Source organism: Pygocentrus nattereri, chromosome 26 (genome assembly GCF_015220715.1).
Source record: "Pygocentrus nattereri isolate fPygNat1 chromosome 26, fPygNat1.pri, whole genome shotgun sequence".
In the NCBI taxonomy this organism is placed as follows: Eukaryota; Metazoa; Chordata; class Actinopteri; order Characiformes; family Serrasalmidae; genus Pygocentrus; species Pygocentrus nattereri.
Genome location: NC_051236.1, coordinates 25,230,784 through 25,351,190, shown reverse-complemented (window position 1 = coordinate 25,351,190; position 120,407 = coordinate 25,230,784). Strand labels below are relative to the sequence as shown.

The window sequence follows — 120,407 nt, the reverse complement described above, 5'->3', positions numbered from 1 at the left end:
CTTTTTGTATGCCCACAGAAGCACAAAGTTATTTTCAGATTGGCAGAAATGTCCAGGATGTGTCCTCGAAATCTTTTAATCTGTGACTGGAATGCAGAGATGCCAGATAAGAACACCTCTCAAAAGTTATTTTAGAGCCATTTTTAAAGCAAAGTAACCACTTCCATATGAGACACATTTAAAATAATACTGAGCTTTAAAAGGTGCAGTTTAAAGATGCACTATATAAGATTTTTGTCACATCATACATCTTTAAGTATTAACATACACAGGCTCAAATAGAAGGCTTGATGTTTCAGTCTCAAATATAAAATCAACGTTATACTGATGAAAATATGACAGTAGCTACCTCACATCCTCAGGAGATGTCCTTTGCCAAGTGTTGACGGAGTTCCCTTTAAATGCTCTCAATGCGCTTGCAGTCATCAGATTCATCCCACTGGGGAAGGGATCCAAGTACAACTGTTGAATTACACAGTTCCACCAGAGAGGTCTCTTGCAAACTTGTAAAGTGTACCTTTAAGCTAACACACATATTAAATTAATCATTTTCCTTCCGTACCATGATCCTTTGGTGAGTGAAATCGAGTATCAGGGAGGATCTCCAAGGTGGTGGTGGGGTTAGTGGAAGGGGGGGTGAAGTATGATATGGTTAATGTTGTTTTCCCCTGCCTGATGGTGCACAGATGGAATCAAAATTCAGATGTTTTAAAGATGAATGTTTTAAAGACTTGTCTTTTGAAATGATGGTGGTTTGAGCTTAAGAGGACAGTTTTAACTTCAGATTGACTTTAACGTTTATCACATAACAGGCAAATCAGTGAGAGGAAATGGCTCATTATATGGAAAAGTAAGGTTGCTATTATATATAATAGAAATGGCAGCATAAGGGCTGGAAAGTTTGGTTTACTAGGCCTCTTCAAAAACTTCAAGAGTAGGCTGAACTAAAACGGTTTCTCTGACTGAGTCATAAATATGAACCGGTCTGATCTGAGATCAGCTGTTTTACGCCAGTGTTATTGTGTTTGGATACATGTAACTGAATAATGTCTTGCCTGTCAATCCTGCCTGGCTTTAGTGGGAAGGATGCATCAATCATTAACTGCAGGTCTACTTGTCCTTTTCCTATCAGATGTGATAGCTGTGTTGTTAAGCTTCAGTATATCTTCACTTCAGTTCCACCCTGGATTTTATGCATCTACAATTTTTGTGGATCCTTCTGGCCTCAACACTTTCTGAGGTAATGGACCCCTTTACTTCCTGGCTTTGAGAGTGGCTTATGGCAGTGTTGGGTTTTTTATTCAAGTTTAGTCCAAGAACAGTAGAAAACAATTTATAAGCATTTCAGGTACACAGAGTAGTATTGTCCAACGTAGATCTCTGGGCATAGATGTGCTAAAAATGACCCAAATCTCTTTCTGTTGTTTTGGGCTGTGACACCACACTGAACATGCAATGTTTTCACGGCTTACTGTAAATTATATTTAGAATTTTGACCTGCTGTTTAACTCCAGGTGGGAATCTAGGAAGTTTCTTTCACTTCAATAAATACATTCTGTACTGTGCAAAAGTAGGAGACCACCGTTCATTTCTGGTCTAAATGGCCTTTGAGTGCGAGATATTTTTAATATCAGTGGAAAAAACATAACCTGTTTAACAGAACATGACAAAAAAAAGCCACAACTAAATACAAGAACTTTTTTAGTGTTAAGTGTGTCCAGTGTGTGCTTTTATTACACGTCAGCAGACTTTCAGTTGTTAAAGAAATGTGCAGGGATATTTTTCTACACCTCCAGAGTTCAGTCTTAGACGTTGGTAATTTTCTGCTTCTCATGATCCACCTAGTCCCAACTAGACTTTGGTTTTCTTTTTTTTTTTTGTCTATTTTCTCAGTAACGGCTTCGTGACCGCTACACATTCTTTCAGACTCATAGTGTTGAGTTCTCTTCTCACAGTGGAAGGACGGACAAAAACACCTGTGGATTTTTTCAGATCCGAAGCAAGAGTGGAGCTTGATCCTCTCTCAGATATAAGCTGGCAGTACTGCTGATGTGGTGCTGACAGGTTTGATGATCTACCAGGGCTTGCACAGTTGTTAAAAGTCCCATTTTATCTTTTAAATATTTTTCTAACTCTAGCTTTGTAACTTCTTTTTCACTTTCTTTCGTCTTTCCCCTTCCTTATGCAATGGGATTACATCATATCTAATCAGACGCTATCTCCTGAAATATGAGTATTTTATACTTAATGGCCTTTTGATTCAAACTTAAATAAATAAAGGGTGGTTTCTGACTCTTACACAGTGCTGGATATATCGCATACGTTTATATCCTTTATCCAAAGGAGCATGCCTTGCCTTTGAAAATCAAGTTTTTGAGTTTGTATGTTTTTTGCGCAAATATTTTGAAGTACGGCCTTACAGCGCCTTTTCATTGCATGTGTTTAAAACACTAAGCTGTAATATATTATCACTGTCAGAGCAAAACCTTGCATCTCCAAAAAGTAATACTGGACGTGATGTGGGAAATAAAACATTCTTCATTTTTAATGAAAGTTAATAGAACAAGATTTCATTTCAAGTCACTTTAGATGAATATTTCTCCATTCATGATGAAATTTTGCCACAATGTAAAGGACAACTGGCGTTTTCAAATCACAAGAAAAAGTAAAAAAAACAAAAACAAAAAAACAAAGCAAAAATAGAGATGTAAGACTTGATGTTTAATGTGTTAAGATGCCGTATATTGAAAACAACTACTTAGACCTACTCTTCTCTCAGTGAACTGCAACAGTCAATCTGAAGTGGCATTTTCATATTTCTTTCACCAGTGATGGAAGCTGTATGACTGCACGGCAGCCATGTACCAGAGAGCAGTGTGAGGAGGACCTCAGTGACGGTCATGGCCTTCACAGCCAAAAAAGCCCACTGGCAGTTCCTGGGTCTGGTGCTGGCGGTATTGGGACTTATGCTAACGGCTGGCACTAGTGGAGTGAACAATTGGAGGTTATGGTACGTGGACGACCTGTCCGTCATCAGCTCTGGCGTGGCCTGGGTGGGCATCTGGAGGGCTTGTTTCTACAGCCATGTTCTCGACACGTTTGAGTTCTGCCAGAGCATCAGCATCACAGACTCCTTCATTCCTCCGGAAATCGTTGCAGCGCAGGTGCTGTGCACGACTGCCATTCCTATAGGAATTGCTGGAAATCTGATTGCGGGATACGCTGTGAGACATGTGTACTTTAATGTTAACAGAGGCCACATCAGATGGGCCTTCGTGTTAGCTGGAGCCTTGCACCTCCTCACTGCGACATGCTCTCTGGTTCCTGTGTTTTGGAATATGAATTCAGTGCTGAAGAATCGTACTATAGATTTCCCCCCAGAGTTCCACTTTCCCCCTGCTCCTTATAAACAGGAGCTGGGCATGGGATTCATAATAGGGATTTGTTCCTCCGTCTTGCTCATTGTAAGTGGACTGCTCTTCTTGTCCTACAGGCAACCAGTTAAACTCCAGAAACCCAACGTTGAGGCCTGCGACGCAGAGGAGAAAACTCAAAGCATCACAAACCAGGGTGCTATTACAGAGGAAGGAATAACAAGAGAGGAAGGGACTGAAAACCAAGCCTTCCAGGCTGAGGAGAAAGTTTAATGAAGAGTTCTGGATGCTCTTTGAAAATAAATCTGGTTGACAGATGATCATCTGACAGATGGTCACTGAAGTGCTGTTCTGTTTGGAAGACTCTCTGGTGTTTGTGTTGACCACAGCCAGATTTCATTCCTAATTATTGGTTCAGGTGTCATTGCAGAAGTCTTGTTCTCTGGCACTGATAGCAGGATTCTTTACCTTTTCGTTACTCTGATTCTGCTCCACCATCTATTTCAAATCTACATGACTGTCGTACTGGACTTTACCTTCATGCTAAGTAAAAATCCATGCTTCCTTTTTTTTCAGGTAATCCCCAAGATCATTATCTGGTCCTCTGATAGACCTTTAACACTGGCTTATCTCATGGCTCCTACCTGTGTGCAATCTGAGGGCCTCTGTTTAATCTTCTTTGTGAAGTTCTATTATTCCATTATCTGGTGCAGCCCGGAGGAGTAAAAGTTCCCCATTTGTCTTGGTTCCTCTCAGTGGCTCTTCTTTATGCTCTCAATGCCCAAATTAGTCCTCTCTCATTCCTGGGTCTGCAACCAGATATATGGAAAGCTGCTTTGGGGCAATGTCTTGTGTTAAAAGTGCCATACAAATAAAACTGAATTAGATTTGAAACCCTTTAATTGTTTAAAAGAATTCCCTTTATGTACCTTATGTTTCCAGGCGTTTAGAGAGTGTTTAAGATATGAAATGAAAAGGGAATTTCACAAAATCAGCATAATTCAATCAGGGTTTGATGTGAAATGGCTCACTGTAGAGAAACATATTGACTCAGATTTACAGTGGGAGTGAATGAAACCTGGACTCTCAGTGTTCACAACACAAATCTAGCCATTTTATTTACAATCCAAAACCAACGGTGAACTTACACGTCTTTTTATATACATTTGTCTTTGTTAACTACTTTGCCCTCAGAACATCCTGCATATACCACTCCAAAATGATCATAACACAGTGTCTCGGGCATCAGGCAGCATATTCATAATCATTTCATGTGGTAGGTTTCTGTAAGGGAGCTTTTAGAGGCATTAAGGGTTTAGATGTCTGGTTCCCCTCCCTAGCACTGTGTACAGTTCCGACTGGGTTTCTCTGTAATGATGTATTTCACGTAAAAGCACTCATAATCATTTAATTCTGCATAAACATTGAACATCGGTGGAATTTTCCTTGTAAGATATTTGACCAGATTAGGTTTAAGCTTAAGCTAATAAGAATTTTAAGTTGTGAATCACCATTGGTGTTGCAGTTTAGCCCAAGAGTGGACTTGCAACTGTGGGAAACTGACCTTTAGAGTTTCTAAACTCAAATGAAGTCATTCAGAGGTGGGAAGTAGTTCTGTAAGTTATTGTTTTCGCGTCCAGCTCTGTCTATGATTTAGACAGGAGAAGCATCCACAGGCTTCCATCAGCGCTTCAGTAAATCCCATGCTGGGGGCCTCTGTGTTGTAAAATGACAGGATGTGCATTACACTGGGTGTAGCTGTTATTTAGTCTAGTAGGCCTAAGCCATCTGTTATTATTATTTTTTTGTGAATGGCAGAGAGGCATAGCCAACGCAACAATGGCTCAAACAATCTGGAGGAGAATTAAATATGGCTGAATATGAATGAATACTGAATGAATGAATATGAATGTCACTGTTGGAACAAACCCTTGTACCTCCGAAATGGTAGAAACATGGTACGAGAGGACAGAACTTTAAATGCCAGCCTTTATTCCAGGACCATATATATGCATTATAGCACTAATAAGCATCTTGATTAAGGCCTTAAATCTCTACACTGTAAAAAAAAAAAATAATAACATGCTGTAATTTTAATGCAGCAGTTCCTGTTGTAGCTCATACCATAATACAAAGGCGATACCAACATTATACATTATCTCATGTTGTACAGTATAATGCAGTAAAGCTGTTTAGCTGTGAATTATTTCTTTCATGTGATAAGCATTCAGCACTGTGGACACACGTGTGATGATGATTGTGATAAAACCTATTTAGCCATTTGGCCTTCAGTCTGCTTATCTTACCATGCATTATTTTCATGTGCGCGTTATTTTCATGATGACTGCGAGGCGTATTGGGCTGTTTACCTTTATGTTGGCCACAATTGCCATTGATAAGGATCATGGGATTAAACCTCTGGTTTGCGGTCAGTGCTGACTTGTATTGGGTTGGGATTTGGCTGTCCAGAAGCTGATCTTTGAACAGAGGGATAAAGTGCTTCCTACCTTAAGTATGTGGCTTTTGTGAACCCTGCTAGGAGTGGAATGAACTTTGTCATTAGCCCACAGCACGACACCTCCCCTTATTACTGTGTTTTAGCAGCCTTGCATGCGGCTCTAGTTTGTTGCTTGCTGAAATTTAATCTTGTTAATACTGAATATTAATTCTGACAAATCCCACTGTGAATGACATGATTTTCTGTTGTTATAAAACCACATAATCCCCCTGATTATATGATAAAGGGAAATTATTTCTTGCCAATTTAAGCTGATTTTGTTTTCCATGTTAACGTTGTGGTGTGCCCGGGTGTGTTTTGTTCTTTTGAGAAGCGGAAGTGTTCGGGATGCTAAAAAAAGCATAATTATTTACTAATTTACCGCATGTGGTTGCTTTCTTTTCTTAAACAATGTTGTTTTTATGCTTAACTTATGTGGAAAAATATCAGATAACGGGTTGCTTTTTACCAGGATGTTTGGAATGGCTTGGGACATCAGCTGGAGTGCAGTTGGATGTCAGTGTTTACCATGCGTAGTTACTCAGATGTCTCCATGTGATACAGCTGTACGCAAAAGTTTAAACACCCCCGGTCAAATGACTTGTGTTGTTTATCTTTAAGTGACAATAAGATAACACGTCTACAGGGAATACACCCAAATATGGCACTTTGCTACAAATTGTAGTTTCTATTTATCTGCTTAGTTTAATACATTGGACAAAAAATGCCTAAAATATAAAATGTTTTGTACAGACTAAAATATGCTATATTCATCAAATATAAAGCAATTGTGCATTAACATGAGCAGAAGTGTTCTATCTGTAGAGGATGTGTTAAATTATATTCACTTAGAAAATCAACAAAACATAATTTGAATAGGGGTGCCCAAACTGTTGCATACTACGTGTAGAGAGTGTAGAGAGTGAGTGTAGAGAATGAGAGTCCAGTCACATAAATAGATGAAATAATTGGTGGACGTACTTTAGCCTCTGGCTTTATTTCACTCTGTGTTTAATATAAAAATATAAGGCAAATTACACTGGTTGGTTAAAGCCAGAGGATGAGCTGTGCACTAGTGGAGATAAATGATTATACAATAATTTCTACAGCCATGTAGCACATGAGGTGGTCATCCTAGTTCACAGAGATGCACTCCACTCCACTTACAAGACATGCTGAAGACATGTTGATGATGGCTGATGAAGATAAGTGTGGCTTCACTGTAACAGTTAACACAGCAGACTGATTGGCCCACACAGCTGAGTCCACTCACTAAAGCTTCAGTGCATCAGAGTTTCCCACCCAGCTGCCTGTTGATCTGAGGGGCCACAGCACACTTTAGGCTAGATGGGATATAAATTCGATGTTTTGAATGATGTACACTCTTAAAAACAAATGCCAAAAAGGGTTCTTTGGAGCACCACCAGATGAACCCCCCCACCAGCAGAACACAATTGATTTATATATTTTAAATAAATATTAATCCTGTACCCGATTAACTGGGACACTCTTGGCTATCTTTCTGTGAAATGTACTGACTGTGTTGAGCTGTTGGTGAGCAATGAGGGTCAATAGGAGAGGGGTGAGAACCTCCTGCTGCGAAAAGAACTCAAACCTCTCCATAAGGACAGCTGAGTGGAATGGTAAATATATGGTTTTTCATTGAAGGGGAAGATTTGCATGCTCACATATAAAGATCCAGTCTGCTTCCTGTTTTGTAAATCCATAAAATTTATTGAAGGAAAATATATTTCAACTGATGGATCTCCTGCATAAACTGCATTTTATGGCTACTGTGAAAAGGGGGCTAAAGAACCTTTTTGTAATTGTGATGAATGAGTATGAAAACCTTTAGACCCTGTTCACAGTAGCACAAAGTGCAATTTCTGTCTTTTTGGAAATAATTGAGATTTTTGTTCTATGATTTTTTTTTTCTTTGATAACATTGCTGGAATATATTTTGATGGAAGTCTGTATAATTCACACAGTCTAAGAGGATCTGTCTTTAGCATACATAAACGTGTTTTATCTGTTTAAATGCTTTTTGTTTTGGCTTCTTTTTTGTTATGAAAAAAGTTTCAGTTGTGCTCTTGGTTTTATCTCTGTTGTGAGGTGGGATTTGTTTTGACAGCGGGGGGTTCTCTACCATCCCCTTTTTAGCCATTATTACTCACTAGCAGCTCAACAACTTATACACATAGAGAGCCAACACTGTCCTTGTCACCATTGGCCCCTCCCAGTCCTGTCTATGTGTTTGTGTTGTGTTGTGGTTCAGCCCACGTGTTTTCTTTTTTTGGTTTTTGGTCCAGCCCCCTTATTTAGTGACTCTGCCCTGATTGTTTTCACCTGTCCCTCGTCATCCCTGTGTTGTATTTAAGCCTTGTGCTTTGCCCTTTGTTTTGTTGGTCTTTGTTTGATGTTTGTTGGCTGTATGTATCCCCCCCGATCAATCCATGTTGGCTCAATGACCCTGGACTGTTTGGACTACAACCCTGGATTAGCCCCGAATAAATCTTGCTTTTCTCAGCACATGCATCCGCCTTATCACTCCCCACGTTACAGAAAGACCAACCTTACAAGGACGCAGCGAGAAAGAAAGACTCCGGCTTGTGGCTGTTCTGTTGGGACGAGACTCTGGCTGTTTCTACACAGCCCGAATTACCTGCGTCCCAGCGCCGCCAAGCCGGAGACAGCAAAACCCCTGGCACTGAGGGGACACGAGTGTAAGGTAAGCGCCTTGGGTCCATCTGGCTTGAGCAATGCTGCGAGTCACACTATAGCTCGAGTGAGCCTTGGGAGTGACCGAGTGGCTTATGTTTCTACCTGTTCCTCCAGGTTGGTGCAGCAGTCCGCCGCCCGAGTTCCTGATCCTGTGGCCTCACCCCATGGCAAGCCTGATCCTGTGGCCTCACCCCGTGGCAAGCCTGATATCTGGGCTGCACCCCACAACAAGCCTGATCCCTTGGCCACACCCCGCGGCAAACTTTTTTTTTTTTTACATTACCAGCATTTGGCTGACGCTCTTATCCAGAGCGACTTACAATTTGATCATTTTACACAATTGGCCTGACTGCATGTCTTTTTGGACTGTGGGAGGAAACCGGAGAACCCGGAGGAAACCCACGCAGACACGGGGAGAACATGCAAACTCCACACAGAGAGGACCCCGGTCGCCCGGCCGGGGAATTGAACCCAGGCCCTCCTTGCTGTGAATCGACAGTGCTACCCACCACGCCACCGTGCCGCCAACTTGACCCCTTGGCCACACCCCGCGGCACACCTGTGCCTCCAGACCTGCCGCCAGTCGCCGCGGACGCCTGGGCGTTGCTGCAGGCTCACCTGCCTCCACAGACATCACTGCAGGCTCGCCTGCCTCCGTAGACATCGCAGTTCCTTTGTTCCTGTCCGTCACGCCCTTGCCTGTGTCTGCTGTTTCCCATGGGCCTCCCGTTTCTCCTGTGTCTGTGGCTCCCTGTGGCCCTTCTGTTTCTCTTGTGTCTGTTCCCCGTGGGCCTTCTGTTCCTCCTGTGTCTGCTTCTGTGTCCCCCGTTTCTGTCCCTTTGTTTTTGCCCTCCTCTGTTCCTGGTTTTGTCTTGTACCCTTCTGTTGTGTCTGTGCCCGTTCCTGTTCCAGTTGTGGTTCCCATTCTGTCTCTCCTTTCGTTTCTGTCCCAATTTCTGTCTGTGTCAGTTTCTGTGCCTGTGTCCGTCTTGGTTCCTGTTCCCCTGTTGTTTGCGTGGTCTGTCTTGCTTTCCTGTTTCCCTCGTCCTGTTGTGCATTCTGTTGTCTCTCATTCAGCATCATTTTGTGTTGTGCCTCCTCGTCCTCCCTCCATGTTTTGTCCTCAGTCTGCTTGTGTGTCCTCTGTTCCTGTGCTTGGTGTTATGTCTTCTGTTTCCTCTGCTGTGTCTTCTGTTCCCGCTTGTGCCTGTGCCCGTGGTTCCTGTTGTTCCCTCTCCTGTCTGTGCCGTTGGCTTCCGCTCCCATTCTTGCTCATGTTCCTGCTCCTGTTACTGCTTCGGTTTCTTTTTCTGCTCCCGTTCCTACTCCTGGTTCTGATCCTGTTGTTCCTGCTTCTGTTCCATCCTCTGTTCCTTGTGTCCCAGCTCCTGTCCCTGATTTTGGTCCCTTGTGTCTCTGTTTAGTTTTGTTCTGTTGTGTTTTGTTTGGCGCACCTCGGAGTGCATGCCTTTGGGGGTGGGTATTGTATTTTAAATGGAATAATATATCATGCTTAATATGATATTATCATGACATAAATAATATAGTATGATAATACTATCAGGCGCTTATACTAACAAGGTAAAAAGGGACATTTCTAAGTTTCTAACCAGTGAATGCACCTACACATCTACACATGTTGATATGATATGTATCAGCAGTACAGAAGCCTGTGCATGTAGAACTGATTGTGTAATAAGTTACAGACACTTCGGTTTACCACCATCGTGTCTGGAACATCCACACTTTCATATATTATATAAGTTATGATAAGACAGAAGAGTGGCTAAAGGTGAGGACTGATGTACTTAGTGTATTCCAGCATGGCCAAGGATTACTGATAAATGACTGCATGCACTAGGGTTTGTGTAAGTAATGACAGTTTCTATGGTATCTGTAATACTTCATTTGTTGCATTCCTGACTGGAAAATCAGCACATTTTCTCTGTAGGATCACGGTGTGTGAGTATTTTCACTATATCAACACTCTGAGCCCACAGATACAGTATCAGCATTTGTTAACTGCAGGCATCTGTTACATATCAGAGGCGCCAGAAGAGCCATGCATAAATGCACCCAGCTTGTGCTCAACATTAGAGTACACTGACTAAAGTCCATGAAATGTTATGTTTGAGCATTTATCTGCATGATGTTGGATTATAATCCAAAATATGCACATTCCAAACAGCATTTGGAGCTTTTTTGTAAAATAGTGCACCCACTGAGCCTGCAAAATTGCTCAGGGCTTCTCCCACCCTAGTAACAGACCTTTCTCGTCCTCACAAACTGTACTCTGAGGAGCAGCTTCTCCCACCAAGCTGTCATGCTGCACATAGAATGGCTGAAAAGTACAACTCTGTTTCCAAAAATGTTGAGATGCTGTGCAAAATTGAAATAAAACAGAATGCATAATGTGCAAATTATTTAAACCCTATATTTATTTGAAAATAGTCCAAAGGCAATATATCAAATGATTGAACTGAGAAATTTGAAGCCAGCAACATGTCTCAAAAAATGCTGGGAGGAGGCAACAAAGACCAGTAAAGTTGTGTAATGCTAAAAAAAGCCTGCTGGTGGAACATCCCGCAACTAATTAGGGTAATTGGCAACAGGTCAATAATTTGTCTGGGTATAAAACCTGACAAGTTGGAAAACCAATATTGGCTAGCCGTGATCTTCAGGCAATCTGACAGAACTGTATTAAAAACAAACCTAATTCTGTAGTGGAAGTCACTGCATGGGCTCAGGAACACTTTGAAAACCACTGTCTGTTAAAATAGTAATCACTGTATATATAAATGCAAGTTAAAAATCTACCACGCAAAAAAGGAATCTAATATAAGCAGGATCCAGAAACGCTGCCACCTTCTCTGGGCCCCAGCTTATTTAAGATGGACTTAGGTGAAGTGCAAAAGTGTCCTGTGGTCAGACAAATGAATATTTTAGGATTGACCAGAGAGGTGTATCGTGCTGTGGAGCAGTGGAACTTTGTTCTCTGGAGTGATCCAATAACTTTGGGATGAGTTGGAGTGGAGTTTCTGATGAAACTGATAATCCAACATCAGTACCTGACCTCACTAGTGCTTTTGTATCCAAAGGGGGAACAAACTCTCTATTAATACTCCTGATTTCAGAAAAATAAATATGGACAGATTTACTAACGTTTTGCTACACCAAACCCTATTTTGGTATTAAAAAGTGACTCACACTTGTAAAATACTAAGAGATCCTAGTAAGATTTATTTATTTGTTTTGGATGGGAAAAGAATAATTTGTAAACATGTGCAGTCACATTATTAAAATTTGATGTAGGAAATTTACAACACTCACAAATATAAACTCTTCTTTTCATCTATTAGGTATAATGACATCCAACACATTTTCAAAACAGAAAGTCAAAATTATAACTGATTTTCTCAAATTTCTCACTTGAGTCAATAAGTAACAGCGTCAATGCAGAACGAGAGCAAAGAGCAATCTTTGCTTCTCCAAAGACCTAATCGTCACGTCTCATCAAGTCACTTAATAAGACAGAATACTATTTTATGGGTGAGTAAGTAAACAAAAAATGAAGAAAAAAAATTTAAAATCTGAATTTCAGTGGCTGTATTTCAGTAGATGTATATACTATATGGATTATTTTGTTGTTATACTGTAGTAATGTAAAGGAATACTGTCCAAACCAAAACAAACAAACAAACAAAAACTCCAAATTTTTTTTGTTGACTTACTAAAGCAAAATCTCAACAAAGGAAGTTTTCTATTCTTTCTATACTTTTCTATTCTACAGGAATTGGACTTTCAAACAACAAAGGATATAAGCCAAAGTGGGGGTACATTTGCTAGTCATATATTAATGGTGAAATTATGCCAGTGTTCATTTGTATAGAGATTCTTAGTAGATAATCCGTTGAATTGACCCATAGTGTACAAAATACTCGCTGCACTACCTGCACTGCATTCTTTTCCCACTCACTGACCAAACTGCCTCACACAATTCATATACTGTAGGCAAAGGGAGTCATACTTACTGGAATCACCCTATATGTTCTGTCTGAACTGTGCTGCACTTCATTTTCAACTACATGGGAAGCTGTAGGGAAACCACCCCCCTCTCACCACCACCTTGAGGTGGCCTGAGAGTGCTAGTCTACATAGGATGTTGCTCTACACTTTCCTTATTTGTCCTGAGTTGTTATTCTGTGAGTAAAGTATATCTAGAGGCCATTAAAGAGATTCATGTTAATATAATTCACAATAAGTAGATTACATTATTATTTTGGTAAAAACTCACCTCAGTGCTGCACCCCAGATTTCTGCCTTTAGTTTAGTTATTTTGTTGTTGTTGTTGTTGTTATAAGCCAGATTTCGTTGTCCGAAACTTATAGTGGACTTACATAGCTTTGTCCAGCAGATGGTATTAGTGAGTAACTCACATTTTTAGCCAATGAGGGTGTTTTCTCAACTCATAATGATACTGCACTCACAAATGCTCTTGGCACCTTTTTCTCCCCAGTAGACACGCTCAGCTGAGTGAGCTTACATTTTCCTCACTTTTATAAACAAAAGTCTTAAACACATATGCAATAAATTATACATTTTGTTTAAGGAATCTAAGCTGCAAAAAACAGACCAATTTGAATTCATTGTTTTTGTGATGTCACAAAAACCAACACATATACTCACCCATTCAGCCTACAGCACAAATCAGAACAGAGCTCATGTGCATACATCAATCTTAAAGGCACAGTAACAAAAACAGCCCATTTAATTCTAAAGAATAAAGAGAGGATGAAAAACGATCATGTAAAAATGAATTATGGTAAATTATTACACATTAATTATGGTACAGAATAATGCACATGTTGAAAGTGAGCCCCAAGGGAAATAATTAAATGCAAGAAAAATGTAACATACAGGCTCTTGCAGTCAAAGGACTTCACAGTATTTCAAACTTTTCAAACAGTTCTGTACATCATTGCTTTAAATTCCAGTTATCTGTTATATTAATTGATAGTATAATGAAGAGAACAGCTACTCGTTTATAAAAGGCTCAGGGCTTGTAGTTTAGCATTTGGCTGGGACAAAGGAAAGCAAATCATTTATGTGAAAAACAAGTCAACATGTTTTGGATTTTCCTTCCTTAACACTAAAGTATTCCCAAATGAATTGCGGTATCAGAGAGTATCAGAACATTATCAGCTAGCAGAACATTTTTGCTCAATATGAAGAGAAAAGGGCCAGAGGTTAATTTTAGTTAAAGTTATATGAAACTTTTACATAACTCTTGTGGTGCACACCTAATCTTCTCCACTTTTAAAGTCATCCATGTACAAATGATGAGGGTTTTTCGGATTTCCAGTGGAACATAAAGAGATGCCAAGCTGTATGGCAAAATGTTGAGCAGAAAGATAGTCTTTAAAGCAAAGTGCCCAGTGGCATCCACAAATTGCTAGTTTCAAGGTGGATCACACCTGATTCTTCTTGTGTAATCAGATGGTCTTCAAACAGCTGATCAAGTGTACTCCTGCTTTGGTGGCATGAAAAACTCACACCTCGCTGGCCATCTGCAGATAAGATTGGACCCTCCTACATTTACATTTACATTTACAGCATTTAGAAGACACTCTTATCCAGAGCGACTTACAAGAAGTGCTTTCTCTAGCTAGAGAAAGTATCTTTGCTAGTTACCAATAGGTTAGAAAGACAGTCCTGAGCTCAGATACTGCTAGAAACAAAAAGTCACTGTTGATACTGAGAGAAAAGGAGCAGAGCTGAACATAGAACTCTGTGCAACACAATAAAATACAATACAATACAATAAAATACAGTAAACTACAAAACACAGTGCAATACAATAAAATAGAATATATAAGTGCAGCACAATATATTGCAATCTATATTTAATTCAATGCTCATTTAAGTGCTGTGTAAAGAGATGTGTCTTCAGTCTGTGTTTGAAGACAGCAAGAGACTGGACAGCCAGTGGGAGTTCATTCCACCACATGGGTGCACAGAGAACATTCTCGACGCTTGTCTTCCACGCGCCTTGAAGGATGCGGGTCAAGCCGAGCTGTACTCAAAGCTCAAAGGACTCGTGGTACAGTTTGAGATTTCACCATTGCCATCAAGTAGGTAGGGGCTGGTCCATTTTTGGCTCTGTAGGCAAGCATTAGGGTTTTGAATCTGATGCGTGCAGCTACAGGAAGCCAGTGAAGGGAGCGCAGCAGTGGGGTGACGTGGCTGAACTTGGGTAGATTGAAGACGAGCCGTGCTGCCGCATTCTGGATGAGTTGCAGAGGCTTGATGGCCACATGGGAAGACCAGCCAAGAGCAAGTTGCAGTAGTCAAACCTTGAGATGACAAGAGACTGCACTAGCAGCTGGGCGGCCTCTCGGGTGAGGAAGGGTCGGATCCTATGGATGTAGTACAGGAGAAACCTGCATGACCGAGTCAGGTTCACGATGTGAGTCGAGAACGATAACTGGCCATCCAGAATCACACCAAGACTTCATGCCTCTACAGATGGAACAATCAGAGAGTTCTCAAATGAGATGGCAAGATCATCATGAAGACCTGTAGATGCAGGGATGAATATCAGCTCAGTCTTACTAGGATTGAGCTTCAGGTGGTGACCTGCCATCCATGAAGAGATGTCAGACAGGCATGCCGAGATGCGACTGGAAACCTATGTGTCAGAGGGTGAGAAAGAAAGTATTAGTTGAGTGTCATCAGCATAACAGTGATAAGAGAAGCCATGAGAAGATATTACATCACCCAGAGAGCTAGTGCAAAGAGAAAAGAGAAGAGGACCCAGCACCGAGCCTTGTTGGACACCAGTGGATGTGAACTCTCTCCATGTGAACCTTCTCCATGTTATCTGATAAGAGCGATCTTCCAGATAGGACTTGAACCACTTCCATGCATAGCCAGGGTTGGTGAGGATGTCCAGAAGGATCGTATGGTTGACTGTGTCAAAAGCTGCTGAGAGATCAAGAAGGATCAGGACAGATGACAGTTTGGCTGATCTTGCTGATTGGAGCTTCTTGGTCACTGCTATGAGAGCAGTTTCTGTTGAGTGCGCTGGTTTGAAGCCAGACTGGTTGGGGTCCTGGAGCTGGTTCTGTGTGAGAAAGCAAGAAAATTGATTATAGACTGCAGGTTCAAGAATTTTTTAAAGGAAAGAAAGTAGTGATATCGGTGTGTAGTTGTTGACATCAGAGCTGTCAAGCATGGGTTTCTTCAAGATGGGGAGTACTCTTGCAGTCTTGAAAGTTGATGGAACTTTGCCTGATGCCAAGGACTTGTTGATGAGAAAAGTGATGAAGGGCAATAGGTCCTTGGAGATTGACTGAAACAATGCAGATGGGACGGGATCCAGTGGGCAGGTGGATGGGTTACTGGATTTGATCAGTTGAAGGACAGCATCTGTGGAAAGAGAAGAAAAACAGTTTAAGGGATTGAGAACGAGAGGAGGCGATCTAGTGCAAGGAGTAGGGACAGAGGGAAAAGACTGGCGGATTCTATCAACCTTCTCCTCAAAGAAGTTGACAAAATCCTCAGAGGTGAGATAAGAGGGTGGAGGGGGAGGGGGAGGAGGAGGGTTGAGAAGAGAGGAGAAAATGCTGAAGACCTTGCGTGGATCAGATGCTGATGCTTTCAGTTTCCCTCTGTAGAAAAATGACTTCGCAGCAGTAACTTTGAGTGAGAACTTGGAAAGGAGAGATTGGTAGGAGTGAAGATCCGAGTCAAGCTGGGATTTCCTGCACCTTCTCTCAGCCTTCCTTAGTTCTTGTCGGTTGCTGCGCAGGACACCCATCAGCCAGGGGGCAGGTGAGGAAGATCTTGCTGGCCTGGAGGAGAGATGACACAGAAAGTTAATTGCAGATGAGAGTGAAGAAAGGAAAGCATCTGTAGCCATGTTCAGTGAGAGAGAGGAAAATGAAAGGGTGGTCAGGATAGTTGAGGTGAAAGATGAGGAAGAAGTGGAGTGCAAGTTGTGCTGAGAAGAGGAGCAAAAAGGGGTGAAATGGACAGGAGTAACGTGGGGGGGGCGGGTTTGGGGAGTGAGAAAGATAGGAAGTGGTGATCAGAGCGATGCATAGGAGTTACTGTCACATCCAGCGTGGAGGTAGGTCTGGTGACTATCAGGTCCAAAGCATCGCCTGCTCTGTGCATCGGAGGAGTCTGGTTGAGGGTGAGGTCGAAGGATGATAGCAGTGGTAACAGGCAGGATGACTGCAGCTTGTCTGATGGCAGATTGAGGTCACCCAAGAGTATGAGCGGGGTTTCATCGATGGAGAAGAGACTCATTAGAGTGTCTAACTCATCAATGAAGTAGCCTAGAGGAGAAGGAGGATGATAAAGAACAATGATATGAAGTTTAGTGGGGAAAGATAGAGTGACTGCGTGGTACTCAAAAGAGGAAATTGAAAGATGAGAAAAAGCAAGCGGAGTGGACAAGAGCAAACCTGTGCCACCACAACTGCCAGACTGCTGTGGAAAATGGGAGAAGTGAATGGCAGAGGACAGGGCTGTTGGAGTCGCTGAGTTCATGGGGGTAATCCAGGTCTCTGTCAGCACCAGGAAATGCAGTGAATAGAAGGATGCAAGGGCTGAAATGAAGTCTGTCTTTGGCACAGCGGATTGCCAATTCCAGAGTCTACCTTCAACCCTGGTCTGAGACTCTCACGACCGCAGGAGATAGATAAGGTTACTGGAATTACAGGTCCTGTGACGATGAGTAGTTCTACGTGATCTGTGGGATGAGTAAACAGGTATTGTAAAGCACATGATAGACACAGTAATTAGTATGTAATACTCAGCCAAAGTTAAGCAGCCACATTTCAGTTGATTAACTGCTACAGGAACACCTCCTCAATTTATCAGCTTTGTGCCTGATAGTCAGGCCCCTGCAGCTCATACCTTTGGCTAGCCTGAAACCACACCTGAAACTAATAATTACAATTAAGCACTAAGTACTACAAGACAGCCTTGTAACTCACAGAGTCTAAGCTAGAGAAAGTCTCAACTCAAAGCCTACCTTTACCAGCAGAAAGACAGTATAGGATGGAGGGTTTAACTATGGGGTATATACAGTATTAGATAACTGGATAAATGGGAATTTGTTATTGATACAATATTTTAAATTTTATTAACCTATGCTTTTTACATTAAGATGAAAAAATCCTTGCTATGTTGGCCTTCCTTAAAATACAGGAATACAGGAAAAATTTAATTTCACAGGTACACAGAGGCGGCCAAAATATCCTGGTATTTGAAGATGTTCTTTATATTGTGTATCATATGAAATCACTGATCCATCACTGTTCTTCAAATTGGAGACATGGAGACTTTCTTTCATGGAGGTTTTCTGCTTGACATTTTCTATAAAAATTACGATAGAATGTATTCACACAGCACCTTTTTGACCTTTTAGAACTGAAGCCTATAAGTAACGTGTGCAATACAGATACAGGGAAATGCCTCAAGGTAACAGTGTAGCAGACTGCTGAACCCAGTTGGTCCTTCATAGCCTAGCAAGTGTAACTACGCCTGGGATACCTCTTTACAATATGCTGCAGGATATTTGTAAATCTGATAACTTGCTCAATTTCCATTACATTTGGTGAAAAGAGTGAATTATTTCTCAAACTGAACACAAAAGAGAAGGTGTGTAAGATCTCAGGTAATGCGCTGAAGACTGCTGCCATTGAAGCTAGGTTCAGTGGCACTATGGCAAGTGAGTTATCAGCCAGCCGATGCTGAAGTAATCAGCCAACATGGGATGCCCTGAATACCAGGGGTATTTCACACACTGCCTGGCTATGATTATTTTTATATCTGACTGTAACTTGCAACAAGTTACACTGTTATCTAGTGAGTTCTATATTTTACTTCAGCATAAATAACAACAGCAAAAGAATAATAATGCAAATAATAATACATGTATAAAATCAAAAACAGAAAATGCCCTTGGCCAATCAAGTGGCTGTTTTCTCACATTTTCAGTAAAGCAAATAATGAAAAAAAATAGAACTTAACAATTGTAATTATGTCAGTAATTATGTCAACAATCAACCACTTTATCAACTCACTAGAAGACTGCTGTCTACATGTACACGTCTATAATGGGATGCTTTGTCGGTTATGGGTACTGGGACTCTGCCCAGTTACCACAAGCAAAAATATACATTCTGAACTATAGTTTTACTGTGTACTTACATTTTTGCTGTGGTATATGTCTGTAAAACTGCCTGGAGGGTCTAAAAAATTAATTCCAGTTTATAAATCATATTTATAACATATCTATAACAGCTAGAAGCTGTCTTGGTGGTCTCTATCTGTGCTGCAGGGTGCTAATCACAGCACAAAAAAATATTGGCTCAGTGAGCTGGAGAAAATGCTTTTGCCATTCAATGCCAATCAAGTGGCTGTTGCTATGCAAAATTAACACAATGCTTTAAAACCAGTGACCACATTTTTTCCAATCACAAGTACCTATTATCAGGGTTTAGTAAAGCTAGAGTAACCACAAAGGTTACCCTGTTAGTAAGTTGAGGTACAATTTTGAGAGAACTCATGTTACAAAAATAATTGCCAACTAAACAGAATTCTTATTTAAACAAGACAAGTATGGAGTGAGTACGGAGGCCCTAATGGGCTGTGGTTAAAACAAAAAAAAAGTTATGACATTGCGTTCCCTTGCGGTGTTTTTGCATTCCCTAGCAATGATTTTGTGTTTTCTCACAATGATTTTGTTTTCTCGCAATAATTTTGTGTTTTCTCACAATGACTTTGTGTTTTCTCACAATGATTTTGTTTTCTCACAATAATTTTGTGTTTTCTTGCAATGATTTTGTTTTCTCGCAATAATTTTGTTTTCTCGCAATAATTTTGTTTTCTCGCAATGATTTTGTGTTTTTCTCACAATGATTTTGTTTTTCTCACATATAATATATATAACAGCTAGAAGCTGTCTTGGTGGTCTCTATCTGTGCTGCAGAGTACTAATCACAGCACAAAAAATATTGGCTCAGTGAGCTGGAGAAAATGATTTTGTTTTCTCACAATGATTTTGTGTTTTTCTCACAAGGATTTTGTGTTCTCCAACAATGATTTTGTTTGCTCGCAATGATTTTGTTTTCTCGCAATAATTTTGTTTGCTCGCAATGATTTTGTGCTTTCTCACAATGATTTTGTGCTTTCTCACAATAATTTTGTGTTTTCTTGCAATGATTTTGTTTTCTCGCAATAATTTTGTTTTCTCGCAATAATTTTGTTTGCTCGCAATGATTTTGTGCTTTCTCACAATGATTTTGTGCTTTCTCACAATGATTTTGTGTTTTCTTGCAATGATTGTGTTTTCTCACAATGATTTTGTTTTCTCACAATGATTTTGTGTTTGCTTGCAATGATTTTGTTTTCTCACAATGATTTTGTGTTTTTCTCACAAGGATTTTGTGTTCTCCAACAATGATTTTGTTTGCGCACAATGATTTTGTGCTTTCTCACAATGATTGTGTTTTCTCGCAATGATTTTGTGTTCTCCAACAATGATTTTGTTTGCTCACAATGATTTTGTGTTCTCCAACAATGATTTTGTTTGCTCACAATGATTTTGTTTTCTTGCAATGATTTTGTGATTTCTCACAACGATTTTGTTTTCTCACAATGATTTTGTGATTTCTCACAATGATTTTGTTTTCTTGCATTGATTTTGTTTTCTCACAATGATTTTGTGATTTCTCACAATGATTTTGTTTTCTCACAATGATTTTGTTTTCTCGCAATAATTTTGTGTTTTCTCACAATGACTTTGTGTTTTCTCACAATGACTTTGTGTTTTCTCACAATGATTTTGTTTTCTCACAATAATTTTGTGTTTTCTTGCAATGATTTTGTTTTCTCGCAAAAATTTTGTTTTCTCGCAATAATTTTGTTTTCTCGCAATGATTTTGTGTTTTTCTCACAATGATTTTGTTTTTCTCACATATAATATATATAACAGCTAGAAGCTGTCTTGGTGGTCTCTATCTGTGCTGCAGAGTACTAATCACAGCACAAAAAATATTGGCTCAGTGAGCTGGAGAAAATGATTTTGTTTTCTCACAATGATTTTGTGTTTTTCTCACAAGGATTTTGTGTTCTCCAACAATGATTTTGTTTGCTCGCAATGATTTTGTTTTCTCGCAATAATTTTGTTTGCTCGCAATGATTTTGTGCTTTCTCACAATGATTTTGTGCTTTCTCACAATAATTTTGTGTTTTCTTGCAATGATTTTGTTTTCTCGCAATAATTTTGTTTTCTCGCAATAATTTTGTTTGCTCGCAATGATTTTGTGCTTTCTCACAATGATTTTGTGCTTTCTCACAATGATTTTGTGTTTTCTTGCAATGATTGTGTTTTCTCACAATGATTTTGTTTTCTCACAATAATTTTGTGTTTGCTTGCAATGATTTTGTTTTCTCACAATGATTTTGTGTTTTTCTCACAAGGATTTTGTGTTCTCCAACAATGATTTTGTTTGCGCACAATGATTTTGTGCTTTCTCACAATGATTGTGTTTTCTCGCAATGATTTTGTGTTCTCCAACAATGATTTTGTTTGCTCACAATGATTTTGTGTTCTCCAACAATGATTTTGTTTGCTCACAATGATTTTGTTTTCTTGCAATGATTTTGTGATTTCTCACAACGATTTTGTTTTCTCACAATGATTTTGTGATTTCTCACAATGATTTTGTTTTCTTGCATTGATTTTGTTTTCTCACAATGATTTTGTGATTTCTCACAATGATTTTGTTTTCTTGCAATAATTTTGTGATTTCTCACAATGATTTTGTTTTCTTACAATGATTTTGTGATTTCTCACAATGATTTTGTGATTTCTCACAATTATTTTTTTTCTTGCAATAATTTTGTGATTTCTCACAATGATTTTGTGTTTTCTCACAATGATTTTGTTTTCTCACAATAATTTTGTGTTTTCTTGCAATGATTTAGTTTTCTCGCAATAATTTTGTTTTCTCGCAATGATTTTGTGATTTCTCACAATGATTTTGTTTTCTTGCAATGATTTTGTTTTCTCACAATGATTTTGTGATTTCTCACAATGATTTTGTTTTCTCGCAATGATTGTGTGATTTCTCACAATGATTGTGTTTTCTCGCAATGATTTTGTGTTCTCCAACGATTTTGTTTGCTCACAATGATTTTGTGCTTTCTCACAATGATTGTGTTTTCTCGCAATGATTTTGTGTTCTCCAACAATGATTTTGTTTGCTCACAATGATTTTGTGTTCTCCAACAATGATTTTGTTTGCTCACAATGATTTTGTTTTCTTGCAATGATTTTGTGATTTCTCACAACGATTTTGTTTTCTCACAATGATTTTGTGATTTCTCACAATGATTTTGTTTTCTTGCAATGATTTTGTTTTCTCATAATGATTTTGTGATTTCTCACAATGATTTTGTTTTCTTGCATTGATTTTGTTTTCTTGCAATAATTTTGTGATTTCTCACAATGATTTTGTTTTCTTACAATGATTTTGTGATTTCTCACAATGATTTTGTGATTTCTCACAATTATTTTTTTTCTTGCAATAATTTTGTGATTTCTCACAATGATTTTGTGTTTTCTCACAATGATTTTGTTTTCTCACAATAATTTTGTGTTTTCTTGCAATGATTGTTTTCTCGCAATAATTTTGTTTTCTCGCAATGATTTTGTGATTTCTCACAATGATTTTGTGATTTCTCACAACGACTTTGTGATTTCTCACAATTATTTTGTGATTTCTCACAATGATTTTGTTTTCTTGCAATGATTTTGTTTTCTCACAATGATTTTGTGATTTCGCAATGATTTTGTTTTCTCGCAATGATTTTGTTTTCTTGCAATGATTTTGTTTTCTTGCAATGATTTTGTTTTCTTGCATTGATTTTGTTTTCTCACAATGATTTTGTGATTTCTCACAATGATTGTGTTTTCTTGCAATGATTTTGTTTTCTCACAATGATTTTGTGATTTCTCACAATGATTTTGTTTTCTTGCAATGATTTTGTTTTCTTGCAATGATTTTGTTTTCTTGCATTGATTTTGTTTTCTCACAATGATTTTGTGATTTCTCACAATGATTCTGTTTTCTTGCAATGATTTTGTTTTCTCACAATGATTTTGTGATTTCTCACAATGATTTTGTTTTCTCGCAATGATTTTGTTTTCTCACAATGATTTTGTTTTCTTGCAATGATTTTGTTTTCTCACAATGATTTTGTGATTTCTCACAACGATTTTGTTTTCTCGCAATAATTTTGTGTTTTCTCACAATGACTTTGTGTTTTCTCACAATGATTTTGTTTTCTCACAATAATTTTGTGTTTTCTTGCAATGATTTTGTTTTCTCGCAATAATTTTGTTTTCTCGCAATAATTTTGTTTTCTCGCAATGATTTTGTGTTTTTCTCACAATGATTTTGTTTTTCTCACATATAATATATATAACAGCTAGAAGCTGTCTTGGTGGTCTCTATCTGTGCTGCAGAGTACTAATCACAGCACAAAAAATATTGGCTCAGTGAGCTGGAGAAAATGATTTTGTTTTCTCACAATGATTTTGTGTTTTTCTCACAAGGATTTTGTGTTCTCCAACAATGATTTTGTTTGCTCGCAATGATTTTGTTTTCTCGCAATAATTTTGTTTGCTCGCAATGATTTTGTGCTTTCTCACAATGATTTTGTGCTTTCTCACAATAATTTTGTGTTTTCTTGCAATGATTTTGTTTTCTCGCAATAATTTTGTTTTCTCGCAATAATTTTGTTTGCTCGCAATGATTTTGTGCTTTCTCACAATGATTTTGTGCTTTCTCACAATGATTTTGTGTTTTCTTGCAATGATTTTGTTTTCTCGCAATAATTTTGTGTTTTCTCACAATGACTTTGTGTTTTCTCACAATGATTTTGTTTTCTCACAATAATTTTGTGTTTTCTTGCAATGATTTTGTTTTCTCGCAATAATTTTGTTTTCTCGCAATAATTTTGTTTTCTCGCAATGATTTTGTGTTTTTCTCACAATGATTTTGTTTTTCTCACATATAATATATATAACAGCTAGAAGCTGTCTTGGTGGTCTCTATCTGTGCTGCAGAGTACTAATCACAGCACAAAAAATATTGGCTCAGTGAGCTGGAGAAAATGATTTTGTTTTCTCACAATGATTTTGTGTTTTTCTCACAAGGATTTTGTGTTCTCCAACAATGATTTTGTTTGCTCGCAATGATTTTGTTTTCTCGCAATAATTTTGTTTGCTCGCAATGATTTTGTGCTTTCTCACAATGATTTTGTGCTTTCTCACAATAATTTTGTGTTTTCTTGCAATGATTTTGTTTTCTCGCAATAATTTTGTTTTCTCGCAATAATTTTGTTTGCTCGCAATGATTTTGTGCTTTCTCACAATGATTTTGTGCTTTCTCACAATGATTTTGTGTTTTCTTGCAATGATTGTGTTTTCTCACAATGATTTTGTTTTCTCACAATAATTTTGTGTTTGCTTGCAATGATTTTGTTTTCTCACAATGATTTTGTGTTTTTCTCACAAGGATTTTGTGTTCTCCAACAATGATTTTGTTTGCGCACAATGATTTTGTGCTTTCTCACAATGATTGTGTTTTCTCGCAATGATTTTGTGTTCTCCAACAATGATTTTGTTTGCTCACAATGATTTTGTGTTCTCCAACAATGATTTTGTTTGCTCACAATGATTTTGTTTTCTTGCAATGATTTTGTGATTTCTCACAACGATTTTGTTTTCTCACAATGATTTTGTGATTTCTCACAATGATTTTGTTTTCTTGCATTGATTTTGTTTTCTCACAATGATTTTGTGATTTCTCACAATGATTTTGTTTTCTCACAATGATTTTGTTTTCTCGCAATAATTTTGTGTTTTCTCACAATGACTTTGTGTTTTCTCACAATGATTTTGTTTTCTCACAATAATTTTGTGTTTTCTTGCAATGATTTTGTTTTCTCGCAATAATTTTGTTTTCTCGCAATAATTTTGTTTTCTCGCAATGATTTTGTGTTTTTCTCACAATGATTTTGTTTTTCTCACATATAATATATATAACAGCTAGAAGCTGTCTTGGTGGTCTCTATCTGTGCTGCAGAGTACTAATCACAGCACAAAAAATATTGGCTCAGTGAGCTGGAGAAAATGATTTTGTTTTCTCACAATGATTTTGTGTTTTTCTCACAAGGATTTTGTGTTCTCCAACAATGATTTTGTTTGCTCGCAATGATTTTGTTTTCTCGCAATAATTTTGTTTGCTCGCAATGATTTTGTGCTTTCTCACAATGATTTTGTGCTTTCTCACAATAATTTTGTGTTTTCTTGCAATGATTTTGTTTTCTCGCAATAATTTTGTTTTCTCGCAATAATTTTGTTTGCTCGCAATGATTTTGTGCTTTCTCACAATGATTTTGTGCTTTCTCACAATGATTTTGTGTTTTCTTGCAATGATTGTGTTTTCTCACAATGATTTTGTTTTCTCACAATAATTTTGTGTTTTCTTGCAATGATTTTGTTTTCTCACAATGATTTTGTGTTTTTCTCACAAGGATTTTGTGTTCTCCAACAATGATTTTGTTTGCGCACAATGATTTTGTGCTTTCTCACAATGATTGTGTTTTCTCGCAATGATTTTGTGTTCTCCAACAATGATTTTGTTTGCTCACAATGATTTTGTGTTCTCCAACAATGATTTTGTTTGCTCACAATGATTTTGTTTTCTTGCAATGATTTTGTGATTTCTCACAACGATTTTGTTTTCTCACAATGATTTTGTGATTTCTCACAATGATTTTGTTTTCTTGCATTGATTTTGTTTTCTCACAATGATTTTGTGATTTCTCACAATGATTTTGTTTTCTCACAATGATTTTGTTTTCTCGCAATAATTTTGTGTTTTCTCACAATGACTTTGTGTTTTCTCACAATGATTTTGTTTTCTTGCAATGATTTTGTGATTTCTCACAACGATTTTGTTTTCTCACAATGATTTTGTGATTTCTCACAATGATTTTGTTTTCTTGCATTGATTTTGTTTTCTCACAATGATTTTGTGATTTCTCACAATGATTTTGTTTTCTCACAATGATTGTGTTTTCTCGCAATAATTTTGTGATTTCTCACAATGATTTTGTTTTCTTACAATGATTTTGTGATTTCTCACAATGATTTTGTGATTTCTCACAATTATTTTTTTTCTTGCAATAATTTTGTGATTTCTCACAATGATTTTGTGTTTTCTCACAATGATTTTGTTTTCTCACAATAATTTTGTGTTTTCTTGCAATGATTTAGTTTTCTCGCAATAATTTTGTTTTCTCGCAATGATTTTGTGTTCTCCAACGATTTTGTTTGCTCACAATGATTTTGTGCTTTCTCACAATGATTGTGTTTTCTCGCAATGATTTTGTGTTCTCCAACAATGATTTTGTTTGCTCACAATGATTTTGTGTTCTCCAACAATGATTTTGTTTGCTCACAATGATTTTGTTTTCTTGCAATGATTTTGTGATTTCTCACAATGATTTTGTTTTCTCACAATGATTTTGTGATTTCTCACAATGATTTTGTTTTCTTGCAATGATTTTGTTTTCTCACAATGATTTTGTGATTTCTCACAATGATTTTGTTTTCTCACAATGATTTTGTTTTCTTGCAATAATTTTGTGATTTCTCACAATGATTTTGTTTTCTTACAATGATTTTGTGATTTCTCACAATGATTTTGTGATTTCTCACAATTATTTTTTTTCTTGCAATAATTTTGTGATTTCTCACAATGATTTTGTGTTTTCTCACAATGATTTTGTTTTCTCACAATAATTTTGTGTTTTCTTGCAATGATTTTGTTTTCTCGCAATAATTTTGTTTTCTCGCAATGATTTTGTGATTTCTCACAATGATTTTGTGATTTCTCACAACGACTTTGTGATTTCTCACAATTATTTTGTGATTTCTCACAATGATTTTGTTTTCTTGCAATGATTTTGTTTTCTCACAATGATTTTGTGATTTCTCACAATGATTTTGTTTTCTCGCAATGATTTTGTTTTCTTGCAATGATTTTGTTTTCTTGCAATGATTTTGTTTTCTTGCATTGATTTTGTTTTCTCACAATGATTTTGTGATTTCTCACAATGATTGTGTTTTCTTGCAATGATTTTGTTTTCTCACAATGATTTTGTGATTTCTCACAATGATTTTGGTTTCTCGCAATGGTTTTGTTTTCTTGCAATGATTTTGTTTTCTTGCAATGATTTTGTTTTCTTGCATTGATTTTGTTTTCTCACAATGATTTTGTGATTTCTCACAATGATTGTGTTTTCTTGCAATGATTTTGTTTTCTCACAATGATTTTGTGATTTCTCACAATGATTTTGTTTTCTCGCAATGATTTTGTTTTCTCACAATGATTTTGTTTTCTTGCAATGATTTTGTTTTCTCACAATGATTTTGTGATTTCTCACAACGATTTTGTTTTCTTGCAATGATTTTGTTTTCTCACAATGATTTTGTGATTTCTCACAATGATTGTGTTTTCTCGCAATGATTGTGTTTTTCTCACAATGATTTTGTGTTCTCCAACAATGATTTTGTTTGCTCACAATGATTTTGTGTTCTCCAACAATGATTTTGTTTGCTCACAATGATTTTGTTTTCTTGCAATGATTTTGTGATTTCTCACAACGATTTTGTTTTCTCACAATGATTTTGTGATTTCTCACAATGATTTTTTTTTCTTGCAATGATTTTGTTTTCTCACAATGATTTTGTGATTTCTCACAATGATGTTTTCTTGCAATGATTTTGTGATTTCTCACAATGATTTTGTTTTCTTGCAGTGATTTTGTTTTCTCACAATGATTTTGTGATTTCTCACAATGATTTTGTTTTCTTGCAATGCTTTTGTTTTCTCACAATGATTTTGTTTTCTTACAATGATTTTGTGATTTCTCACAATGATTTTGTGATTTCTCACAATGATTTTGTTTTCTTGCAATGATTTTGTGATGTCTCACAATGATTTTGCATTCCCTTGCAAATGCAGTGTATTTTGCATATGGAATGCAAAACTATTGTGAGGGAATTCAAAATTATTCTGAAAGTGTACTCCCTTTGCTAGTCTGATAAGAGTCATCAGAAGAAAACCTTTCCTGCATCCTCACCACAAAATCCATCATCAGACATTTGCAAAGGAACATCTAATCGAGCCTGATGCACTTTGGAAACAGGGTCTTGTGATGAAGTTAAAATAGAACCTTTTGGCCATAATGAGGTGAGACATGTTTGGATTGAATTTCACTTAAAGACTGTGTAGCATCTTGCATTGTTTTGCTGGAATATCCGTCATTTGTTGTGGTTTTCCTTCTTTAAGTGAACAGACAGGATGAACACATTAAACATCATCTGCTAAATGTCACCCTATGGCATACATGCACGTGAACAGTTCATTTTAACAGCATATTTTTTTCCAAGATAAAGAGTGACAACTCCATGGAGACCTTTAAAAAAGTGATAAAGGAATCATAAATTCCTAAATATGTGGAGAGCATTGCAGTTATTCATTCTAGATGAGGCAAAGGCATATGTAAGCTTTTCACCATCAGCCCTGGAGAGAATGTCAGACCACTTATTGCAGAAGTGATAAAATGCTGTTTTTCACACAATGCTAACATGGAAACTGAGCTCATTCTCAAAAACTGTGCCAGGATTTTTGACGTACTTTTTCACCTTCACAGATAACAAGTCTAAATATACAAATAAGTGTTTCCTCTGTGCCTCATTTACTGTGCCCTTAGTTGCAGGAAGTTCTGGAGCAGGCACAATTTATGCAGTCAAACAAGGAACATAGATGATGGAGGAAAAGGAAGGCCACTTAACACTGTGTGACAGTACCCAGTGAAAGATAAAAGACTCAAACAATATATATAAATATATCAATTTTTGATTCATCTGAATACAGAACACTTTTCCATTTTTGGCCCAGAGAAAATGGCAGCGTTTCTGGACCGTGTTGACATATCGTTCCTTCTTTGCATGATATAGCTTTAACTTGCATTTGTGGACTGCACAGCGAACTGTGTTCACAGACAATGATTTCTGGAAGTTTACCTGAGCACATGCAGTGATTTTCAGTGCAGAATCATGCTTGTTTTTAATGCAGTGCCTCCTGAAGATCACAAAAAGCTAATATTGGCTGTCGGCCTTGCTCTTTGCATGCAGAGATTTCTCTAGATTCTCAGAATCTTTTGATGATATTGTGTATTGTAAATGGTGGGATATCCAAAGTCTTTGCAATTTTATGTTAAAGAACATTGTTCCATAATTTTAGATGCACTTTTAGCAGATTGATGACCTTCTATCAATCTTTGCTTCTGAGAGACTCAGCCTCTCTTTTTATACCCAGTCTTGTTTGCATCAAATTGCTTTTCTAGCTTTTTTTATTAGTATGACTTACTTTTCCAGCCTTTTTTGCCCCTGTCCCAACTTTTTGGAGATGTGTTACTGCCATCAATGTCTAAATGAGTTAATGCTTTTCATTAAATGGTAAAATGTCTCACTTTCAACATCTGATATATGTTCTATTTTCTACTGTGAATAAAGTATCAGTCTATTAGATTTTCAAATCATTGCATTTTTACACAGCATCCTACAAAACCAAAAACCTCTGAGAAGTGAAACCTATGAGACCTGAAAAACACATACAGCTCTGAAACACTTCTCACAGCCCTTGATTATTTTAACACCAAACCCACCCCTACCTCTGATGTTTGTTACCGAAAAGATCAGTTTTTTTTCTCCTGGGACTATAGAACCCAGCTCAAATCAAAGCGTTGTTTACCAACTTGCGTATGTGGTTTGACGACAGCAGAGGCTTTCTTCTGGCGAACTTCCCAAGTATTCTGTTGGCACGGAGGGAGTGTCTAATTGTAGTTTTAAAGACTTGATGACCCCAGGATGCGACCAATTCCTGCAATTGTCCAATTGTGATCCTTGGAGAACTTTTTGCCTTGCAAAGCATCCTCTTCATTGTGCATGAAGGAAAATACACCTGCATCCTCTTACAGGCACAGATCCAAGTGTTTATCACATCTTAATTATTGCTTTAATTGTCAAGTTGAGTATTTTCAGGTGAAGAGCCATTAGCAGATGTATGATGGACAGCTTTTGTTTCATTTTGCAATCATATATCTTGTTGATGGGCCTGTCCATCAAAAGTGGCACCCTAAGCCATGTGATTGTCCTCCAAGCTAGCACCTTGATAATGTCAACAATAAATTATGAAGAAACCCTTGAGCCTGTCATATGATCAACCCCACATAAGCTTCTCCACAGATCAAGTGGATCTCAGGAAGTTCTTTTGAGAAGTGGTTATAAAAAAAGTCCTTAAGGAATCTCAGGAACTCCCAAGTGTGATGACGTGGTAGCAGCTATATAAGAGCCCTGAGGACTGGGATGCTGTCTTGAAAGCTTGACCACTCTCTATGGAGATGGTAGGCCTTCTGAGGATCTCTTCTATCATTTCAGGGGCACTTCGATAATTTGGAAGTAAAGGAGTGATTGATTTCTTGCTTTTGTCAATTGTGTACATCCAACTCATTAACTATAAATTGTTTACCACAACTTCTTCGGTCCAGTTCAGATGATTTTGATCAATTTATTTGATGTGTGTGTTAAATTCTGATTCAGCAGCACCTGGTGGACATTTGTAGGTGTGCTTTCATAGTCTGGGACACAGTTTTCATGTAAAATGAGGGGTTCCTGTCTTGATGAAGAAGACATTGACTAGCAAAAGGGTCTTGTGCATTCTCTGAAGTGGGATTATCCCTCATGTGTCCAGCAAATCATTGTTTTATAGTTTAAATAATATAGTTTATAGTTAAATAAGTTTCATCATTCATCCTGCAAACTGGAAACCTTTGCTCACGAATGATGACAACAAGAAATTACTCATTTATTTACTTCTGGATCACTGGAGCTCTCCAGATGTGAAAGATGTTAAAAGAACTTATTGAGAGATATACAGGTATATGAGAAACTGTCTGGTCAAATGACATTTTGTTGATGTTCTAAATGAAAATGAGCTAACTCATTCTCTACAAGACCCACACTTATGGAAAAATATGCCCTGTGCTAAAGTTATGGCAGATTTTATATATATTAATGTATGTCCTCTGTGAAGTACGTGTTAACATATTTTCACTTAGAAAATCAAAAAAATATGTCATTTGATAACACAAATATATATATGTATATATATATATGGGCTATTTTGGCCACCTACAAATCTCCTGGCACTGGGCATTCTGGGCCTGCATGACTTTGATATTTAGATGTTCCTGGAAGGTTAATGTCAAGAAAATTTGTATCTCAATATTGTATTGATTTCCACTCTGGTCTGAATAAATGTATTAGTGAGCTTCGGATGCATCTGGAGAAAGGCTCAACAGAAATCCAATCTCATCTTAACCACGGGTTTCATGTAAATTCAGAAACAGGCAGACTGGACCCACTATGATTTAATGGAGACATCATTCCTAAAGCCATCACTGATTTCAGAACAACGGACAGAAGGAACTTATCAATCTATACAAACATGGACAATGATAATAATGCTGAAAATTAAATGATACATATCAATTCTGTATCACTGTACATAACAGAGTCAAGACATTTGAAATGATGGTTTACATTTAGATTTGTGCACATTATAATCTATATTATGTTATTATACCATTATACTGTCTGTCTGGCTGGTAATATAATCATGTTTGGGTTCTTTTCCTGCCTATTTGGTCTTATCCACTTACTATATCACCTGTTTGCATGTGATTAATAAGTATTTACATTGGTTAAATGTGCTTCATAAATTCTGTGCTTGTACCCCCTATAATGCTGAATTTCTTTTAGACTTATTTTAACATCTGTATGTTTGATCTTATGTATGTCTGTCTACATACTGGAAGTACATTTTTTCTATTGTGTTAGGTTATATTTGCTATGTTTCATGAGTGTTAATTAACCCCACATTCTTTATGAATGTGTTTCAACTGATTATTTGTGGAAACTGGATGTAGATACACTGCAGTACTTTATAACATCTGTAGGTAGAAAACACTTTGGTCAAGTACAAATTCATTTTGTATCAGCACTGCTATAGGATCAAAGTAGCACTGACCTCAACTCCATACAGCTAAAATGAGGATAATCACAAAACATAACACTGAAGCTGGATACATGAGCCCAAGTCATGAGAATTACAGCGCAGATGTTAGTGCAGAAGAGAGGCTCAAGTCTATTCATTGCACTTTCTCTGATTTGTGGTATAGTGAAGAATCTTGGTCACAGTAAGCATTCATTTTTAAAATGCAGTGTTCATAGTGGGCTTAAACTGAAGCTAAATTCAAATAATGAGCAATAAAGTGTTAATACATTTTCAATGGGAATTCATTGAGGAGAAAATATTTTAGTTTATTGTTTGAAGGGTTTTGCTGACAATAATATAAAAATGAATGTCTGTAAGCTCTTGTCTCTTTATTGTCTACTTATTGTGGTTACTGTAATTATAATACTTTACACAGTAATTATGTCTTCATTGTGTGTACTTTAACATTTATTAAACATCTGTGCTGGACAAAATGAATGAAGTATCATTTCTTTTTCATTCCTCCAACATCCAAGCTAATGTGATTTGCCTAAGGAGTGGGCATGTTACGAAACTATAATGCCTAATTAATGTGAAAACTGGAGAGACAAGAGCTTAATGTAAAATTTATTGCAGCTTTGTTTATTACAGTTTTGTAACCACTAAGATGTGAGAGAACTTTGGTTTCACCAGATCATTGTTTTAGTAAGTTGAAGCCCCAGAGAGCTTTTTTTTCTGAATAAGTTCATGTACATATATATCTTGTTCCTCTAGGCCCAAAATATATACACTATATTATATACACCAAAAGTATTTATTCACCCATTCAAATCATTGAATCCAATCACTTCCATGTCCACAGGTGTATAACACCAAGCACCTAGGCCTGCAGACTGCTTCTACAGACATTAGTGAAAGAATGGGTCACTCTCAGGAGCTCAGTGAATTCCAGCGTGGTACCGTGAAGTCCAGTCATGAAATTTCCTCACTGCTAAATATTCCACAGTCAACTGTCAGCGATATTGTAACAAAGTGGAAGCGATTGGGAACGACAGCAACTCAGCCACGAAGTGGTAGACCACATAAAATGACAGGGCGGGGTCAGCGGATGCTGAGGCGCATAGTGTGAAGAGGTCGGCAACTTTCTGCAGAGTCAATCACTACAGACCTCCAAACTTCATGTTGCCTTCAGATCAGCTCAAGAACAGCGTAGAGAACTTCATGGAATGAGTTTCCATGGCTGAGCAGCTGCATCCAAGCCTTACATCACCAAGCACAATGCAAAGCGTCAAATGCAGTGGTGTAAAGCCCCGCCACTAGAGCAGTGAAGACGAGTTCTTTGGAGTGACGAATCACATCTGGCAATCCGATGGACCAGTCTGGGTTTGGCAGTTGCCAGGAGAACGGTACTTGTCTGACTGCATTGCGCCAAGTTTGGTGGAGGGGGAATTATGGTGTGGGGTTGTTTGTCAGGAATTTGGCTCAGCCACTTAGTTCCAGTAAAAGGAACTCTTAATGCTTGACTGCGCAGTAGTGCTCAAAGCAAGGTCCATAAAGACATGTATGAGTGAGTTTGGTGCGGAAGAACTTCACTGGCCTGCACAGAGTCCTGATCTCAACCCAATAGAACACCTTAGTGATGAATTAGAGTGGAGACTGTGAGCCAGGCCTTCTCGTCCAGCATCAGTGTCTGACTTCATAAATGCGCTTCTGGAAGAACGGTCAAAAATTCCCATAAACACACTCCTAAACATTGTGGAAAGCCTTTCCAGAAGAGTTGAAGCTGTTATAGCTGCAAAGGGTGGGCCAACATCATATCACTGTATGGATTAAGAATGGGATGCCACTGAGATGTGCAAATACTTTTGACAATATAGTGCATGTGCAAAGTATATAATTACCTTATAATTAGTCTTATAATTACCTTCCCAAAGTCTAAGGCTCAGACTGACAGCCCAAATTAGATTTTTGGCAAATTCAGATTATTTTAAACTGATTTTTAATTGTCTGCTGAGCAAAAAATAGATGAAATTCTGATTTTGCAAACAGGATCCAAATTACATTTGGAGCTGGTTTAAAATGGGATTCCAGTCTGATTTTTACATATGCATCTCAGTCTGTATGCTCAACACAGATTTCAAAGTGTGTTTTTTTTTTTGCAAAAACTTTTTATTAGGAGAAAGTGAAAGTAAGCCCAATACAACATCACTTTTATATACAGAATACCTTCACAACTTTCCCCATTTTTCCACCACACATCAACCAGGTTTTATAATAGAACACACACATAAACAAAAATGTACCCCAACACCCCCACCCCCAAATGTCCCATCCCAGCTCACCACACCCAACACGCACATTGCGAATAGCGATAGCTGCAGAAAGGCCACGTCACTTGTATGGAAGCACACATTTAACCAGGTAATACTTTTAGGTTTGAGAAATATGATATAAAGGGCTGCCATTTCTGGAAAAATGTATCTGTACACCCTCTTTGTGTGTACCTTATTTTCTCTAATTTTAAAAAAAGCATGACATCCCTCAGCCAGCAAGAAATAGAAGGGGGCTTGGTAGATTTCCATAGTAACAATAAGCAGCGTCTTGCCAATAAGGATGTAAAAGCTATAATGCCGCTTTGCATAGTGCCAAGTGCGAGAGAGCGGTCTGAAACCCCAAATATAGCAATTAGTGCACAAGGTTGTACCTGAACTCCAAGAACAGTGGTCATTATAGTAAAATAACCCGTCCAAAAACCTTTTAGTGCAGGACAAAGAAAAAACATGTGGCTAAGGTCACAGGGGGAACCATAGCATCTATCACACACATCTTTCACTTCTGGATACAATTTAGAAAGCCTAGATTTAGAGAAGTGTGCCCTGTATAACACCTTAAACTGAATTAATCCAAGTCGTGCACAAGAGGTAGTAGAGCGTATACCATCCACGGCCTGTTCCCAAATGCCTTCTTCCATTTGAATTCCTAGTTCCTCCTCCCATTTACCCTTCAATTTTAGATCAGAGTAATCACTAATAGACATAATGAGATTATACAATTTCGAGATAACTCCTCTATGATGAGGAACCATTGAAAGCATGGTTTCCCAACACTGTACTAGAGGTAATGAAGGAAAACTAGGAAGACATTTAGCCACAAAATTGCGAACTTGAAAATAGCGGAATAGATGAGTGCCAGGAAGGCCATGTCGGGAGGACAAATTAGCAAAACTGTCAAAGACACCGTCTACATACAAGTGTTTACATTGTGTAATACCTTTATCAGCCCATAGTGAAAAAGCAGAATCCAAAATTGATGGAGGAAACAAATGATTATTATGTAAAGGACTCAGAGAGGAAGCCGAATTAAATTTAAAATGTCGCCTAAATTGATACCAAATTTTTAGTGTGTTAAGAACCACCTGATTATCTGTGTACAGAGAAGGCTTTGTGGGCAAAGAGGAATAAAGTAGAGCAGATAGAGAAGAATCTTTACACGATGAACTTTCTATTTTACACCAAGAGGATCCAGGAGACACTAGCCAGTAACAAATCTTATGAATATGAGCAGACCAATAATAAACTTGAAAATTAGGTAATGCAAGTCCTCCACTAAGTCTACTTCTCTGCAGCATAATTTTACGGAGCCTAGGTGGTTTCCCTCCCCAAATAAAGGAACAAATAATCTGATCTAATGAATCAAAGAAATGTTTTGGTAAAAAGAGAGGAATTGACTGGAATAAGAACAGAAATTTTGGCAAAATGTTCATTTTAATAACATTAATCCTACCAATTAGTGACAGGGGAAGGTTACCCCATCTTTGAATATCAGACGTAACCCTCGAAATAAGAGGAGTAAAATTAGCAGCTGCAAGACCAGATAATGAACGAGTCACATTGATACCTAGATATTTAAACCCAGAATGACTTAATTTAAAAGGCAAATCCAATTGTTGAAGATGACAGGCTGCAACATTAATAGGAAAACACTCACTTTTCGCCAAATTTAATTTATAACCTGAGAAAGTGCCAAAATTCTCCAGAATACTTAAAACAGCAGGGACAGACAATGTAGGATTAGTTAGATACAGTAACAAATCATCCGCATATAACGATAATTTATGTTCAGTATCATTACGGACAATTCCTTTGAATAAGGAGGAAGATTTCAGTGCGATAGATAGAGGCTCAATTGTGATGGCAAAAAGAAGAGGTGACAGTGGGCAACCTTGGCGAGTTCCACGACCAAGATTAAAATAATCAGAATAAACATCATTAGTGTGGACACTGGCTTTAGGGGAAGAATAAAGAAGGCGGATCCATGAAATAAACTTATCACCAAAGCCAAATTTCCTCAAAACAGCAAACAAGTACTCCCACTCGACCCTGTCAAATGCCTTTTCCGCATCCAAAGAAATTACAATTTCAGGAAGTACATCTGATTGCCTTGAGTAAATTATATTAAAAAGTGTACGAATATTAAAAAACAATTGGCGCCCCTTTATGAAACCATTTTGCTCCTCAGATATAATACGAGGGAGCACATTTTCCAAACGGGATGCAAGTATTTTAGCCAACACCTTTACATCAGCATTAAGCAGAGATAGTGGTCTATATGAACCACAGGAGGCTGGATCCTTGTCCTGTTTGAGGAGAAGTGCAATGGTGGCCTGTGTCAGAGTTGGTGGTAGTGAACCGCCTTCCAAGGATTCGTTGAACACAGATAGAAGTAATGGAGCCAAAGCACCAGCGAATGTCTTAAAAAACTCAATTGGAAAGCCGCCGGGGCCAGGGGCTTTGTTAGATTGCATCGCTTTAATTGCATTCAGTACTTCCTCAAGAGAAAGTGGAGAATCCAATTGCTTAGCGATATCAACATCAACCACTGGGATTGAAAGACCATCAAGAAAGTTGTCCATTCTAGTGCTATCTATAGGAAATTCTGATTTATATAATGAGGAGTAATAAGATTTAAAGGTAGCATTAATCTCCGAGGGGTCTGTAGTAATGACGTTATGAGCGTTTCTGATACTGGGTATCAAACGTGAAGCGGCCTGGCGCTTCAGCTGATGCGCCAGTAAACGACTTGCCTTGTCACCATGTTCATAATATGTGCTACGACTGCACAATAATAAACGTTCTGCCTCTTTAGTGGTAATACGGTCAAACTCCGCCTGAGAGTCAATACGCTGTTTAAGTAATTCTGGAGAAGGATTCAACGCATACAAGTGATCAAGATTCCTGATAACAGATGTAAGTTTGTTAATTCTAGCATTATTGTTTTTGTTAGTAAAAGCAGAGTAAGAAATGATTTGACCTCTTAGGTAGCATTTAAGTGTCTCCCAAAGCAGTGAGTATGAAACAGATTCAGTTTGATTAAAAGCCAAGAAGTCATTAACAGTATTTGAAATAAAATTGCAAAATTCCCTTTCTGCTAACAGAAGAGAGTTAAATCTCCAAAGTGATGTGTTACGTTTGGCAGTAGAAATTTGAATATCCAATAATAATGGTGAATGATCTGAAATTACAATACCTAAATAGTCAATAGAGTTCACACAAGAATTAAGTGCACTGTCAATTAAAAAATAGTCAATTCTAGAAAATGAATGGTGCACTGGAGAAAAAAAAGAGAACTTTTTAGTAGAGGGGTTACGAGATCTCCATGGATCCACAAGTCCATTTTGTTCCATAAAATCTATGAATGATCTAGACATAGCAGATTGAGTTAGATTAAGAGGATTAGAACGATCTAAGGTAGGATTGAAAACACAATTTAGATCCCCTCCGAGAATTAACAGATGTGTACTTAAACAGGGGATATTACTTAATAACTTATTAACAAATTCAACATCATCAAAATTTGGAGCATAGACATTTACCAACAAAACCTTCGTCTGCATGACAGTACCAGCAACTATGAGGTATCGGCCATCTCTATCTGCAATAATATTGGTGGCAGAAAACTGACATCTTTTACTAATTAATATGGCAACGCCCCTAGACTTCGAATTAAAATTTGAATGGAAGACCTGACTTACCCAAGGACAATATAACCTGTGTTGATCTTTAGTGCGAAGGTGAGTCTCGTCTCCTGTAAAAAAACTACATCAGAAGTTTGTCTTTTTAAATGTGCAAAGACCCTGGATCGTTTAACAGGATTACCCATACCTCTAACATTCCAACTAATAAATCTGAGATGTGTGCCTGACCCAGCTACGCTGGGACCACTATTGCCATCAACCATTTAAATAAATAAGACAACAAAAACTCAAATGGTCGCGGTGAGCAGAGACGGGACACCCTCCCCCCAAAATACCCCCAAGCACAAACACACCCAAAGTCTCCATAAACCCAAAAAAGAGAAAAAAATATATAGAACAAAAACAAAAAAAAAACAAAGGAGACAGCAGTGTTTCCCACAGTAACGAAACGCTGTTCACACTAGTGTGAAGCAACACGGGGACTATGCAGAAAAAGAAGTGAAAAAGAGAGATAAAAGAAGAGAGAGAGAGAAAGGGACATTCCCACCGATTTTACCACAATACAACATTATGCACTAAAAACGAGTCAATAATGTATTACATTAAAATAAAACCCCTATGTTCAAACCAAGAGATGAACACTTTAACAAGAGAAAATATGTTATACAAAAAGAAACAACAGTGCAAAAATCTAATTAATAAAAGAAACTAATACCTGTATAACCACAGTAACACAGTTAACATCAGTGTATCAAAAGGACAGTATAACTTTAACCTCAGAAAAGGTTGGAGTTCACCTAGTGGTCAAAGTTTCAATATACTTGTTGGCTTCTTCCGCTGAAACAAAATCCTTTTCAGTACCGTTATGTGAGATTCGGAGCCGCGCTGGATAAATTAGACCAAACCGAACACCGTCAATGTCCAGAAGTTTCCGTCTGACATCATTAAAAGCAGCCCGAGCCCGAGCCACCTTAGCAGTGTAGTCAGGAAAGACCGAGATAGTTAAATCTCCAACTTTAATTTGTCGGAGCTCTCTGGCGCGGCGCAAAATGTCCACACAATCACTGTGATAGTGAAACCTACACACGATGGCTCGTGGACGATCACCTGGCTTGGGTTTGGGTTGGAGGGTTCGATGAGATCGGTCCAATAGCGGCTCCTTTTCCAAACCGAACGCATCTTTTAGCATGACGGCTACAGCAGAAGTGGTACAGGTGTCAGGGCCCTCTGGCACCCCCACTATCCGGACGTTATTGCGGCGTGATCTGGACTCCAAATCCTCACATTTATCCTCTAGTTTATTTACCTGTGCGGTGAGAGACTTTATAGACGCCTTCATCTCCGAGATGTCATCGGAGCACACGGTGAGCGCGCGCTCCATCTCTCCGACTGTGTTTTTAATGTCAGACACAGTGGCGTCGATAGCAGCTTTCTCAGTAGCTAACTGTGTCTTTACCGCGTTCAGGTCCGACTTTATAGAGGACAGGACATCTCCGAGTGTTTCCTGGAGCTCCTTTTTAAAAATCTCCGCGATGTCTTTCCTCAGTGAAGCCAGCAGCTCTAATTTAAGAGTAGCGATGTCAGGGCTGGTGTGTGCTGAGGAAACTACAGCAGATACCGCTGGCTGGCTTGAGGTCGCGGTCGGAGATTGTGCAGTAGGCCGCAATCGAGTCTGCACAGTACTGCGAGTTTTAATATCTTTTGCAGCCATGTCAGACACTGAAAGTTAGGCTTTCCAACAAAAGAAACACAATAAACTTACGGGGGTAAAATAAAGCAGAAAAAACGAACTCGAATGTGCAGTTAAATGATAATTATCTACGAAATCGGCAGGAGCGACCAAAACTGCGTCTTACTCCATAGATGATCGATAGCGCCCCCCTTCAAAGTGTGTTTTGCATCATTCACAACATCGCAACCAACAATGATGTCAAATCCAGAGTGACAGAAGTACTAAGATTCAAAAAGAGCAACAAAGATTAATTGTGAAGAGATTGGAGGTCATCTGTGTTTGAAATCCATGCCACTAGCATATCTACATCATTACTTATGCCTAGTTGTTACCACAGCAACCCATGCAGATAGGCTGGTGATGTATGGACACACTTTGATCCGATCACTTGCAAACAACAGTGTGTCACAAATGATCTGGTTTAAGAAACAAACCCAATTTGCCTGCAGGCTGAACATAGTCTAATAAATGTCTGCTTTATTTCATCATATTTCTCTCCTCTTGATGTAAACTGAGTAGTCCTAATAGTGGGCAATGCTTCCATAAGCATTTCCTAACCAATCACAAGGCTGACATCTCTTGCTCCGCCCACACAAAACAGTTTTAGTCAGAGAAACTTAGTGAGCTAAAGCTACCCCAGCATAACCAAAAGCTAGTAAGCTACACCACCTGTCTGTAGCTGCCTGTCACTTGTTCTTTGTTTATCCATATATGAATATTGTTCGTTCATCCATTCCTTCATTCACACGTTGCTTCAACAATCCGTTTGTTTGTCTGTCTGTCCATCTGCACATCTGTTCATCTTTGACTTTTTTCGTCCAGTTACCATCACAAAGTACCACGAGTGGCGTAGCAGTTTAGGAGTGTTGGACAGAGAGCCGTCAATCAAGTTGCTCATTAGTCACACCCACACAGTCCTCAGATAGGTCTGATCAGTGGTTTCTAAGGCGGATGTTTAATATAACACTCATGTTTATTACATGCAAACATTTTTAACATTTTGCCCTGTGTTCCTTGGGACTTCAGGTCAGCAGTTCTCAAACTAGAGGCTGCAGCCCCTGAGGGTATCCCTAGTGGGCACTAAAGAGCCCACAGAAAAATCTCAGAAGCTGTGCCTGTACTTTGTAAGTTGTAATTTTGCCTGTTCATAAATCTTCCTTGACCACTACACAAGGTACCTGTAAAATCATAAAACAGGGCCATATCTGTTTTTAGGTCAGCGATAACTAGCAAACTAGACAGGGTTCTGAACTGCTGCGTTAATCACATTAAGCTTTTTTCATGTTAAGTGTTTTATGTTCACATTTTAACAATGGACAAATAGTTTGGCTGCTAGCATTGATCAGCACACAGCCAGCAAAGCAGCAATGTGTAAAGAAGACACAATACTGGCCACTTTGAGGCCCAATTGGTCTGAATCACCTGCTGTAGTTGGCGCTATTTGGCTGATTAGAACAGGCCATAATGCAGTCATTCAGGGCCTTACAGGTATCAGGTGTTAAATGATGAGGAACGACCAAATAGACATTTAATGACATGTTATACATGTCTCCTCTTTTGTCTTTGATTTGGGAAATTAGTAAAAAAAATTCCACCAAACCTTCGGGACATTGGGCAAGTTTTCAGATTTTTGAATATGCCGCTGCATGTTTCAACATTTTTTACGGCTTTTTAGAGGTAAATTGGGTATAGTTACAATTGTTAGGCTATGAAGGACCAACTTATGAAATAGCAGTGCAGCATCTCTAATTAGTTAAGAATGTCAAAGACAGAGGCTTGTGTGAGTGAAGCGGGATAAACAATGACCTTTCCCTGAATTTACACTTGAGCATCAGTTTTTCAGCACTGAGCAGCATTACGTCATAACAAAATTATTTTCAGGGATCCCCCAGAATGTTCAGGGGGTCCAAGAAACTAATTAGGGTTTCTCAGGACCCCACAGGCCCCCTGTATTTTGCACTTTAATAAAGTGCCTGGTGAATAAGTATTTAATCCATATGTGCTTATATTTCACTACATTCACTTACATGTCATAGATTGTGGAAATGAAGAAATACATGCACCTGTATTTTTATTCTCTATATGTGTTGCACTCTCCAAGCAGGCTGAGGTGCTTTGCAATGCAGCACAGCCAGAAATTCAACAACATGCAGTGGCAAGCTTCATGTGCATGGGCGGAGGCGTGTTGGCCTTTATCCCCCAGACAAGAAAAGGTGGATTAACGTATGATTAATTGGGATTTTGAAAAGCTTACGTGGTATTACCTGTCTGTCTTCTATAGTTAGGCATATTTTATTCATTGTTTCTTCATTCTCAAAGCAATTTAAACAATAGCACTGTAATTCTGAGCTCATACAGTAGCTTGTGATTTGTTTATGTCAGGAATTCACATTTTCATTTATCTGCTGCTTTCACTTGTTTGTTTACAGGCCATTGCATTAGGATGTTGGTCTTAATGATGTGCTGAAATTGCATTTCCCCTTTCTCTGCAAATGCAAGGTGTTCTCCTCCCACCGCCAGGACAAAATGGACACAATCTTCTGCAAAGTCTAAACATTGCTCATTTTCACGATAACGCTGCGGCTCCGTTTTTCTGATCACTATCCATCACAGGAAGTCATAAGGGCACACTCCCATTTATCTGGCGTCCTCTAGTCTGAGAACCTCTACTCACAGCTGGGGCTTTTCCCCCTGGTATCTAAAGCTCTGTAGTATGTGGTGTTGCTCAATGATGCATGGTAGCTGGAGCAGGAATAATGCTGTCCTTAAAGACGTGAAAGACAAATAATGCCCCTTTTCCATCGGGAGCAAAAGACTTTTTGGGCAAAAGAGGAGGCCAAAACTGTAATATTACATAAATGACTACCAACAAGAACCCCTCCATTCACTAAGAGGCCTTCTGCATTGTGTCATCTCATTGGGCCAGGAGCTGTCCTGTAGCTCCTCCTCACTAAGGAGTTTTAAAGAGTATGACATGTATGTTACCAGTTGGTGTAGCTCACTACCGCCACCTTTCCCTTACATGAGTAAACTCCTCAGTTCATCTTTAAAAATGATTCAAGTTTCACATGTGAAACAATGAACCTCTTTACTGAAACTAAAACTCATTGCTCATTTATTCAAAACCAGTTGAAGCTTTGTAGCAGGACATCATGGTACAATAGAAAAATCAGCAAAAATCTTTAATCTTTGACATTTAAAGGCACCTCTAATGGTAAAAGTCCATTTCAGTTGGGCTATTGCAGTTGGGACACTGGCAAAGTACCCTGTACCTCTTGCTGTATCTGTTCCAGAGTCCAAGGACCCCGGTACCTTTGACCAGGTCAAATCAGAGTAATATTGGTGAAGAGGAGGCAGCGGGGCAGTCACTGTTTGGCATTCCTTGCAGAACATGCTACTCGTTAGGGCCTTCATTAAGAACAGCTTAACCCACACGCTGATGGAGAGGCCATCAGACACAATTAGACTCAAGCTGGTCCTTTAACTTCTTCAAAATCCTGTCCACAGCTATTCAGTCCGTTTCTTACACTAACAGATTAACAAGTGACTTGAGAGCGACCTCAACTGAAATGTGAATTTGTTGTGTTGTGCTCATGAGTTAGTGTCAGGTACTTGACATGCTTTTTCCTCCCAGTCGCTTAATAACATGTGCTCTTTATTTATGTACGTGACGTGAAGTGGTTTCTCCAAGTGCAAGGAATGAACGTGTAGTGTGGCTGACATTTAAGATCATTTAGTTCAGTTTTTATATATATATATATATATATATATATATATATATATATATATATATATATATATATATTACTGCTGTCAGAACAAAACCTGAAATCAGTTTTTCAGTTTTTGATGTCATTTCAAAATGCCTGTTGCCCTTTTACATTTTGTGTACATTTCACCATGAACTGACCAAATCAAATGGCCCAAAATTACTTGGCAAAAATTCTGGTTCCATTGATTTCCATAAAAGAAAAGTATGTTTGGTCCTTCTCCTGTAAAGTTGTCATTCTGAAAATATGAAGATACAAGCAGCAATATTTATATAAGTATATACCAACCTACACTATATATGGTGTATAATGGAGAAATATACCAACTGCTGCACTGCCACCATCAGATAAACAATACTTAAAGCTTTGAGAGAGAGGAGAACCTCAAGCTCCACTCTTGCTTCAGATCTGAAAAAATCCACAGGTGTTTCTGTCCGTCCTTCCACTGTGAGAAGACAACTCAACACTATGAGTCAGGATGTCAGAAAGCCATTACTGAGAAAATAGAATGGACAAAAAAAGGAAAAAGCACAATAACTAGGCGTTTCAGAGTCCAGATCTCAATATCATTGAATGTGTTTAGAATTACTGGGGCATAAAACCCCCAAATGTACAGATATATGTACACAAATCTCTCTCTCTCTCTCTCTCTCTCTCTCTCTCTCTCACACACACACACACACACACACACACATTTTATTAGGTACATTAGGTAGCTGTTGCCAGTATAGGATCTATCGTATGGTGATCCTTTTCCATTGAGGAATGGAATGGGCAATGAGCAATAATTGTAGGTACAAAGGAGATTTACATTTTATCATTTTATCATTCTTTTTATCATTCAAAGAAATAATGCGCACATTTATATCAAAAATTCTTTTAATGTAAAATATTATTTACATCCCTAAATACACATTTAAATAGTACATTGATGTGAAGCATAGACATATAGATAGCAAAGAAAACTGCCTTTGGCTAGGAAAAAGTATGCACATGAATATCAGCACTGCAGAAGAGAACAAATTAGTGGTGCTGACATACCACATACTGGTAGGTTTAATCAAACAATTTACCTGTTGCACTGTAGTGGCCAATGAAAAGAGCAGTGTGAGTGCAGCTGATTTCCAGGGAACAGGGAATTATGGAGGAAAGTTCATCTTTCAGCTATAAACTCTTAAGAATAATATTTTCAGAAAACAGTTTAAAAAAATTTTTAGCACATTTTTGTCCCATTGTTCAATGTCCCAGTGGTACAGCTGTGGGAGTGCTCGTTGAAAGTCCATTAAACATACTCTGTGCGCTTTCCTGAAGGTCCTGGGGCATTCGGGTACTCATTCTGGCGCCGGTGGTACACCAGACGTGGCTCTGCATAGCCCAACCCTGAGCAGGAGGCGAAGAACAGGATCGCTGCAACCACATGGAGGAACCCTGCAGCCCAGCCCACAAACATTGCATCTCCGAACTCAAAGCGAGGCACCACCTCCGGCAATGAGTGGTCGAAGAACTTCTTCACTATATCATGGGCCATGAAGGAGACGGGGATGAGTCCCACAATGCCAGCTATTAAGAACAGGATCCCTGCTGTGATCTTCATCCCACGCTTCACCCGCCAGCCCTCCTCCCACTGACAGCTCTTCACTTGCTTCAGTCCAGGGATGGCAATGATGATGCCCAACAGGGCCAAAGCGTCCGACAGACACATGAGGATGCGGGCAAGCATGATGTCATGAGAGAGGCCCAGCAGGCTGTCGTACTCACGGCACTCCGTGGCCCCCCCCTCCTGCACCACACAGGTCTCCCACAGGCCCACCTCGTAGCTCTCTGCAGACAGCAGCTCGGTGGACAGGCTTTTCCACGATGGCATTATTGTGGCGGCCAGAGAGCAGAACCAGGCCCCAACGCCAACTATTAATCCAAGCACCTCCAGAAGACTGGAGCAGGGGTTAGACATGTTCAACTGCCCAAATGTCACCTCAAGAAACCAGAGAGAGAAGGAGAAGGAGAGGTAGAGTGAACAAGAGAGAGAGGCAGGAAGAGATAGAGAGGGAGAGATAGAGAGAAAGAGACAGAGAGAGAAGGAGAGAGGCAACAAGGCCCCGGAACAGCAACGGCGTCTTTGGAACCTAACAGTAGCCGTCCACTGCAGCTAACTTTACAGTCCGTTAGTCTCCACTCAATGAAGCCCACATCATCTCACCTCGAGAGCTAGAACAGAAGGAGGAGGAGGAGGAGGAGGAGGAGGAGAGAGGGAGTGAGCAAGACAGGGCACTCTGACAATAGCCCTGCCCTCTAGGCTTCATCCCAGTGAGAGAGACGAGAGGAAAAAACATACGCAGGCCCTGCCCCGCTCGTCCCAGACAGGCCACCACACGGGATGCCATAAAAGCGTAGACAGGATGCAATTAAAAGTGTTGATTGTTGTGGTTTTTAGGAGAAAGTGGCTGCTTTCAGCATTTCATTTCAGTTTGTTTGCAGCTCTCTTTCTGGTAAGTTTTGTCACCATGCTGGAGGAGATGGTGAGAAAGCTTATCATGCGAAAAACATGCTGGGCTGCCAGGAGCGGAGTGTAGGAGATAAGCTCCTGTGAATGTCTGGCAGGGCGTCCCGTGCACAAGAGGATGGCTAAGTGTACAAAGACCATCATGCCGGGGTTCATATTTTACCTTGACACCTTCACAGCCACCACAGAGACTTATATATATATGTGTGTGTGTGTGTGTGTGTGTGTGTGTGTGTGTGTGTGTGTGTGTGCATATATATATATATATATATATATATATATATATATATATATATATATATATATGTAAAGATTACATACAAATTATTCGTGTATTATTGCTGCCAAAATTTTTGTTTTAATTATAAATATAGTTGTAATACACACATTCACTTTGCACAGCATTCAGGTTGAATTATTTCAAGTGGAAGGTTCAGGGATGAACTGTGACTTACTGTTCCTGGACAGGCGAACCAGACAAGACTTTATAACCCTCTCTCAGAAAGAGTTGCAGAATGACCTGAAAGCAGCAGGAACAACAGTTACATGCTAAACAATAGGTAATGAACTGCATTGCAATTGTCTCCATTTCTACACCCCCTGCAAAACCCCTCAACAACAAAGAAAGCACAAAGATCCAAAATTAGCACATGGGCATTTAACCTTTAGCTCAACATATTATGATCCCAAGAAGACCACGCTGTGCAGTGCAGAGGTGGGAGCATCATGATATAGAGCGATGTACCGAGAGGTATTAAAGGAGAATTAAATCCCATCCGAAAGCAGCGAAGACAGACATTTAAACAAGACAACGTCCCGAAACATGCAGTTAAAATAGGGGAGGTGAAGGTTCTTGGATAGCTCAGCCAATCTCCTGAACATATCAGTGTCTGAATATTTGTTTCCCCTCACTATATGTCCTGTAGCTCAGATGGTGTAGAAATGTGAACATCACACACGCAGCTCTGTTTGTAGTCATCATTAGTTATTACTGGGTAACTACTCAGTAATGCAGTTAGAATTTGCTACAGATATTGTGTTGCCTTATTTATTTATTTATTTATTTATTTTGTCGATGAAGTAATCTAGCCTGCTGTAGTGGAGTTGACCTCTTCTTTCACAGGCAATTGTCTCGCGCATGGGGTCCACACTGTTATCTTTACCAGCCATACTTAGTTGTGCCTAGCAGAAGCATCTCTCTGAGTACCATGTGGGGCCTGAAGGGTCTGACTAGCCAGCAGGGGCAGACCAGGGGCAGAGTACTCCAGAGGCGGAGGTAGCACTGTGGGATCCTATAGGGGAAATCTGATATATGGCAATATACAGATTTGAAATATGTGTGTAAGCATATGTGGATTTCCCTTACATCCAAGGTATATTTGTCACATATGGACATATTTCCACCGTCAATAAAACAACTTTTTTTTTAATAACAAAAAATAACATTTTTGTTATTTTACAACCCCATTTCCAAAAAAGTTGGGTCACTGTGTAAAGCCTGATATTTCATTGAAAATAGTACAACTTATTAGAGGTTGAAACTGAGAAAGTTTATTGTTTTTTGAAAAAATATTTGAATTTTACATTATTTTGAATTTGATTCCAACAACACGTTGCAAAAAAAGTTGGGATGGGCGCAACAAAAGGCTGGTACAGTTGTGTAATGCTAACAAAACACCTGGCAGGTTGATTGGCAACTGGTCAGTAACATCACTGGGTATAAAAAGGGCTCCCAGAGAGGCTGAGTCTTTCAGAAGTAAAGATGAGGAGGGGATCACCACTGTTCCACAAGACTGCTCGGGCAAACAGTGCAGCAATTCAAGAGCAACTTATCTCAGAAAGTGTACATTAAGTGGTTAGATATATACTGCAGGATTGTGTTATGATAGTTCTGTGATAAAGCTGAAAATGTATTTAATCCATTTATTTTAATGCATCCATGGTGAAGTGGACATTTAGGGCTTTGTAAGACAAAATAGTCCCCAAAGAAAATGTTTTTTTTTCCAGATTTATGACTGGATTCCTATCACCGCCACTGTGAATAAATCATTCTGTAAGTTTCTCTACCATTAAACATTTCACACCAATACATCTCAGGGACTGAATTATTCAGAAATCTGGAAAAACTGGTGAAATTCCCATTTAAAGGTGACATTTCCTTTTCCAACCATGCCTCTCGAGCCTTGTGACACAGTTTCCAGTAAGAGCTCACATCAGTATTTCCCGAATCCTGGTTTGTAGTCTACTTGTGTGACACAATTTGAACAATTGGTTGAGGTCCAGATGTTTTTGCTCTTCAGTTAATCATGTGACTCAGATAAGGCAAAGACATGTAGGGCAGGTGGACCACAGAAAAAGACATCATTACAGGATCAGTGGGACCATACTGTCCAAACATACCAAACATCACTTCACTGAACGGTATTTTAACTCATGAAAAAACACTTTTTCGTTTTTCATTTGACGATTTATACAGGTAAAGAGCTCTTACTGGTATCTCAAATCAAGCTTCCTTGCCTGTTTAGTGCTATATTTACACTCTGATGATAATTCGATCATTTTTCTGCTGAAATCTCACGTCCTCGGTTGATGTTTTGTGCAGCCACAAGAGGGCGCTCTGTCTCTACAGAATTATCGCACACCTCTGTGCTAAACTGTTGGGCTATAAACAAAGATCGTTCAGGTCGAGATGTTTTAGTGTAAAGCTCTACAGGCTGTATGTTAAAGTAATGTGATATTTTACTCAGACATGCGGTTCACCCATGGCAGGCATATGGAATTATTCTCTTGTTGACTTGAAAATAAGTACTTTTCAAACAACGTGATGGTTATTGTTTAAGCTACCCTACCCGGAAAATGGTGTTAAAACCTCAGCAGTGTTTTTGGTTTTGTGCATCTCTAATCATTTGGCTGTGTATGAAAGTTACTGAGTTACTGTTGAGTGGCGCTGAAACGCCAATTTAAAGCTCCATCTGTGAAGTGGCAAAATCCTACTAACCCATTGGTCAGACGGGACTCATTTAAATACAGCGTCATGTATATATGGGCGGGGATTATGCAAATTACCCCTGCTCGAAGATGGCCAGTGTGGAAGAGCGATGGAAAATTCGATTCAGTCTACAGAACCGATTCCTGAGAACTGTCCGTTAAATTAACGACCGATCGACCGATTCAACGATTCGTGGCACAGTGATTAGTCAAATCAACGTTACTGTCATTTCCTCCAAATACAGCGGCTTTCGATGCAGCTGTGCAACGATACGTATCTGCAACTTTATTCTCACTTCATGCGCACAACGACATTAGAAGGTGTGTGATTTGGCGAGTTAGTGTTAGCTGGTGCTCGCTACTTCTACACACAAATCACAGCCATAACGGAAAGAGAGCCATCGGCAGTGGACAGAGAGCAAAAGAAAGAGAGCGGATCGTTTTCCGTGGTGTGATGCTGCGAGGCTAAACTGTGAAAGGTGGTTATTCGAATTAAAACACCTGTAATTTGCGTCAAAGCTTATGATCTGTGCGAGACACGTCGACGCTGCAGAAGGTTCGGCTCAGTTGGACCTGTGAATCGGTTCATCCGATTTGTTGAAAAGATCCAGCCCAAAGGAGCCGATTCGTTGAAGAGTCGGTGCATCCCCAGTGTGGAATGAAACATGGCGGGAGAGGCGAACATGGAGGAGCAAACTTTTAGGAAAGTGGATGCGGGAGTTTAACGCCGTTCGGTCCCCGAGTTGTGGCGGCTCACTTGTTTTTCTAACTGCGTTTCCGAGAGCTGATGGGAGTTAAGCGTTTGGTAATGCAGTAAAGGGAAAAGTCGAGGTTTTTCGTGCGGAGAACAGGCCGGGAGGGGTGGGGAGAGGGCGCAGGCGAGCCGTGCGCTATGCCGTGGGAGAGCGGCGCTAAGCGGAGAGAAAGCTCGGAGCTACCGCTGCCCGCGGGCTGGGAGGAGGCGAGGGACTACGACGGCAGGGTGTTTTACATCGACCACAACACTCGGCAGACCTCGTGGATCGACCCGAGAGACAGGTAAGCCCGGTAGACCCATCACACCGCGGACGGTCTCCGTCCTTACGGGCCGAGTTTGGACCATCCTCCGGGGTTGGCAGCCTGGTGCATCCGCCAGGAGTTTGTCTGGAGGGCGGGGGCTGAGTTTTAAACGATGAACAGAAAGTAGAGAAGACGTGGAAAACTCGTTGAGTGTCTGTTTGCCGGAGTTTGCGGAATATACGGAGCGTTAATGGTGATAAACAGATCCGCTCTGCTCCGCCCGGCTCGTGTCCGCGCGCTGCTGCGTGGACTGACTTGCGATGGGCACCAGTGGCTTTGTGGTTCCGCGGAGCCCGAGTGAGAAGTCGGATTTGCCCTGATTGGGAAATGAAAATTAAAGCAGAGCACGGCGTTTAAACGTAACTCATGTTTAAATGACTCATTTCTGACTCATATTCTCTGTGAGCTGTAGAGGAGGTGGAGAAACCTCTAACCTCCACCGAAGATGGATGGTGCATCTCCTCTGCCTCCACTGTCACTGTAAACCCCAGGGTGACTTCATGCCCTGCGCCTGCAGAATCAGCACTAGAGAAAAGTGAAGTGACCGTCTCACGAGAGGCTTGTTGTTACAGGATCCCTCAGTATGAACTCTTGGTCACCCACCCAGCCAGTGTGACCATTTAATCTGCTGTCCATGTGGCATCGTTAACGGTCAAAGGACTTCATGATGATAGCAGGGAAGACCGTCAGTGACATCTTTGAATGAAGGTTTAACCCCTGAGGAGAGGCTTGACAGTAGAGCCGACGGTACTGATCAATATTATGATAAATGATCCCATAATATGTCAGGATAGTTCTCAGCATCGGTGCTTTAAAGGCCACTGACCAAATGAGTGTTCGTGCACAAGGAGAGCCTAATCAGTCCTGTTTGGTTGGATTTGGAGTAGCACAGAGAGTAAAATGTTGAGTTCAGTGTTTGAGTTCGGTGTTTTTAAACTGTGGGCTTATTAATCTGTTCTAATTTATCAGATGTTAAGTAAATATCGTGACATCATGATTTGACACTTTGCCGTATCGCCCACCTCTATGTGACAGTCTGCTAAACTTGCATGTGTTCCTTAGTTGTGAGCGATGTGGACTAAAAGCCTGATGTAAGGAATCCGTATTCGTTGTCAAACACGTACGTTTTGACAGGTTCTCTAAGAATCACAAACGGATCACATGTAGCACCTCCCTACTGTCACTTCTTAAACATTAAGCGGAAGTGTTGGTAGTGAATAACATGCGTGGGTAATGTAGACACACAGGTCGCCGTGTCTCTTTTAGTTGGTACTAAAACTGAGGCCATACTGATTTCCTCTCCTGCTACTGCCAGAAAGCTCAGTAGCCTTGCTTTCTCTATACCAGGGTTTGTTGTCTCCTCCTCTGCTCAGGTTCGAAATCTGGGTGTAATTTTTGACACAACACTGTCGTTCGAACCCCACATAAAAAATGTCTGCAAAACAGCCTTTTTTCATTTAAAGAACATTTCCAGAATTCGCCCATTTCTGTCCTCTGCTGCTGCTGAGATCATTACTCATGCATTCGTGACCTCTAGATTAGACTATTGTAATGCAGTGTTGCATGGTCTCCCTACCCGGCTTTTAAACAGACTGCAGTATGTGCAAAACTCTGCTGCTAGGGTGTTGACCCATAAAAGATCTTGGGAACATATTACACCAGTATTGAGGGATCTCCACTGGCTTCCAGTCCAGTTTAGAGTACAGTATAAAATACTGGTAACTGTTTTTAAATCTCTCCATGATCTTGCCCCCACTTATTTGGGTAATCTACTTCAGATGTATGTTCCAACTCGCACTTTACGCTCCTCTTACTCTCATCTCCTAATTGTGCCTTCTACAAAATTCCGTACTCTAGGTGATAGAGCGTTTGGTGTTGCTGGCCCAAAACTCTGGAATGGGCTTCCACTACAGCTCCGTACATCATCATCTCTATCATGTTTTAAAGCCGGTCTTAAAACCTATCTCTTCCAGCTAGCATTTGAGTGAGAATTTCTCTCGAACTTCTATTTATTTTAGTTAAGTCTTTTATTATTGTTTTATTTTTATTGTTGTTATTTTATATATTTTTTTTTTCTTAGTTTATTTTATATATTGTTATAAATCTTAATGTATTATCTGTTTTACTTTTTTTGTATTGTACAGTGTCCTTGGGTCTCTTGAAAGGCGCTTTATAAAATAAAAGTATTATTATTATTATTATTATTATTGGTGCTGCTGTACTAATCTGTGTTTGGAAAGGGAGTCTGTGATGGTACTGTCTTTACATTTCAGTGGGCTGGAGTGGCAAGACGGCTCCTTACGCATCACCTGAGCTTCTTTACGAGTCTGTCAAAAGTGCATTTTATCCCTCAGTGTTCATCTAGGAAATTCACTGACGTGGAGGCTTTACTTTGCTTGACTGGTCCACAATGTGTGTAGCACTCTCCTGACTTGCTTGTTACAGAGGAGCGCTGATGACATCTCCAAATTACTTATAAATGGTATAATTTTTACCATCATGATTGCAGTATCCCCCAAGGAACTGGGTGAACATGCCCATCTTATTTCCTAAAACAGATTAACAAAATTATCCAAACTGAATTTTCCCGTCTTTGGACACCATTGTCATAAAATTAACCCCCCCTTTTTTTTTCTCTCTCTCTCTTTTTGAAAAAAAAAATATGGCCACATAATGTAAACAGAGTGCAAATGAAAGAGAGAATTGAAGTGGAGCTCCCAGAGTTCCATGTGCAAATATGCGAGGAATGCTAGCTGGGCCACTGGGAAAGCACTGTGGATGGGCTTTGTGAGGTCTGTATTTTCACCAGCAGAGAAACGGGCTAAAACCAGGCGTTCAGCCGGTCCTCAGTGAGACACGAGTTCACTAGAAGCCCTAGCATGAATTGAATAGAGGGGATTTGCAGCCACTGGGAAAGTTGTAACACTTTTCATCGTGATTGTTGTATAGCTTATCATTTTCCCAAACAATTTATGTGTGGCTGAGTACCTCAAAGAGAGCCGCGTCTTTGTAGTGCTGGCCAGTTTCTGGGATCTACTCTGAGCATTTGAGTCTGTGCTGCCAGTGTGCCTTTATATATTCCTTCAGTTCTCGTCTTTGTTTCTGTATTATACAATGCAGATGGCTATCTGTGCATAGTTTCCTTATATCCCACTAGCTGTTTTCTTTTCAGAGGTTCAGTGGCTCTATTTAAATAAACACAATGGTCTGGTTTCTCAGACCCAGATTAAATCTAAACCTGGTCTAAATGGGATTTAACACCCTTGGTGCAATATAACTCAAAACTAGCCTTAACCCACGTCTGAAAAACTAGCTGAAGGGGAAGACTGCTTGCTGTTGGGCCGTTCATGTCTACAGATGTTAAATATTGTAAATAGTCCATATGCTTGCTAATAATTTGTCAAGATGTTAATACAAAACGAGGAAAATTCTGACCCCTCTGGTCCCTCAGTGCCTCTTAGCTACCAGTTGTTTGACTTTGGCTTGTGAATTGAAGACCATCTAAACTATCCCAGTTTCCAGCTGAGGGTGGTTGAGTGAATTAGGGAGGCTGGTGTTCATTTGCCATGCTGGTTAATTACACGTGGTAAATACAACGGAGAAGCACACACAGAGCTTGTGAAAAGGGATTAACCTAATGGTTTTCCAGTACTGATGTGTTTTTATTATATTTTATTTATTTTTGACTGCTCTTTAACCGTCATAGGCGAGGCTTTACACGTTTCTGGGTTTTTTTTAATGCATTTTTTTGACATAAAAATTGCAGTCATTGGTGGTCAATAGTGACCACCATCAGTTATTAGAGATCTAGAGATGAACTTGTGCCTTCAGGCTTACAGAGGACCTGGTTTCCCTCCCCACATTCTCCTCTTATCTGCTTACAGAACTCATAGCAGACCCGATTCATCTCAGGATGACTGACTGGCAGAAAAATGCAGAGGACTAATCAACAGCCCAAGTAAACTTCAGTAGTTGGGCTGTATGATATTGACCTAAAATGCGATGTTCAAAAAGTCTGTCGGATGCCACGACGTGCTACGTCAAATATGTATGTGTAATCTAACAAACCTCCAGTGCCTGTATGATAAACTGCTAATTAAGCTAAAATCCAATACATGTTCATGCATTTTCTTTCCTTCTGCAGTGAGTTCAATGTAGTGTACGTTGTTAACATGCCAACACATACAATTCACTCCCTAATCCAAAACAACCCATTTTGAATTTTTTGAGTTTTGTCCCGAAAGCCAATTATTTTACGTATATCTGCCTGTACAGCAGTTTAACTCATCAGGCTACAGATATCAATCTTAAAGACACCGTAACAAAAACAGCCTGTTTAATTCTAAAGGATAAAGTTTGGAAGTGATCATGTAAAACTAGTCATGTTTTTGATGCGTAAAAGCACACAAATGTAAGGCCTGGTGGGAAAAAAAGTAGTAAAAATGTGGGACATGGGCCGTTAAAAGCTTGTTTGATGGATTACAGAACCATAAACGAGTCAAAGTGAAACATCAGAAAGCTGATAGCAACCCTGAAACACCATAAAGAAGAGCAAGTTATAACTTGGGGCTGAGCCCTATGACAACATTTATTATCATCATCATGATAAATTACATCGCCATGTGTAAAATAAGCTTTTCTTAGCCTATGGTGGATATCACCAGAACTTTAAAACACTTTCCAATGTTTGTTTACAAATATATAAGCAGACATAAATAGTCCTGGTTAATTAAATTTACTGCAGCACAGTGTGTGAAATGAGTGATACAAATCATGTTGACAGTGTATTTAAATGTGGCTCTGTGACATCGGTTACAGCTTACCAGATGTCAGAAAAATCGTTTATCCTGAAAACTTGTTGTATTGTGATATTGCTTTTTTTGCCATATTTGCTCTGTAAAGACTCCAAAGGAACCCTGTTTGTCTGAGAATCTCATATTTCCATCAGTGTCATGAAAGCAGTCATAGAGTGTAGGGTTTGTGTTTAGGAGGGGCTTTAAACTCTAGGCCGCTGTGTAACTCACCTACCCGAAACATATGTTTTGGTGTTTACTGTGGCCCTGCATTACGAAGGAGTGCAGTCAGAAAGTCATGGATGTGTCATGTCTGGTAGGCGCAGTAAGTGGGACGCAGGATGTGTCACAGTTTGGCTGAGATGTCTAACTGTCTTAACTAGGGACAAACTGGAAAATGTCTGCAGTTTTAGGAATGCTAAAGGTCATTTTGAACATTAATGTGGTAGGCAGCCTAAAGTGCGTTGAAATAAAGTGGAAGAGTGAATGAATAAAAACTGAGGTTTGTCATTACACAATGAGAGTAAATTGAATGCCATACAGGTGTAGGTCTCATATGAGTCCTTGGCCATCTGCAAGTTGAAGCTGACTTTTAAAGAAGTCTAGTGTATTTTGAGGCTTGCTTGTAAGCTACTTACAACCACATTATCGTTAATGTAATTGTATATTGATATAATTTGTATTGTACATTTTTAGGTAATTACCAGGTGATTTGTGCTTTGAACTACACTGTGCCATTGTTTTTCTGGAAATGCTGATGCTCTGCTTGGAAGGTGCTGTCAGTAGCCTTGTAGACCAGGACCTGTTTTATGAAACAAGTAGTAAATGTTTTATACTTTTATACTCTTTATATATGTAGCATCATTTGTGTTTTTCATTTATATTTTCATTTGTTTTTGTTATGTGACAAAGTGCATGCAAATGAGGGGGCGGAGTAGAAAATCCAGGATTGACTGACTATAGCTGGGCGAAATGGCAAAAATGTAATCCCAATACTTCAAGAGGTTTTCACCGTACACCGTTACAGCGTTTACTTTTTGTAACAGCTGATAAGTTCTACAATCAAAACTATGATTCTAATCACTTGTATTCAACGTGTCCCATTGTGTTGCAGTATATCTCATTAAACACGACTGATGATGCTCTCTTTGTGGTCAGATAAGCAGTTGTGTGTTTAAGTACCAACAATATCAACAATAAGCTTAGAAATGCATATTGTGGTGATCACAGTAGCGACTGTCATATTGTCCTATTGCCTGCTCTTAAGCCTGATGTTAGCTGGCTAGGACAGAAATCTCAGACATCTGGTTTACAACAGCGTTGGCACATTGTCTCAGACTTTCTCTTTGTTTATGGCTCTGCCAAAGCATATGTTAGCGGTAGTTGTGTGCCAGAAGACACGAGCTTTTGGGTTTTGCTGGGAAGGTGACAACTTGTAGTGAAAACTGTGATTTGACTGTGAATTCACTGCGCAGTCTTTTGGGGAAGATGTGGAGTTGTTGTGTGAAGTGGGGCTGTCCTCCAGCAGGCTGGCTCTCATCTCGCTCTCTCTCTTTCTCTGCGCTCTCGCACTCGCACACACACATATGGTTGCATGCTTAGGTGAAGCTGCAGTTTATGGTTGCTGGAGGTCCTTGCCCACAGTTCTGTCTGATTCTTCTGGGTTTGTGCATAGGTAGAGCGTTTTTGACCTAACCAGCATGGTCAAAACCAACATTAGAGACTGGTCAGGGGCTTCACACTGGTTTATTGGCATGTGATTTTCTGCAGACATTGGATTTCCAAACAGTACATTTTATAGGAGAAGGAAAATCCTCAACATCTTAACCTGTTTTTTTTTTTTTTTTTTTTTTAACCCAGTTCCCACCCACCCCTCCTGATTTAGTCTTTGGAAATTCCTGCTAGTTAGGTCTTCCCATCACCCAGTATCACCAAGCTGGGGAGGGTAAAGATTAGCGTGTGGTTCTAAGTCATGTGAAGCACCACTGCAACGTTTTAAACTGCTGCTGATGCACACTTGGAGGAGAACACTAGCAGCTCTGTCAGCTAACAGATGTCTGTGTTGTCTAGCATTGTGCTGCGTGGGGGAGGTAAGATGGCTGTTGGTTAGATGGGATTGAACTCGCAGTGATGGGGTCAGTGCTTAGATTGTTGCGCCACTTAATAATCTAAAGACTGTCTCATTAAAAAAAACTTTTTATAATCATTACTATTCAGAGTCGCTGTAGGCTCATTCAGCATGAATTATCAAACAAGGGAAAGATAGTGGAGTCACGCTGCTTAAAGCTGTGCAAGATTTGTTGAAATGTAAAGAAATAAAGTGCTGTGCGTGCACTGCTGCGGGTTATCCTTTAAAGCCTGAAATAGTGTCAGGCTAGAGTTTTAAGTTTAAGTTTCCAAATCGCAAAATCGTACAAAGTATAGCTCTCAAAAGTGGAGTTTTTAATGGCAGGAGTGATGGCTTTTTTATAATTGGCAAGGTGGAATTTTACTACAGTTTATTGCAGATTGTAGTTTATTACAGTGTTTAATAATTCATATAAGCCAGAAATGCAGACTGAAACACCATGAGCTGTGTAGGTGGCATATGCTAATTTTAAGACAATATATTCAACTGATTGATGCCTTTTGAAGTCGCTCTTGTTACAGGAAGTGTACTGCAGCTGTGTGAGGCAGTGGACGCCCTGTGCCTCTGTGTGGTGCGTGTCCGAGGGCCTCCTCAGGTAGCTCCTCTGTCCTGCTCTAGCTGAGTTTCTGTGGGGAGTCTTTTGTGCCTGTGGAATGAGCACAATGTCAGGCATGCCTACACTACCGCCTGAGGGACTGTGCCTGCCTGCGGCCCCAGACAAAGCTGCCCAACGGAGGCAGCGTTTCCCACGTGTCTCCCCCTCCCTCCCCTTCCCTTTTCCCCCAGGCCCCTGCAGCCCTCCTTTATTCTTTATTAGCTCTGTTATGCAACGGCTGTGGCCAGGCCTGCCGCTTGGCAAAGGGAAGCCTTTATACGTGGTCACAAAGCACACCAAATTCAATTATTCTGGAAAGTAGGAGCTGTGTTGCCAGCACCAAAAGGTTATTCACATGAGCTCAACCCCCTCTCTGCTATTTTGCTTCTCTTGGTGTTTTCATTATGCTTTTTTTTTGGGTGGGGGGGAGTGGGGGTCTTTTTGTTTTCTTTCTATCAGGGTTGGCGAACATGTCATTGTTTCATGTATTGTCAATTGTTTGTTTGTTTGTTTGAGGTTCTGCGTCCTGGTGAGGCATCAGGTTGTTGTAAGAGAACAACAGGCCTTAGTGATGTTGTCACGTAAGAAATAATAATAATAATACTAATAATAATAATACAATTTTATTTGATAAGCACCTTTCAAGACACCCAACAACACTACAAAAATAACAGATAGAAATGAATTTAAAAAGAAATAAAAAAAATAGCATAGAAATATGTAAAGGCAATACACATCATTTACTGGCTCACCCAAAGGTGGGGTTTAAGACTAGCTTTGAACATAGTCAGGGTCGAACATGCATGCAACTCAGAGGGGAGACTGTTTCACAGCTTGGGGCCAGCAACACTGAATGCCCTGCCCTGTTACCAACAGTGCGCAGCTTTGAGGGAGGAACTTTGAGCAAATGTGAATCGGAGATGCGAAGGGTGCGAGCCGGAGAGTATAACTGAAGCGGGCTACCAAGGTAGGAGGGGGCAAGGCCAGGCAAAGATTTAAACCAGCACAAGCAATTTGTATCGAACGCGATGCTGAACTGGGAGCCAATGAAGCTGTTTCAGAGTTGGACTGGTGTGCTCCCAGGATCTTGTGTAGGGTAAAACCTTAGCAGCAGAATTTTGCACATGCTGCAGCCTATTAACCCGAGCAGGGAGTCCATGTAGCACAGCATTGAAGTAGTCACTTCTAGATGTTGCAAAAGCATGGATAACAGTCTCAGCAGCAGGAAAAGAGAGAAAAGGGCAGATCCTAGCCATGATCTTCAGATGGAAAAAGGCTGCCTTACAAATGTTCTTGATATGGGGCTCAAAAGACAGAGTGGAGGCAAAAATCACTCCCAAATTTCTGATCTGGGTCAAAGAAGACAATGTAACCAGGAATGGAGACAGCAGTGTTGCTTATCCTTTTAACTGGAGCTGGAGAGGCAATTAATATGGTCTCTGACTTATTACTATTCAAGTTCTCAGTCATCCATGTCCTAACGTCTGCTATATAGAGAGAGAGATCTGCACACCGTCCACGAAACAATGAAACTGCAATCCATATCGCCTGATGTCACCAAGGGGCAGCATGTACATGCACCACATGACGGAGCACGAGTCAGATCTGTTACCTCCAATAGAGACAAACTGCTGCCTGTCTTCTAGATATGACTGAAACCAGGCAAATGCAGTACCAGATATGCCAATCAAGATTTGAAGCCAATGTAGTAGTAGGCTATGGCATGCCATATCAAAAGTGGCAATAAGGTCTAATAGAGCAAGCAAATTCAACAAACCCTTATCAGGTGATATTAAGAGATCATTCACCACCCTAACAAGTGCAGTTTCAGTGCTGTGATTCTTTCTAAAAGCAGACTGGAAAACTTCAAACAGGTCATTGGATTCAATATGATCTATTAACTGGACTGGTACCATTCGTTGATTAGATATTGTCTATAGATAATGCCTGTAATTTGCTAAATTCTCAGGGTCTAAACCAGTCTTCTTGAGAAGCAGCGTAATGGCAGCCAATTTCAAACGGGCTGGGACAAAACCTGAACTGAGTGATGCATTGATGACCTGAGTAATGAGGGGACAAATTCAAGCATGAAATCCCACCATTTATATATCCTCTTCAAAATCAAGTCAAAGTTGACCTTTTTTACTCGGTTAGTTCGTATGGCCAGTCACATTAAGCATGATTCATCACACACCAGTTAATGGAGAAAATTCTTGTTTTCCTGTAAACTTAAATCAGAGTAAAATGACTTTGGTCACCATCTTCTGAGTTTTGACTGTCACTGAGCATGTGGTGAAAAATATCAGCCCATGTCATGTTTCACCTCCCACTTCCCCACATATCACTCCGATGCGCTGGTTTTATTGAAATATCAGTGCTTTCTGTGGGTCAGAAAGGTTGGCACAGGGACAGTGTGACCGGGGTGGGGGGAGGGATGGGTACAACTGAAAAAATTGCAGACAGTTGTTGTACATAGGTTTTTTTAGTTACTGTTTAGTGATGGTGTAGCTGGCAGGATTGGTTGGGGCATTTTACTCTTGGGGGGCTCCTGCTCCTCTTGCCCGAACGCTTTCCTCTCTTTGCCTCCTCTCTTCTCTCTCCGCATCTGCCCCTCCCTGAGCTCTATCATCCATCCTCAATCCATCTTTTCACTCTGTCTGTAGAGGTACAAAAGCGTTTAATTGTATAAATTAATATAGGCTAGTGAATTTTCAGTGATGGTTACAGAAACCACGATTTGAATTTTGATGATTAGTTGGAATTTTTATTTTTATTTATTTTTTTGCCATGGCTGCAAAGATTTTGGTGTGGCATGCCTCGGGGTGCTTTATGCACCTGCAGTAACCTACTTTATTTTTTTTGGAGCTGAACGTAAAAATGTAGAAATTGGGACTAAAAAACAGATCTAGCAGTCCAGTGTCACAGACATTTAGCCTTTTCATAATGCAATAAAAATATCATCTATCATCAGTTTGGATTATTGGTCACAGTTGAGCTTTGGTTTTATATTTTATCTGCTGATACCCGAATTGATTACAAGACTTATTTATTTGTGACCACAGTCACTTATAATGTGACTTTGTGGGGATAAAGCAAACACATACCAGGCTCAGTGCAGAAATGTAACTCCAGTAACCTGGCCTTTTAATGTGACGTCTGACCGGCTGCTTGTGACATGCAGAGCGCACAAACATATCACACCTGAAAAGGCCTGACTTTGTTTTTTAACGTTGGTTTATAACAGTGCTTTTGCCTGGTAATGAGAAGTCAAGCTGGCAGTGATCGATCCTAATTAGACATGATAATGTTTAATATTTATCTTCTTTAAGAAAACTTTAGTTCTTGGCTGCATGAGATTGGATGCACTCATTCACTGTCCTCAGAAAGGCTCGTAGTTGTCACCATCCTGGGCTGCTCAGAAGCGTAGCAGTAAATGCTGACAGTGCTGATCGACCAGAGGCTGAGCTTTGATGCATGATTAAAAAATACTTACATTTTTATATTGTCACTGGTGAAAATTTGTATAAATTATACTATAAGTGCAACCTGTTGAATGCTTTGCTGTGGGTTGAATGATTTGCCTTTTGTGGTTGATTTTCAGGAAACACATTGATTAATTTTAAAGTTTTGCAGTGATTTTCTAGATTGCAACAACTGTCACCCAAAGAGAAATGGCTTTTAGAGATGCTCCAGTGAAACTCTTCTGTAAAGAAGGTGTAAACAAAAAAGTGTGTTTAGTATTGATGATGACAAATTTCAGATGATGCAGCCCAGTCGGTGTTGGATTGAGTAGAAATCCCTCAGTCACAATCATTAACAAAGTATGCGCCACTTGATTCACAAAATTGTTAGGGTTAGGCATGGGATTAATGCCAGTTTTAGCCTTAGGACCAGGGTTAGGTTGAGGTTAAGCTTAAATTAAATTAAATTAAATTTAATAACTAATTAGTAGAATTTAAGTTAAGTGCATCTACAGAGCTTTTGCAGTGGGTGTTCCAAATAAAGTGTTCCCTGGAATTTTAGCTGATGATTCATTTTGATTTATTTATATTAATGCTATATAAATCATTTTAAATTACGTTTTAATTTCTTGTACACCACTGTTGAAGCACACGTGTTGTCAGAATGGCTGATTTGCTATGTTTCTTTCTCGCTTTCCATACTTGGTAGCTCCCAACTGCTGGTGGACGCAGCTCAGGCTCAAATAAGTGAACATTACTCATCACTGTCCTCGATAGATGCTGCAGCACCAGTGTCAAGTTAGAACTTTTCTTGTTTTTCTGTTTTCTTTCATGCACTTGTACGGCTGAAAGCGGTAGATGAAGTCATCCAGTTGTCATTCTGTTTGTTGTAATGTGAACGTTTGATTCTGAACACTAACCACTGTGGAAAATAGTTGTGGTGGGCTTAAATAGCTGCGATCGGCTCAGTCGATTATGAGATAATTGTGACAGTTACTTGGATGTTGTGCCTTTACGACTGAATTTAAGTCCTAAGACCCGTCTCAGTTCGGCCTCCTTGCCGTTCTTTGTGACTTTTTGACTCTCAGGGAAGAATGTGGCACTTTTTCAGCAGTGAGTATATAAATTCAGAAAAGACTATTGGATTTTTTTATTTATTTATTATGAGACAAGGCATTGTGTGTGTGTGTGTGTGTGTGTGTGTGTGTGTGTGTGTGTGTGTGTGTGTGTGTGTGTGTGTGTGTGTTTTTTACTTTATTTTATTTTAATTATCATCAACGTTCACTTCACATAATTCAGAAAGAGGAATGGTGAACCGAGCACTGGAATGGTTGCCATTGCACAGCCTGTCGCTTAGTGAATAGCATGTTGCTCATTTTTACTCACAGGCATTTGCCCCCTGCTCAGGCCTTATTTATGCAGGGTGCGCTCAGCCGCTTACAGGTTATGCAGATCATGCCAGGAATGTTAGCTGAGCAGGATCTGCCAAACTTGTCATGGCTACTTGCTCTGGAATCTTCACACCTGAGTGTCTGAGGAAAAAGAGCGTGTTGGGAATCTAACATGAAACCAGTTAAGCATTCAATGTGTCTCAGACATCATGAGAGCATGTTTACAGTTTGATCTGAAGGCATTTACCGTGCAAATCTACTCTTATTAACCTGCGCAAGTATTTCCCTTCAAGGATCACGTCATCACGGACTTTTCTACGAGGCCTGGGCAGAAATACTTTGCCCACATTTGCGGTTTTCTGCACCGAAGAACAGAAATGTGCAAAATCTTTTCGATTACTATTTTTAAAATTACTTTTCACTGTGCTTTATCACTGCTGTATGTCGTTCTTTTTGTTTTTCTGCTGTCTAGACAATAGTTGTTGGCAATGCTGAGCAATTAAATACCCCTCAGGGAAAAATAGGGTTTATTTAATTGAATTTTCCATTCTTAGTCATCTGTGGCTTACGAAGATGAAAGTTAGCATGAGGGACGGTTTCTCATGCAATGGCAGACGGCATCTAAATGTGTCTGGAGACAGAGATTCTGTAGTCACAGAGTAGTGGGCTACTTATAGTAGACCTATTTCTATAAGATGCAGGGCATAATGGAAGGAGGGGATGTCCACACCGTGCTGTCTGAAATGCTCAGCTGCCTGCTCGCTTATTCTGAAACACGGCAGCAGGCTCTTCAGTGGCCGAATACATAAATGACATTCCTCCTAAACTTGTAATCTCATGTCTTCTTTTAACCCAGGACTGGAATTTTAAGATTGACACTTGTGGACGCTCCTTCCGTCCGTGTCGGTGTTATCCGGCCCTCTGAGGCATCAGAGTTAGCAAGGAGGGTGTTTGGTTATTTGCGGTTCATATTAGGGTTAAAAATGGGCCATATAGCATTTTCTGCTGCAGTTCCATGGCCATGTATGACTTGGTCTAAACTCGGGGACACTGAGCATTTGTTGTTTTTAGTGTCGTGTTATTCAGTGCATGGCGTTCCCGAGGTCAGTCTTAGACTTTTTCAAGCCTAGTGCGGGAGTTGTTAATATTTGAGTATGACAAAGATGTTAATGCCTGGCTTGATGGCAAACTGAATCCTTTTTTTAAATCAGTAATGAACAAGCCTGGGACAGGTGGATGATGTGAAATATGAAACAGGATAGAACGCTGTGAATTGGCTTGAACAAATGGACATAGGAGGATAAAGTACAGTGCATTGTTTTATGAGAACACGAAGCACGTATGAAGTGTCCCTCTGTGGTAACGATTGAAGTATTTCAGATGCACAGTATTATGCAGACGCCTGAGACCACCCTTCATTTTTCAGCTTTTAGTTTGTTGACCCTTTGCAACTATTACAATCTCCATTGTTTTCCACAGAATTGCTTTGCTTTCGAAAAAAATTGGCAGGGTTATTCTTCCACACCTCCAAGTTCAGTCTGAGAAGTTGTTCGCATTTTCAGCATCTCATGATGCAAATAATCCCAAACACATTCAAAGATGTTGAGGTCTAGACTCTGGTCAGTTCATTGCTCTGGGAACACCAGCAGTTTCTTTATTTGATTTGCATTTTTTTTTCTTCTACCGTTTCCTTTTCTCAGTAACAGCTTCTTGATATCTACACATCCTTTCAGACTCCTAGCACTGAGTTGTCTTCTCACAGTGGAAGGATAGACAGAAACACAGAGTGCAGCTTGATCTCTCTCTCTCTCTCTCTCTCTCTCTCTCTCTTTCTTTCTTTCTTTCTTTCTTTCTTTCTTTCTTTCTTTCTTTCTTTCTTTCTTTCTTTCTTTCTTTCTTTCTTTCTTTCTTTCTTTCTCTCTCTCTCTCTTTCTCTCTCTTTCTCTCTTTTTCTCTCTTTCTCTTTCTCTTTCTCTTTCTCTTTCTCTTTCTCTCTCTCTCTCTCTCTCTCTCTCTTTCTTTCTTTCTTTCTTTCTTTCTTTCTTTCTTTCTTTCTTTCTCTTTCTCTCTTTTTCTCTCTTTCTCTTTTTCTCTCTTTTTCTCTCTTTCTCTCTCTTTCTCTCTTTTTCTCTCTCTCTTTCTCTTTCTCTCTCTCTTTCTCTTTCTCTCTCTCTCTCTCTCTCTCTCTCTCTCTCTCTCTCTCTCTCTCTCTCTCTCTCTCTCTCTCTCTCTCTTTCTCTCTCTCTGATGAAAGCTGAATTGTGAGGAATTGCATTTTTCAATAAGTTAGTTCAGTTAGAAATTGCATATACTGCAATTTATGGCATTCATTTCAATTTATAGCACAGAGACGTCCACGATTTTTTTTTGTGTAGCTCTTCTATCTGCGTTCTGTGCTCTGAATCAGCTGAGATAAAGCCAGTCCCTGCTGTTCTCCGCCACCCATTCCGTGCAGTGGCCCGTAAGAGCCTCTTTGCAGCTGTGTGTCCTGTGTCAGGTTTGGCTCTGTTGCTAATGAGCGTGGGTGACAAGTTACTTTAACAATACAATTACATCAGTGGCAAAAAAGCACCACTTAAAGTTCCACACAAGCGAGGCCACCCTTAACCATGGCGGCATGTTGTCTAAATGTAGGCAGTGGATAAATTAAACCAATAAAAGTTTCCTCATAAAGTTATACAGAGCTGATCAACCCGCATAAAAGGCAGCGCCTACAGCAACGGCGTTTGAGTTTATTAGTCTCTTATAAACATGTGGCTGCCAAATCCAAAGCTCTGCTACTGGACTTTGCACAATCGGGCAAGAAAAACAGAGCAAGGAGTACCAGAAGCATTAAAGAGAGTCCCTCTTGGCTACTGTAATTAAGTTTATTTGGGAATATTTTTAGGGAAACACATTCATGACGAGGAATGCAGAGGCTGTTGTTTGGGAGCATCTTAATTTGCGGGCGGAATGTTAGTCCAGGCCTTTGTTGTTGAAGATGGCCGAAGCTGGAGGAGCGACGGGGTGGATGTCCAGATGAGGCCTGGACTCTCGGACCAGGCTCCGGTTACACATGCCTTTCCCACCAGGGAAAAGTGAAGCAGTCCGGATGGAAATATCCACTGGGAACCATTGGCGAGAGAGTGCTGATTATAATCGGATTAGCAAATGTCTCATGCTAAATATGTTGTTAATGCTATTTTTGTTTTTAATTTTGGCTTTCACACTCCAAATATTTCCCACTCCCTGGAGAAGAAAGATTCCTCAGAATTTGTGCATCTCTCTTTCTCTCTCTCTCTCTCTCTCTCTCTCTCTCTCTCTCTCTCTCTCTCTCTCTCTCTCTCTCTCTCTCTCTCTCTCTCTCTCTGTGTCTCTGTTTCTTTCTTTCTTTCTTTTTCTTTCTCTAGCCCTCCCTCTCTGAAGAGAAAACAATCCCAAGATGTGGACCATGTGAAAACCCACTCGCTGAATTTTTCAGCCATCCAGAATAAGAGGGGAGAGCTTGGTCATAGCATTGGCCTGTAAAATAGTTGAACTTTTACCGAGCATCTTTCTGAAGGAATTCCTTTATTTGTGCTGCCCTACTTCTGTTGCCTTTAACCCATCACTTCTTTGACAAAGTTTAGCCGCTTGTTTAGCAGTTACTTATCCCCTCTCCCTTGCTTTCCTTCTGGAATAGTCTTTCAGAAATTCCCAAGTCTTAAAATAACCCTCGAGCCCATAACCCTTTTTCTTTCTGATGTTGGTGGGTTTGGGGAGTCAGCACGCTGAACGCTCTGAGAGCTCTCCTTCTGGCAGCGCTGGTTTCCTCTCTGGAAGAAAGGCGTGGTATGGGAAGATTAGCTCTCTCTCAGAGCTCACAGGGTCTCTCAGGAACTGAAAGAAAACATTGGAGCAACTCACAAGTGACTGCTACTACTTATTCCAGAATGAACTTTGTTCACAGTGAAGAGTTTTTCAGCTCCCATGTAGGCCAAGTGCTATGGTTATATAATTGGTATGTGCTCCAGTAGTGACCAGTAACGGATCCAGGTCGTGATGAAAATGTCGGCCTGCATATTTTCTTGCTTAGTCTTACGATACGCTGGCTTTTGTGCTGCCTCTGCAACTAGAAGGCGTTAGTATGTTTCATGGCTTGTATTGACCCTCACAGACGGTCGCTGCTATTTATCACATCGTAAATAGGACTAAATGGAGCTTACACATGGCTGTGTGGATGCAGAGCCTGTTTGGATTCCAGCGCGCTGTTCACTGTTGTTTTTGAAAACTCTGTAGAAAGAGGAAACTGACCCGAGGTTCCTGGTGAGAATGTGGGGTGGTCCTGTTTCCTGTCAGAGCTTCACGTCTCCCATTATGTCCAAGCTCATAGTTTGTGTGAGAAGCTGAACTGGGCGGGCCGGGCCGGCCCTGTGTGTCGTGTCTCTTTGGGAATTTTCTCTAAATTCCCCAAAAGAGGGGAAAGAATACTTGAACATGTGCATTTGTGTAACGTGATGTACTTTTATTGTATTTTGTTATACTGTGAACGAATAGAGCGGTCACTGTCAATTATCTACTGTGATTTTTCTTGATTAATAGAGTAATGTAATTTAATGACTTAAAAATAGTGCACTTGGTTTAAAAAATGATAATCATGCTGTTCATCATGCTGCTTAACAGTAACAGAGGCCAGTAAAATATTTAAAATATGCAGTATAGTGAAAATTGCCGACTAATCACTGCTGATCATTGACTACAATTTAACTTCGTATTTAAATTTAATATTGTGTAGCTTTTAATTGGTCATATTTAAGGCAGGTAGGTCGGAGTCATTTTTTGAGATTGAATCCACTGAAAAATTTCAAATGGCTTTTTTATGTAAGACTGAGAACACAGGAAGACAGATATAAAAAAGGCTTAATTGAGTAATAGCTCCTATAAAGTAATCATTTTGAGCTCATTATTGGCTTTGCCACCCCTTCTGGCACAAATGGAAGCTGTCCTAGGTATACAGAATATATGCTAATATGCTATGCTATGCTTTTAAGTAAGTCCTTAAATAAAAGAAATATATTTAGCAAAAATTGCCACATTTTAAAAAAATTGCTTATAATCCTTGCGCTTTTTAAAAAAATAATCAATTTTAATCAAGTAATCTTGACAGCCTTAGCGTAAGTGGGTATCCTACCAGGTGTGATGGTGTGTTGTGTGTTTTTTTTTTTTTTTTTTTTTTTTTTTTTTTTTTTTTTTTTTTTTTTGTTTCTGAACAGTTTTTTTTCTTATTTAGCTCCACACAGATTATAATATGAATTGTTTCAGAAGTTATATCCCTGTTTCCCCAGGTTTTAACTGTTTGACTATACGCTGCCTGAAGCCTGCTTGGTCTTTCTTGGGCAGTTGTAAACAGAAGGTTAGAAATTTATTCCGCTCTTTTGTGGTAGTCTAGAAGTTTAACCAGCCTGAAGCCCCTTTTTCTCTCTTTTAGGGGCAGTTGTGTCCAGCTGGGTTACTGGGTCGTGCATGAGGCCCAGTTCTATGAGAGCAGTTAACTTTGGAGCTAATTGTCTGTACAGATATTTGATTGTAGTGTTCCACACTCAGCTTGTGTTAGTGATTAAAGAGAGCTGTGGGTAAGCGGTAGTTAAAGCCTGCCCTGTGATGCGACTTGGCCAGGGCTGCTGTCACAAGGCTACACAACAAAACAAATATTCAGAGCAAACCATTTCTTCACCGTTGGGATCTGAACGACCTGCAGGGAGCTCAGAAATACTTTGTTCTATAGCTCTTCGTTGGACTGCTCTTGCCAGTGTTGCCCCTGTTTTGTCGTCTTTCCTCATCTAGTTTGTGATGCAATCCAAAGTTTCTCTGGAAGCAGAAGTTCAATCCCCATGCCCCTCTGATACAAGCTCCCAGCAGGCCTTATGTAATTGTGGGTAAAGCTCTTCCTCGGAGGGAGCTCTGTGCTATAACTGATGCCTCACACGTTGTGCCCATCTGCCTCTCATAGATCATATAAATCCCACATATAAATCCACCCCTTGATTCGTGTTGTTAGTGATTTATTACACTGGTGTGTAAATCTTAGAATGGACTAGCGGCTAGTAATGCCTTGTATTTCACCCTCTCAGATGAGTTACTGTAGGCTTTCATTAATGTAGATGTGGGTTCAGAAGCCTAGGTGTATTTGGTGTTGGCTGCGGATAGATAGTGTCTAACGGTGCACCAGTAGTGGCATTTAAGCACAGTATTGCAGTAGAACGTACTGATACCACACAGTATTTGATATGCATATGTACTACTCAGTGACACATACATGTGTTCCAGTAGATGGATCTTAAGTCAAGCGAGCAACACGTTGCGTTGTGGGATTATTTCGCGTTTGTTTCAAGCACTAGTGAAAAAAAATGCACATTGAAAAATCTGTAAAGCCAGTATTTCGAGGGAAAACACTAGTAGTGGGCAATATATCGTAAATCATTCATACAGTATTGCAAATCGGTGCAGATGATCTCCTTTAGCTGAATGGCTAGATCAGGCTTGGCTGCATTACTTGTATGCACCATATGTTTATCTTTGTTGTATTCAGTTTTGTGTTTTACTGTTTTGTGCAATAAAATCATTTAAACTTCACTTACTAAAAGTGATCAGGCATTCCAGAATAATGAGCTTCTCTTTACTTACCTTAATCATGTTAATATCAGGATTTGTAGCCGCTTGTCAAGTAGTTGGGTTGCATAGTTGTTATCAGCTTCAGCAGACATTTCAGGATTGGAAGGGAAAAAGTGGTATTGGGGCACTACTGAGAATTGACAGATGAACTGTGCTGGATTGAATAGCCCTGCCAGTGCCAAATGAAATGGTTTAATCTTGAAGCACTGATCATAATGAGGGGGCTTGCTGGAGTTGAATAAGTGGAATACATCTCATCAAATGGGCTTTGTAGTAAAAGGGTGGTATTTGCATATGCTTTAATGCTGATTTATCATTATCAAACTACTCAAACACTCAAGAACTGCACAACTCTCCCATCACATCACCCAATGGAAGTGTCTATCATTTTATTCTAGATTTGTCACAGGATTGGAGATTAATTCATTTTCCTCTCCAATATTTGATGAATATTTTGCTGTCTAGTAAATTTCTACATAGATGGGGAAAAAAAACTGTTTAAACTGAATGAAGATTAAAGTAAAGTAAGTCATGATGCCATGTAATCTGTTTGAGACCAATAGAGTTCCCTAGTGCAAGATTGAGTTGTTAACCTGCATATCCAGCTTTTAAAGCATTATATTGCATGTGTTTCATGCTATCACCACTCGTACATATTTATTTATAGTTAATAGATGTACGTCAGAAGGGTTTGTACCAATTCTCATTGCTGAATATCTCCTATGTGTGTGGCATAACTCGCCATGTGCAAGGATTTTGCTCCTCTTAGTATGTTTGCCAGAAATGTTGGGGCTCAGATCAGTGTTCAGATCATAATTCAGCCTGCCTGTGTCAGACTGGGTAGCTTGAGCAGTTTCAGCAGTCCTATAAGCCATTTCTCATTAAACAAAATGCATTTATCTTAGAAAATCCTGTGATTTTTTTTTTTTTTTTTTTTTTTTTTTTTTTTTTTTTAAAAGCATATGATGTTTTAGAATACCTAAACAAAGCTTGTTCTAGTAGTTCTTAAGAAAATGTTCTGAAATTCTTACTTCATTTTTTAAAAGACTGGGATCTGCTTACAGGCACAACTACCAAACACTCCATAGGTGCTGTAGTTTCTCAATGACTGAACTGTGTGTTTAGACTGGAATGGCCAAAATGTGGTGCTGAGGAATGACAGGCATGCAGTGGGGCTGAGTATTAAAATCGGTGTGCTGCGTATTTACTTCATTTTAAGCAGTTTCACTGTGGGTACATGAATCAGTCCCTCTGACTCACCGTTGTGCAAAAAGCAGAGATGCTAAACTCCACCTTAAACATTCTTCTCTATCTAGCAGAGCTGTTAGCAGAAGCACATAACTCTGCTAGACACAATGGGTTGTGATATCGTGTCATTTCTGACGAACTGCATGTTGCTGTGGACTTCTCATTGAAATAAACTATATTTCCAAAAGTATTCGCTCATCTACCTTCACACGCATATGAACTTGAGTGACATCCCATTCTTAATCCCCAGGGTTTAATATGATGTCAGCCCACCATTTGCAGCTATAACAGGGAAGGCTTTCCATAAGGGTTAGGAGTGTGTTTATGGGAATTTTTGACCGTTCTTCCAGAAGCACATTTGTGAGGTCAGACACTGATGTTGGACGAGAAGGCCTGGCTCACAGTCTCCGCTCTAATTCATCCCAAAGGTGTTCTGTTGGGTTGAGGTCAGGACTCTGTGCAGGCCAGTCGAGTTCTTCCACACCAAACTCGCTCATCCATGTCTTTATGGATCTGCTTTGTGCACTGGTGCACAGTCATGTTGGAACAGGAAGGGGCCGTCCCCAAACTGTTCCCACAAAGTTGGGAGTATGAAATTGTCCAAATTCTCTTGGTGCTGAAGCTTTAAGAGTTCCTTTCACTGGAACTAAGGGTGTGAGCTCAGCACCTGAAAAACAACCCCACACCATAATCCCCCCTCCACCAAACATTACTCTTGGCATAATGCAGTCAGACAAGTTCCGTTCTCCTGGAAGCCGCCAAACCCAGACTTGTCTGTTGGATTGGCAGATGGACAGACATGATTCGTTGCTGGAGAGAGCATGTCTCTGCTGCTTTAGAGTCCAGTGACTGCGCTTTATACCCTGCATTCGACTTTTTGCGCTTGGTGATGTAAGGCTTGAATGCAGCTGCTCGGCCATGGAAACCCATTCCATGAAGCTCTCTACGCTGTTCTTGAGCTAATCTGAAGGTCATATGAAGTTTGCAGTGATTTGACTCTGCAGAAAGTCGTTGACCTCTGCGCACTATACCCCTCAGCATCCGCTGACCCCAAACTGTCATTTTATGTGGTCTACCACTTCGTGGCTGAGTGGCTGTCGTTCCCAATCGCTTCCACTTTGTTATAATACCACTGACAGTTGACTGTGGAATATTTAGTAGTGAGGAAATTTCACGACTGGACTTGTTGCACAGGTGGTGTCCGATCACGGTACCACGCTGGAATTCACTGAGCTCCTGAGAGCGACCCATTCTTTCACTAATGTCTGTAGAAGCAGTCTGCAGGCCTAGCGGCTTGGCTTTATACACAGGTGGCCATGGAAGTGATTGGAATACCTGAATTCAATGATTTGGATGGGTGACTGAATACTTTTGGCAGAGAAGTGTATATGGGGAATGTGTTCCAGTAGGACTGGACAGTATGACGATATTTATTACGTTATCGAGATCAGTTACATCGCAGTATTTCATGAAGTACTTTTCTGAGCATATAGTGGACTTGTCAGTACTTTAAAACACACAACTGAATGTTTGCTGGCACAGGGAGCATAATTAGTCCTGAATTATTGACTTGGAACAGTGCAGTATGTGAAGTTGAATATGAATCATTAGATTAATTGTTTTTGAAGTTTTTTTTTTTTTTTAAGTGTCATTACTTTGTCCTTTCCACTATAAGATGTCAGAAGAAATGTATTTTGTGACTGTTCCTGATGTATTGTAATTTTTTTTCTTTTTTTTGCAATGTTGCCCACATTTAGTTTCAGTGGTTTTTAAGTTTATGATAAAGTTTATGAGCTCATGCTTCCTTAGTTCTGATTAGGGATATATAAAAAATTTCAGCCGCTGGTCAAAACAGAAAAAGAAAAATTTGACAAAGATTGGAAAAAAACAAAGATTAAATACGTCTACAATGAAGTGTTGAAGTTTTTAATGAAACTTAACTTAACGAATAATTTTTACGGTAATGGGGGGAAAAAATTATTAAAAATAACCCCATTTAATATGCAGAACACAGTAAAACAGCAAAAGCTGAAAGGAAAGTCCCTCACATGCCAACAGCATCTGCAGTCTCAGATTTTGGAATCACAAAAAATGTATATAATGTAACTGAAAAATATTGGAATTAATTGCCACAAACAACTATTTTCTTTTTATTCAAGAATAGCATTTCTCAACATAAAATAGAAAAGAATTTTTGCTTTTCTTTATCTACAGTACATAACATCATTAAAAGATTCAGAGAATTAAAATCTCTGTATAAAAGGGACAAGGCCAAAAACCAGTATTTGCAGGCCATGATCTTTGGATCCTCTGTTAGCACTGTATTAAAAACTGTAATGATTCTGTAGTGTAAAAGCACTGTCTGAACACAGTTCATCACTGCATCCACAAATGCAACTTAAAACTCTAAAACAAAGAAACCATATAGAAACACGATTCAGAAATGCTGCCACCTTCTCTGTGCCCAAGCACATTTAAAATGGAAGAAGATGTGATAACACAGTGGTAAACATGCCCCTGTCACAACCTTTTTGGAACATGTTGCTGCCTTCAAATCCAAAATTGACATATATAAAAAAAAAAACAATGAAATTTTCAGTTTCAGTATTTGATGTGTTGTCTGTGTAGTACTTTCCTTTAAAAATGTTTTACATGATTTGCATATCGTTGCATTCTGTTATTTACATTCTGAACTTAGCCAAGAATTTCCATTTTGATGCATCAGTAGTACTTGATACTCTATGCTAAAAGGAGGGTTGAATGACTTGGAAAAAATATATGACTGGAGTTTTTCTGACCTACATTGTGGCTAAGATCAAAATGGAAATTATATCTGGCCAAGAAGACCAGCATATCAATGTATTTCCTGCATTCAGGATTAAATTATAAATACAGTTTTCCAGACTGCCAGTTAGTTGTGGTTCTTTTGTCATGTAGGCAAATGTGTTTGTTTCCTTTTGATTGGTCAAACACCTCTAAAGGCAGTTCACCAGCTCTGAGTTTTCATAGCTTTTTAGGACAGACTGTTTCATTCTGTTTTCTTCAGTTCAGGTTACTTTTTATATTGTTTCCATTTGCTTCCAAATTGTTTCCATTTGTTTCTAAATTGTTTCCTTTTTTCCATTATAGTGATGTAGTTGCTCAAACTGTTACTGAAAAGTTACTGCATCACAAAGGTGTTGTCTCCCAACGTATTACTTGGTGTGGTTAAAAAATGTGCTTAATTCAACATCTGATGGCGGTGTTTTTATGCTTGTATAACAAAAAACTGAACAACAGTCAAAACAAAACTTCAGTAGTGAGGTGCCTTGATTATTTCTGCTTTAAGTACGAATGCAAAAACAGTAAGGGCGAGGCTTCAGTGTCTGCTCTGAAACTCTTTTCCTGTGCTGCCCGTGTTCCAGACGTCTCGCTCCTGGACCATTTCACTCTCCTGCACATTGAGGATGATCAGTGATTGCATAGATGTAACACATGAGCCTGTCCGTGAAGTTTTAGACCAAGAGAAAAGATGAAATGCGATATCATTAGATTAGAGTGCCTAAACTGGCCTAGACATGTAGGCTTTGCCTATTATGTCTGACCACTGACCTCTCTGTTAGTATTTGAATTAAGAGGGTATCTTGCATCTGTTTTTAATGGCGGCGTTAACCTGACCACAGCATACCATGATCTGTTGACCTTTCTCAACCAGGATTAGAAGAAGTCATGGGTCATGCAGGGCACTGATGCATTTGTGCTGTTGGATAATGTTGGCTGGCTGATGAGTCGGCCCTTTCCCTTTCTTTAAATTAGCATGTTGACTCTAGGTGTTATCATGAAACCAGCCATTAGGCCAGAGTGGCTGGCAAGAGGACAATCCTTTATCTCCAAGCAGAAAGTATCAGAAAGCATTTTTACTGTAAGGATTATTTAAAACTTCTGACATGTCAGTGTTTTTGTTTGATCTACTCGTATAGCTCTAAGCTGGTGTGTGTGTACACACTACTACTGTGGCTGTAATGCTGGGGGTCCTAATGCTACATTACCTTCACTGTAATTACATCACTGTTGCAGTCCTCTATGTGGAAACATAACTTGATGACAATAAAAATGCTATTAGTCATGCAGCCTTTCAGCACATTGGATTAAAAACTAATACATCTCTATTGAATGAACCACATGAACTTTGTCCAAAAGTGTTGACACTAATTCTAATGAATGATTACAGTTTCTTGAAGATTCACCCATAGCTGACACAGAGGTTCAGCTGCAAGCACACCTTGCGTTATCTCCATGGAAAAGCATTACCAATAGCGAGGGGTTCTTTGGGGCTCCTGCACATGAGCCTGAGGTCACCATCCCCAAGTGTCCTCTGAGAACATATTGTGATTTTGTAGTCAGCGTCATGCCAAAATAAAAAATTTAAGGTCTAAGTGTTCAACGTCTATGCCAAGTGTCAGCACTGAGCTGTGGAGCAGTGGAACTGGGTTCTCTGGAGTGATGCTCCATCCAGTCCTGTTGAGATGACCCTTTGAGTGCCGTATGTGATACAAAGCTGATCATCCAACATCAGTACCTGACCTCACTATTGCTGTTATGGCTGAACGCTGTTAAATCCTTACAGCAGTATTCCAACATCTAGTGTAAAGTATTCCCGGACGAGTAGCGGCCGTGTTAATGCGCTTGAGTTCAGTAGAAATGCTGGATAAGCAGGTGTAAACGGAACTGCCATTCCTGTCTCTGAGTAATAGGACAGTTGGCTGCTTGATTGTTTCTTGGCCAATTATGTTTTACTGTGTAGTTAATTCATGCACAAAATAGCTAACAGAAGGTCTAGACAGTCTAGTTGTGCTGTCTGCATCTGATGTGCCTTGTCTCTCAACATGAGGATCAAATGTCCATGTCAGTAAGAGAATGTAATGCTTTTTTTTTAATCAGGGATGAGGAAGGTGTGACGTGAAGGTGTGAACTGCTCATGATTCAAAGCAAACCACATCATCTTTAACACTTGGCAGCATGGGCACGTATCACCCCAAGTGAAACTGGTTCACTCTCTTTACTGACTATGTACTTCCAATGAAGGAATTCACAGAATGAGATCATATGGCTGAAGCAACTGTGGAGTTTTTCAGAGCCAGAATGTGGACTGTTCTTCGTTGCCCAAGACAGTCACTCTATCTGAACCTCACTCTACATGTACTTAATGAAGACAAGACTGATAAAAATCTCTCAGAACAAGCAGAAGTGACTGTATGAAATGGCTGTATTAAGGCCCTAGCAGAGCATGACCAGGGAAGACGGGCAGCGTCTGTTAAGATTTGCGCCCCACTAACCTGGAGTCGTCATCAGTTGCAACAAATGTGCAACCACGCTGTGGTTTGACTGAGCAACCTAAAAAATCACTTCGTGGTAACAAGTAAAACAACTAGTTCTATTCAACCTAAATAAATGCTTTCAATAAATAGATTTTGAGAAACTCTTTCAGTTGCTTTGTTCTGATGAGCTATTTTTACAGTGCAAGTACTAAGTAGGGCTGGGATCACTTACGGACTCCTTCTGCATTCACTTGTTTCTCTTTTAAACTTCGAGTAGGAGACTGAAAAAATGGACGACAAAAGTTCTTTATAAACGTTGTATACATGTTCTTTCTTTTTGTAATAAACATTTTGTTAATGCTTTGTTCAGTTTCATTCCGTGTTTATCCATAATTCCCATTGTATTCCCCTCTTTCTTGCTCTGGCTCTGTCTCATTCACATTGCATTAAAATTCAAGGATTGCACCACCATAGTGACATCACTATCTGAGGTCTGATGTCTTATCTAAGGTTGTTGCTGAGATGAGTCTTTGGTAATAATATTTCTTTTCAGGATCATAGAATTGTTCCTAATTGTTGGTGTATGGTTGCGTCCGGTTCCCTGAGTGTGTTTCTAAAAGTGCATTCATCTTTGCAGTTTGTTATCCTTGGTCATATGACATTGATGCAGTAGTGCTCTGGCTGCCTTAGTGTTCACACGCACATTAAACCAAAAGGTAACCAACAAGATAACTGTAATCAAAAGTCATATTGTATGTTTTCTGGTCTGACTGCACGTGGTTTTGTGTGTGTCTTGTCCATTTAAATAAAAAGTGGTCGCAAACAAAAGATGAAGTTCACTTTGCTCTGTCCGCTTGCCTTTTCAAATTTTCCTCAGGCACCAGAGTGCAGTCACTGCACCATTTAAGGTGGAGCACAAAATTCAGATAAGAAGCTGGCAAATAAGAAGCTGGCTTCAATTTTGTCCAACGTGGGCTAAGCAAACCATTTTTTTCCAGTTCTGAAAGCTGTTTTTTTTTAACTTTATAGCATGATATCCAGCTGTATTCGATACACAGTGCATATCATGTGACCACATATTTGAACAAATAATAATAGCATGCATGTTTTGCATTCATGTTTTAAATGCACTTTTTAAGCCATTGGTATGAAAAGTGCTCTATAAATAAAAGTATTATTAAAAGAATCCTTAAGGGCTATCAGTCTAATTATTTGATGCATACCAGTGTTTGCACTGAACTGTACTAACAGAGCAACTGCACCAAAAGTTTTTTTGAACTGGACCAAAAAAAAGTCTAAGTGCACCCTAAGAGCTCTTAATTCATTTGCATAGTATTTGTTTGGTCTGATCTGATTTTGAATATACGCAGTTTCACACAAATACAAGCCTGATGTTTTAATTATTGTTTTCTAGTGGTGACAAAGGTAGCACCTTAAGAGTTTTTTTTTCTTTTTTACGCCATACATTTTCACATTTTCCTGGTTTGACCCTTTGATCTCTCTGTATTTCCACCCTGAAGCCCAGCTGCTTGAGCACTGTTGCTATGACGTTACCACTGTAGTCTCACTCGAGTAAAGCTTTTAATGGCTGAAAAGTTCCACCGATGGGTCTCTTGATAAAATGAAGTTTTCAGCTACTTCCATGCCGTGAATTTGTTTATCACTGCAGTACATCTAGTCCGAAGTATCACCTGACGAGCAAAACGCAGCGCTGATGCAGGTAATATCAGTGATATTGGTAACATCAATAAAATGGATTGCTTCTTAAATGGAAGGATCTTTAATTCTGTGAGGAAATGTAATTTATAATTGAATTAAAAATTTATTTATAAAATTAGTTGTTTTTTTTTTTTTTCTTTTGTCAAAGGAACATCTGCAGTAAAGGCACCATGAATTGCTGGAATTGTTTGCATACATACATGCATGGTTGATAACCAAGAATGCTTGATCATAATGCGGTGAATGTAGTCCATTACCTGTAGCCTTTCATAGTTAGCCAGCTATGGAGACCAAAATCTTTATCAGCAAATGTTAAAGCAAAAAAAAAAAAAATATATATATATATGATATTGTCTGTTTTCCCAAACAGTCTATATTGAATAATTCAGAGAGGAGTAGTTACTGTTTTATGCAAAAGTTTGAATAGCCCTGCCAAAAAATGCAGGCTTTGTTGATTTTCTGATGGTAAATTTGTTAACACATGCTGCGTGCGCTTGTTCTATTTCAGCCCAATATGTTGAATTCTTCAGCAAATTAACGGTAGTTGTGCATTTAAAAAGTGCAGATGTTTGTTCTCTATAGAGGATGTGTTATAGTACTTTGACTCGGCGAATCAGCAAAATGACCAGAGGTGCCCAAAAATTTGCCTACAACTGTAGATGGGAGGGTTATTCTTTGATGGTGTGTAAAAGAGCTGAGAATTTGGTGGGGAATTCGCTTCCTGTGTGAAACAATAAATCTGCTCCAGCTGGTGGAGCATGAGAGAGGTTATGCGAAGATTCTCAGGGAAGGGACTAAGGATCTGGGAGGTGATGTTAAGCCCCTTCACAGCCAAAGCAAACTGGAATATAGGTTACGTCACCAGTAACCTATCTGGAGGTCTGGTGGTTTGGCTTTTCCATGCTGTCCTTTCTCTTTTTCAAATGCTGTGCTGAACTTTTCTTCCTCTGACACACTTAATGGCTGTTTAAACTGATCAAATAAGAAAAGCTCCACCTCATTCATGGCAGCGGATGAAATGTCTATGTATAAAAGACTTCTCCATCACGGTCTCGTTCGAAAGGAGCTGATTTGTATACGGAAACGCACCTCTGTTTTCCTGCATCGTTAAAGAGGATCCATTGTGGTGCTTTTCCATTTTTTTCCTTTAGAGTGCTTTGTAGCTTTTTCTGCATGTGAACAAACTGCAAAGTTACGAAGCTAAAAGTGTATCCCAGGGAGTAAAGATTCCCACAGAAACCACTTTGCTCAGCTGCCTGAATCGCCTTGTTGGAATCCCAGACGTTTTTCTTCGTTACAAGGTGACGCACCGTCATAGCAAAATCCTTATTGCTCACCTAGTGGAAAGCTTGACGCACTCTCACGCAGAGCATAGCGACTGTAGGAGGGCAGGAATAGCTTGTTCTGACTTTCAGAATTGGTACAACAGATCCGAAGCCATTGTAGGAATAGCCACAGCTGTGTTTACTGTTGCTTGGGAGAGAAGAGTCTGTCTGCAGACTGCAAGACAGGGGCGGAACTTGTAGGAGTGGAGCTTGGATCTACTCAAACAATTTAGTTCTCTTTCATTTTAACTTTCAGTGCTCTGATCTTCAGTTTCAGTGGGTGAACACTATACTATCTCCATCTTTATCTTTTTCCTTTTAATTTTGCTGTATCGTTTGAACGGACCAGTTTTTCTTTACCTGATGTCAGGATTTTATCATGAATGGACCAATAGAAATGTTCCAGAATTGCTAGAAAAAACTCATTACAGTGACTTACATTAAAAGCCGATAACATTTTCACCTCATTTTAGTTTTTGTGCAATATGTAGAAGTTTCATTTCTGCTATTTCAACGGCCTTGGCGCTGGGTGAGTTGCGTTAAAAAGAGGACCTGAGGCTTCACTATTGGCTAAAAGCAAAGGGGCTCTGATGGAGACCTGCTTTGTTCTGAGAGGAATGTGTTTATAGGCAGTTTCTTCCTGCAGAGCATGTATTACACCCATTTCTGACCTCTGGGTGAAGAGATCAGCAGCCGCTGACTGACTGAACATACATTCATGTCAGATCTCAAGGAATTTTCCAGATTTTTCAGATGCCTGTGCAACTTTGCTCAACCAATGCTGTCCTTTCAGTCGATTTCAGCTGTTCTTCACTGTTCATTAGTTGTTCATATTATGTTGCTGTTGTTTTGGATAGTTTTGGCAAACTGGGTTAACTCAACTATCTAGCACCTAGTATTTAGAAACAAGTCACCTAAACCACTTAGTTTAGAACTGTGTCGCATATAAAATGAGCTTATTGTGTGCATTCACTAGGCCTGTCACGATCATGACATTTTAGCTGATGATTAAGTGCCATATAAATAATTGTGATTAAGCATTGTATAAAACTATTAAAGTGGACAGATTGGCTTATTAGCTATCTGTCTTCCTAGCTGTCAATACTTAGTAGCTCCCAAATGAAGACAGACCCAGCTAAAGTATAAATAAACATTTCTCACTGCTGCTCTTCAAAGAAAGAGGATTTTTGTTTTTTCAAGCTATTTTTGTCTTAATAAATGTTTTCTTCTCTTTTTTTTTTATTTTTTATTCTCTCTCTCTCTCTCTCTCTCTCTCTCTCTCTCTCTCTCTCTCTCTCTCTCTCTCTCTGTAGGATTACTAAACCCCTGACCTTTGCGGACTGTGTGGGTGACGAGCTTCCTCTGGGATGGGAAGTTGTGTATGACCAGCAGGTGGGGGTCTACTACATCGACCACATCAACAGTAAGTTAAGCTTCTGTGCTCGTCCTTTCACCTCCACTTAATTATACTCATAATGTGTCCTCAGCTCTCTTAATTACTTACTTTAGTTTTTTTGACTTGTGATTCTTATGAGTAGGGCTGTAATGAAGCCTGCACAATGAATCAGATTTTAACCATGATTTGTAACTCCCTCAGTTAATTAACCTGAATCGACTGTGATATTGGTCTAGCTAAAGTTTGTGTTTGCTTTAGTTGAGATATATATATATATTTTTTTTTTTGTTTTGTTTTTTGTTTTGTTTTTTTGCTAAAACTTGTGAGCATAATTTAATTGCCCCAGTAAGTTTGGTTTGACTTGTATTAAATTGAAAGTGAAAACTTTTATTTTTTGCTATATTAACCTGGTTAATGGTTTAAGGTCATGGCTGTTTGATTGTGGTTTTCTGCCTGTGTCTTTTTTAATTGTATCTTGCTAAAAAACATTTTTAAACTGTTGGATTTTTTTACTTATTTATTTCTGATGATGGTGAACCTCGACCGATCCTTGTTCATAAAGGGCTTGGCTTTCCCTGGATGCTCCACAATTCATGATTTTGCTAGTCTTAAATTGCCCCATCCCAGCTTTTCTCGAACATGTTGCTGGCATCAGTTTTAGAATTAGTGAAGTAGATAAGATAAAAACTAAGATAAAATAAATTCTGTATCTTCTCCTGTTTTAATTCAAATACAGGTCAGAGTAGGTTTTATGAATCACTGCTTTCTGTGTTTATTTGCATTGTACCTGCTCTCCCAAACCTTTTGGAATTGTGTCTGTATGAAACTGCTGCATCAAGGTGCAACAGGAAATGAAAATAAGAAGGCACCTTTGGCTTTAAAGTCATTAGTTTTTTTAGAGTCCCATACACGCCACTGACTGTCAGACTCTGCTTGAATTTGGTAAATGTTCCGTTCACACTTCAGTACCAGCTGGTCCATGGCTTGTTGCCCCTTCAGGTGCCGTCTGATGCAGCTGACCGAGTCCTGAGAATGAATTTCAACCGGTGTATTGAGCCCAGTGTACAGGCCACTACTACTAACTTGTGTTTGTCTTGAGTTTAATGTTTGTTATGAAAATTTATTTGTATTTGAATTGATTGGATTAAAGACCGTACTTTGATGCAGAGATTTATACGTTAACGTTATACGTTCTGAAAGAAAAGGCTGTTTTCACTTTAGTTTGGAACCATTTAGTTCCAAATTGGCTGAATAATGTTAGTCATTAGCTTGCTCTCAGGTGGCTAATTTGCCAGGGCTCAGGCAATGTGGAAAAGAGAAAGCATGCTTCAGATACAAAGTTTTTCTCTTCTAGCAAAAGAAAGAGTTGCAGAGATGTGAGGGGGCAGGGTTTATTGTGTTTTACCTTCCACTGAAGTCCACAGAAGAGAACTGATACAAGGTCCATGTATTCAGATAGGACTGCTGAACTTGTGAATACTTTGCGTTTCAAGCATGCTGATGCTGATGCTGTTCTTCCCTCAGAAACTACGCAGATAGAGAACCCACGGACACAATGGCGGCAGGAGCAGGAGCGCATGCTGAAGGAGTATCTGGTGGTGGCGCAAGAGGCTCTCAATGCCAAGAAGGAGATGTACCTGATCAAGCAGCAGAGGCTGGAGCTGGCCCAGCAGGAGATGCAGCTTTTCAACCAGCTCAACCAAGACGATAACCGCTCCATCACTAGCTGTGAGGAAACACTTGCACATTGAGTGACTGCCAAATTTACGCTACTGTTCAAAAGTTTGGAATCACTTGGTATAATAATAATTGCTGTTATTTTATTCAGTAATAACTTGTGCAGTGTAAAGTGATTTTTTTTTTTTTCAGTAAGTTATGAAATGTGGAATAATATAAATAAATGTTCTATTTATAGTGTTTTTAAATTGCCTCAAGAATTGATTCCCACTTTTCAAATAAAGTGTTTGTGTGTGTGTGTGTGTGTGTGTGTGTGTGTGTGTGTGTGTGTGTGTGTGTGTGTGTGAATAGGTGATTCCAAAACTTTGAATGACCGTGTTTAAACACACAGGCGCAGCACTATTGTGAGAAATTAGGAGCAGCTTTTAACCCCGTCCCTTTCCTCACCTCGGTTTCCTTGACCTCCACCCTTCCTCTCTTTCCTTCTCCCTCCTCTTCATTGGACACTCTCTCTCTCTCTGACTGTCCCCTCCTTTTTCCTCTTCCCTCCTCCTTTCCGCTTGCCCTCGCTCTATTTTTTTTAATTCACCAGTTCTTGTCCCACATCCCTTCTTTTCTCCTACTGAGTAATCCTGCTTTTCCATAAGCATGCAGTAGATTTGGGTGACATGTAGTTTGACAGCCTTATAACACACACACATTTATATTTGCCATCACTGCCTCTTTTTTTTTTTTTTTACTAGAGTGAGTGTTTGTGCCTTCCTGTTTTTTCTCCCCTTCCAAAAACAAAACAAAAAAAAGAAATAATTATTCATCTTCTGAATGTATGCTTTACACAAACGTTTTTAATCTCTTTCTTAGCCGAAGTACATGTGTTTATGGTTTATTGTATTAGGAGTAGTAGGTATATTTAATATTCTATGCACATTTTATACATTAACCTATTTGTGTCAACAAACGTATTGTGTAAATCTGTAGTGTAGTTCTGGAAATTAATTTAGTCCACGATTACCTTGGACAAAATTCCCATTTGAAGAACATGTCAAAGTGTATTGTCGAATGCCAGGCGCGTTGAAGAGAGAGCATGAAGGGAGAAAGTGAGGGATAGATGGAGGAGGTGAAAGACCACGCGCTAACACTCCTCAACCGTAGAGACACTATCCCCCACTTTCTCCTCTGTTCTCTTCAGGCCTGAGACCACTGGAGCAGAGTGGAGTTGGGTTTCATTGCCTGCATTCTTTCATACGTGTTCTCTTCCTCTGTCCTCATCTCTCTTTCTCTCTCTCTCACACAGCTCACTCTGGCTCTTCTTCAAATGCAAAATATGACCCTGACCAAATCAAAGCGGAAATCGCCTGTAGGCGTGAGCGGGTAAGTCATTATCCTCTGAGAACAATGCCTTGGACGTCATGCCTAGGAGGGGCCTGTTTGGGGAGACGTTGGGGCCCCTGATGCGTGCGCTGTGTGCATGTCAGGGGCACCTTTAGGAATGCGATGAGGCTTGGTTAGGGTTAGCAGACTCAGCAGGACATGCTGTGTGCTGTGCTGTAGAGAGAGATTGAGATTGCTGCTTTCATATTGTCGCCGTCATACCACTTCCCCAAACTTATTTCAGTTGGGCTTTGTTTCTTTAATGGGCCAATAGAAATGGTCCAAAATCACTTGGACTAAAATCTTGTTAAGAACTGTCCTTTTCATGGATATGAGGTTTTGTTGTGACAGCGGTTACAGCAGATGGGTTCACCTTGGTGCATATTACTCACATTATGAGAGAAACTAGTTACACAATCAGTATCAAAGAGTTACAGTAGCTATTTCACATGGAAATTTTCCTGCTTTGATCTGTGCTTTATTAAATTGAGTTGCTCTCTGGAAAATGAGCTGAAGCTGAAGTGGCGTGGTGGTATTGGAATGTGTTTTACAGGGTGGTGTGTGTGGGCGGGACCATTTCCTGTTCCTGTGTGTGTGTGTGTGTGTGTGTGTGTGTGTGGATTGGGGGTATTGGTGTGAGACCTTGCTGTTCAGTGGTGACTCAGCTGTTTTTGTTTTTTTCTCTTTTCATGAGTAGACTTCATTGAGGAACGCCTACTACATATATTCTCGTTGGCATGACAAAACCTCATATTTCCAAAATTATAACTTTGGAAAAGCCAAAAAAAATAATTTCTTAACCTTCAGTGGAATTCAACAACTAGAAACACAAGAATTTTTATTCATTATTTGCCATAGTTTCTTGCACTAAATCCATTTAAATCGGACTAATTTTGCTCTCTTTATAATGAAACATGCAGTTGGTCAGTGTAAGGACTGACAGTATCCACATGTTCAGAAAGGCACATTGTTCTATGTTGTGACATAGTGTGTGTGTGTGTGTATATATGTGTGTGTGTGTGTGTGTGTGTGTGTGTGTGTGTGTGTGTGTGTGTGTATGTATGTATATGTGTGTGTGTGTGTGTGTGTGTGTGTGTGTATATATATATATATATATATACATATACATACACACACTCACACACGTCTTCCACTGTGTGAAGACTACTCAACACTATGAGTCTGAAAGGATGTGTAGCTGTAAAGAAGCCATTACTGAGAAAAGAATATAAATTTTTAAAAAACTGGCATTTTAAAAAACTGCTGATATTCTCAGAGCAATTGACCGGTCACCCCAGAGTCTAGACCTCAGTATCACCGAATGTGTTTGAGATTACTTGGATCACGAGAAGCAGAAATGCAACCAACCTCCAAGGCTGAATTTTGGAGGTATGGAAAAATATCCCTGCAGACTTCTTTGAAAACCTGAAATTGAGTCTTCCTGGAAAGACTGGAAGCTGTAATAATGGCAAAGAGTGGACAATAAAAAAAAGCACCAAAATCATAATAAATATAAATAAATAAACAATTAATTGATATTTGATTTTGTCAGTGTGTTCTTTACTATTTCCAGAGCACTTCAATTTTTCTAAATTGTTGGATAATTAAGAGTTTAAGATGTAAGAAAGGTCATTCAGATTGGTTTGATATGTTCCATTCTGGGGAGGCTTATAGAAAGTTATTGCATTAATGGTTGAGTACTCTGCCTGATGCCTTAAACATCGTTTTACGGTAGTTATAGGAATATTTTGGTCCAAAATGTATTTTAACCATACCTGCATAGCATTGTAAGGCAAAATAGTCCCTGAAATAAGCATTTTGTCAAAGATATACCTCTAGTTTACCATCATCAACATACCATTGAAAACCGTTATGGGTTTGTATAGTCAATAAAATGGCTGCATTTGTTGATTCCCATCACCACCACTGTAAAGAAACCATTTTGCATCAAAACCATCTGAATAACTTTGCATCCTAACAATGGAATTGTGTAGAGAGTATGATGTCTTTTGAAATTCCTCCTTGCATTTTGGAAAGAAACCCTTGATATGTGTATGTGTGTATATAATATATATATATATATGTGTAATAGTGTTGTGCTAATAATTGTACTGTTTTGCATACTGAATTTATATGAAAGCAAACCTGCGTATGAGTTGTAATGTCAGTCTCTCTTGTGTTCACAGCTCTGTAGACTCAAACAGGAGCTGGCCCAGATGAGGCAGGAGCTGCAGTACAAGGAAATGGGAGTAGAGACCCTGCAAGAGTGAGTTTTATACAAAACTCAAAACAAGCCCTGTGTTAAATTTATCTTTCCTCCATGCTTTTGTTTGGAGATTCAATCTGTTCCTTGAATTTTCTGTTTCCATGAGTTTTTAGTCTCCAGTTTGTATCAGGTTTCCTCTGTTGTGAGCATGTCTATCTGTTTTGGTGATGTGCGAGTCTATAATGTCTCCTGCAAGTTTGCACGTTGACCTTGGCAAGATTTAAGGCTTTCATTATCAGTCTGTGCAGTCCTGGACTGTGATAACAAATCTCCACGAAGGAGCATCGCCCACTCTGAGCATTAATAGCAGCGGTTCAATGAAGAATTGAGTAGTTCATCAGCCAAGACTGACTTCATTGTACAATAAAAGCTTCTTGAGTTGTGCACTAGAACTACGAGGATGATATAGCCAACAAGTAATGTAAGCTTCTAGCCTTCATGTTAGCATTGTGCAAACTCCATGCCCATCAAACCATGTTGAGTGTTGCAGTAATTTCCAGTAGACCTGCTTATGTAGTTTCTAGCACTGTGTGATGTACTGTTATTCATCATAAGTATGTTGTATCGCTAGAAACTGAAACTGTGGTGGCTTGAAGGATATTTTGTCCATTGTTTTTTGTTCATTGTTGTAGAAAAAGACTGCTTTGATCGCTGTGCACATACTGCTGTTGTCCATCTCTGTCAAAAGGCTAAAGCTTGTTGGATTTCTCCTCTAATGACTGCTGACTTTTTCAGCCCAGGCTAGCATTTCTCTTATACACAGCACCATGTACGTTCCATATGGAAAACACTGAACATATCCCATCATCCAGTGTGGCTAAATGTGGCACTGTTTATGTAGCAGTCCCTGAGTGCAGTGTGATTATGGCACTAACAGTCTACGACTAGTCCAAACAGGCCCCTTTTCCCCCTCACGTTCTCGCTACATACGATGTGATTCAGACCAGTTTCAAATAATGCAGCTAACCAGAGCAGTTCAGATCTATTTAATGATGTAATTGTAAGTATTATTCAGTTCAGTGAAGCAGCAAACCAAACATTTACTCCATAGTAGAGGACTCTCTTAAAATAGCTGCAGTGGAAAAGGTCCACTTAAAAATTCCTGGGGGTTTTTGTTGTTTGTTTTGTGTTGTTTTTTTTTTTCTTCCCCTTTTGTGAATAGTCTTCACATGAAGCTGTAGTGGAACAGCATTTGGATGCTGTGCTTTGAATGAACACCAGCAGGTGGTCGTTGTTTTTTTCCTTGTCTTGAATGTGTGTTTTTTGAAGAACGGGATATTTGAGGAGACACAAACCTGTGTGTGTGTGTGTGTGTGTGTGTGTGTGTTTGAGAGAGAGAGAGAGAGAGAGAGAGAGAGAGAAGTTGTGTTCTGGAAAAGGAGACTCCACCTCAGGAAGAGGATGCACCAGTGGAGTGCAGAGAGCCAAGGCAGGAAAGAGGGAGAGAGAGAAGGGGAGGGAGGGTGGACGAACAAAAAGTGCTTGAAAGCAGTTTGAAAAACACAGATATCTGGCAGCAAATTCCTTGCTTCTTCCTGCGTCCCAGTGAGAGCGCTTATCTCTTAGATAGAACACAACTCGAGTGGCTCCCAGAATAGCAGCTCAGCTCTCAGAGCTTCAGGAAGATAGAAGATGGAGGCGCCCTGCCTGGTTTCTCTCTCTGATTCAGATTTGACCTGTATTGTTAAAAACTAATGAAAAAGCAATGCTTATTACCAACAGTGACTATATAAAGGGGTAAAAATGTGTGAGGTGTACTCTCAAGCACGTCTTTATCTGTTTCTATCATTTATCTACATATCAACACTCTCCAAAGTAAAACCAGTATGTCCAAAATGGCAACTTCACAGGAGAAGGGGAAAAAACACTCACTTTTAATGTAAAGAGATTATATTTCAAGCCAATTATGTATAATTTCTCATTGTTTTTGGACAGTGCCAATAAATTAGCGATGTACTGATTATTTATGGCTTTTTCATAGGATTCTGAACTCTTTCCAGCCAAATTGGCCCATGGCCTTATTCATTCATTCATTCATTCATTCATTCATTCATTCATTCATTCAGTTATATATTAATTTATTATATCCGTAACTCACACGGTGTGAACACCAGGAACACATTAGTACAAATACTTTTTATGAGGCAAAGTTGTAACATAACATTTATTAGCTCTGAAAGGCCAAACTGAGAGTTTATTAGTTGCTTATTTATATAATATGAAATAAAATAAAGTGCTCCATTGAAAGTAAGAGGTGACTCGCTGTTCAGCGTAATGACTACTGCTATAGCCGCTGCAGCAGCTTCATTCAGACACAGCACGAGTGGCTGGCTGAGCAAAATTGGCCATTTCCTATTGTGCTCTGCTAATATATATACGCTATATTGCCAAAAGTATTTGCTCACCTGCCTTCACATGCAAATGTGCTTGAATGACATCACATTCTTAATCCATACGGTTTAATATCATGTCGGCCCACCCTCTGCAGCTTTAACACCTTGAACTCTTCTGGGAAGGCTTTCCACAAGGTTTAGGAGTGTGTTTATGGGAATATTCGGCCGTTCTTCCAGAAGCATATTTGTGAGGTCAGACACTGATGTTGGATGAGAAGGCCACGGCTCACAGTCTCTGCTTTAATTCATCCCAAAGGTGTTCTGTTGGGTTGAGGTCAGGACTCTGTGCAGGCCAGTCAAGTTATTCCACACCAAACTCGCTCATCCATGTCTTTCTGGAGCTTGCTTTGTGCACTGGTGCGCAGTCATGCATTAAGTGTTCCTTTCACTGGAACTAAGGGGCCGAGCCCAACTCCTGAAAAACAACTCCACACCATAATCCCCCCTCCACCAAACTTTACACTTGGCGCAATGCAGTCAAACAAGTACCCTTCTGGCAACCGCCAAACCCAGAGTCATCCATTGGATTACCAGATGGAGAAGCCTGATTCGTCAACACCAATATATTTTACATCTCTGGAGTGGAGATATATACCAATATGCTACTATATTAAGGCATTAAGTACCCATCCTTGTACTGACACTCCTTGTCTGTTTAATCAGATCCACTTACCATATAGGCACACTTTGTAGTTCTGTACAGACTGTAGTCCATCTGTTTCTCTGTATACATTGTTACCCCCCATTTATGCTGTTGTTTAGTGTTTAGGAGCAGATATTATTTGAGTGGTGGATCAATCTTCACGCTGCAGTAACACTGACTTGGTGGGGGCATGGTAGTGTGTTGCGCTGGTAAAAGTAGATCAGACACAGCAGTGCTGCTGATTTTTTTAAATGTCTCCACTCTCTCCACTGCATTAGACACATCTACCTTGTAGGTACACCTTGTAGATGGAAAGTCATGTTACTCTCCTTTCATTCCTGTCATCTTCAATGTTTCATCCTGGGGCTTGTGTTCAGTTCAAAATCACTTCATCTAGCAATAGAATCGCTAATTATTCCTCACACTGCATCACAACCATCCAAACACACAAGCCTGCAGTAGGGAAATCCCGCTGGAAGTGATGTCAGAGAGTGTCAGCCCTGTAAACAAGAAGTCAGTGCAGGTTTTGCAGTGTTCTGTGTGGTGTGAAAGAGGAAAGAGAGAGCTTTGTGTCTGAATATCAAATCAGACAGGTGGTTTTAGCTGCAGTGTCTGCAATGTTGCCGCTGGCTGTAGACACGATGCTGTTTTTCCTTTTGCTGTGGTTGGACTGTGTCTAATGTGACAGACAGGTTGTTTTCCTGCTAATCAGAATGGCGGGGCTTGTAAGCTAGAGTTATAATGAGTGAACCGGCTTAACCCCTTCAACTGCAAACTCAAGGAGAACAGAACTTGCCAGACTTTACAGTGGCTGCTGCTGCTGTTTTTAGCTTTGCATTGTATGCTGGGTCGGTTTTCGACTGAATCAGGATGCATAAGCAGCTCTGTCTGAGATTACTCTTTGAGAACTCGACACTGTTTCAGGCAACTGTGTGCATGTGATTTCAGGCATGCAGATTACATAATGACATGAGTACAATAAACATGATAGCTGTGTATGTTAGCTGCATTAGCCTTTTCACTCCAGCACAGAACTAAGCAACAGACATCACAGAATATGTCTTGGGGTAATGGGAAAAATGTTTAATTTCATCACAGCTGTGATGTTATTCATGATAATATATGACCTCATACTGGTCCTTGTATACAACAGTTTGACAAAGTAAAGAAAAAAGTAAAGCAAAGAAGCTCCCAAGTGGTTTGCAAAGTGATCGTTATTGTAGTAGGAGGAAAATTCAGATCAGGTTGAATACTTTTCAGCCAATCAGATTGTGAGGTCTGACCTCGCAGTTGTATAATAATTGTATTGAGTATTAATGAACTGGTAATTGAGGGCTGGCTACCCCCGGTTTCTGCCGTGCCTGCACACAGGCCTGTTCAGTGTGATGGGTGGAATGGGCTGGCAGGCATGGAGGTGTGCGAGTTGGTGGGTTGGGTGGGGTGGCCGGTGCGGGGAAGTGGGCAGACAGGGAGTGGGCCATGCGCTGGCTGGGCAGGGCTGCATGTGGAGGCTGGAGGTTAGAGGGGGAACAAAGCCCTGCTTGTGCAGAGAGTCTCTGTCTCTCTTTCTCTTTTAACTCTCTCTCTTTAACTCTTAACTCTCTCTCTCTCTCTCTCTCTCTCTCTCTCTCTCTCTCTCTCTCTCTCTCTCTCTCTCTCTCTCTCTCTCTCTCTCTCTCGACTAAAAAGCTGCATAATGAACTTCAGTTGTTGACGGCATGTCTAAGGTATTTTTTCAAGTTTAAATGTTTGCTGTCAGATTAAAGTATATTAGAGTAGCTGGTTTAAGGGTGAAGGAATGGCTTGTTGATTCTTATCTTTGTGTATGAGAATGGAGCTCACAGTGATGTGACTATTTCTGACTGTGTTCATGCTTTTATGTCACTGACTTGCAGTTTTAGTAAAACTTCGGTTTTCTGTACCAGTTCAGTAGGATCAAAAATGGGGTGTTAATATCTAAACTGCTTCATTGCACAAATAAAGAGAAATAGAGGTGTAAGCTCTGTACTAGAGGTGTTGAAATCCAATGCATTTTCAGATGTGAGTTGCCAGGTTTTCTGCATGGCCCTAGGAATTGCATTCTGTTACTCTGAACAACATTTCAGATATAACACTCATGCAGGAGGATGAGTGTGTACGTGTGCACACTCTGGTGCTTTGAGAAGGCAGACATTCCATGACGAGTGGCTTAAGCAGGGCTAGCTCCAGTTTCACTTGCCTAATTATTATGCCTTTGAGACCAGAGGCCACACCAAGTTAAAACAATATTATTCTAAAGTGGCTAAATGGTTAAGCTGTCTGTCTGACAGAGTGGGCAAACCTTCAGTGTTAAACTTTTACACTCTCCTACCTAAAGTGCAGCCAGGTTTAAGAGTCTGTTGTGTAACATACAGTCTGGATCTCCTTTTAGACATGGGCACTCTGCTGTTTATTATGCGTTTTCTCTGTACATCATGGCCCTCAGTCGATGTGTGAAAATAACACTTAAGTGGAGTAACACCCTGTTTCACTTAAAGACACCTTGATTCTCTTTTAACTCTGTGACTGGGTGTGGCGTAGGGTTTTTTAAACTATGTTTAGGACTCTGTACATAAACATTTAGACACACATGATTTCGTTAGGTGGTAAAGACAAAGATTGAGAGAGAAAAATATGGGCATGTGAGGTCAGTCACTGTTGTGTGAGAGTGTGTGAGAAAAAAATGAAAATTCATTGTGAATTAAAATATTTTTGTGTATGCTTAGATCAATTACTGTTGATTGTTAGTCACTGAATATTCAACCTATTATTTTGATGAATATTTGAGTTGTCTGAGTTTTATGTTAAAGGGTTTTTAAGCTGTGCCCTCACTGTCCACTCACTCCACCTTGTTGATCCACCCTGTAGATGTAAAGTCAGAAACTCTAACTCATCTGCTGCTGCACAGTTTGTGTTGCTCATCCTCTAGTCCTTCATCAGTGGTCACTGGACCCTTTTGGCTGAATATTTTTAGTTGGTGGACTATTCTCAGTCCAGCAGTGTGACAGAAATATTTAAAAGCTCCAGCAGCTTTGCTGTCTGATCCACTCAGACCAACGTAACACACAATAAAACACCACCTAAGAATGATCCACCACCCAAATATTACCTTTTCTGCAGGGGTCCTGTGAGGGTCCTGACCTTTGATAAACAGGGTGAAAGGGGGCTAACAAAGTAAGCAGAGAAACAGGTGGACAACAGTCTCTGTAACTGTTGGACTACAAAGTGCATGGGCTGATAAAAAGGACAGTGAGTGTGGATACAATGTAATTGTACTAACAAAGTGCTCATTAAGGGTGTAGGAGAGTGTGAAATATTCTTTTATCATACTTATTGCCAGCTAACCACTGCTGATCAATAGGAAAGACTTATTTGCGTTAAATTAACGGTGATGTGTTTCCCTTCATAGAATTGACCGGAAGATGTCCAGCAGTCAGACCAACTACAAGCTGGACGAGGCACAGGCTATCTTCAATGAACTGCGCAGCATTAAGAAGGCCATCAGTTCAGGCGAGAAGGAGAGGCAGGACCTCATCCAGGTCAGCCTCTTTTTCAGCACAGGCACCCTTTTTCCTACACATTTGCCTGACTGCTTATTTTGGTGGAGGAGAAATGGGTCCTGTGATGTTGGCTTACAGATTTTTGGCTTGTTAGCCATGCTCAGGAGTTTGGCTCTTTCATGGTGTCCTTCCCACAGACGCTTTCCGGCCGCTTCAGTGTTTATTGTTTAAGTCAGAGCTGCACAGTTCCTTTCCACTCATAACCTGCCTCGATACTGCCACCTTGTGGCAAATATTTTATTCTGGTATTATTCGTTTTTAAAAAAATGCAAAAACATGTTTTAAAATGACACAGCATAGCACCTCTGTTTCGCCTTATTGTGTGCTGGTATTAAAGGTGTGTATTGAGGAATGTAATCACTCTTTCACTTATTTCTTTGTCTTTTCTCCGCTGGTCTGTGCATCTCAGAGCCTGGCAAAGCTGACCGTGAATTTCCACAGCCTTTCCATCGGTGACTCCATAAATGAGGTGGCCAACAGTGCAGGAGCTCTGAGCGACTCCTGCAGCATGCAGCAGTACACAGACGCTGGCTGCCAGACGGACCTGATTGGGGAGGTTGGTTTATTGATGTGGACGTAAATTCTTCCAGAATAAGTACTTTTAGAATATGATTATACATCTTAGTCGAGGCTAGACAGATAAAAAAAAATGCACTAGCCACTTGGGCCACTGAGCCAAGTAATCTTGTGACCAAAATTAAGGGTTTGTCACCAGAATAATGTTATCTTATGTATATTGTATTTACAATTAAGAAACATGCTTCAGTACAAAGTCAGGTGATGCTTTGAAAAAGAAAATATTTGTTAATAATTTATATTATTAAAGAACACTGCCGTTGTGGTGACTGGGGGGGGGGGTCCCCCTCTTTGAAGCTGTTGCACCTGATGTTATCATAGGATATTTTACTAGATGTTATTTAGCTACTGACTCTCACTAGTTTACACCTTATTTTATAGAATATTTGCAAACCTCAGCCAACAGAACAGTGTTCATGATGCCAGCTCAGCAGGAGGGCCACCAGTTTCCATACCACCACATTAGCTGTCGCAGTGGTTGCAGTTATAGAGTTGCAGCAAAACCTGATTTTTCTGATTAGTTTCATGTCCAGTTAAAAAAAAGGGAATAATTAGGCAAAACTGCAAATGGCCTCTCAGGCCAGTCTACAAGTTTAGTGGCCAGAATGTGACGTCAGCACCACTGGGCTATAGTTACCATTGCCCTAACCTCATTACTGTTTGAAAAGACTTTCTTGAAAAACCAAAGTGGAAGCCCTTCCCAGTCACCAAAGTTTGTTTACTTAAGGAAATGGGTTCCCAATGCCCATAAAGAAAGTGTTTACTGTTATGTAACTGGTTTGTTTTTGTGCATTGCTTGTGTACATTGTACTTGAACACAGGTGCTTTTATGCCTTACAATAGGGAAGAAAATAACATTTTAGAAAAACTAAAACTAAATACATAATCTAAAAGCAAAAAAACAGTCAGTCAAATCAGTTATGTAAAAGATGTAAAAAATTACTGATTATTTTCAGTATGCAGCTATTTTTACCATGTAAAAGTGTTACGAGCTTTTAATATTAAAATGAAATTGTTTAATTTTAATAGAATTTCTTTTTGCTCCATTATGGATGACACTTTTACATTTATTACTTCCACTCTGTTCCTTATTTTATTCTAAGAAAGCAAGAGACAGTATTGCCTTTGTTAAACGTTTCTTTAGGCAGCTTTGAAAAATATACTGACTGGAGATATTAGCTTTGTAGCGACTATAAATTTTAACCTCCTGACTTATTGCAGGATCCGTTTTGTAATTTGCAAACTTGTCTCTTTCAGTTTGGTACCCAGGAATCATCACCATTAGTTGACAAAATCAAGCTCAACTGGCAGTATGAGGAGGCCAAGAAAAAGTGAGTCCTGTTTTTCGTCCTTCTGTGAAGGAATGGGGTTGCTGTATTGCTGAAATACTACTTTTTCCTTCCTTTTTACACTCTAAATTTAGTCTTTTTTCATTGTGAAGCACTGTTCTACTGAATCACTGTCACCTAGGGATTTGAAAGGAAATTGTAGTTGAGATTATATTGAATTTGATCCCTTTCTTTGCTGAAGCTCTTTCAGCTGGCTGTAGGAGAGTTTCTGAACGTTACTCCTCACTGAGTTTAGAGGCCGGTGATCACATGCTTTATCAGCTGTGTGGCTGTTTTTCTGTGAAACCTGCAGTTGCTCATGGCAGACATGTCTTTTGCAATTGTAGCTAAACAAATTATGTAGATAACCTTGCTGCTTTTAAAGTGACGGGTCAGCAAAAATAAAATGTGCAGTAAGTTACATAATTAAAAGTAGTCGTCACAGCCACCGTAATGGCTGAAGTTCATATGTGCGTTTGGCCTTTTGTGTAGATGTCATGCAATGTCAGAAACCACATTAAATCTTACTGAGAAGCCACTTGTGAAGTGCCAGTCCCTGAAGAATACACTTCACTGCTCTTTTTAGTATTTAAAAAGTGCAGTACTGGGCTGCCACTACTGACAGATGTCGCAGTACAGCAGGGACGTCCCATGTTTTTATGCGGGCTGCAAGTTGACTTCTTTACAAAGAGGCGTGTTGCTATAGCCACAGTGCTAGCCACAAAGCTGCAGCTGTGACGTCAGTAGGAGAAAGAGAGGTAGAGAGGAGGAGGGATGGAGGAATGGAGAAGGGGGAAAAACCTGTGGAAACTTGCATGCTCTATGGCTGAGTCATGTCGTCTGAACTCCAAAACACACAAACACGCATTCAAAGCCATCTTTCAGTAACTCACCCGTGTTTTACAACATGCGTGACCGCTGTGGCGCACCTGACCCTGCACTTTTACAGACACAGCAGACACACTCGCATGCAAAAGTTTGAACACCCCTGCTCAAGTCAAGTGACAATAAGTACACATCCTTTACAGATAACAGACATCGTAATGCACAGGTACTGTTTATTTGCTGAATTGAACATGATTGAAAAAATTAACACATCTACAGCAGTGATTCTCAAACAGTCCTGTACCCCTCAGACATTAAACTTCTTGTTGCATACCCCCTCTCATTCCAGCACGCAGATCACCATATTTGACCCCCTAAAATCCCAGACTTGTTACATACGAAGCCATATTATTTAGTAACTGCAGGGACTTCAGTGCACACTGGTTCAGCTATTCTTAGCTTATGGAAGTGTACAATAAAACTTTGGCCCTGCCAGCAGGTCCTGGCCATTTTAAGGGGTTAAGGCACTAAAAACGTTCAGTGCAGGATACTTACTTCATTCATACACACAACAGTAGACAATAAATTAAATGAACTCTTCTGCTGTATTCAGGAGAAACTAACGCAGCGCGCGGAAGGAGTGAAACGAGTGAAGCGCATTCTTATTCAGCACAACCTTTAGTAATAAAGAATGCCTATTTACCCATTTAGTTTTACAGGGGCTTTTTACTCATTTGGATTGGTTGTGGACTGTTTGTGGAAGGTAATATAACCAAAGTAACTAACAGACTTAAATCATAATTTTGAAATCATTTTGAAATTGAAAGCTTTTGCCTAATCAAGAGTCCTTAATCATTCCCACTAGGGTCTTTTTGCCTTATTTTGTGATTTTTGCAGGCTAAAATGCTTCGTTGGCTTTTCTCAGTATTTCTGGTGATCTTTGCACTTTTTGGGAGAGAGTAATTCCCAAAAATTAAACTGTAGAAATCTGAAGGTATTTCTATCCCTAGAGTTTATACATTATAGCTTTAGAGTTAACTACTTATTCAACACACTTGTGAACATCAGATTCATCCTCTCTGTCTCTCTCACTCTCTATTCTCTCCCTTTATATCTCACTCTCCCAGAGTGTCCAGTATTCAGCACCAGCTGGCCCAGTTGGACAGTGAGAGCTGGTCGGGGCGTGCTGAGGCCGACCGAGACAGAGACTGTCTACAGCTGCTGAGGGAGAAGGAGGCATTCCTGCAGGAGCTCACATTGCTCTGCCAGCAGCAGCACCCCCCAGAGCTCTTCCTCCAGCTAGACGAGGAGAGGCGCAAGTTGGAGGATGAGGTGCAGAAAGCCCAGAGCACACAGAGTCAGGGGGCCAACCAGAGGTCAGCACTCAGCATTACTGCATGTAGACTGAAGATTTGTCTTGTTCTTGTGCAAGCATTAAAATGCTATTTCAGTATCAGCTCAAAGGCATCATCAGAATCCAGCCTGTTTACACTAACTTAAGAATACTTTTCCAGGTAGATGAGACAGCAGCTCTGTAAGTTACTATGGATAAGAAGCAGCATCTGCTGTAAGTGTAGACTGTGTCAGTACACTAACTACACTGCTTCTGTTTCTGGAAGAACATTTTATACTGCAAAGACAAAGAGTACTTTTAGACTCCAACAAAGTGGTGACAGGACTCATTACTAGCAAAAAGCTACAATTTAAGATGTAGCAAGATGCTGCTGTGTAATGGTGCATTCACAGGAATGTTCTGGTTTGCAGATTTTGTTGAATTGTGCGATAGCGAACTGCTGCTTGTAGCTGAAATAAAATCCGGGCACCACTATGACAGGAGTGAAAAGGGTGTTATCAGCAAAAGGGCACAGAATGGCAATGGCAGTAAGCTGTTGACACTGCATTCCAAAACATCATGGTAGTTGCATTGTACATCAGAATACTGATAGATGCTTTCAGGTAAATAAGGGTCCCTCATCCCCCTACTGGGAGCAGAGACGGTTTAGTGGGCATGAGTGGCTGCTAATTATGAACAATGTTACTCCAGAGATACGAGAGAGATGTTGGCCACACATGGAGCCAGTGGACTGCCTCAAAGCTTTAATCTAAATTCAGACCACCGAAGTTCTGTGCTTTACCGACTGTGTTAACAACTTACGTTCTTATGATACAAAGTGAAGTTATGCCATGTGTGTCGTGCTGTGTCGTTAGTAAGCAGGGCCAGTTAAATATGGAATAGATATGTCTTAAAAATAAAAGCACTTAATACTACAGTTTATTTGAATTATTTTTAATGTATTTATTTGTTGCTTATACATCATATATAGGTCTGTACTGTCTAAATGCAGTTTTTTTATACAGTATTGATATTATACAGTGCTATGTAATGGTATTAAATTAGCTTTAAAGCTTTTTTTATATTAGCTTTAAATATCTGGAGATGGGTAAAAATACTTGTCTAGAGAGTTTATTTGTTTAAAAGACACTACATTAGACTAAATACCAATAAATTATACATTGTTATTAGATGTGTCTCATTGTGTTAGTTTACCCATTGCCAAACCTCTCCATACTGAAGATAAATATTTTCATTTAAATTCAATACCTGCTTCTTCTAACCGAAAAAATAAGAACTGTTCTTTAAAAAGAAAACTGAAATATGCAGTAAAACATTCCATTCTTGTTACATTTAACTGTTTATGTGCATTTATTTAATGTTATATAGTGCTTTATTCAGAAAATCAAATCTCATTTGCTACTGAGGTAAATAGTTTCAAAGAGTTTTCTTGGCTGCTGAAGACTTTTGTACAATACTGTACGTGTGTGTGTGGTGTAGGATACTGCAGCAGGAGAAGAGGAATGTGTTGCTGAGACAGCTGGAGGAGGCCACCCGTATCACCACCTATCTACACTCTCAGCTCAAGAGGTACATTATAGCTTTACATACTGTACACATATATAGAATATATACATTTCAAAAGCAATGTGCTTAGTCCTCATTGTGCAGCAATCATTTACATAATTGTTCCTTAACCCCAAATGTAGTTGCTAAACAAAGACATGTTATTGAGCTAACAAATAATGGAAGTTTATGTATTACATACCATTGTGCAGGCTGTATGTTCAGATCTTCACACGCTTCTGTCACAGTGAGTTGTTAAATAAATACATATAGGCTGAATTATTTAGTTTCTGACACTGTATAACAAACATCAGCTATCAAAATGGACAAAAGTACAACAAAGACTATGTTCACATTACAAGCCTTATTGCTCAGTTCAAATTTTGCCTGGATCTAGTATTTAACACGATGGACCACTTTTTCTTTAGGTCAGTTCCTGTGGTCATTACTGCAGTGCATTTCTCTTGCAGCTCATGGCAGCATCAGGTTTAATAGAGTTTCAGATTTTGCTGGCATGTAGTTTAGACAGAGCTTGTTTATGAGGAGCCTGGCCACTTCCTATTTCTCTGCTATGTCAAAAACGTGACTGTAAAACACCAGAGGGTACCCGCGAGCAAGTCCTCAGTGAATGGGTGTAAAAACAAAAAGTTAAAACAGTTTCTATTAATTCACCCAGAACTTTCCCTTAATTTTATGTAGTAGAAGGATGTATTTAAAAAAAAACAACAAAAAAAAAGTACCTATAGTTTTTCCTTTTTCTACAGCAACCCGGGTTTTGGGCAGCAGGACGCTAGCATTACTGCTGCTCGAGTTCAGAAGCTTTTAAAACACATAACAGGAGTGTTAAAATGTTTTATGCTGTTTATTGTTCAGGAAATGAATGCAGTCTTTTCCCTTGAAAATGTTTAAGCATTTATAAACTAATTTTACTCAAGTGCTCCACCTTAACCCATTCATTTTGGACTCGCTCGGGAGCTCCTTCTAGTGTTTGAGAAACCTGGAAGACAGAGTGGTAATTCTCCTCTCTGCAAGTTCTCTGGTTTTGATAGCAAGTTTGCTAGCTAGCATATTAGCCATTATAGTTGATGTCAGCTAATTTAGCTTGACTTTTAATAAGTTGCAGATCAAAATCTTTTAAAACTTGCTTAACTTACATCTGGATTAGTTATGCATGCTAATAACTGCATGTATCACTTCTGTTCTGTGCTTCAGACAGGAGAATATTCTTTAACAGTAGGTCTGTTATTTAAACTTGACAGGTTTTTAGTAAGAATTTACTTTGGTACAATTCAAGGCCTGCAACTAAAAATGAGGCGAACTAAAACTCTACTAAAGATTCGAGACTTGACTCGCACTCGTATCCCAGAGACTTGACACTCCACTTAGAATGTAGTTGTGAACACCTCCCCTCTATCTGATCTATTGTGTGATGTTAATGGTGTACATAAGCTTTTATGACTTGCAGCTATAATATCCATGTAATTCCAGTGTAAAATGCAATGATGTCTAAACTAATCCGCTATTATTTGAGAGAAAGTGTAAATGAAGTTTTTTTTCTAGAACTTCAAAAATGCTCACAGCCCCCTTAACTCCTCTCTCTTTCCTTAGTCTCTCAGCCAGTTCACTGACCGTGTCGTCCAGCAGCAGCCGAGGCTCTCTAGCCTCTAGCCGAGGCTCTTTAGCATCTAGCCGTGGCTCTCTGAGTTCCGTCAGCTTTACCGACATCTATGGTCTGCCCCAGTACGAGCGGCAAGAGGGCTGTGTGGACGTTCCGGACCCCTCCTTCCGCTACCTGCTACCTGTGGAGGCCCCAAGCAGAGACACTTCTGCGTTCGGCCCCAAACGTGCCCACGACGCTCCGCAGTCGCTCACCTCTCTCTCCTCCCGCTCTTCACTCTCCTCGCTGTCCCCACCCAGCTCCCCCATGGACACCCCCTACCACTCAGGCCCACAGGACTGCCCCCTCACTCAGATGACTGAGGAGTACATGGAACTGGCTAGCCGGGGCATGGTGCTGGAGGGGCTCCGAGGCCAGATTCAAGCCCAGCAGCAAGCTCCCCTTTCTGTGGAAGCTGAAGCAGGAGGCCCCTCTACAGCTCACCTTCTGGAGGGCAAGGGCCATAGAGATGGCGGAGTCCAAACGCCATACAGTTCTACAGGTAAGAAAGCTCATTCCAGCATTTTAACATCATTCTAACATTTTAGTAAGTGTGCAGTTGTGACGTATTGATCTGAAAGTGGAAATTCAAGTCTGTTTTGAAGTGTTCTAATGGGTGGTCCATGTCCTAAAATCACTGAGCCCCTTGATAGGTGGGATCACGTATCAGCATGTACATGAATGGCCTGAAACATTACTTAATATACCCTACAGCTTGCAAATAATGTTAAATACGATAAAATAAAGAATATTTGAAAGAGTGCCTTAAAGGCTTCAAATGGCTGTGGATTTTTTTGTAACCATTAGTGGCCTTAAAAACAGTGTGGAAGAATGAATGTGTGCGTCATGGTCATGGGGTGCTAGTAGATTTTACAGCAGCAGGAATTGCATAAGAAAAGGCTACTTAGAGGGCAAAGGTTACAGTATTAAACACTGAGATACATGTGTGATTATGACAGGGAGCATGACTGCAGTATACAATGATAGGTGACTGAAAGGTCTTGTCCTCATTCAGTGGTCCATTTTTCTGAACTGTTTCTTGGTGAAAACAATATTTTTTATGATTATTATTAATAATACGTTAAATGAAAATTTATTAAACATTGTTGTATTGCGTTGTATTTTATATTGTATTTGTTTGATAAAAAGAATGAGGTGATTTTTTGGATGCCACCACGACTTGCTTATTGCTTTATTAATCAATGTAGGAATCATAATATTCAGGAAAGTTTTTTTGTTCAGTAAAAAAGTCATTTTCAAATATAAAAATACAGCAAAGAAAAAAGGTTGTTTTTTATTCCACTATTTACATGTTATATTTATATGTTACAGTCTTAAATAAATACAGTCACCTTTGTGTATCATGCTAAATGAATATAAATAAATCATGGTAAAATGTCATGATGCACTGAGTTGTTTCCTGAAGAGCTGTAATCATATCACAATTACAGTGTAAACGATTTACATTCATAATGTAATAATAATATCTCTGTCTCTCTCTCTCACTCTCACGCTCCTCTCTCTCTCTCTCTCTCTCCCCCTTTCTCTCTCTTTCTCTCTCTTTCTCCCTCTCCCTCTCTCTCTTTCCAGGAGTGACCCTGCGCTCTAACGGTGTTAATCGAAGTGGTCGGAGAGCTCGCCGTGTGTCTGCTGGTGTGAGTGAGGATGTGTTGGCCACAGACAGTGGCGTGTTTGAGGCCTGGAGCAGGAGGTTAGAGCATCCAGCCAACCTTAACACACAGATATATTGCAGGGCAATTCATGAAGCCCATTTAACACTATTTGGTAGCCTTTATCTAACAAAATCTCATTAGTTTCTACACACACCATATTGCAAAAAGTATTCAGTCACCCATCCAATTAATTGAATTCAGGTGTTCCAGTCACTTCCATGGCCACAGGTGTATAAACCAAGCCCCTAGGCCTGCAGACTGCTTCTACAGACATTAGTGAAAGAATGGGTCGCTCTCAGGAGCTCAGTGAATTCCAGCGTGGTACCGTGATCGGACGCCACCTGTGCAACAAGTCCAGTTGTGAAATTTCCTCACTACTAAATATTCCACAGTCGACTGTCAGTGGGATTATAACAAAAGGAAAGCAATTGGGAATGACAGCAACTCAGCAACCAAGTGGTAGACCACACAAAGTGACGGGGTCAGCGAATGCTGAGGCGCATAGTGTGCAGAGGTCGCCAACTTTCTGAGTCAGTTACTGCAGACCTCCAAACTTCATGTGGCCTTCGTGTTAGTTCAAGGACAGCATAGAGAGCTTCAAGGAATGGGTTTCCATGGCCGAGCAGCTGCATACAAGCCTTACATCACCAAGCGCAATGCAAAGCATTGAATGCAGTGGGGATAAAGCGCAGTCACTGGACTCTAGAGCAGTGGACACGTGTTCTCTGGAGTGACAAATCACGCTTCCCCATCTGGCAATCTGATAGACAAGTCTGGGTTTGGTAGTTGACAGGGGAACAATACTTGTCTGACTGCATTGTGCCAAGTGTAAAGTTTGGTGGAGGGGGAATTATGGTGTGCTTTTGTTTTTCAAGATTTGGACTCGGCCCCTTATTTCCAGTGAAAGCAACTGCTAATGCTTCAGCAGACCAAGAGATTTTGGCAGTTTCATGCTCTGAACTTTGTGGGAACAGTTTGGGGATGGCCCCTTCCTGTTCCAACATGACTGCGCACCAGGGCACAAAGCAAGGACCATGAAGACATGGATGAACGAGTTTGGTGTGGTAGAACTTGACTGGCCTGCACAGATTCCTCAACCCGATAGAACACCTTTGGGATGAATTAGAGCGGAGACTGTGAGCCCTTCTTGCCCAACATTAGTGTCTGACCTCACGAAAGCGCTTCTGGAAGGATGGTCAGAAATTCCCATAAACACACTCCTAAACCTTGTGGAAAGCCTTCCCAGAAGAGTCGCTGTTATTGCTGCAAAGGGTGGGCCGACATCATATTAAACCCTATGGATTAAGAATGGGATGTCACTCAAGTTCATATATGTGTGTGAAATGACTTTATAGAAAAAGAACAAACAGCACAGCACACACATGTACTTCACATTCTGTTTCTCTGTGTTCCTCTGCTGCTTGGCCCACAACACTAATTCTGAGAACACATTTATGGCTTCTCAGCAGACCTAGAGAACTCTCCCAACCTTTCACTTACTAGCAGCACTCTGCTAACATAATTTAACTGGTTTAGCAACTCAAGCCTTGTTCATGCCTTCAGTGACTTTCTCTGTTTCTCAGACTGAACAAAACCCAGATTAAAACCCTCTGTTTATTAGGACACATACAAATAATGGGTCTATTTAAGCTCTTCTATTTCTTATTATATAATAAAGCGTGAGGACAGTAAGTATTAGTGTGTGGTGTTTATATGCTGCTGATACTCATGCTAAATTCATCCTCACAGCAGGACAGAGGAGGTGGAGGAGGTGATGTTTACCCGAGACGCCATCAGCGCTGCCGAACCCCCTCAGGTCCAGCTCGGACTCCTGTAAGTCTGTTTATCTCTCTCTCTCTCTCTCTCTCTCTCTCTCTCTCTCTCTCTCTCTCTCTCTCTCTCTCTCTCTCTCTCTCTCTCTCTCTCTCTCTCTCTCTCCTCCTTTTCTCTTCTCTCCTCTCCTCTCCTCTCTCTTACTCTCTTCTCTCACGCTTCTCTCCGTCTCCTCTCACGCTTCTCTCTCTCTCTCTCTCTCTCTCTCTCTCTCTCTCTCTCTCTCTCTCTCTCTCTCTCTCTCTCTCTCTCTCTCCTCTCCTCTCCTCTCCTCTCCTCTCCTCTCACGCCCCCCCCTCTCTCTATCACTCTTCTCTCTCTTCTCTCTCTCTCTCTTCTCTCTCTCTCTTCTTGCTTACTTCCTCTTGCTGTTCCCTTCTTGCTATTTCTGTCTTTGTTTCTATTACTGTTTTTACTTGGTGCTATTTAGCCTAGCGGTTCCAACTTAAGATGGCAAGCAATATATACGATACAGACTTGTTCTCAGCAGAAAATCATGTCCTGGACTTTGTAAGAAAAAAATGTAACATATTTACTCTGAAGTGGCACACACTCACATAGTGATGTTGTTAGCTGTGTGTTTCTTCCTGTGAAATAGAGTCGATGTTGGTGTTTAAGTAGTTTGGGCATGATTGGGCCTTTTTTTTATCATCTTAAGTGAAATACATAAATTAAAGGAACTTTTTAATAGGGGAAATATCAAATCAGATATGCTTAAGGCTTCAGTGTCTGTAACATGCAGAAAACGTGCTGTAGTCCCATCTCTAGTTTTCACTGAAATGTAGTGCCATTGGCTCAGTTGAGAATTTGTGTTGTTCTTGATCAGACTCTGCCTTTCTACAGGTATGATTCAACTTCCATGTCTCTACTGCTGCATGTGCTTCAGATGAGAAATCTGAGCAAGGCCACTGTGAGAGACGGCTACAAAGTGTAAGTCAGTTGCTGCTGCATGCATCTGTTGTTTTTAATGAACATTTTAAATACCTGGTTGAAACAGCAGGCATTTATTGAGGTTGTTTATTGCCCTGGCTGACGGTGTGTGCGTATCTCAGCTTTGTGAAGGTGAATGTGCTGCCCATGGACTCCAGCCGGCCGTGCACATACTACTGTTGTAAGGCCCAGGAGCCACGCTCAGCGCTCAGCTTTAATGAGGGCTTCCAGATCCCACTGCCTACAGGGGGCGCCAGTTCCCACGCCCTGCACCTGCAGCTCTGTGCTCTGGGACCCCTTGGCCATGACGAGCTGCTGGTGAGACCCAGTTTACATACGCAGAGGCCTCATATTGAACTCTAGAAATAACATGTAGGCCATGCTGCCAGCTTGAAGTTACACTCACAGCCCACTTTATTAGGTACACCCTGGTACAATTGCTTGTTATCACAAATAGCTAATCAGCCAATCACATGGCCACAACTCTGTGCATTTAGGCATGCAGAGGTGGTCAAGACAACTTGCTGAAGTGCAGACCGAGCATCAGAATGGGGAAGAAAGGGGATTTAAGTGACTTTGTACGTGGCGTGGTTGTTGGTGCCAGACGGGCTGGTCTGAGTATTTCAGAAACTGCTGAAGAGATGATAGAAAGGCAACAGGAACTCAAATAACCAACCAAAATCTCTGAGGAACGTTTCTAACACCTTGTTGAAAGTGTGCCATGAAGAAATAAGGCAGTTCTGAAGGAAAAAGGGGGTCCAACCTTTTACTAGCAAGGTGTACCTAATAATAAAGTGGCCGGTGAGTGTGTATTAGAAGCTATCTAATCTAGAAAGAATCTAAAGGAAGGCAGGTGTCTCCACTCAAAGTTCCACAGCACTGTACATTTTGTTTTCTGAGCTCCAACACACCTGTTTCAGATCATTAGTTAAACCTAATGTTGAATACAGCATTACTGTGGTACTGCAGTCCTGGGGCCTTATGGGTAGAACTGTGCAATACATTGTTAGTTAACTGTTGTTGTATTATTGACATTGCAACACTGATATTGCCAGAGAATATGATATGCAAATCGAGCCCTCTAACAGGACAGACATCAACAATTTTGACCAATATACACAGGCTAGTCTTTCACCTCATCATGTCAGTGGTTTACTAGTGCAGTGTTTCTCACTCCTGTCCTCAGTGGCCCTCAGAATCCACATTTTTTGTCCAACATAAATCAGACCTCTTGGGGATGAATGAAAAATGTGGGCCATCTAGGGGGGGCCCTAAGGACCAGGCTGGGAAACAAACAGTGCTCTAGTCTGTTTATATCGTGTGAGACACATCATAATCAATTAAAATGATTAGTAATCAAAGTATAATCAAAACATGGTATTTTATCCATATTGTGCATCCCTGGTATTTGCTGTTGTGGTATTATGGTAATGTATCCATATTTTGCAGAGAGTTTGTTGATATTTGTGTGTGTGTGTGTGTCAGGGCTCAGTTCAGGTGTCACTGGTGGACTGTGCGAGCAGCACAGAGATGTTGTTCCAGTGGCACCGTGTACAGCTTCTGCAACAGACCCCCAGCAGTGTGGAGAACCATCGGGCTGAGCCCAGCAGCCTCTGCCAGCCCAGCCACAGTGTGGACGAGGAAGAGGAGGAAGATGAAGAGCACGGCACAACCAAGGTAAGCACACAACTGACAACTTAAATATGTCCTCTTTGCTTTTGTATAGCCCCAGTATGCAGAAATTACTGGAATGTCTCCCTACTTTTGTTCTTGCCTCTTTCTGTCTTTCTCTCTCTCTTCCTCTGTCTTTTTTGGCCTTCTTCTGCCTTTGCCTCTTTCTCTCTGTCTGTCTCTCTCTTTCTCACTTTGTAGGTGTCTGTGGGGACTCAGCTGGAGGAGGTGAAGAGAGGGCTGGATCTGAGTGAGGAGGAGCTGGAGAGGAAGGAGGAGCAGGGAGAGGCAGTTTCTGAGAGGTACACAAGCATTGTGTATGTTTAAATAGCTGATGTTCCACTTTCACTGCCTGTTTTGCATCTTATTTAGATACATAAACGCTCACACTTTCAAGTAAATGTAATCAAAGAGAAATCTGTAGCTTTACTCCTGTGATGTAGTTTGTATTAAGTAAGGCAGAAGTACGCACTAGCAAACCCCTCTCGTTTCACTCTGACTGTGCCCCATCCTGCGGCGTTTGTTCCAGGAGCTGGCAGGCGGAGTCTGTGGACAGCGGCTGTAGTAACAGCACAGCATTCGTCATTCCTTGTCCCGAAGGCTTGTGTGCTGAGGGCATCTGTATAGCCACAGGGGGGCACTGTGTCCCCCACTCCGACCGGTCCCTTGTTAAAAAGGTAACAGCCCTATATAATTATGTTTTTAACCCTTTTGAACTGGTTGTTTCACTGGCAAGACCAAGTTTGCTGTTGTGGGTCTTTTTCTTCCTGAGTGAAACCAGAGCATAATTTTATAAAAAACGCTTGTTCAGTCATTTTGTTTACAAATCAGTTTAAGTCCTCCATCTTTATTCATGACGTCATATGATGTGTGTTCCACATTCTGCATTTGATTGGCTTTGGTTTGTGAACCACAGTCAATCTGAGTATAAAGAGATTTGAAATTTTGGGTGGGTCTAAAATAATTAAGCTTGTTTTTTTACTGTGGTTCTCTGGGTGATTTCAGAAATACAGTGCACAGAATTTTTTATTGAAAGTAGTAGCTGAGGTTAAATTAAATCTGTGGATATGTACCATTTAATGGTTCTGTCCAAAACGCAGAAATATGCAACGGTGGAGGTGTGTCGGTGTAGGTCTTTAGTGGTTCACTACTTTTTCCACAGTATTAAGATGAGGTATAATTGAAAAGAAGTGTGAAAGAAATAAAGTTAAAAATGAAGATGGACCCCAGAGAAGTGTCCTTTCGGGCTTTGCAGCTGGAGAAAGTGAATAAGTATTATATGACCGGGGCAGTTAGAAGGAACTTAATGATTTAGAAGGCCAGTGGTCTTGTAAATGTTGCTTTGCCATGTTTTTAAAAAATAGCTTCCCAACTTGTATTAAACCAGTCTCTATCTTGGTTAAAGTGTTTTCCACTTTTTAGAAACACACTCACACTTGAAATGCTCCCAGGTTGACAAGGCAACCAACACAGAGCTGATACGGATGCAGCCTAAGGAGCGGCCGGGGCGCTGGGGCCACGCCCCTCCGTTCCTGCGCAGCAGCACTTTAGCCCGCTCGCACACGTTCTCACCAGGAGCTCGCAGCCAGTACGTCTGCAGAGTGAGTGGCACTCTTTCTTAATCAGGCACACATGCTAGATCTGCCTATGCTCTCTTAACTCAGTCTCTGTCTCTGTCTCTGTCTCTGTCTGTCTGTCTGTCTGTCTGTCTGTCTGTCTTCTCTCTCTCTCTCTCTCTCTCTCTCTCTCTCTCTCTCTCTCTCTCTCTCTCTCTCTCTCTCTCTCTCTCTCTCTGTCTCTCTCCTCTCTGTCTCTCTCCTCTCTCTCTGTCTGTCTCTGTCTCTCTCCTCTCTCTCTGTCTGTCTCTCCTCTCTCTCTCCTCTCTCTCTGTCTGTCTCTCCTCTCTCTCTCCTCTCTCTCTCCTCTCTCTCTCCTCTCTCTCTCTCCTCTCTCTCTCTCCCCTCTCTCTCTCTCCTCTCTGTCTGTCTCTCTCTCTCTCTCTCTCTCTCTCTCTCTCTCTCTCTCTCTCTCTCTCTCTCTCTCTCTCTCTCTGTCTCTGTCTCTGTCTCTGTCTTTCTCTCTCTCTCTCCTCTCTCTTCTCTCTCTCAGCTGTACCGCAGTGACAGTGACAGCTCCACTCTGCCAAAGAAGTCGCCGTTCATTAGAAACACTCTGGAGAGAAGAACCCTGAGATACAAACAGGTGTGCAAAAGATTGATATTCATTTGTACAGGAATTATTAGTGTATTTGCTGTTTGTGCATTGCAGTATGGAAGCATTTTCAAAATTCATTGATACACAGCACAAATGTTTATTGACAGTTTAGCAAAAAACATTTTTCCACAATATTCCCAGTATTACATTTGTTTTGCAGTGATTTACTGTAAATCCAATGTATTGCAGTTGTGCAAAAAGTTTGAACCATTCATATCAAATTACTTACCAAACTTTTGCATATGCTTGTATATCTGAAAAGCCCAAGTAGTCTGACAGTCACATACATTGGCCACAAATTATTTACAAACTCCTACTTTGATTCAGTTAATCCAGTCTCTTGGTAACCAAGTGAATATAATTAAGGCTGCAATTAAACTCAGCAGAAGACCTGTTTGGAGCAAAATGAACAAAGAAACTTAAAAAAAAATAAATAAATAAAGAAACGTTGTTTATATCTCAACATACTGTGTTGTTATATTGTGACTTCATGTTAGCTTGTGGCTAGTATTTGCTTGTGGCTAGAACGCTGCATTGGGAGTCTTGAAATAGTATTCAGTTGACACCACATATGTTGCTGCCACCATATTGTTGACATACCATCAGTGACAGCAGCACCTGTAGAGCCACCGTTTGTACACTGTTGGTTAATAAAGATGAAATATAGCGATGGTGTGCTGCAAAGTTGATGGTTATAGTAACAGCAGCAACAAAAAACCGAGTGTATGCATTTTTAGTATCTTGGCTGTCTGAGCCAGCGAAGGAGAACTCTTTGAATGGTGAGAATAATCAGGGAAAACTTTGATCTTCCTATGGCTAAGGTCTCATAATTTTGTCACAGGTAGTCAAGTGAAGGAGGAGTTCTGTAGTTTTGCCCTAGAATATTTCAAGTATTGACAGTTGTTTATGATAAACAAATGACATTGCCAAAAGTCAGTCAATCTATTTATGTCTAGATCTCTTAAAGTGCAAGCTTTACAATGCACGCTGTGAACACCACAACATTAGCAGGGCTCAGAGAACTTCACAGAAAGCCAACATCAAGACCCTGTTTACACCTGGTCACTTCATGTGTCTTGAGTATCAGGATTATATGTGGATGAGGCAAAGCCAAGTGTAAACGCACCCAAGACACATTTAAAACAGATAAAAATCCGATCATTCAAAGCACTTTCGGAGGTGATCTGAGACACATTTGATCCACGTTATAGCAGTGGAAACGCATCCATCTCTCCAAGACACATTTGACAGTCAACCCCTCCCAGTACAACTGAAACTGCTCCCCATGCAGTATGTCAGTGGGCAGATGATCAGTGTCTGTGAGATGGATAATCATGCATGTGGTTGGAGACCAGCCAAAACAAAATGCTTAAAAGCAGTATTAGACACAACTGTGCAAAACAAACCACCAGAGCCACTGAGCATACAGACAATTGGTGATTAGTTGCCGCGTGTCGATTGGCTGGATATTCCATTCCACACAGCGATCAGATTTCAGTCAGACTAATTTGACTACCATGGGTAAATGCATGTTCCTAAATTCTTATCAGTATACAATCTAGATACTAGTCATTTGAAGTGGGAAGGTATAAACGAAGTCCAAGTTAAAGGTGTTTAACCCCAACAAACATAGATATGTATATAGCTATTACTCACTTGTGCCTTACTGCTTATTGCTAACGAGATATCAACATTTCAGCTTGATGCTTTATCTGGATTTTGCAAATACTATCTATAAAGTACAGGTTATTAAATATTTGTTTTAAATATTTACATTTATAATGTGGAAAAACATTGTAGAAACCCTAATGTGTGAATTCTCAATGCTTTTTTTCACTGTGGTTCACGTGCAGCAGCCTCACCGTTCCTCCCTGGCCGAGCAGCCCACACGTACCTCTCTGGATCTGGAGCTGGACCTCCAGGCGTGCCGGACACGGCAGAGGCAGCTGAGTGAGGAGCTGACAGCGCTGCGGGAATTGAAGCTGCGGCTGGAGGAGCCGACCCCCCGCGGCCCCGCAGAGCTGCCCCACTGGGTCCTGCGAGACGAGCGCTTACGCACCCTCCTGCGCGAAGCCCAGAGACAGGTATTGACTCAGTTACACCTGCCCATGAGCGCAGGTGCATGTAGTTCATCCATCTTACTGTGGCTGCTGATAGAATATTGGTTTTTGATTTGGTTATTATTTCCACTCAGTTGCTTTTTAGTAACCTGGTCAAACACTATATGACTTGTAAATACTAAGGGACAAACTCCACATCTCAACATTCTCACATGATGCAAAGCTGAAACTGGATGTAAGCTGCTTTTATGTTTACATAAACCTTGGAGCTAAAATGTGTGGAACCTGTTGTGGTTAGTTGTGGTTGGGAAGACGTGCTGCTGTTCTGCAACAAGAGCCTAGACGTAAGCATTTTCCTTCAAATTGACAGCCGTTTGAAATATGTTGAGTACATGCACATCTCTTAAGGCTCATTTATACATCTGAAAAGATGCACATACACATCTGTGTTGAGAGTGAAAGGTTATGCAGAGAAGGAATAACTTGCACAGGCTACAACATGCACACCTGCAAAATTTTAGCTACACACAGTGCGAGTCAGCATAACTGTACATCGAGCATAACGCTAGTGTTTGAGTAAATTCTTAATATTACGTTTCCTCTGAAACATGATTAGACTATCTGTCTTGATAGGAGTGTCTGCAGTATCTTATAAATTTAAGTTTAATTAATGTTTTTCCCCCACTTGAGCACCTGCCCCCTCAGAATATCTGTACATGTGCCTGCTCAGCCCTAACCCAAACCAGCACAAAATTAAAAAGAATAGTTTGAGGATTGGCTGGTCAAAGAGAGCAATATTACAAACATTTGTCTTCAAAATATTACAGAAACCTGGCGTATGATCATTCTTAGGAGGGGTGGGGGAATGTGAATAATGAATAACTATAACTATGAATAACTATTGTCTGTGTCACTCAGTCATTGACCAATTCACATTACAGGAATTGTAAATGCTTTTGAGAAATCAGGCGTATAACTGAGCCTCTTATTCTCCCCCTGCCACCCTCTCTCTCAGGCGAAACAGACCAGACAGGAGCAGAGGCAGGAGGAAGCTGCTGAGAGAAGGTTGAGGAAGGCCTCTAAAGAAGTGCTACAGATGAGAGGCCAGAGCCACAAAGAGCCGCTCCCTGTGCAGACCTTCAGGTGAGCGCCAACACTACAGCTCACAGTAAATCAGTCGGGACAGGATATTTCTGTATTACTGGGATACTGAGATTAGCGTGTCTTCTAAAAGTTCTTGGTGACCTACGTATGATTTGTTCCAGTATATACTGTGGATAGTGAAATCTTATACCTTGGGTTATATACCAATAGAGTCCTTGGGCAAGACTCCTAACACCACCTTGGCCTACCTGTGTAAAATGATCAAATTGTAAGTCGCTCTGGATAAGAGCGTCAGCCAAATGCTGTAAATGTAAATGTTATTTAGTGTCTCACAGAGAGTGACCATGAGCTGTTTCTGTAACAGAGAGAAGATGGCTTTCTTCACCAGACCAAGGTTCAACATCCCCCCTCTGCCAGCCGACGATGTGTGACTCCCCTCCTGGATGCCATACTATCAGATATGAAGTATTTGTATTTTTTGTATCCAAGCCCATGAAGTAATTAGAACAACCATGTAGTTATTACAGCACAAAGAATAAAATGAAAATATGAATATGCAAGTTTCAACAGAAAGCTGCGGAAAGCTGTACAAAACAGTGTGTGCGTGCGTGCGTGTGTGTGTGTGTGTGTATGCTCGCGTGACCGAGCGTGCGTGTGTGTGGTTTTACTAATGCACACATGTACACCGATATTTTGTGTAATTATTGACATCTTGGCTGATTCTCCCCGAATGTTGAAAAGGGGAAAACGGTTGTTTTATAAGAGAACAAATTATCTTTTTACTCCTGTACAATGTACTTCTGAAATTTCATTGTTTGTGCTTACGTAAGGCTGGAAGACGGGAACAAAGTCAGTTTAGACAAATTCACTGTACTGTAACTTATTTTATAGTACTTTTCCTTGAAGGAAATAAAAATGCTTCCTGCTTGTTGATGTATTTTATAAAGCTTAAAACAAATAGCACTTACTGTAAGTGTTTGACGTACAGTAGAATGGACCTTTCAGCTGATTTTGTTTCTGTTACCTGATTCTTTAATGTTATTTACTTAAAATGTCACTTTTGATCCACTTTTATTACAGTTGTCATTGTCATTTGTGCTATTGTTATATTAAAATTATTAATATTAATTATTACTTGTACTTTTCAATATATAGATGACTATATGAAACACTGTTTTCAGATTTTTTTTTTATGGCGTCTGTAGGAACATCTGCAGTGTTACCTCTTTTGTAAAGATAAAACCATTAAACTGTAAACGTGCAGCTTTTTGTGATCATTTGGATTAAAGTATGTGCTTCACTGTTATGAACATCTACTATCAATATGACTGAGTTGTAATAATGGCTTACTATCATTTTGTGTATCTTTGTTGCTGTTATTGCTGCCTTTGGACAGGAGAGGGCGCTGTCATCACTGTAGATGCCTGATAGACTGCTTTGAACAGAGTCAGAAAGGCCCAGTGGATGGCGTCTCTTATCTTAGAAAGAAAATATTTACAATAAGCGTAAAACTTTTATTTTACTGCTTTGAGTCAAAGCAACTGGTGGTTTTTAGTCCTCAGCCATGAACACAGTTATACTCGTATACTAGCCATACAGTCCAATGAAACTGATGGAACTGTCCACCAACAGTCACTAGAAAGAGCAAATACTGACATTCCTCAACCTACTGTTATTCCTGCCTTTAGGAATAATGAGGAAGGCTTCTGCTTTCTACACATAACTGTGTGGTCGTTTACACTGCAGTCCAGCAAGCTGATTGTGTTTGGGTTTAAAGCATACTGATGGTGCTATTCCCGTGTCTAATCCCAAACAGGAAAACTGGGTCTGTCTGGGTTTTAAAAACAGGCATGAAAATTGCTGTTGTAATTGTTAATAATCTTTAAAGTTGCTGAAGCATAAGGACATAAAACTCCCTCATTAGAGAACTTTCCATGGTGAAGTTTGGCAGCTTATCAAGAAAAACCACACATTAAACGTAATTATCAAATCGCATGGGTTGTTCTCCCCTGAGAGGGCAGGCCTCCAAACTGTGAGCCGTTTAAACGTCAGATATCTGCACTCGCAGTTTCCATGATCCCTATGGCACTGAGTTACTGGCATAAAACAGGACCACCAGAGCTACCGTAATTGTAAAGCCACCCTTTATGGTCTGTCCCACTGGGATGAGAAAATAAGGCATTTGTATCGTAAGGGGCTAGTAGGTGTATGGTGGCTTGTTCTCAGAAAATCCATAAAACATGTTTGTCTTAAAGCCCATTGGATGGATGCAGAGTGGATGCCTGTATTCAGCCTGCCTCTGTCTCTCTCTTTCTCCAGTGAGTGATGCTCTGCTTCACAGTCTGTGCTGATGCACTGAGAGATTGAGAAAGTCAGCACAAGCTGATCTATGGAGCTATTGATGTCTCCTACTGTCTCCTTACAACACCCCCCCCCATCCCCCACCCCTTTTACTCTGCCTCTCCCTGTCCCTAAGCATATGCCTGTGTGTGTGTGTGTGTGTGTGTGTGTGTGTGTGTATATATATATATATATATATATATATATATATATATATATATATATATATATATATATACATACATACACACACACACACACACACACACACACACACACACACACACACACACACACACCCCGATCAGGCATAACATTATGACCAGTGATCATTCAGGTTTATCTGGTGCACTTTGTAGTTCTACAGTTAGACTGTAGTCCATCTGTTTCTCTGCATATTTTGTTAGCCCACTTTTACCCTGTTCTCCAGTGGTCAAGACACCTTTGGACCCTCACAGAACAGGTACTATTTGGATGGTGAATCATTCTCAGCACTGCAGTAGCACTGACATGGTGTTGGTGTGTTAGTGTGTGTTGTGCTGGTCTGAGTGGATCAGACACAGCAGTGCTGCTGGAGTTTTCAAACACCTCAGTGTCACTGCTAGACAGAGAATAGTCCACCAATCAACTTCCTCAGCGTCCTTGGGGCAGCGTCCTGTGACCACTGATGAAGGACTAGAGGATGACCAACACAAGCTGTGCAGCAGCAGACGAGCTGTCGTCTCTGACTTTACATCTACAAGGTGGACTGACAAGGTAGGTGACTGTCAGAGTGGACACGGAGTGTTGAGACACAGTGTTTAAAAGCTCCAGCAGCACTGCTGTGTCTGATCCACTCATACCAGCACAACACACACTAACACACCACCAACATGTCAGTGCTACTGCAGTGTTGAGAATGATCCACCACCCAAATAGTACCTGCTCTGTGAGGCTCCATGGGGGGTCATGACCACTGAAGAACAGGGTAAAGGGAAGGAGGTGGTCATAATATGCCAGATTGGTGAATATACATGCATATCGCTGTTGTCAGAGCAAAACATAGTATCTTCAAAATGGTAACTTCACAGGAGAAGGACAAAACCTACTTTACTTTGAATGTAAGTCAATAGAACCAGATTTTTTTCAGTCATTTTGGGTTTATTTCTTTTAGTCCATTCTTCATGAAATTTACACGCAATGTAAAGGGTAACAGGGACTTTCAAATTGTGTCAAAAACTGAAAAACGTCAAAAATGGAGATACAAGGTTTTGTTCCGACAACAGCGATATGTAAACCCCAAATTGGAGTTCGAAAAACTTCAGAGAAAATTTCAGAGAAGAGAAACGGAAGAATATCAAGCTCCTCTCTTGCCTCAAATCTGAAAAGTCCACAGGTGTTTCTGTCTGTCCCTCCACTGTGAGAAGACATTTCAGTGCCGTGGGTCTGAAAGGATGTGTAGCTGTCAAGAAGCCATTACTGAGAAAAGAAATTAGACAAAGAAAAACATTTTGGAAGCTGTGGACACACTAAATACTGAACAATTTCATTAGTTCCTATGACATCTGGTTAATTTTATTTTAAATAGATCCCTTAAATAAAAGGCTTTATTTTTGTGCATTTGAGCACAGCAGCTGCCCTTTATATTGTCTGAAAATGTCTTGATGAATGGACCAATAGAAATGCTCCTAAAGTACTACTAAAATGTATTTACCTTAACTGACATTAAAGGTAAAAGTCTCACTTTCTCTTTATTCCTTTTTCTCTCACTCACATTTATTCACTGCCGCACATCTGCCTTTTTCACAGCCTCTGTTAGAACTAATCAGAGCTGGTCAACCAGTATTTTTTCACCTGTTGTCTCTCTCGATATTTCTTCAGTTAATGTTTTCCACGTTTCTCTGCTTTCACATGAAAACACATTTATAGCACTCTTCTGCAGTCATCTCAAGGATTGTATCTCCTCCTTGTCCACAGCCCCTGATGTCAGTGGTATTTTACTGTAGTATATCTGTATTGTCCTGCTGATTTAATTGTCATGCTGCTTTAATAATAATCACTGTTTTTCTCCCTCTTCTGCTTCAAATGCGTTTTAATAATCCGGATTATCACTTCTGTTTGTGGCAGGCCTTCAGTACATAGTTCAGACCACAGCTATTAGAGCGGCTGGCCAAAACTAATGGAAAGTACTTTCTCCTTGTCAGCAAAGCACTATTTTGCTGCTGCTCCAGTTTGGCCAAGAGATCTAAGCTGTAAGATACTGATCAGTTTAACAATAATGTTATTGGTTTGATCCTAGAATTCCAGCCATCAGGGTTATTTCCCTACTGACATGGGTTTGTTTTTCCTTGAGTACTGATCTAGACCTTGAGGTAGCCAAACATTCATTTATTCATTGGGAAGCTGTAGAGCTTGGGTGAGCTTTGCTCTTATATAATGCTGGATTTAGCTGATAAAACCAAACTGTCTACATTCCTGTTCAAATAACAGGGTAGAATCCTTAAAAACGGAACCACAGTGTGGAATATACAGCTACAGTGCGTCAGGGTTCACTCTATCTACAAACCGAATGCAGGTGAACAAGAAGCTTCGGCGCTGAGATAAGGCTGACAGGAGGGGAATATGGATGTTCTCTGAAATCCTGCCTTTCACCTGTGAAGGATTGCTATCTAGTCATACTATCTAGTCTTGTCACACAAGAAGCACTATGACAGTATCTATAGCAGCATTTTTCTGAGCGCCATTTGTGAAGCCAGAAATATGCTTAAAAAAAACTAAGCAATTTCTTAGAGTTATGTTTCAGAGACTCCCCCTGCTCCTCCTCTGCTGTCTGTGCACCAGGCACCAGCAGGAGCGGGTACAGGAAAGTTGGGGATTTCTCTTTCTCTTTCTCGCTCTAGCCTAAATGAAACATTAAACCAGCACTATAGCTGTTGTATACATGCCACCTTAAAAAGATGTTTCTTTAGTAGGGAAAATTGTTCTATACAGAACCATGAACACTCAAAGAGCCATTTGTATGGTTAAAGGGTTCTTTGCATTGTAAAAGGGTGAGGAAGAATGCGCTGCATAGGGTTCTATATAACAACAAAAAGGGTTCTTCTATTATCAGAATATCAAGCTTGCAACAAGAGAAGAACCATTTTTGGTGCTACATAGAACTATTTTTAAAAAGGTTCTATATAGAACCATCTGCAGCACATTCTCCATCAATTTGAAGAACCATTTCACCATGCAGTGTTCTTTGAATGTTCATGGCTCCATGTAGAACCATTTTCTTTACTAAAGAACTCGTGAAGAACCATTGTTTTTTAAGAGTACAATTTTCCTAGTCCAGGGGTCGGCAACGTGCAGCTTTTTTTGCTGTCCATACAGCTTTTTTGCAGTAAAGCCCTGCTGAACATACTGACAGTTTTAAAAATTAATGGTCTTAAACTCTGGAGTTCGTGTAGCCTACATCTCCTATTTCACCCTTCAACCCTGAAGGTTAGCGCGCAGACTACTGGTCACCATAGCAACACAGACAACAGTCCGGCCTAGCTAGTAGCGACGACGAGGCAAAGAGAAAGATTTAAGACGAACATCAATCATTTAAAGATGTCGGTTCCTACTGCATTTAGAATCACTCCAGCTGGTTTCCTGATACGCTTAATCCACAACAAGAAACTCTCCAACACAAGCTCAAGTCAGCTTCTCTTTCTGATGTCGGCTTCTCTTTCTGAAGTCGGCTTCTCTTTCTGAAGTCGGCTTCTCTCCCTGAACTCGGCTTCTCTTTCTGATGTCGGCTTCTCTTTCTCAAGTCAGCTTCTCTTTCCAAAGTCAGCTTCTCTTCCTGAAGTCGGCTTCTCTCCCTGAAGTCAGCTTCTCTTCCTGAAGTCGGCTTCTCTTCCTGAAGTCGGCTTCTCTCCCTAAAGTCGGCTTCTCTCCCTAAAGTCGGCTTCTCTTTCTGAAGTCGGCTTCTCTTTCTCAAGTCGGCTTCTCTTTCCAAAGTCAGCTTTTCTTTCCAAAGTCAGCTTCTCTTCCTGAAGTCGGCTTCTCTCCCTGAAGTCGGCTTCCCTCCCTGAAGTCGGCTTCTCTCCCTAAAGTCGGCTTCTCTCCCTAAAGTCGGCTTCTCTCCCTGAAGTCGGCTTCTCTTCCTGAAGTCGGCTTCTCTCCCTAAAGTCGGCTTCTCTCCCTAAAGTCGGCTTCTCTTTCTCAAGTCGGCTTCTCTTCCTAAAGTCGGCATCTCTTCCTGAAGTCAGCTTCCAAATAAATAGCACAGCAGTGACATTCTTTCACCATTTAAAAATTCAAACGAGAAACTGGAGATGAAGAAGCGACTTCAGCCTCGTAAAAAGTCAAACGTTGAGACACATATATACTATATTTATACTACATCAGCACATAGTGAGATTTGTTTACAGATATGTTTACAGCGACAATGGTAAAATGGACGTGGTAAAATGTTGTGACTCCTAAGGTGGTTTGATTTTTGTTGAAAGGACAAAATGGCTTTGGTTGCTGACCCCTGGACTAGGAAAATCCCCATCTGATTATACATCTTGAAGGTGGGAGGAAAAAAAGGGCTTTGAGCAGAAATTTGAAGGTAAACTCTGAGATGTTTTTACCTCCTAACCAGCTAATATGGAAGAAAGCGAAGTAGGTAACAAAGCAAGCTAAATATCGCGTCTGTATTTATTAGCCTACGTCAGTGGATATGCTAGCAGTCGGGGTTTCTTTATCACTGTGGGAGATTCCCAATCGTTCTAAGATGTGTTTTCATAGTGTGTGCTGAGTATTGTTGTGCAAGAGCCCTGATAGATGAAAACACAAAAAGAACGGTGAGTTCACAACATCTGAAAAATATCAAACTGATTAGACTGAGTGCAATGCTAGACTACCAATTATTTCATGATATGGCACATAAGATGGCTATTTTTTCAATAGAGCTTACAGCTAAATTAGGTTTCTGTGTAATTAGCAGGTAATCAAAGACACTAAGCTTAGATTACTTAGTCATCCTCCTTTGAATGTTGGTTTGATGATGCACTGCACAGGTCCAGTTGGAATCAGTTGTAGTCTTTTGCTGATTGTGAGACAAAGTTCTATTGTCATGTTGTTTTCGACTCTTAGTGTACTGAGTGTACCCCCACCTGCTTCTACCCTAACCCATCCAGGGAGCCTCTATCCATCTGGAAAATGGCCACTTTCTCTTCCCACACAAACATCATCTTGCCAGACAGCTCACCTCCCAGGAAATAGCTCCTCGGTATCACAACAATCATAAAAATAAACGCACGTATCTGATTTAATTTATCTTCCAAGGTCAAGCTGGAGTCATCTGGAAGTGATTGGAGAGCTGGTAGACCGTCCAGAGTAGGAGCGAGGCAGGAGGAGAGGAAAGAAAAGAAGGAGCTGGGGGAGAGAAACCGCTTTCAGTCATCTGGGAGGATAGTTTTAGATGGTTCTGTCTCAGATGTTGTATGGAAGCCTGGAATATGTGAGCAATAGAGTAATGGTTATCGGTTTCCCTACATCTGCTAACTTCTGCATTTTTACATTCCGATATGGATCATTCTACTGAACTGGTTCAGAGTCAGAGTTGAGAACCCATTTTGGACTTTTCACAGGCTTGGACTTTAGACTAAAATAGTTTTTATAGTGACTCTATACCTCAGTTATGTTTATTTTATTAAACAAATGACTGGAACGACTGTTTCAGTAGTGACTGGTTCAGTAGTGATGCTAGAGCATAACTCAAAAATGCTAGCCAGTACATGTTGAGCTTTGAACAGCTGTACACACAACAACATATTTTTCATAAATACACACAAAAATTTACTTAAAAGCAGAAATATGTGTTTTGGTAGTGACAATTCTTAATGTTACACTGATTTTCAGACTTCAGAAGACATTCACTCAAACCAGTGGGTTCTAACTGCTCACCGTGTGGCCTTGAGGGACAGGGATACAGTCTCACTTCCTGCTTAAAAATGCAGGGATGTTGCTAAACTAAGACTTTGCAAAAGATCTTTGAAAAATAAAATTGAAAAAATATATTAAAAAATAGTATAGTAAATAGTAAAAATTGTTGTTTTTACAAATGTATATTTTGGTTGATTTTGTATATATTCAACTTACTGCTATCTAAATGAATGCCTTGGGTTTAAATAGATTAGAGCGTAGTGACTGTAAATATATATGGACTGAACTAATGTGGTAGAAGGTCCATATAACATGTACACCAGAGTGACCATACATCTTTTTTCCAGGACATGAACTGCCAAAAAATTATATCTTTGCATTGTATATCTTACCTAAATATTGAAAATTAGATGTTTTATTTCATTAGCTGACCGCGTCCCTATCTGGACTGAGCGGTTAGCGATGGTGATGATGATGATGATGATGATGATTTCATTAGCAGATAATTTTACTTATTTTAAGAAATGATGCTTTAATAAAGCTAAACTATCTGCAAATGGAATAAGACACTTTCAGTAGATAAATTGACTCCTTTAAGGACATATGTACATGTCTGGACAGGATTTCTAAACTGCCTAAAATGTCCAGGCTTTGGCTTTGCTTTCATGTTGGCATTTGCTTTCTACAGTGCTTCCCTTCTGCCCTGTGTCCTCTTTTTTTGAAAACCTAAATATGATCACCCTGATGTTCACCTACCTTGTATCTACACTCATTGTCAGCTTTATCAGCTCCACTTACCATATAGGAGCACCCAGAGCAGGTGGTGCATCAGTGACGCTGACGTGGTGGTAGTATGTGTTTGTTGCACTGACACAGTAGTGCTGCTGGAGATTTTTAACACTGTGTCCACTCACTGTCCACTCTATAAAAAACTCTTGCCTTGTTGATCCAACTTGTGGATGTAAAGTTAGAGCTGAAAGCTCATCTGCTGCTGTACAGTACAGCTGGTCACCAGCAAAGCCAGCATATGTTGTGCTCAACCAGCATGAGCATGCTGGCTAAACAGCTAAATCAGCACCAAACCATCATTAGCGTGGAATGCATGGTGGTCAGTGCTGTTTGTTGTTTAGTCCTTCATCAGTGGTCAGCATGCTGTTGGCTGCATATTTTTGATTAGTGCGTTAGTAATACCTATTCAGTGGTGGTCCTGTGGGCTTAATCAATGACGAATGGGGTAAAGAAGGGCTAGCAGCCTATGTAGAGAAACAGATAGACTATGACGTGTAATTATAGAAGTACAGAATGCATTTATTTGGTAAGTGGACCTGATCAAATAGACAATGAGTGTAGATGTGAGGTGGATTTTCCTTATAAAATGACCAGTGAATTCCTATTCAACACAAGCAGTACGAAAACAATTGTCATAAAAATATCTTGTATTGACTTATAAGACATTGGTTATATAAGTAATACTATCTGAATTAAAGGTCTTACATCATTGCACCTTGTTTTACTTTAGATCTTCCCTGGAAAACCTTTGTGCTTTCCTGGAATCCATGGATAGCTGGCCTCCACTGGTAATTGAAAGTCAGGGTAAGATTCGGCCCACTGTTGTTACAAATCCTACACTGAGCACTCAGTATTAGCTTTGGTCACTAACGCCTCCAGC

General features: G+C 40.1%; 3 protein-coding genes and 1 pseudogene across 6 annotated transcripts; 2 read left to right on the top strand and 2 right to left on the bottom strand.

Annotated features, from left to right (window-relative positions):
- The first annotated feature begins 1,037 nt into the window (after nucleotides 1-1,037).
- cldn34a (claudin 34a) lies at nucleotides 1,038-5,509 on the top strand. Of its 2 annotated transcripts, XM_037534834.1 has the most exons (3): nucleotides 1,038-1,240; nucleotides 2,830-3,164; nucleotides 3,494-3,635. In XM_037534834.1, the coding sequence occupies exons 2-3, from the start codon at nucleotides 2,901-2,903 to the stop codon at nucleotides 3,503-3,505; spliced, it is 276 nt and encodes a 91-aa protein (XP_037390731.1). In that variant the 5' UTR covers nucleotides 1,038-1,240; nucleotides 2,830-2,900; the 3' UTR covers nucleotides 3,506-3,635. The 2 variants fall into 2 exon arrangements, with proteins under 2 accessions (XP_037390731.1, XP_037390730.1); XM_037534833.1 differs by having other exon boundaries at nucleotides 1,052-1,240; nucleotides 2,830-5,509.
- Nucleotides 5,510-14,515: 9,006 nt separating this feature from the next.
- Nucleotides 14,516-15,547, bottom strand: LOC119262495 (annotated as a pseudogene).
- Nucleotides 15,548-44,148: 28,601 nt separating this feature from the next.
- On the bottom strand, nucleotides 44,149-45,468 carry zgc:153311 (uncharacterized protein LOC751666 homolog). Its single transcript, XM_017697934.2, has one exon. The coding sequence runs from the start codon at nucleotides 45,236-45,238 to the stop codon at nucleotides 44,570-44,572; it is 669 nt and encodes a 222-aa protein (XP_017553423.1). The 5' UTR covers nucleotides 45,239-45,468; the 3' UTR covers nucleotides 44,149-44,569.
- A 3,936-nt stretch (nucleotides 45,469-49,404) lies between these two features.
- On the top strand, nucleotides 49,405-111,821 carry wwc3 (WWC family member 3). 3 transcript variants are annotated; one of them, XM_037535110.1, is made up of 23 exons: nucleotides 49,405-49,813; nucleotides 79,735-79,844; nucleotides 81,342-81,545; nucleotides 82,789-82,865; nucleotides 85,052-85,131; nucleotides 91,595-91,724; nucleotides 92,155-92,301; nucleotides 93,579-93,652; nucleotides 95,602-95,850; nucleotides 97,308-97,397; nucleotides 98,982-99,532; nucleotides 100,621-100,741; nucleotides 102,456-102,536; nucleotides 103,380-103,466; nucleotides 103,589-103,784; nucleotides 104,952-105,143; nucleotides 105,339-105,439; nucleotides 105,667-105,814; nucleotides 106,589-106,738; nucleotides 107,247-107,339; nucleotides 109,205-109,435; nucleotides 110,427-110,554; nucleotides 110,880-111,821. In XM_037535110.1, the coding sequence occupies exons 1-23, from the start codon at nucleotides 49,668-49,670 to the stop codon at nucleotides 110,944-110,946; spliced, it is 3,453 nt and encodes a 1,150-aa protein (XP_037391007.1). In that variant the 5' UTR covers nucleotides 49,405-49,667; the 3' UTR covers nucleotides 110,947-111,821. The 3 variants fall into 3 exon arrangements, with proteins under 3 accessions (XP_037391007.1, XP_017553647.1, XP_017553646.1); XM_017698158.2 differs by having other exon boundaries at nucleotides 102,453-102,536; nucleotides 109,208-109,435; XM_017698157.2 differs by having other exon boundaries at nucleotides 102,453-102,536.
- Nucleotides 111,822-120,407: the final 8,586 nt, after the last annotated feature.

Coding starts and splice junctions, on each gene's coding strand:
- cldn34a (XM_037534833.1), top strand. CDS start 2,901: ATGGCCTTCACAGCCAAAAAAGCCCACTGGCAGTTCCTGGGTCTGGTG.
- zgc:153311 (XM_017697934.2), bottom strand. CDS start 45,238: ATGTCTAACCCCTGCTCCAGTCTTCTGGAGGTGCTTGGATTAATAGTT.
- wwc3 (XM_017698157.2), top strand. CDS start 49,668: ATGCCGTGGGAGAGCGGCGCTAAGCGGAGAGAAAGCTCGGAGCTACCG. Junction 49,814..79,734: donor TGGATCGACCCGAGAGACAG/GTAAGCCCGGTA, acceptor CTCTCTCTGTAG/GATTACTAAACCCCTGACCT. Junction 82,866..85,051: donor TCGCCTGTAGGCGTGAGCGG/GTAAGTCATTAT, acceptor TTGTGTTCACAG/CTCTGTAGACTCAAACAGGA.